The 121,896-nt window shown below is 38.0% G+C and overlaps 1 protein-coding gene across 2 annotated transcripts; it reads right to left on the bottom strand.

Annotated features, from left to right (window-relative positions):
* Positions 1-5,340: 5,340 nt before the first annotated feature.
* SPRED1 (sprouty related EVH1 domain containing 1) lies at positions 5,341-84,610 on the bottom strand. Of its 2 annotated transcripts, none has more exons than XM_083349240.1 (6): positions 83,146-84,610; positions 36,760-36,934; positions 27,779-27,947; positions 27,035-27,084; positions 15,806-15,964; positions 5,341-7,824 (listed from the first exon to the last, which is right to left on the bottom strand). In XM_083349240.1, the coding sequence occupies exons 1-6, from the start codon at positions 83,175-83,177 to the stop codon at positions 7,165-7,167; spliced, it is 1,245 nt and encodes a 414-aa protein (XP_083205366.1). In that variant the 5' UTR covers positions 83,178-84,610; the 3' UTR covers positions 5,341-7,164. The 2 variants fall into 2 exon arrangements, with proteins under 2 accessions (XP_083205366.1, XP_083205367.1); XM_083349241.1 differs by lacking the exon at positions 83,146-84,610 and adding an exon at positions 63,791-63,823.
* Between the last annotated feature and the right edge of the window lie 37,286 nt (positions 84,611-121,896).

The following is a 121,896-nucleotide window of genomic DNA, read 5'->3' as shown; positions in this document are numbered from 1 at the left end:
TATATCAGTTATATTATAAATAAGTAGATTAATAAATATGAAACATGAAGAGCTACACCAGTTAATGGTACTGTATAAATAAAGAAGGCTTTTTCTGGCTACAGCTGACAGTGTCATTTTTGTTGTTATAGCAACACGATATGCTAACAGTTTTACCTCTTCTTTGATGCAGAGCATAGAACAGAATTAGGACAAGTGTAACCATCAATTTGGGTACCCAGTTCTGGAATCTTGATCACCTCTTAAGAAATGGATGTAGCTTAATAAGATTGTTTACTTGTTCCATTGAGCAGCCCCAAAATGAACATCTGTGGAGGAGGATGCTTTGTGAAATGAGATAGGATGAGATATAAAGCCTAGGTGAACATCAAGCATTCTTTCTTTGTGGAATAGGGGTTGTTCTCTGAATAAAGATAGAACCTGACTCATTATTATTCCCAGTTTTGGATGTGCTCTTGTACTTACAGCTAAATGATTTTCACCTTACCTGAGGTCACCCTCTCATCCAGGATTCCAGCCAAATTTCTCATTCAGCAGAACTCCAAAGCTCTTCCTACCCCAAAAGTGACAAATCCTTTTTTCCCCTTCTACTGACCTTCATGGGGCAGGTGATTCTCTCTAGAGCAGGGGTAGGCAACCTCGGCTCATAAAAGAGCCGAGGTTGCCTACCCCTGCTCTAGAGCTATCAGACTGCCTTAAGATTTAAAGGGCCAGCTGCTCCCCAGTACAGCTTTTAATTTTTTCAAAGGAATTTACATTTCAATGGCATGTGCATTTCATCATGAATTACATTAATTTCCACACGTTAATCTAAGAGCTGTTAAGTGCGTGAGACGCACATCATTTCCAAAAATTACCTTTTGTATGCTTGAGATACATAATACTTTCATCAGCAGAAAGGCAGGTTTAATAAATAAATAAAAAAGGCTGCAGGTGTTTGCTAACACATGGTTTTTATGCTTTTAAGTATTCACTGAAAGCTGAATATTTGGCAAGCTCTCCGGATAAGCATGGCCTCTGTGGCTTTGAAAAATCTTACCTGATTAACAGAGGGTAGCATTAAAAAACAAACAAGCCTTGAACTTCATGCTGCTCTCTTTCCGCTTTACCTGTGGCTCATCCACAGAAAAGACATCTCTTCCTTGAGCCTTTTGCCCTGCATCCCATTCCAATTGGAAATAAACTGGAAGAACTGAAAAACACTTCTGTGCAATTTGTCTCCTGAGATGTAAGTCCAGCTGAACTCCACAGAGCTCCTAAAAATCAATAGGGCTTTTGACAAACAGACACATTTCACTGTAGTCTTTGAGAAGTATCACCATTATCAGTGCAAAGGTTGATATTTGGGAGAACATACAACAAACCTGTTTGGCCTATTCTCTGTTCCAGACTTATCTGAGCTTTAAGATCTTTCTCCTCTTGTCTAACATCAGAGCAGAGGAAATGGCTGATGGGAACTGAATGAAGGTTTTCTTGGTAGTCCTTCTTACCCTTTGGACAGGCTGCCAAGGAGCATCTGGTGAGCTTTCTGATATGCTTTTGCTGCAGGCAAGGATAATTTTATTTAGCAGTGCTTCATTTCATGTTTCAAAGGTGTCAACATCTGATTCCTTGTGCTTTAAAAGATGGGACAAACCTCCCTCACCCTTCACATTGGACAAACTGGTTCCTTCTGCGTTCAGAAATAAATCTGATTTCTTCTAAACTGGATTCTCGAGTTGTTAATAGAGTTGTTTTAAAATAGACATGGAAGAGGGAAGAAGTTTGAAGATTTAAGTGTGTTCTTTCTAATTTCCCATTCATTTCCAAGTTCAGTGCATCAGCTTTGAACTACAGTCCTTTTATGCCTTGAACCTCAGTACCAAAGTAATTGCTTCATTTATTCACCTCATCTGTTTGGCTACAGAAATCATTTTCAAAGCCCTTCTCCACATGCCACGTTGTTCTTAAGCATGGACTATTTGTGAATTCTTTTTAGCAGTACGTCCTCGCTCATGGAATATTCCCTGAAGAACTTACTTGAAATTGCTATCTTTTTATCACTAAAGTTACGATGTTTTTATTTTTCCAGGAATCTCAAATTTATCTTTGGCTGGCTTTATTTATTTATTTTTTAAAAAATCTGTATTTCATATGCTTGGCTTTATATAACTGTCTTTGTATGATGGCTTCACATTTTCATCATGGTTTGGATTTATGAATTACAGTATTGTGTGTTCCTGCTATATAAGTGTGCAGAGCACTTGTTTTACAGGCAGCAACAATTGTACAAGGCCTTGCAGAAGGAAACAGACTCATCTTCCCAACTTGGTGGAAATGCTACATAATACTAACAATTTTCTGCAGTATTTTCCTGATATCCTACTCAGAATAGTCCCCCAAATTAAATGCAATAACCATGACTTCACTGTTTAATGTCCTGATAGTTTTATTCAGATAATTGCAGAAAACATTTAAATTTAAAACTTTTATGTTATTATCCACTAAGTCAACTTCCAAGAGGTGTACTGTAGTAACAAAAGTTAAACTCATATTTTACATTATCTATTCAAGGATAGCCAGTTATATTTTTATACATAAAGAAATACATCTATGGCATGGAATTGAAACTAAAATCTACATTGTTTACTATAAAGATATAGCATTTTTAAAAATGGAAATAATCCACAAGTGAGGCACTTTCTGAGAACATTAGTGAAAAACAAATGGCATTAACCAAAATAAAATCACATTTCCCCCTCATTAAAAGGGGGAAAACTTTATATATAGGTTACATTGCAGCTCCCAATATAAAGTTTCTTCACTAGATCTTTTTCTGTTCTCAAAGCTAATGACAACTATTGAAACTAAGGATAGTTGGGGCAAAATGCCATTTAATGCTATTTAAGTGGCATTTAATTACTGCATTAAAATGCATATGGACATTTTAACCACACACTTGTAGTTATCACAGCAGAAGTTTGTGAATTGTAGTGTTATGTAGAAGAAATTAATAGAAACATTACACGTTACTCAAATGAGAATTAAAATTTTCTTCTGTAAAGGCAGAATATGACCTACAGTAATTTAGAAGGAACAAAATATGTGAACCGTCACAACGTACACGTCTTCTGAAATAGCCACCATGGATTAAGATGGTTAACAAAGGTTCTATCCTTGTGTTTTAAGGTTGGCTTTCTCCAAGTTCAACCTTCTCCAGATGTGTCCAGATAGTCTTTGTAGGATACTGGATTGGGGAAGGATATTGTTGTTTTTAAACCTTATATTCCAGCTTTAAACCTTATATTCCAGCCTTACAAAAACATTGATTCAGATGTTGTATCTTTACAGGCTGGACTTGTATGAAAATTCATCATTGGATTTAAAGGAGAAATATGACAAACTTTCTGTGATCCCCTCCAAGAAACACGCCAAGAAAATAATGTTCTGAGTTACTTATTTTTAAATGATACAAGAGAGTCTGGGTATTCATAGCTATTATCTGGGGACATTCTTCAAGAAAGCATTCAGGCTTCCTAGTCTCTTCCCAAACTCTCCTCAATCAACAATGATTGGGTTTTGGGGGGAATGAGAGTAAGGTCAATTAAAGAATATATTAATCTCAGAGGTTAATGTTCCAGAGAAAAACAATCTTTAACTTTTTAAAGTTAGTCTATAACTATTTTTCTTGAAGCCCATGTATGTTTGCATGAAAACATTTTTTAAAAAAGTATTAATACTTGATTAATTTGCAATTGTAAGCTTAATATTATCCTTCCAAAAATGACATGAAATTGCAAATGCTAAATAGGAGGGATTGATCTCCACTGTAGAATCAAATGCCAGAAAATACCTTCTATAGACACAGTCTACTTTGTGAATGGGTACCTTAGACATAGACATAAGGCTTGTCTATTTCATTTCTCTAGAGCACCCCAAGGTCTTCCAAATAAGCCAGCTGGAGCTTGCAAGCAAACTCTATGACTCATACATTTACTGTTTCGCTCTCTCTCCCACCTTGTTGCAGTTTTTCTTTCAATATCCTAATTTAGCAGAAAGGGAATTTTGTCACGATTGCTGAACTGATTTAAACCAGAAATTCTTGCTTATATTACCTGCATAGTTATGAGCAGATCCTGGTAACTACCTGGGGGAAGATTATACTAAATTAATGCTATGACAATTTCTAAATCATCTCTGTCCAGCAGGTGGTGCCCAAGTAAAAGAGCTGTTTTCATGTAAAATAACCCAGGAAGAACTTTTCCAGGCCTAAAAATATCCTCCAGCTATTTATCAAAACAGGCAACTGTATCTATTAAAAAGTGTCTGAACTGATGTTTTATAAAATACAGCTTTTCATCATACTTTTCTGGACAAAGTAGGGTGAAAAAAAAACATGAACAAGAAATGCATCCAATGTACAGATAAAACATCCACTGAAATGTATGATTAAACACTATTAAATAAACCTCATTAAATAATAGGAGAGAGTCATTAGATTATTAAGTTAAAATCTAATGGTTATTCTAAGAGGGAACTCTGCTTCAGTCCTATATTAAATTCCAAACATCTCCAGTTTTTTTAAAAAACAATATATATATATGCGTTACCTCGGATGATTTCAATGGGGGAAAAAAGAACCTATAGTATTGTGTTCGTATTTAAATGCCTTTCCCAAGAACAGAATTTATTCAGTGATAAAGGATAATACATGTTTACCAGCAAAATGCTTAAATGCACAATTAAATGAATGAAGGCGAATATACACGTCTTAGGATAATGTCCTCTGGTCCTGGTGACCGATCCAGATTGGATCCTGCAACACACTGAAATGCATGTACTCAGAAAAAGTATTAAAACATACAGATTTCCAGTGCTTTTTTTGTAAAAGAAAAAGGTGCTGGAACTCACACATGTCATACAACCCACCTTGCCTACCCTACAAGGTTCCATCCAAAAAAGGTGCTGGAACTCCGTTCTGAGCGTTCTATGAGGAAAAAAAGCCCTGCAGATTTCTATGTGCAAAGCACTACAGGAACCAATGTATTAAGCTGATTAGTGCTCATCAGACATAGACTTGCTGTTCCTTAAAATATCTAAATTATGTATTGTGTATGTATGCGCGCACACACACACACACACACACACACACACACACACACACACACACAAACAAACGCATGTCCAAAGCACTATCTTGATCAGCCAGCAAGTTCTTTTCGTGGCTATTTGTTGCCATGCCCCACTTTAATAAAAAAGAGGATGTTTTACCCATTGCTATTCACAATTTATGCCGTTCTCATGTCATTAAAGAAATAAAAATTAGGCATTTCTCTCTTTCCCTTTTTCTCTTGTTTTGGGGAAAAAATGAACAGTCTGCCTAGGCAAACAAGTTTAGCTGACTATTTGAAGCATGAAAGACCTCCTATGCAAGAGTTTTTAAAGATATAAAATGCAGGAAAGGCAACTGCTGCTGAAGAGTCACCTTAAATTATTTATTCTAGATAAAAGTACAAAACTAGAAAGAAGCTCTTAACTTCCTACACTTATCAATATATTTCTCTTCTTTTCAATATGAAATAATACTTCAAGATGATCTATGTACACAATGTTGTCAGTTCAAGCTGTTGTATAAAATATAAATGCCCCCTTTAAAAAGATATTTTACACACAGTGTTATGTACAATTGTTCAGTTTTGATGTCTGGGCTCTGGGAAATGTATATTGTACAATGGAAGTGGAACTGTATGATGGAACATGATCCTAAGAAAACAAAGTCAACATGTATATTTTTCTAAAGAAAGACAGATATTAAAAATTGTGAAATTTTAATTTTAATCCAAAAACGTATTAAAGACATATTTTACTCCATTCTCCACACCCTTTAACCTTCTTGAATGAATGACTGCTCCACTGCTTTAAACTTTTATTAATAAAAATCCTCTATGCTTAATTAGGTTATTATGCCATATAAGATAACATTTAGGAATTACCAGAAATGGCATTTAGAACACACAGCCAAATGTTAAGTTAAATATATTCATTAATATGCTACAACTCAAAGACAAAATGAAATCCATTTTCATTCAACAAGAAATTAACTTTTTTTTCCTACCTGGACTAGAATTTGTCATATAGCATAAGTTTAACTTGTGGTAGGTCAAATAAAAATAAAATAATGGAAACATATAAAGAAATAACTGGCACCAAGTTGAAACAGAGTCATAAGTATATATTTTAAACAATTTCAAAGTAGTAATTTTTTCTTCCCAAATATCAACAATTTTAGAAGGAAATCCTAAAAGAAAATCTGCTGGCTGTGAGAAAAGGAGGGGTAAAATCTTGCCATTACATTGAAATTAGAGTTATTTATATATAAAAATAAATGTTATGTTCTCATAAGAGCATTAGACAATTATATCTGTGCTTAACAAAACATTGGTCATTCAAGACTACAATAATTAATATTTAAAGGCTTTCAGATTACCAGAATGTACAGAGTAAAATTAATACAAAAATGTAGTTGAAGGAAAATAAGACTGAAAATATTGATTTCTCTATTTGAATAAAAATATTAAGTATTTAAAACTGAGAAATACTATCACGGAATGTGCCTGGAAAACATGGTCCATAACGGCTGAGCTGGAAAGTGGAAGAGAGATTTAACAATTTGTACCGTATATTTTGTTAAATATAAACATTTGTTATTTGTACATAAAACTGTTTCCCAAAACTATTTATAAGTAATTTAGTTGCACGGAAAATCAATTTAATTTTTTTCATATCTGCCAAGACATTTAACTTCCTTTAGTTTTCAATCAGCTGTCCCTAGTGCAGGTTTAGTTTTCTGCCAAATGCATTATTTCAAAAGAGCGTTTCCCCCCCATCCCATCACCTATAGCACAAAATGTACAGAGTGCTGAAGTATGCAGTTTATACTTCTTTCAAAGACCAACTGGAAGAAAAGGCCTTCAGATTGCAAGAACTCCTTCACCACTTGTCCTATGTGCTTAAAAAGTAGATTAGGCATGGCCTGCATTGGTCAAATGCAACAGTTCTTGACACGTCTTCCACAAGAGGCCTTTCCTACAGGGTGGGTTCTCCCTTCTGCATGCCAAGAGCTTCCATGAATTAGATACTTCCCAGCAATAAAGACTTGTCAGCCCATTTTCGCAGTAAACTGCTTCATCCTGCAGCTTTATGTTTTCCTCCACAGCATCCACAGATTTCGCCACAGTGGTGGCACGCTCTTAGCGGGAGGTAGCAGCACATACATGGCGCAATGAATGACAAAGTGACGAGGGCGAGCCAGCGTAAGCAGAACTTGTCGTCACTCGTGTCGCAGGAGCAAGGGTCAGAGAAATCCCCCTCGGAGTCTGACATGCAGTGGTAGAGCATGCTCTCGGCACAAAGCATGCAGCTAACTTGGTATATGCACCTTCTAATCGGGTCTGGAGCATCTTGGCATTTGCCCCGGCTGTTCTCCTCATGGTTGAACCTTTCTTGACAATATATGCAGCGAGAACGCTCACCATCCTCTTTCCTTTTTTTGGATTTTTTTAATTTGATAGAAGGAGGCTGTGTTTTGAGTACCACAGAACTCTTACAATCTTTTAGGGAATTCAGTTTAGGTTCATCTCCAGATGGGTAGAGATAATCCGATTTTTTATGGTCTGCTTTAGGGCAGTGCAGCGAGGAATCTATTTCATCCCTCTCCAAGTCATTTTTCCACATATCAGGATGCCTATAGTCTGCATAGCGACGTATCAGGATATCACGAGGGTTTATCCGAACAATTTCTTCTTCATCCTGAAAAGTGACGCTCCTGACTGGTTTCTGGGGTATCTACAAAAGAGGAGAGGACACAGAAAGGAAAAGAGAGGCCTTTAATATTACACATAACTATACTGATGACTGAGTGTGTTACTTCAAACAAGCAAAAGTATCCAGTCACAACACCTTATGTCTCAGAAGAATCTGCACAATTTATTGAATATATCTGCCATATTTAATGTTTATTCAACAGTCCAAATAACCAAGCGTTGCAGTGCTGATAATCCTTACATTAAGTTCACATTCTTTCTCACAGAAAACATTTTAAAATAAGGTACATGTCTAAATATTAAAAATTAACAAGAAGGGGATTATTCTGAAGCACATTTTTTAATGTTCATATGAATTCCTTGAAGGCATCTAAAAATTAGATTGGGATCACATCAAGCTACGGATGATATGCAGTTCTAACATTATTTTAAACTGAAGGAAATGGTGGGCACCCCCCTCAGTGAATATCTGAAAATAGGAATGTAAGAAAGAAGGGTGAATAATCTGAAGCTTAATCTAAAGCCAGTTTCTCTGCAGATAATAATTTACATTTATACCTGTTGCATTTGCATTTCCCTTAAAAGTCCAAATATGCAACTGGGAAGTGTTTCTGGACTTGGCACTTTTCATTGGAAGAGGAGGCATCATCAATGGCATTTATAGCTTGGACTTCTTGCCAAATGTAATCTTATTTAATGAATTTAATTGCACTGGTGACACAAGTTCTGGTTATATCCCAGCTGAATGCACTGTATAGGAGGCTATCCTTTAAAAAAGTGCACACATTTCAACTCTGCATGTGTTTGAGTATATGTATTTCCGTTTTAATTATATAGACAACCGATTCATGTCTGGAGCCAATCTGTGATATTAGCAGGGCTTTTTTTCTCATAGAACGCTCAGAACAGAGTTCCGGCACCTTTTTTGGATGGAACCTTGTAGGGTAGGCAAGGCGGGTTGTATGACATGTGTGAGTTCCGGCACCTTTTTCTTTCACAAAAAAAGCACTGGATATTAGTATTGACAATCTGAAAGTAAGCTTATACTACAACACTCAAGATTCTACTTTCCACTCCATCTGTGAAAGTCATCAAGTTGACTGTTGAGCACACAGCAACTGTTTCTGTGATAATCCTGCAATGACCTTTCATCCCCAAAATCCATATGGTTTCTCTCTTGCTTTTTAAGTACTGCTCTGCATTCCAATGATTTTATTATTATATTCAATAATTGTTTTATCTACTGCTCTTATTTTGAGGATATTAACTGCTCTTCTGTTGTATTCTTTTAAACAGGAAGAGGAAATCTGTTCAATGAAGAACAGTAAACAAAAAGTAGTTAGCGAAAAATGAAAATTCAGTAACTGTGTGTATACAGAACATTAATTGAAGAAAATTTATGTGGCTGCCCATATAAACTCTCAGTGAGTCTGGGCAGCTTACAGAGATCAAAACCTATCATAAAGAACAATAAGAAGCAATGACCCCCCCCCCCAATCCCACTGGTGACAACAATCGAAAATTAAATGTACATGTCATTTAAAGGTAAAGGTTCCCCCGCACATGCGTGCTAGTCGTTTCCGACTCTAGGGGCCGGTGCTCATCTCCGTTTCAAAGCCGAAGAGCCAGCGCTTGTCCGTGGACATCTCCGTGGTCATGTGGCCGGCATGACTAGACGCCAAAGGCGCACGGAACGCTGTTACCTTCCCACCGTAGTGGTCCCTATTTTTCTACTTGCATTTTTACGTGCTTTCGAACTGCTAGGTTGGCAGAAGCTGGGACGAGTAACAGGTGCTCACTCTGTTACGCGGCACTCGGGATTCGACCCACCAAACTGCCGACCTTCTGATCGACAAGCTCAGCGTCCTAACCCACTGAGCCACCGCGTCCCTTTTACATGTCATTTAGGCATAGGCAAATCTGATAATAATAAAGGCAGAATCCAGTTTTCTGTCAGTGGAAGCTGCATATCAGTATTTCCTTTTCCCCACCCTATAGGTCTTGTACATGTTCAATATCTGAGGGATAAAAACTGCCAGTAAAAATCTAATTCAGTGAAAGAAACCATCTAATTTTGCTTGAAGTCCACAATTTTGAAGCACACAATTCTCAAACACAAGAGGATTCAGAAAGGCTTTTTTTTCCCCATTTGATTTCGTCAGCATTTCTAGCAGTACAATTTCGAGCCTCCACTGCCAGATTAGGAAGGTTGAAAGAAAGAATTTGGTTTAATTAATTCATGTTGAGCTAAGCCTACAACGTTCCTTGTGAATGTGCAGAGGTAAGGTTTGCTGCAGGTGCAGAAGTAAAAGTAACCTTGCAGCTCAGGCCTGATTTATTTCAAAATGCTTTTAGAAGGAAAAAAAACCCTTGATTACTTGCTTAATAAATACATTAACACTTGTGGTAGGAACTGTAGCCAGGACCGAAGAAGTTGTTCACTTTGCTGGCATCCAATGGAAATCCACAAAACCGAGACAGAAATAGCCTTCTAAAGGATTGGCTGGTGATGACAGAAACATCTTTCACTAAGTAAGTTTGCTATAATGTTCTAGTTTATGAGCAAAGATTAAAAAGCAAATAGCCGTCTCCCATCCCTGCCAAAGGCAAAGACAAGATGCTCTATTATAGGGCAGAGCAACCTTATGTTGGAATATTTGAGATTCAGGATGACTTACTTGGCTCAAACTAATGAAAACTACAACTGGTCACTCTTGCCAAATGGTTTAAACCAGGGGTCTTCAAACTTGGCAACTTTAAAACTTGTGGACTTCAACTTCCAGAATTCCTCAGAAAGCCCTGAAGTCCACAAGTCTTAAAGTTGCCAAGTTTGAAGACCCCTGGTTTAAACCATTTGGCTGGCTGGCTGAGGAATTCTGGGAGTTGAAACTCATAGCAACCTTAAATAAAAAAACAATACAAGTTACAAGGGTTAACATTATAGCATCTGAATGAATAAGCTTTCATTGACAGTACAGTAGACAGTTAACATCATAACTCCAGTTTTCAGTACAGCCATGAGTTACAGTACTGACAACATTATAGTTTTTTTATTTTACAATGTAATCAGCACGATAAGAAAGGAGGCTTGCGTGCCCTTGTGGAACACCACGGAGTTCCAATTACTTTGTGGTCTACCAGCTTACCCATTGGGCCAGGTAGACCATTGTCCTTTGATGCACCTGAGTCAAAGGAATTAGATGTTCTCTGGCTGGCCTCTCCAGGTTGGCCCACCCGAGTCAGACTGATCAGCAGAGTAGGCACAGCGGTTGTTGAAGTCTTGTTGGCTTGCTCCTTCAGGGGATCCATGTTGCATTTCTGGACTCCCCTCTTCTATGCCCAGTTCCTCATTGGTTATGAAGGAAGAGTCTTGAGGGTCCATGTCTGGGCTGGCCTGGCTGCAAGTTTGAGGACTTTGGGAGGGTTATGATGCAGTCCTCGCTTAGTGGCCGTTCTAGAAACCGTTTTCTGAGTTGATCAATGTGGCATCTGATAACTCGCCCTCTCTCCAGCCCCACTTCATAAGACAGGGGCCCAGATGATTTGGTAATTTTACCAGGAACCCACAGATTCCCATGTCCATAGTTTCTGGCCCATACCCAATCGCCCATTTGCAGCCCCCTAGGGGGTTTTGGTCGAGAGGCTTCTGCTGCCACTCTATCTGGATGCAACCTGTCCAGTTTAGTGATCAGACGCCTCCAACGCAGTTCTGCAGGACTTTTGCCTGTAGCAGTGCAGGGTGTAGAATGCTGGCAGAGTAGAAAATCTGCCAATATGTGATGCCAGTCACCTGTTACAATGCTCTTGAGTGATTCCTTCGTTGTCCTCACCATACGTTCAGCTTGACCATTAGTGGACGGGTGAAAGGGGGCAGACGCTGCATGTCTGATAAGATTTGCTCTGAGGAAAGCCTGAAATTCAGCAGCAGTGAATTGGGCCCCATTGTCTTAAACTAAGACATCCGGCAACCCATGTGTGGCAAAGAGTTTTCTCAGCACCTGGATGGTCCTAGCAGTAGTCATGTTTGCAACTGGAATTACTTCCAGCCATTTGGAGTAGCTGTCCACCACTATGAGAAAGAGCTGTCCCTGAAAGAGCCCAGCGTAGTCTATGTGAATTCTAGACCAGGGAGTGTGCATTTCCTCCCACCTGTGAACTGGGGCGTGTGGCATCTCAGGCCTAGATTGCTGGCATGTATAACAACCATGTACCTGTGCCTCAATGTCCTTGTCAAGGCCAGGCCACCAAAGGTAGCTTCTTGCTAAAGCTTTCATTCTGACAATGCCTGGATGGCCCTCATGTAATGACTGTAAAACCCTGTCTCTCAGTGAAGAGGGGATTATGACTCTGTTTCCCCATAGGATGCACCCCTTGTGAACTGATAGCTCATGACTTCTGAAAAAATAACTCTGAAACTCAGAGCCTGGGCTTTTATCTAACCACCCCATGTGTACCCATGAAAGCACTCTACTAAGTGTTCTATCTGTACCTGTTTCTGCAGTAATGTCCCCAGCATGGAGGGGAAATTCAGGCAGGTCCTATATGGACAGAATTCTGGCTGCAGGGGCTGGGTCTGGTTCCATTAGTGGCAGTGGAAGTCTGCTGAGGCCTTCAGCATGGCCCATTTCTTTACCAGGTTTGTGAACCAATTTAAAAGTGTATGCAGATAAGAAAACAGACCATCTCAGCATTCTTGGGGAAAGTATGTGGGGGTTTTGTTTGTCTGTTGTGAAAAGTCCCAGCAGAGGTTTGTGGTCTGTAAAGACCGTGAAGTCCCTGCCATATAGTCATGGAATTTATTTATTCCAGCAACAATGGCTAGGGCCTCTTTGTCAATTTGAGCGTAGTTATGCTCAGCAGTGTCCTTGAATAAAATGCTACAGGGACCTGTGTTCCATTCTTTTCTAAATGACTCAAAACTGCCCCCACCCCATAAGGAGATGCATCACATGCTAAACAGACTGGTTTAGACTCTCTAAAATGAGTTACAGTGGATTTATCTGACAAGAGTGCCTTTAAGTCCTGGAAGCTTTTTTCATGAATGCCGGTCCATTTTCATGGAGCTTTCTTATCTAAGAGTCTGTGAAGAGGCTCTGCCAACGTGGCCTTGTTAGGCAGAAAGGCATGGTAGAAATTGAGGAGGCCCAAGAATGCTTGTAGCTCTCCTTTGGATTTAGGACTAGGAGCCATTTTAATGGCCTTCACTTTGGATTCAGCAGGGTGAATACCGTTAGCATCAATTCAAAATCCCAGAAATTCTGTTGAAGGGACCCCAATACTACATTTGCTCTTTTTTAATTTGAGGCCTGCTTCGCGAAGCCTCTGTAGGACAGCCCTGAGCCTGCTGGCTAACACTTCTGTAGATTCCCCAGCAGTAAGAACATCATCAAAATAGGGGCAGATGCCCTGAATGCCTTTAAGTGTGCATTCTATGACCCCCTGGAAAATGCCTGGGGCAACACTGACTTCAAACTGTAAACGCTTTACTTTGAAAGCCCCCGTGAGTCACAATCGTCTGAGCTGCGGCTGTGGCCTCATCAACCGGCACTTGCTGATAGGCCTGTGCTAAATCTAATTTAGCGAAAATAGTACCCACTTGCAAAGGAAACTAAAATGTGGTTGACCACTGGGACAGGTTAAGCGTGTTGCTTAAGGGCTTTATTAATTGTACATTTATAGTCTGCACATATCTGAATTTCCCCATTGGCTTTAAGTGGGGTGACTATAGGAGTTTCCCACTCCCCACCATCAACTGGTTGTAAAACGCCCTGTTCAACAAGCTTGTCTATTTCTGAGTCAATTTTATGTTTGAGGGCAAAAGGGACGCTTTGTGGCTTAACCCTAATGGGAACTACGTTGGGGTCTAGCTTAAATGAGACAGGCGGGCCTGTGTATGTTCCTAGGGCTGAATAAAAAATGTCTGCAAAGTCCTCGCAAACTGATGAGAGGTTTGCCGCTTGTGTCCAGTTGATACTAGTAATCTGAATGCCTAAGGCATCAAACCAATCGAGTCCAATGAGACTTGTTCTCTGGCCCCCTACTACTATGACATCCAGGTGCCCATAAAATGCCTTATATTTTACAGTCATGGTGGCTTCTCCCTTAACTTTAACTTGAGCATTTTGAAAGTCAGTTAAAATTTGTCTGAGGGCCTCAGCTTGGCCCATTTGTTACTGCGCCTGCACACGAAATTGAAGGTGTCCTGGGAAATAATGGAGACAGCAGAGTCAGAGCCCAACTCCATTTTACATGGGACTCCTTGTAGCTCTACTAGCAATTTGAGTTTAAATTTGAGGGGGCGTCAGGCCCCAGTGTGGCACACGCTTCTATGGCTTCTGCAAAACCCCACACTAAATGGACCCTGGACCCTGGGCCCCGGTACCTCTCCTGGTCAGATCTTCCGACTGGTGTTCGGGTGGCCGGTCCCTCTGGCGAGCTCTGCAGACCGCTGCGATGTGGCCTGTCTTGCCACAGACCCTGCACGTGGCTGACCGGAATCTGCAATCAGCGTGAAAATGGTTGCCGCCGCACCCTTTACATCTAGGTAAGAGAACTGCCTTGTAAGTGTTCTCTTGCTGTTTTCTGCTGTGTTGCTGCGCGTCGGTTTTCTTGTGAAGCTTGTTGACTTCAGGATCCTCTTCCTCCGAAGATTCCTCTAAGCGCTTGGCGTCCTCGTGGTGGACTGTTTCTTCATGTTTCGTTTTGGCAGGCTGGACTGTTTGGATTGCATCCCCCGGCGGCCTTGTCTGTCATAACTTTGTCTTGAGCTTCTGAAAATGTTAATTTCGGTCTTGCAAAAAGTCTTTGTTGGAGCGTTCAGTTCCACAGGCCGCAGAAGAGCCGGTTTCGTAGTTGCTCCTCAAGGTTCAAAAATTTACAGAGGCGTGTGGCCTGCCTCAAGGCCGCAATAAATTCTGATGCTGTTTCACTGGGTTGCTGTACTCGCTGATCAAATGTGAAGTGCCAGGCAATCTCTGACATCTTTGGCTGAAAATGTTCTCCCAGCTTCTTCTTGAGGTCTGTGTAGGAAATCGACTCTAGCGGTGTCAGAGCGAAGAGGTTTTCGGCCAGGTCGAAGGTGGCTGGGCCACACACGCAGAGCAACGTGGCGGCCTTCAGCCCCTCTTCTGTGATTTGGTTCGCCCCGAGGTAGTTTTCTACCTGGGACAAGTAGGAAGGCTATCCCTCTGGGTGCTTGATGTTGAATTCATGAAGTCTTCCGACCTTCGGCATTCTGTCTTCGGTTGGTTCCTGTGGTTTCCGATCCTGCTTCCCAAGGCCCAGGGAATAAATCCACTGAGCACGTGGTCGCTAGCATGGCTTGCTAGTCGACCATGCTAGTCGACCATGGGGGGGGGAAATGCCTTTTCCCTCCAGGCATGAGCTGTCTGTCCCCTAGTGGACTTCAGCTCTTTTTGGGAAGCAGGATCCCACCTTCATCACCAGTGTTATGTAGAAGGTTCTTCGCAGGAAAGGAGACGAGGCAAGTGAGTTCAACAAAGCTCATGGTTTATTGCTTGCCACCTAGGGACAGCCAATAGCAGCACTGGAGACCTGGAATCTGGGTTGCTGGACAGCCGTTAGCTGCTCCAGCTAACCACGTGTTATTACAATTGATCCCAAAATATAACAGCCACTGTGTCTCCCACAGTTTGTGGTGGGGGAGAGAGGTGAGGGGAAAAAACAATATCTGTCATAGAAATTGGGTAGAGGAATCTCCAAAGCACCAATTAATTATGTAAGCCAGAGAAGCGAGTTCAAAACATCTGCTTCTGCTGTTAAACAAACAACAGTTACTCATTATGGCCAAATCATTGTGAGAATTGTGATTTGTTTAAAAGCAGAAACTTCCAGTTTCTTTCCTGACATTTCACATCATTGCAGGGAAACCTCTATTCTATTATGTCTGACCTGGAACAGTGATATTGCTAGACAAAATTCTGGTAGCATTTCAGAGGTATATCTTGACACATTCCATATACAAGTTGCTTTTCATGGATTACCTGGTTTGGCTGGTTGTGGAAGTACAATCTTCTGGTGTTCAAATCTTCAAAGACCGAGGGTCTTATACATAGGTTTTTGTGAGGATCATTGCTTGCTAGAGATTCATGTTGGAAAATTGGATCTTTCATTAGCAAACTTGATGTATTTTCTGGAATTGCCTGGAAAAGTTTAAGATTAAAATACTTTGTTAGGGGTTTTTTCCCCTTCACTTCCCCTATATAAAATTAAATCCACCGCAATGTTGTTTAGAACTTCAGTTAGTAAGTTGCATATGATAAAAAGTACCATACATAATTAAAAATGCACCATACTTCATTAAAATAATGTACATATTATTTTAAATAAATGGAGGTTGCATTTATGCAGCATCAAAATAAAATTTTAATGAATATGCTGGAAGTCCTTTGATACTCAAAGCAGTGAAAGAGGAAGCAAAGAAGACATATTAATTTGAGGCTATCATTCCTTAAAGGTACTTGCTCATTGGACAAAATCTAGTTTATCAGAGATGCAGGAAAGGAAGCAACCATTCAGATCTACAAATATCAAGGCCACAAAATGTGGGTATGTGACCATACAACTGTTCTTATGTTTGTCACAAAGAAAACTGCTCTACAACGGAATGCGTATTAATCATTTTTCCAAGCCCTTATTAGCATTATGACTGTTTTGCTTGACAATCAAGAATATCAATCACGATTTCCCCTTGTTCTAATAGCCAGTAGTGGAGTAGAATGATATAGTTAAGAAGTCTCAATTCTGCAGAACAGAGAGTACAGATCTAGATATTACTATAAGTAGTACAAACATTTCCATTATAACTACTGTTTAGCCTACTTTTGGATAAATGTCTTGATCATGCCTTAATATATAAGACATCACCGGGCAAAGTCAATGTTCAAAGAATATTGTATACTTGCCAGCACCTTCATAAAAATGAGACATTTTCAATTATTATAATAATCTAAAGTATTTGTTGTATGACCAACACACTTCAAAATTTAATATGGCCTTTTTAAGTTCTGAGAAAACTCTATTAATTCAATAGAAGGTAATACTTTGATAAATTCAGAGTTGTCCAACATCCATATTACAGAACTGAACCCAACCTTTGTAGTAAAAATGTTAGCTGTAATTTAAGGTAAAGAGCCAATTAAAATAATCTCTCTTTCCTTTAACACAACTTCCTTTGAAAAGAATGATTGAAGTGGAGATTAATTAGGGAAGTCCCCCCCTCCCATAACCCCCCCTTTAAGGTTTCATATAGAAGTGGGATAGAAATGTAATGCATATATAAACAAATAGAATAGACATAATGTATTCCACGGACAAAAAGAATATTTACTTTTGTTCTAAATATCATTTAGAAAATGATTTTAAGTTTAAAACATAGATATACACACACTGACAGAATGGAAAGGAAAAAAGTCAACAACATATTTCAAATATACCCAATCCTTGTTATCTTGAATAAATATGGTAATGAATACAACAGAGCATAAAATGTTTTAAAAAAATCAAAAAGAAATGGAGGGAATCAAGCATCATACAGATCAGGGATATCTTATTTTGTTAGATGAAAAGTAGAGAAATATGGTTTCCAATTAATGCTTCATAAAAAAGGCCATTCATTTGAAAGAGGGGAGCAGAAGTTTTCTCTCACATTCCTGCAACATTTGCTCCAAAATGCATATGAACTTTCAGAATAGATTTGGGGATGCATGGAATAGCTTTGAGAAAAAATAAAGGAGAAGAAAGTTCCATTCAGAAAACAGAAGTCTTGTGAAAGGCTGTGAACTTAAAATTTTCCAAGGAAGGAATGTTCAAAACGTTAAAAACTGCTATCAAACCAAGAGACTGAGAAACATAAAACAGGGTTTCTAAAATGCCAGAGGTAGGAAAAGTGCCAAGTTAATAATGCCAAGACACTATAAGCCTTAACCACCAAAAAACCAAATTATTTGAAGGGCTTTAGACGTGGCATAAGGGTTCTTCACTAGATGATCAATTTCTGAGATACTTCAGTCAACTTCTTGTCAATTCAAGAATATATGAGTACCAAGTCTACATTTTATAACAGAACTAGTGATATGAAAGTCACCTGTTCCATCAATTATCAAAGTGTCTCTATAGCAACATTCATGCTGTTAACAGAGAAGTTAGCTACATACATTATGAATCAATTCCACCGTGAGATGGGCTGTTTTGTAGGGCTGTGCAATCTATTTGGAGGTGCATTGATCAAAGCTGCACTGAGGCCTGTTCTCTATGCTCTGAATGTGTGTATTTATTTATTTATTTATTTATTTATTTATTTGTTTTTATAAACCGCCCAAAGGACACTTCATTTGCAATTGCCACTGTAGTAAAGCGGTACCAAACTGAAAAATAGCTGCCATCAGGAAATAAGTATTCAGGGTGGGGAATTCTGCCTTATCTGTATGAAAATGATTTTTTCACAATTTCAGTTTTCTCAGAATGCAGCCGTTGAAGGCTATTCTAAAAGAGCCATTAAGATCAAGCACTCAGCATAGACAAAGGGAGATAGTTTTCTATCAAGTGTAACTGCTTTGATCCAATGAATTCTTTCTTCGAGGTCAAAACATTGTTGATTTTAAAAAATCAATACAAGTGAGGCTAAGACACAGTCCTATTTGTGGTGATAGCATCTGTTAATGTCCCATTGAAGAAAATCTAGCTGCATTTAGGATCTCGTTACTAAAGCTGGTAGTTGTGCTCACTTCAGCAGCATACACAGACATTACTCTACTTATAAACTTTTGATGATGCAAACAAATGTGTCCACAAACTCCAACGTAGAAGGTCCTGGAAGTTGAGAGAAGGTTATTTTACAGGATGCCACATAGGCATGTTTGCTTGGGCTTGCAAACAAAATGGACTTATACACAATGTAACTTGTTCATAAAGTTGAGCACTGTCCGCACACTAAACCCGGTAGACTCAATTTATAAGTATTGGCCAATGTAAGCATTCCTGCAGTCCTCAGAACGTGCAGTGTACCTATCCTGCACTGTAGCAACATATTGGCCTATATGGTTTTAAGCATCAGGAAGAACTACAGTAATGTAATGTAAATTATTTACTCTCCATTTTAGACTATGAATTTGCATGGGTTTGTTCCTAAAAAAAAACCTTAATAAAACAGTAACAAAACAAAAAATTAATCAGGAAACATAATTCCAACAAGAGGCCCAACACAAGTTGTTATCATAGTGAAAAATAAGCCAAAACAAACATTTTATAGTAAAATAACCTTGCCCCATTAATGTTAATTACAGTCTCTATCTCACTATACACAAACACAGATATACCTGATTCTTTTCTACTGCCAAACCAATTATACACCTATATTCAATATCGTTCATTTGCGACACTGGCGTAAGCTACCCATTACCACCTCTAAAGGAATTTATACCAGTTTTCAATACACAGCAGAAACCTGGTTTGCTCTCAGCTGCTGGTATAATAATTACTGTTCTATGGTTGCTAAGACATACTTTGACTTTTTTCCAAGACTATTAAAACATTTCTGCGTGCACAAGCAAAAGGATGCTGGGTAAGAGCAATAAAATGATTCCAGCTGTAGCAGTCCAGCAGAACTCAAAGCTAGAAGACAGCTGCAGAGAAAATAAAAAACAGATTGGGATTTGCTCTTCTTCAATACCTCCTCTCCACACTTTTCCCAGGATGAAGCTTGGAGGAGAGAACATTGTGCTCTTCTGCAAATCATGTTCAGACAGTAATTTAAGAAGTGAACTGAATATAAGGGATACCAATGCTCTACTCGTTTACCTTTTATAGGATCTCTCACATTTTCTAAAAGCGTTTTACTCATCAGGCTCCTTCTTCAGAACACATTTAAAAAAAGAAACATCCAATTTGAAATTAGCTCTGCTTTATGATTTCACAGACAGCAGCGATTGCTTTCAATGCCAGTAACAGTTTCTCTCCAATTAGTTGCATTCTTCTTGCCCAACATACTGAATAGCTTCAGAAGCAGCCTATGGTCTATGAAATATTTTATAGCCATTTAAGACAGAACGTTTCCCACATAAATGGGTGAACAGCATACAGCAGTTTTTCTTTCTTTCTTTAAGGATCTGAGTGCATTACTAAAGGTGCCACCTTTTGTCTACTTTATTTACAATATTAACTGGTTCTCTTTCATAATGTAGGATTTCTGTCATGTAAAGATATTTAGAATCATGGCCTAGGGCAGGGAAAGGCAATCTCGGCTCTTTTATGACTCATGGACTTCAACTCCCAGAATTCCTGAGCCAGCCAAGCTGGGTCAGGAATTCTGGGAGTTGAAGTCCATGAGTCATAAAAGAGCTGAGGTTGCCTACCCCTGCCCTAGGGTCTCTGTTGCTGCTCAAATCAATGAGAATCTCTTTACATAAAACCAGACATAGGTTTTATGCATAAGTTACCTCTCAATCAAACACGAATACTGTAAGAGAACACTCATTTCAGATGCTTAAGAATATTAGGCCAATTCCTTAGGAGAACAAGCATAGAGTATGATGTCTTGCTGTTTTCTGGCATACTCAGAAAGCAAGCTCAAAATAGAAATTCTCCTGACCCAACCACTAAGTTACACATGAAAACAGCCTTTATTTCACAACAGCTGGCCAGCATTTTATGATAGGGTTCATAAGTAACTCCCTTATTCAGATGTTCAGAGAGAACAGATATATTCCCCACTGGGAATATATCTTTAGCAGCACCCCTTTACTGTAGCTACAGCAAGTCACTGTTTCCCAAGTTTTGTAGATCACATAGTTTACACAAATCCTCACATCTTCCTTCCCACAAACATGGATAGAGCGATTCATGAAGATGCACCCAAGTAGTTAAGGAGAAAAAATAATTCATTTTTTTCCTTTTAGATTAATGATCATAATTTAAAGACAGTGTTATGAAAAAGCTTCACTGAATCAACTTAAATTAAAATTAAAAATGCCAGATCATTCCCTCTACTGTCGATTGGAATTCAGTTCAATCAAACTGTATATTTAAAATGATTTCTGAGTAAAATCCTACAGAGTATCCTTGTACCGACACACTTTTAAGGAATCACGTGTGGAGGCTTTCGGATACCAGATTCAAATGGGAGAAAGCACTCCTTCCAAGCTTAAACCACTCAACAGATTTTAGCTACATGTTTTTAAAGTGGGTTTCAAGTGTCATATGTAAGGCTGCTGGCTGCAGAGGTTTGAAAAATAGAGGATGTAAAGGAACAAAGAAGAAATGCTTTTCCAGATTCTCCACTGAGAGAAGATCTGCTTTTAATTTTATTAGCCCTGAAGATCCTATCTATTGGAACATTATTTCTTTAGGAGTATGCTCGTTTGGGAACTTCTCTTCTTCCAAATGTGACTTGCCAGAAGTAGTTTACAGAGACCTTACAAAAATCAGTGAAACCTACATCTCTTCCTTTGGCGTTGTGAACTGGAGGCAATTTTTACACTATGAAGATAGTTTTGATTATTGTTTGAGGCAGGTTAAAAATCCATCAGGGATTATCAAAATAGTCTATAATTTATCCCAACAGTGCTGAAGACTATCTGTTTATGTTCAAAATAAGCTAGTAAGATCTAAAAGATCCCCAAATTTCATGAAGCAAATTTTGATGGAAAGGAGTATCTTGCACAGGGAAAATATTCCCATCTCTTTCCAGGCTAACAAAAGCTCCTGGGAAGAGGCTCGTTGAATACAATTTTGTTACACAGCAAGATCACTTAGATTTGAAAGAGTTTTAAGCTGTGCTTTTAGGACTGGTTCCCAATTCTGCCAACCCTTCCCTTTTTTCCCCTCAACCATATTGGGTTTATTTATTTATTTATTTATTTATTTATTTATTTTATTACATTTATATACCGCCCTTTCCCGAAGGACTCAGGGCGGTTTACAGGGTAATTAAAAACCAAAAATACAAAAGTTAAAAACCAAGTTTAAAAAAGATTAAATTTATCCCTGTATAAATAAAACCCCAATTAAAATAAATTAATCCTCAGCCTGGGCCAGAGAGCTCGAAGAGCCAGGTCTTCAGGCCCCGGCGGAATGAACGGAGGTCGGGGGCAGTCCTCAGCTCCACTGGTAGCTGGTTCCAAAGGGCAGGTGCCCCCACTGAGAAGGCCCTATCCCTGGGTGTTACCCGCCGGCAATCTCTTACCGGTGGCACCCTGAGAAGACCCTCCCTGTGGGAGCGCACTGGACGAAGGGAACTTGATGCCGGCAGCAGATGTTCCCTCAGATAACCCGGACCCAAGCCATGTAGGGCTTTATAGGTCATCACCAGCACCTTGAATTTCACCCGGAGGGCAACCGGAAGCCAATGCAGCTCGCGGAGTAGAGGTGTTACGTGGGAGTATCGGGAGACCCCCATCACAACTCGGGCGGCCGCATTCTGCACCAGTTGAAGCCTCTGAGTGGTCCTCAAGGGCAGCCCCATGTAGAGAGCGTTGCAGTAGTCCAAACGGGAGGTCACAAGCACATGAGTGACTGTGCGTAGGGCATCTCAGTCCAGATAGGGTCGCAACTGGCGCACCAGGCGAACCTGGGCAAAAGCCCCCCTGGTCACGGCTCCTATATGGTCTTCAAAATTGAGTCGTGAATCCAGGAGGACGCCCAAGTTGCGAGCCCTATCAACGGGGGTAACACCTCGCCCCCCATCGTTAGAGATGGAATAGTCTGGTTGACCCGAGATGCCGATATGCACAGCCACTCAGTCTTGGCGGGACTGAGACGAAGCCTGTTTCGTCTCAATCCTGTTACCTGACAGTAGTCTGCTTTTTAACTGTATTAACTGGATATTTTTAAATACAGATAATCTTTGACTTGCAACAGTTCGTTTAGTGACCATTCACGGAAAAATGTGACTTATGACTGTTTTTCACACTTATGACAATTGTGGCATCTTCATGGTCACGTGATTAAAATTCAGATGCTTGGCATCTGACTCATATTTATGATGGTTGCAGTGCCCTGATGTCATGTGATCATCTTTTGCAACCTTCTGACAAGCAAAGTCAGTGGCCAAGTCAGGTTCACTTAACAACCGTGTTACTAATGTAACAATTGCAGTGAGTCACTTAACTGTGGCAAGAAAGGTCGTAAAATGGGGCAAAATTCACTTAAGAATAGAAATTTTGGGCTCATTTGTGGTTGTTAAGTCGAGAACTACCTGTAATCAATCCAAAACTGATTTTGGTTTTCCAGCTACACATTACATCAATAGCTCAGTAGTCATTCCTGGTTCTTTATTTAGTTACTTCCAGCTGAATTCTCAGCCCATAAAAAAATGTTGCTTATCATTCCAAGTTCATGGCCTTCTACTTGGCAGGACGTCATTTCATTCCATTTCTATTACTCCAGTTCCTGTTCTTCCTGTGCAACTTCCTAGTCCTTCCGATCTCATAATACCGTCCAAATTAGTGTTGTCTATTTCAAGACTCAAGATTTCCTTTCTAAAACAAATACTTCAACACTATTAAATTAAAACAAGCTTGATCAATTACATTAGTGCTTCCTTCAAACTCAATGTTTCTTTTTAATACAATGCTTTATCAAACTAATTGTAACTTAGTGAGTTGAAGTATTCATATTGCTACACAACGTGTTCATTTTAAATATTATTTTCTTTTGTGGTTTTGTTCTTTATACACTCTTTTATTATATCCAGATCGCTTTCAGCATTCTCTCAAAAGACTGCTGCATTATATTTCCTTTTATATTTTAGTATCTTCATATGATGATCAAAATATGCACATTTTATTTGAATATTGGTACAAAGTAACTGATTTTCTAACAGATAAGTCATGCTATGCTATTGACACTACTTGATTGTCAAAGGTTTGCCATATACATAGTGATACAAAGAGAAGACATAGGGGTGCTGGGCTCTTCATAGACAAGCAATTTTATTTCCAAGTTTGCACTTCTCTTTACATATAAAACACAGTGGAAAACAACTTTCTTAGTCTCTAAAAAATTGCAGAAAGCAGAAACGGTGAATGTATGATAGGTGGTCCAAAATATTTGCCACAATTTACACTGGGTGATATTAAGTATTAAGCTTCAGAGGCCTACAGATTTTTTCCCCCTTATTATCCCCACCACAAGGAAGTAATCACCCAATAATTGTGAAGCAATTAAAGTGTGACTGTTGGTCTTAATGCCTTCCCAGAGCTTTTATACACATTTTTTTCTCCTTATCTTTTAAACACCCCCCTCCCCAATGAGCCAAATTATAGCTATCACTATTTTGTTCCTGACTTTCAGCAGAATATCTGGAAGGCACAAAATGGTTGCGACCTCTGGCTGCCTGCTCTTGAGCCAAGGCAATGAAAATTGCGGCCATAAATTATCTTACCAGGAAGTTAATGTGATTGCTTCTTTATATAAAGGTCTGCCTTGCAAATACATGTGATCTATTGTTGAACTATGAATACACCCACACCCATACCCTTGGGGGTGGGGGTGGGGGTTAGTCCAATACTCTAATCCATATTCAGGTGTCTGTTTTAGAACTAATGGGAAATCAATGAATCTACCAAAGCCTGAAAGCCTGGATATAAGTGAAAACTGTGGAACAGATTCCATTAGACCAGTTTAAACATTCAAACTAGAACACATTTAAAGGTGACAATGCAGACCCCGCCTTTTGCAAAACAGAAGATTTATTTTCCTTCTCAGATAATTTCACCTTTATAGTTATATTCTATGGTTGCATGTTGGACACAGTACTTTGAAAACATGATATAAAATGCTTGCTTAGTTGCCTGAAACATTTATTTCCTTTTCAAATATCATCAGTAACAACAGTTTTAAATTTGGAAATAAGTTTCAGTTTGTTACCAAGCTTGTTATGAAAGCTTGTTCTAAGATACTGGCTTTGTTTTTGCTTTAATAACTCTGCCAATTTTTTGCTTACTTAACATTAGTTGTTTGTTGCTTTTTGGAAGAAAGTACTTTCATCAAAGATTCACTGTTTGAGGGGTTTTTTTTCTCTCTTGATACTATATATGCAAACAAGAAAGCAGATGAAGGGTTCAGGATATGTATTAAAAGAAAATGTTGATCTTCTTTGTTGTGTCTGTAATTTTTTTCCTTTTTGCCTTATTCCAAACCAGAACGACTAGTTTAAGTAAGGAAGTGTTTATCTGTAGCCAACAAGGAAACCTCTCTTGACACCAGCCAGGCTCCCTGCCTTACCAAAATTAATCAATTTATTCTAAAAATTGGGAATCAAGTACTATAAAGCACTAGTATCATTTTTATTTTCAAGATTTGTAGAGATATTCCACATTCACATTTTGAATAGTAAAAATGGTGGCTGATAGTAGCCCGGTTTTGAAGGATGCCTACCTGTTCAGGAAAAAAAATGGCATAAGTGGATGTATTAACAATCTAGAAATTTTTAAAGGGATGACAGAAACAATTCTCTGTGGATATATGCAAGTTGCTTTCAAAAACCCAAACATGTTGCAAGATTCTTTTGCTTACTGACGAAACAGGCCGTACCACAAAGAAAGACAGCTACCTACGATCCTCAGAAGTTCAAGATCTTGGAGAAATCTTGCATTGCCCAGAGTGGTAAAAACACAAAGGGAACCCTGGCAAATTATGCTCAATTATCACGCTAGTGTATATTCAGTTCATACAATAAGAGTAGAAAGAAGAGAGAGCCCCCTGCGGTAGCAGGTGTCAGCAGTAAATCTTCTCTCTCCAAAAATGTTAAATGCTTTTTCGGGAATTGGTTTGCTCAACAGAAGGCTACATAGACATAACTCAGCTGGATTCTTTTCTTTACAGCAGGAAACAATGAGGTTGTATACACAAAGATTTGCCTGCTGCAGTCTTCATACGGGTCACTGCTCCAGGGTTTAAATTATAGATTTTTTCCAACCCACGTTTCCCAGTCAGATTCTCTTGATGGTTTTGGAAGGATAGTTGTTTTTCCCTAATGAAATCCATAAACTTTATTCCTGTACGTTCCTAATTTTTAATCAAATTCTGGCAAAAAAAGCAGCATTTTAATGTTGCTTTTGCTCTCAGATAATCCTGACCACCAGTAATACCATTTCAGTATAAAGTTGGGATACTAGATACTGGTATACATGAAATTAAAACAAAACACTTTTCTGAATACAGGTAATCCTCAACTTACAACAGTTCATTTAGTGACTGTTCAAAGTTACAATGGCACTGAAAAAAGTGACTTATCACCATTTTTCACACTTATGACCGCTGTAGCATCACCACGGTCACGTGAATTACAGTCAGATGCTTGACAACTGGTTCGTATTTATGATGGTTGCAGTATCCTGAGGTCAGGTGATCATTTGCGATGTCCTGACAAGCAAAGTCAATGGGGAAGCCAGATTCATATAACAACCGTGTTACTAATTTAACAACTGTGGTGATTCACTTAACAAATGTGGCATAGAAAGTCGTAAAATGGGGCACAACTCACTTAACAAATTACTCACTTAGCAACATAAATTCTGGGCTCAATTATGATCATAAGTTGAGGACTACCTGTATTCAGAACAAGTACATTAGGAAACTGAACCACTTCGTGTTCATGTTTGGGTAAGTCTTTTCTATGAAGTGATAAGGAAACATGCATCTTTGCCATTTAAGCCTAGGAAATATACTTCTTATTGACCATTGTGTTAAGCCTAGATTGAAAATTTCATTATTGTGCTTACCTTTACTGTATTATGAGCACAGCTTTTACCATGTTGTTTCTGTAAATTCCTGACTGTTTTGATAGGGTTAGGGTACCAAGCAGACATTTAAGAGGTAGAAACATTGCTGCTTTGGGGGCTGAACCCTAACACTGAAAACACAATATCTGAAAATCTTGCCTTGTTAAATCCCACATCCCTAACAATATGTTACCACCATCACAGTTTCTGTCAATGAATCATTTCTTTTCAGGGATTAGAAGAGTTAATAATTAGCTTGTAGACCCTGTCACTCATGTGTTTGCAAACCACACTGGTTCGTTAGCAGCTTTCATGGTAATAGTTGTGCAAGTCCCTAAGAATAAAAGATGTCCACCAGCCTTATCTCAAGGCAAAACTGTCCCAAAACAGTTTTTACCCACGGATAAAAATGAATGTAAGTATCTCTTTTAGATTAAGAGTTATTGTAATTTCAGTCAATGTAATTAACATAGTGGACTGGAAAACACTTACCGGAAAGCCATCTGCAGGCACTTCGATTTCATCATGTGAGGTCAGACAACCTATGGGTGAAAGACACAAGCATCAAATTTTAACTTGGGTTTATTTGTTTTCTAGAGATTCTCAGTAAGCATAGCACCAGAGTTTTATAAGGAATATTTATATCATTATAATACAGGATATAATAAAACACATTATGTGAGGAAACACTTTAGACAGCGGCACATTTTGTTTCCATATCCTTTTCCTGGTAGAAAACAGGAATATATATCTATTTTAATACACTGATTTTGAATGATTGCTCTGTTCCCAAAAGTCACCCTTTGAGGACAAGGGACAGTTCGCATGTTACAAAGTTTGAGACAAGGACCAAATAACTTCAAATGCCATGGTGTGTGCCTGTTTACAAATTGAGTATGGACATTGCTCCATTCTGTATAAGGGGACAGTGAGAACAAAGTATTTTTTGAAGGAAAGTAAAACTTTGTTGACTACTGAAAGTTGCAGGGGGTTTTTTTTTCCAAATAAGATCTGGACTTTTTTTACTGTTAAACATACTGCTCTTTTTTTCCTCAAGACTTTAGCAAGCATTTTCCTTTTGCATATGTGCACATATATATCAGTGATACTTTTTGGCTTTCATTCTTTAAAACTGGCAGTAAGTAGGCTAGTGAGAGCAGATGAAATGAACAACTAAAAAGAAAAAAAAGGAAGGTGTAAGCTTTTTAAACAAAACAATCCCTGAATAATGCATACCTTGAGATATATCTTCAACAGCCCTACGAATTCCTCTATCAAATGCTCTTGCATCAGCGGGACTTTGAAATGTGAGGCCAAATTTTTTTTCATCAATCTTCCAGTGGTGAAAAGTTGGCGTAACTTTATTGTAAATAAGCTGCTTCTTTAATGTACACTCCAAAACCACCTGAAAAGAAACCAAGTTAAAAGAGGAGGTTACTATAGAGGACTTGTGTGTTTTTGTGTATTTAATTTTTCTTCTATTGAAGCTTTTCATAGAAAAAAGGAAACAAGTCATAGCATAAAAGACCTAATTACTAAAATATACAATGCAAATTTAATCACAAAGCTCTAAAAGCTAGCACCAAATGCCCATCAGTTTAATAACCTATCCCACCTATCCCAAAATTTAATTAATGTGAAATCAAAAGCAGAAAACAGAAACATTTACACAAAGAAAAAGGAAGCTGTATAAATGGGAACCCTGGTTTTTGGTCCCTGCCAGCAAGTTTGGCTATACCTGAACAGAAGCACAACAGTCTGTAAAGTGAACTGATTCTGGACTATTTAGGTTTGTAAATAACAGGATTTGAGAGAGACAGCTTTCACAAGTGATAAAATATTGGAATAGATTGCTTGATATGCCCATGTGATATTCCTGCTTTGCAACTTGTATTGGTTGCCAGTTTGAATTCTGCTTTTATTATTTTCACAAATAGCTCAAGGCAGCGAACATACCCCACACACCTTCCTCCTCTAATTTTCCCCATAACAACCCTGTCAGGTAGTTCGGATTGAGAGAGCGGGGGAAGAGGGAGGGAGGGAGACTGGCCCAAAGTCACCCAGCTGGCTTTCGTGGCTCAGGTGGGACTAGAACTCACAGGTGGGACTAGAACTAGAACTCTTTCTAGACTGGTGCCCTAACCACTTGACCAAACTTGTTCTAGGCAAACTGCTAATTTGAGGGAACACCTGCTGCCGGCATCAAACGCCCTTCGCCCAGTGCGCTCCCACAGGGAGGGTCTGCTCAGGGTCCCGCCGGTAAGAGATTGCCGGCGGGTGACACCCAGGGATAGGGCTTTCTCAGTGGGGGCGCCTGCCCTCTGGAACCAGCTGCTGGTGGAGCTGAGGACTGCTCCCGACCTCCGATCATTCCGCCGGGGCCTGAAGACCTGGCTCTTTGAGCTCTCGGGCCCAGGCTGAGGAGACATTCATTTTAATTGGGGTTTTTTAATAGTACAGGGTTGATTTAATATTTTTTAAATTGGGTTTTAACTTTTGTATGGTTGATTTTTAACTCCCTGTAAACCGCCCTGAGTCCTCAGGGAAAGGGCGGTATATAAATGCAATAAAATAAAAAATAAATAAATAAATAAATAATCTTGCTTTTCAGTCTAGGGCACCTGCCTTTTGGAATGATATTCCTCCTGAAATATGGGTGGCTCCCACCTGAATGGTGTCCTGCAGATCCTTAAACACCTGGTTCATCTCCTAGGCTTTTGGCTAAGGTGGTTAGGAACCACTGCTAGGGATATGGTACTTGTTTTATGTATTGACTGGATCTGCCATTTCTTTACTGTTCTAGATAGATTTTCTTTGTTATATTGTCCTGTTCTGTGAGACACTCAGACTCAGTCTGGAATTGGGTGGTGTCTAAACTGAACGAACAAATGAATGAACCTATCTTCTGAAAACCTTCCTCCCTGGCTGTCCAAACATCTAATTTGGATGTGACTAAGTAACTAAGACCAACTGTATTATAGAGGTTAAGAACTAGGATCAGAAAGAACCAGATTGTAGTCTGCTCTTAGCAACAGAATTCTACTTTATGGATTTGGGCCATTCACTCTGGAAATATAGGGGAAGGGAAAGCTATATATGTTGCCTTGAGCTCCCGAATTAAATGCAGAGTAAGTCTGCAGAATTAAATGCAAGTAGTCCTCATCTTATGATCACATCTGGGACCAGAATCTCGTGAAGCAATAGTTAAACAAAATGTCATATGACTGCTTCATTCAACAACCACAGAGTCAGCACTCCCAGTTGTGGCAATTAAACAAACTCCCAAGTCATTAAGTGGGCAGAATGAAAGTTGCCTGCAGAAGGATTTCAGCTCCATCCTGTGGTAGGCAGCTCTTTGAGAATGAAACAATGTCTTTGCAGAGATTCAGACCGCTGTAATTTCAGACTGCTGTTAAGTGAATGATTGTAAATCAAGGATTAACTGTAGCATAAATAGTTCTAAATGTACATCTGGTTGGGCATTATTGGAAGCAAATCCTTAATTAAATAGGGCTTTGCTTTCCAATATCTCTGTTAATGTTCTTTGTGCTATATATTAAAAGGTTTTCCCCCCTAAGAAAATAATTTTTAAAAAATCAGTATCTGAATGTATTCTATTCTTTTAAACAAATCCAGGTTTTCTATTCTCACTTTTTTTTGTATCTATGCAAACAAAAGGGGATTTCTTTATTATGGATCTGCCATGTGATGTAGCTGCTTTAAGAAACTGCAGACAGATGTTATATTTATGACTTTGCACACAGTGAACACCATTTCAGAATCAAATCAAAATCCTTTCCTGGCCATACTCAATTTCCATCAACTGCTTTTGTTTCACACAGTTCTGTTCCCAAGCTGCTTTTCTTTCTACAGAATGCTGTTGGGTCCTCTTCAATTTTAGATTAAAAAAAACCCCTCAAAATGTGTGGATAGCATCCAGGATTAGCAATTACAGGAAAAAAAATGTGATGGTTTTTCAACAACCCTGATTAATCTATCCACTTTTAGTTTCATTCATTCATCTTGTCTTTCAAAAAGAAATACAAAGGTTTTTCTTAGCTCTAAACTGTGACGTAGGTTAAGGCAAGAAAAACTGGGCCCTGGGTTACCCAGATTTTTCTGTTCTGCTCCTGCACAATATTTTCAATCTTTTTTGTCTCCCTTTTTCCTTGCTAAAAATTATTGTGCTAAATTTCCATAGTCATTTAACTCTAAATTATGGAAGAAGTATACCAAGCAATGACATTTTTAAAAAATGTTTCTTTAATTGCCATTACTTCTCAAATTCCTATTCTGGAAGGTCTAATGGTACAAGTTTTCAAAAGCCTTTTTTCATTGTCTGAATATGCTGCCTCTACATTGATTAAACAAAGGTAACAGAGAGTAAGATATGCAACAGGCAACAAACTGACTCATTATAAAATTGGAAAGCAAAGTTAAGTATCACTTTAAAAGCAATAGCATTTGACAATCAGAAATACTGAAACCTGCGTGCCTGCTTAATGCTTCATATAAAAGGAACTATCCGTCTATGTTTACATAGCTTAAAACAGCAGCAGACCTGTCCAGGTTAGAGTGGAAGGTAATTGTTCAAACTAGACTGGCTGGAGCCAGATTTCAGAAGGGAAGTATAATGAAGGAGGAAGTGTGCAATTATGTCAAGGGTGCTTTGTGAAGAAAGAGAGAGAGAGAGAGGGACCAAAAAAAAAAACTGCTTTACATTCCAAGAGAGGTCTAAACAAGCTGGGTAAACAAGTCCAGAAATAGTCTCTGTCATTCCAAAGTGAAACCCATTTCCTCAGTGCTATCTCTTTCAAGATACTGGACAGATTGTTTGTCAAAAACATGTCAAGCAAGTATTCTCATTCATGAAAGTACACCTAGTATTTTGCCACGAGTACTCTCAATTAAAGCAAAATAACTCAAAAAGATTTTACTTACATAAGACTTCTCTAATCTTGTGCTTGCCAGATGTGATGGGGGTCACACCCACAGAATTGTCTTTTCCTACCTAAATTCCAATGCATTTGGTTTTCTGAATGTCTTGCTACCCCACGCTAAGCTTGTAATGTCTTGCTACCCTACTGCTAAGCTTGTAAGCCGCCCTGAGTCTTCGGAGAAGGGCGGGATATAAATGGAAATAAAATAAAATAAATAAATAAATAAATAAATAGACAAGACAGACAGCAAGTATACATCAAAGCACATACTAATGTACTGTTTCCAGTTAAGTTCTATTCTTAATTTTCGGGAACTGCACTACAGCAAGAAAATGTTTCATAATGTAATGCCAAGCAAGTTTTAAAGGTTCAAAAATTAAGTGATGTACAATCCCTCCCTGTTGTCTTCCTTTTAAATGCACTCCACTTTACCACCTCAGCTCATGATGTTGAGCACTTGAATTTAAACCCCTGATCCAAGTGGCCAGGATGGCCAGGAATTCTGAGATGGCAAGTTCGATGTGTCTGGGGGGACTGAGTTAACCAGTCAAAGAGGCTTTTCAGGGCTGAGGAATAGAAGTAGGATAAAATAAAAGTATGGAAACCGGTCCATCCACACTGAATGGCAGGACAACTCCTAAGAAAAGCAAAGGCAGGGCTACCTGATGACTTTTGAAGTCTGACCTATAATTAGTGGTTTATGACAGCCCCCCCCCTCCCAGAAACAAATCAGCTTGCTCTTAATCTTTCTTTCTCTCATTGGCTCTGCGCTAATCCTTTGATACACTGTTGTGTTACCTTATTATTCTGTATATATATATATATACACACACATTGCAAGAACACATTGCAAAAGGAACAGCAGCAACGACAAGACAGTGAGTGGGCTTACTGACAGCAAGACTTTTTGCCAGCTCAAACTTAATTACTGTTTCAATAGCAGCTTTTACAAAACTTTTCCTATAATGGTGTACTGTCGATATATTACACCTAAAGTAAAAATGCACTTGTTAAAAACGGTGAGAAATCATAAGAAGTACATTCTAGCTGCTCAGAACCTTTGGAGTCCAGGCCAAACATATACCTGGCAATATATTTTCAGATAGGAGAATGATTATTGTTGCCATCTTCTCCATTTGTACATCTTCAATAATGGGTAAAGACACACACAGGAGTACCAGAGAGTGATTTTCCAATTCTATCACTTTTTCCTTCCTCCACAATTAGCTAACAGTGGCAACATCGTTTGGGGAACAGCAAATGGCCCTTGTTTTCCTGAACTGCCTTGTTCACTCTAGCTCAGGGGTGTCAAACTCAATTTCATTGAGGGCCGCATCAGCATTGCAGTTGCCCTCAGGGGGCCGGGTGGGTATGGCCAGGGTGGGCGTGGCCTATTGGGTAGGCGTGGCTAGAGTGCATATGGCCTACTGGGTGGGCGTGGCCAGCTCTACATCATTCGCATCAAAGGTGCCTATGGGGGCCTGGGCAGGAGTGGGACAGATCTGAGGGTCTCTGGCAGAAGGAGGGTCTCTGGGCCAGGGCCTAGGCAGTGGGGGCCGTTCCCTCACTGTTTCCAGGATGGCTTCACGGGCCACATTAAACCATTTCGCGGGCCGGATCCGGCCCCCAGGCCTTGTGTTTGAGATGTCTGCTCTAGCTACAGAAAAAGTAACAAGCACTTGGCCAGATCTCCCCTCCCTCCAAGTCTCCTATGGTTCGCTTTCTGGTGCTAGCTTCTCTTCTTTGTGTTCTCTGTTTTCTGACTTGATAGCTAAGGTAATACGTTTGCAGAGAAAAGAAAAGAAATATTTGAAATCCAGATTTCCTTGTTTCTTCAGGTCATAAAAGGGTCAATAAAAGATGGTAGCAGCATTGTCATGTTTTGATTCTATTGGAACTACAGCACTAATGGCATTGCTCAGTTGGAAAACCAGGGATACAAAGCGGTAAAATTTCAGACAGAAGATGAAAAGAGGAAGAAGCACAACACGCAGATTCATCAATTTCAAGAGTCCATGTGTGTATACTATCATACAGAATTGGACAACACACTGAAGCTCTCTCATCCATACTAAATACTCTCATTCTTCATGATTTAGCTTATTCTAAGCAATTATTTCACTATTCCCACCCTAAACTTTACCAACCTTATTTATCTAGAATAATTTGCTTTAGGTTCTAAAATGACACTTTTGAAGATTTTCAAATATAAATTCTTATCAACTGCATTACTCCTTTTTGCTGGCGGCAACCTTATGGAAAACTGTAAAGGGCAACCATGGAACAGATTTCTTACAACCTAAGAAACCCTAAACCTTGGATTGATAGCTGTTACAAAAGGGCAGAAAAGCAAGCATCAAAAAAAGTGAAGTGTAAGAAAAGGACCTGCATCTGGTTTGCATCCCTACTCTCTATATCAACGACTTTCTTACAAACCAACCCTGCTTCACTGCATCTACAGACCACTTCATACATATATGATTTTTAAGAATCAGCAGCCATTTAAATAGCAAATGAACAGATCTTTAAGACTAATGATGATGACTAAATCTTTATACATTCAAAGACTATATTATTTAGCAGCTGCTCTGTTGAAAGTATGAATAAAGCAGTTTCGCAAGCTCTACATTTAATTTAAATGACAAAATAGGCACTCAGGGCAGATATTACATGGATTACTATGTGCCAGGCTGATGGCTTCCCAGTTATGTGGGAGATGCCTCTTGCATGGCTATAGGTAACATTTAAAGAAAGTAATCCATCTAGGGAGTTTCCATGTGCCAATCCCAGGTCTTGGTCCCTGCCCTTCTGGCTGAGTTGTAACCCTAATCTTACGTAAATGTAACTTTCATCAAGCTAGAGCTATGTTTAAAGAGCTCTTGATTTATTAGCAATTCAGTGAATAGTTATATCCAGCTGCACCTATAAGCATGATAATGTGCAAGAAATGGATATCTGAATTATACTAATGAACAATTCTATGCTAAAGAGGCAACTAATAACCCATTTAGTTTGCTGATTTCCTGCAATTTATCATTTCATTTTTCTGGAACAAAGTCTATTTTCACTGGAAAAAAAGATTTTTGTTAATTGCAATCTTTTTCACAATTTACATTCTTAAGAGTGACATTATCTCAACTTTTAAGATTTCAATGCTGATAACAATACATTGTATGTATATGTGTATGTATACACACACATATACATACAATGTATTGTTATACACACACATACACCCACAACTTTATATAATAATATATCTTGAGTGTGTCAGTACACTTCATCTAACTACTAATTGTGAGTTGAAAGCAACAGTAACTTGTGAGATAGTTTTTAGATTGCAGAGTCTAATAATAGTGTGAGTATGATATCTGTTAGATCTCCAATGAACCGCTAAATTACAAAATAATTTGGAATAAAACTAAAGTGAGGGAATGATGAAAGATTCCATATGGGAATGATAGTGCTATGTAGAAAACTGGAATTTGAAAGAGCACTATTCATACTGTTAACATCTAAGAAAAGGATAATGAAGTCAATGGTCCAAGATATGACAATGAGTTAAATTTGTGAAGTATAGTGCAACTTAATATTTATTTAACTAATTTATACAGCTGTCCACTTGCCAGAGTGACACTGAACAGGTAACAGGATATTATTTTGAAAGATAACGTGTATGCAGTGAAGATTTTTGTTTTTTATCAAGTAACTGAGAAATGAATAAAAGCAAAAAATTATACATTTATTGATTTAAAGAAAATATATAATGAAGTTTGTAAATGTATTTCAGAAATTTTCTACAAGTATGGAATTTAAGATTGGTTACTGCATGTAATAAGAATAGTATATGATGGAAGTTAAACATGCATGGAAATAAGGAAATGATTCAACAGCGAAAGCAAGGATGTGTGATATATAATGCATTTATTGATAAACATATATGGAATACTTGCAATAATTCTAGAAGTGAATTAGTCAAGGACATGAAAAGGGCTGCAAATGATGCAATACTCTTGGCTAGGAATACAAATGATTGCAGTGATATTAGATACAGTATGAATGAGGACAATGATAACAAAAAAGAGCAAATAGAAAAATTTGTATACTTTGGTAGAACATTTTTTAAAGATAGAAAAATATGTTATTTTGTTAAATACTGGTAAAAAAGTAATTGCTATTACCTGATCTATTGCAAGGAATCTATATTTATAGGAAGCAATTTAAATGTGTGTGTAGGGGCACAATTCTGACTACTGTGTTCCATGGAAATGAGGCCAGATATGTCAGGAGAAACAGCACAGTGAATTAAAATGTAGTTTACTTTATGAACTGAAAAAGGATATGTATGGTAAAATAAGAGATAAGGTCAGGAATGAATGGAGTTTCAATGAATGAAGACTAAATACAAAAGTAACTAGTATGTAAGAAGCACATTGAGATAATTTTGGTTAGACAGAGAGTATGAAGCGTATTACAAAGTCAATCTATGAAGGAAAGCTAAAGAGAAAAACCACAGATCCTCAAAAAGAGACATGAAATTTAAAGAACTAAAGGCAACGTATGAATTGGTGCACGAAGCAGAAACAGAAAAATATGTACAGGCACAGTGAATAATATAATGTGTGCTAGATTTAATTAGATATTATCTTGTTTTAGCTCTGCTTCCAGTTTATTTGCTTACTACTTCTTACACTTTTTCTGTGGTTTGTATAATGATGCTTATCCTGAAATGGATTAGTGTTTTTCAAATTTTCAAATTTGGCAATTTTAAGATGTATGGACCTCAACTCCCAGAATTCCCCAGTCAACATGGGGGATCACAGGATTAACATTTAACACTGCAATAAATTTAACAGTACTAACAATATATCTCTTTCAAATTTTGTAATCTTATGGTGTATTTTATAGATTTATGGTGATAATTACTACAAGTCACTTTAAACCATTTTTACATATCTCCAATGGAAGAAATAGGAATATTTTAATGGGTTTTTCAATTAACCACATTTAATCCAACAGTACTTTCCAAATGATCAGAAAATGTTATGAACTTTGAAATTTAAAACCATTTACTAAAATGTGTTTAGGTGTATATATAAATGTGCACATATGCGTGTGTGTGTGTTTGCATGTGCACGCACGTACAAACACACACAGAGAGAGAAAGAGTAAAGGAACATGCACACACTTATAAACAATAGGGTGTTCCAAACTGTTTCTTATGGAGTTACTTTTGACTTACAATTAATGGCACAAAACAGGCATAATTATTTTTACCGTTTTATCCCTGAGACGTTCCCCATGTATAAGGAAATCAGCACAGCCACTTTCTTCTTGGTGAATGACTTTGAAAATGGTGACGCAGCTTAGTCCACCGCCTGCAAGTGGTAACCATCCACCACTTGAGTCATCACGGGTCATCACCACAGCTCGCACACGGGCATAACTATTACTGAAACAGATCAAGGATAAAAAAAAATAAGTTTTCTACGTTGGGAATGAATAAGATCAAATTAAGTCACTGCATAGCCATGTTAAATTATTCAAACCATCTAGTTAAAGGTGTGATATCCCATGACTGTCAGCAGCATTGGGAATCTATTTGGTAATCTGAACTGATTACTGAAGAGTCATGGTGGCACAGTGGTTACAACCAGTACTGCAGGCTAATTCTGCCGACTGCCAGCAGTTCAATCTTAACTGGTTCAAGGTTGACTCAGGCTTCCAGCCTTCCGAGATTGGTAAAATGAGGATCCAGATTATTGGGGATAATATGCTGACTATGTAAACCGCTTAGAGAGGACTGTAAAGCACTGTGAAGCGGTATATAAGTCTAAGTGCTATTGTTATTGCTATACAGTTTACTTGAACATATTTGGGCAAATGATGCAAATTTTGCAATGTTGTTGGAAGCATCAACGTCAACGTCCCTCCGTCCAGTCCGCTCCCACAGAGAGGGCCTCCTAAGGGTTCCACCAGAGGGAGGGCGTTCTCTGTGGGCGCGCCTGACCTATGGAACCATTTACCGGTTGAGCTCCGGATGGCTCCCGACCTTCGCTCCTTCCGACGCGACCTAAAAACATATCTGTTTGAGCAATCCGGTCTGGTCTGACGGGTTCTGTTGTAATTATTGTTTTAAGGTAACTATCTTCTGCATTTGGGCAAAATTAGGGTTTAATTTGTTTTCAATATTTGTATTTGTGCATTCTGTTATTTATGTCACTGTTCACCGCCCTGAGTCCTTAGGGAGAAGGGCGGTATACAAATCAAATAAATAAATATAAATAAATAAAAGCCTAGCTAGTTGGATCATCAAGAGAATGAATTACTGTGGCCTGGTCTTAATGCTATTGGTAGGGATTTCCAGTGGTACGTATATGAAAAGGTTGACTCAGCCTTCCATCCTTCCCAGGTAGGTAAAATGAGGACCCAGATTGTTGGGGGCAATAAGCTGACTTTGTAATAATGCCGCTTGGGGTGTGTGTGAAAGCGCTAACAAGCAGGCATATACAGAGAATGAAGGCTACTGCTAAGCTTGTAAGCCGCCCTGAGTCTTCGGAGAAGGGCGGGATATAAATGTAATAAAAAAAAATAGATCCAAGATAGGCACTTTATTGCACAAGCGAAGTCAAAACAGTGTAACAAATCTTCTCTTCCCAAGTTAACTAAACCACTTTGGCTATGATAGTCTTGCATCAGCATGTGTAGCAAGGCAGTGTTGGTTAGGGCTGGTAACCAGGACAACATATTATTTGATACAGTTCTGTTTATATTCAGTGCTACATTCGCTAATTTGGTGAGAAGGGAGCAGACACAGATTGGATCATAATAACTTGTCACAAGAAAGCATAAACTAAATAAGAGATTATCACAATCTTTGCTCACTTGCTTCCTGCAAAGAGTTACTTAACTGCCAGTAAATGCATAGTTAATTTTACCATCACTGCCTTTTTGGGATATGATGATGGAAGGTCAGCATCCAGTAAAATTAAACAGTAACAGGATTAATGTTACATTCATTCTTTTTTCCCCCAGTGATATTTAAGTTGAAGCTTTTGGAGGAAGAGTTAAAAGATTGTGCAAGGGACATTTAGTCTACCCCAATGTAATCTAATTATAAAGTACAGGGCATAAAGGGCATGTTTTACATTTCCTTTTCTGTTGTTTATCAGTGTTGATGGGAAAAAAGCTTTTTTAAAAAAGACCTTGATACATTTATTTTAAAAAAGAGAGTTAATATGCTTTTAGCTACTCTTTGGTACCAAAATGCCAAAAGATCAGTTAAAGAACCAAAGTTATTAGATTTCTAGATGGAAGGCACAAGCACACAAGGTCATACCATTTTAATGAAGAATAATCTGAAAATAACACTATTCTCCTTTACTGTATTTGTACCAATCAGGTTTATCTTTTCTTCAAGAGCTTTACTGCACGGTTACTATTGATCGAATACGGTAAAAGTGATCCAATGTGGTAAACAAATTAGAGCAACAAACACTTTACTATAAATTATACAACCAGAATCCAATCCAATCCACTCAAACATACTAGAAGGGCCCCGTATAGTGTTCATTAGTATTTTTTAGTAAATTGACAGATTGGATTTAGCCAAGAACTCCTGTAAAAATACTCATAACCAAAGTTAGTGGAAAAGCCACAAAGAAGTTGCAAATTCATCAGAACAACATATTCAAGATTGCCTTAACAGAAAAGGACACTCAAATTTTACTTATAAGCAATTTCAAGTACTGTATATAGGCATTCTATTGTCTGATAAATGTTGTATTTCAGATCATTTTTCAATGGATTCCAAAGGTTTTCCTTTTATTTTCAACCCAAATTATGAAAAAGCAATGCTATCTATACTGCAAACTCTCTTTAATGTAAATAAACTTTTTGTTTTATTTGCTATCACTGCATTTCACCACAGTCTCTTGGGATGTGACAAGGAATTCTGAAATTTTAATGACAGGTAATCTTATAGCCTAGTTAGAATTCTGCACAATAATAAACTTAATATCCTGCTTAGCTCATGTGGGCATATGGAAATATGAAACGGAAATTCATTTTCTTGTCTGCCAGTATTAAAGGAAGTTCTGTTCTGCAGGGAAAAACAGTAGAGAAAAAAAATTATACCAGTATCATGTCTAATTTTTCCATCACATTAGGGATATAGAACAACTACGAAATCTCCCATCTGACTATCCCCTTCATGTCACTTTTTTGATAATAGAAAGGCCATCATTCCCTCGCCTCCTCCCCCACCCAGCATCAGCCATTTGACTGCCTACTGGCCTTGGATTTGTAATTTTCTGCTGGCTTCCCCACTGACTTTCTCCTTGCACAAGCTTCCCACAAACAAAATAAATGGGGAAACCAGCAAGAATTCAAGGGAGGGAGGGAGGAGAGAAGAAGATTCCCAATGCCGCTTACCAGCTTCCCACAAGGAAATTCAATAAGGAAGCCTGCAGGTAGTCGGAAATCTTCCATTACTCTTTGCCCACACCTGGTCATTCTGTTTGTGTTTAGGTAAGGAAATATCTGTGAGATGATGACCCAACAGCACATCGGTTGTCTAATAAATATATGTATGTGTTGACAGAACAGTAATTGTCAGTAATTGTCCCTTTTCCCTACAACACCATAGGATTCCTAAGGGTAAATTTCATGCTATGGTGATTTATGGGAAAGGACAGCAATTGCATAACAAATTCAAACAAACAATTTTCATCCACTACACTTATACAAAACCACAAAAATAAGGACAAATGTACCTATTAATATGTTTATTGCCACACTGAAATACAACCATGTATGGAGAGGTGCTACATGCCATGAAAGAGCAATAAATAAATAGGGATCCAACAGTATTGAGTTCTAAAGCAAAACAATCCCTTGGATCTTGTGTTTTATGCCCACTGTACCTATCAACGGCTCCTTAAAGAAGATGTGCCTTTTCTGGGACACGTATGTTAGCTCTGCAGCCCCCAGTTCTCTTTTATCATATTCTCATTATATGCTAAATAAAACATAAAGTCCCCAGAAAATGTGTGTCTGGATGTTGTTGCCTTGTCACCATAACTTTAATTCAATCCTGTACAACCCAGGGGCAGCACAGTTTCTATATGAGCACAGGAAATGGCACAACTGGTTTTAAGGAGCTGCTGATAGGGACAGCAAGCAGGCCTAACAGATTTTTATTTTAAAATTTTAATTTATTTTAAAAAGGCAATTAGTTGGGTTAATTTAGTAATTATTTCCTATTGTCATATTAACATTTAACTTACAAAGTTTCATGATGTAACAAAGTAGTAAAATATATTTTTTCCCTCATTTGGACAAAACACCAGAGAAATATTAATACAGTGTAACTTCACAGAATACTGAGCTTTGTATGTTCTTCTATCAAATCAGACCTAAGAGTGACAATCTAAAAGAATAAAAACATGAATCACAGATAAAAAAACACTGAAAAGAGGGTGGACTTTTTTTTGCTATTTAAACATTACTATTTAGACCATAATGCAGAATTAGCTTACTCTTCTTCCATTAATGACAGGTGTGGGTGGAAGAAAATATATAAAACAAAAATAAATTATAATCAATATTTTAGGATATCCAGGTTTAGAGAGACACTATGAAGGAAGAGATAAAAGGAGTGACAAACTCATTCAATTGCTTCACTTAGTTCTAAACAAAATTCAAATCTGTACTAATGCTTTGAATGCAATGTGTTCTTGGCAAGAATTCTTCTTGACTTCGTTGTCCACAAAGAAAGCATTTTCTTTTAGTTTGCTACTGTACAAGCTATTCAAAATTGGGAAACAGATTTAAAGGCCCCATATAAAATGCTCTTGAAGTGTGGAAGCTTATAATGAAACTTGTACGAAGATGCCATATTCATAATCTGCCATTTTAATACAATGATTCTCCCTTGGAGAAATACCAAAACATCAAGGGTGAACACAGAGCTTAAATTTTAAAAGAGCAGCAATTTGCTAGGACAATACTGCTTCTTCCCTCCATGGAGGATTGAGAACAAGTCTTATGTTTCCTTCCCTTCTCCCACTCTGAATACTTAATGATTGCTGAGAGGTTCAGGACTGGTTTTAAAGTAAAGCTCCTGGAACAATCAGGATAAGGAATTCTCTACTGCACTCACCAAGAATGACCCCATATACAAATAAATATAAGTTCAACTCCTGAGAGACAAGGACGGTATCCATTTTGATGAAGTATAGGAAAGAAATCTTGGAAGCTGGCCTTGCTATTTGTTAATTTCTGCCTGCTTTGTAAAGTTTTCAGTTCACTGTCCATACACAATATTTGCAAGATGCAAGACAGCTTTTTGTCATTTTTGTCACATCGTGATTCTCCTAAAGGGAACAAAAAAGACCAAGCAAAGAAACAGGCTGAACATGTGCACATGTATACACAGTGCTTTTTTTCTTTTTTAAAAAAAGTGCTGGAACTCTCATCTTGGTGGGTGCAGGAGGTGGTGGCGCTGCTGCGGTCATGGGCATGAGGGGTGTTGGCGGCGGGATGCCGCCCGGGGCCAAAACCAGCATGGCTGCTGCTGTGGGAGCAGCAGGGCCCGCTCTACATGGCAGGACTCCGTGGAGGGCCAGTGCGTGCCAGGCGCTGCAGGGCAGCCACGTACGCGCGCAGGGCGAGGCGACGGTGGTGCAGGTCAAAGGGCTTTCGAAAGCCAATAGAGGGAGTAGCACAGCTTGCGCAAAAGCTTTTTTTGTGTGCAAAAAAAGGGGAAGGTATACAAAAAGTAATCCCTGGATCTGAAAAATGTTCCAATTATTCTCTGCATTTTTTATACATGTGCCTGTACTATATGCTCAGCTTCTCACATACTTTTTCTGTACAGCCGGAAACAGAAACACATTGGAATTTAGATTTTCTTTAGCAGATTTATGGCTTGCCTTAATGTGAAAACCAGAAATTATGATCTAAAATAAACTCTAGACAAATCTTCTCAACCTTTCTGACTCCACGGACTGACAGTGGGGGATGGCATGGTTTCATGCATGCAATCTAGATCCCACGCATGCATAAATGAAGCTTTGAATGCTTGCCTGCCACTTCCGTGGCCTGGGTTCTCAACAAGCCATGGCCAGTACTGATCCACAGCCTGGGAACTGGGGATCCCTGCTCTAGTCAATTTCCAAGCCAGTTTTAGCCCTTCAACTGCTTTTGGAAGTTAATTTTAAACTTAATTTCTAATTTGCCCATAAGAAAAGTATCTGTTAAAGCAAGGCGGTGATTAAGTAAAAGCTAATCAAATATAACAGTGCTTTGTACAGAATCAATCTTATGTATGAGCATTACCTACATTATGGTTTAATTCCACATAACCCTATGACAGATCATATATTAAGTGATCATATATTAAGTTTCTAGTATCATTTATAAAGTAGGAATAATAATCTAATACAGTATAAAAGAACACATAAGCTATTAACTATTTTAATGTGCCATATAGAATTACTTTAAATTTGCAATGCCCATTCCAATATTCAGAGTCTTTTGTTCCAAATAAATCAGATAAAGTGATAGTTTTGATTATAAAAACCAGAGTCCAAACATCATATTGTATTAACCAACCTCCAAAGGAAAAATTATACTCTAGGAGCATTAATTACATATGAAAAGATGTAGAGCAGATGACCTCAAATCCTTCAACAGTAGAACAGTGGTCAAATCCATCAACGAATGTTGAAGTCAGTTTGGTATCCCTCAATTGGGTTTGACAGATAAACAAGCCCTTCCACTTCAGCCTGTTTCACTTGTAATTTTACCATATTTTCCGGTGTATAAGACGACTCGGCGTATAAGATGACCCCCAACTTTTGAGATGATTTTCATGGGTTAAAGTCTTATACGCCGGAAAATACGGGTAAGTAGGAAGTCAGGGCTGCTTCTCAATTAGGTGAAGGTTTATCAAGAGCTTTTAGCCTCGAGATCAGCTTTGCTCTGCCTCGCCTAAACCTCGTCTCCTCTCGTCTACTTCAGCTACACGCGCTGGCTGTTTTGGCCAGGAGCAACGAGCATTGTGGCCCAACACTTCGGGAAGGCACCAGGTCTGAAAGAAGGCGGTTCTTTCCGTAGGTTAGTTAATGAACAGGGCGGCGGAGGGCGGGGTGGTGGTGGTGAAAGAAACAGGCTCAGCCCTGTGCCGCAAGTTTGATATTCACCCCCCCAAGGCCGCCTTCTACTTCAGGGCGGAGGGGCGACCCCGGGTTGCTGAAGCCCCAGCGCCAGCTTTTCGCTGCAGTCTGCCTGTCGCAATTCCCGAGCTGCGGCTTCCCGGGTGGGTGTTGCTGTAGGTCTGGCCATGGCACCACGCCCTGAAGTCAAACTCCCAGGGTCAGGTGAAGCTCAGCTCCGCGCGAACATGTCAGGTCGGCCTCCGCCTGGCTTCCCGCGCTCCCTTGAGCTCTCGTGCTGGCCGAGCGCCGGCGGCTCAGCACGCGCTTGACTCCCACTCCCTTCCAAAAAAAAGGGGGGGGTCTGCTGCCCTAGGACGCCGGTAAGCTGGAGCCTCAGCCTCAGTTGGGCTGGTCGGTTTATTTATGAGGAGGCTGTCTTTCGCCATTCTCGAGCGCTGGATTTGTCCGTTTCCACTAACGTCTCTGCTCCCAAGGATTTACTATTTTCCGGCATATAAGGCGACTGGGCGTATAAGACGACCCCCGACTTTTGAGAAGATTTTCATGCGTTAAAAAGTCATCTTATACGCCGGAAAATACGGTACTTCTTCCAAGTGGTCATCTATGAATTACAAAGCCGTGTTAGGAACGTGTTAGCATTTTGTAAATTCTTTGGGAGCACCTGCCCCATGGATCCCATATAATTTCCCCAAATTGTATAATTCCTAAGACGAACATAATGGATCTGAAATAACAGTAATATTGCCTGAGATCAGTGTAGAAGGCGGTAATCACTCAACCCCCCCCCCCAAAAAAACCCCTCAAAATACAAACATTTGCAAGCAGAAGTTAAATGACTGTGGCAAAAGAAAATAAAGATAGTACCAATAGTAATAGGTGCCCTGCAAGCAATCCCAAAACATGTTCAAATCCACTTGAACACCATCGGCCCCAGCAAAATTCCCTTTGGTCAATTGCAAAGGGCAGGTTGATTAGGAACAGCTTCCATCCAGTGATATTTTTAATACCATTGAACATCAACATCTGCCTATCCCAGTGCCTTGAAAAGGACTCCATAGATAAGTAGAATTGTCAAATCCACTCTAAACATGGCTATGTGATCAACCATCAAAATAATAATAAACTGGCCATGATGATCCTAGTAGTTATCCAAGGAAAAAGTCTTGGATGGCACTTAGAAAATTTGAGCACTGATTTCCATCTGTCAATTACAAAAGGCCATACTGCTTGGATTTGCACAAATACTGCATGGATACATTATGACATCCTAGATTCTTGGGAGGAACTTGATGCAAATGAAGGCCAACATTAGCTAAGCAACTGATAGCTGTATATATAATGATTACTCCAACAATCATAAGCTCCAATCGACCAGATTTCTTGGATTAGAAAAAAAGAGCATTAAAATTTTCATTTACTATGACAATATTTTTTTACATATGTGTAGAGAACAGGGAATATCATATCATATTCTTGCAGATTTGAGCCACTTAGGGTATGTTCCTTATGGTAAAAAAGCTTTGTGCAGTAGTTTATACCGTGTGGACCAAGATTTTGTTAAACGAAGATAAAAATTCAATCCCCTCATGGCTATCATGAATCAAAAAAGAAACATATGTTTTGATCCTGAAAAAAACACATATTCAGGCTTTGGAGATTTATTTTATCGTAAGAATGTCTATTTTTTTCCTCCTAGGTATCATTGCTAATTAACATCAGATAAATGCCACCCCCCATCAAGTAGAGTTTCCATTAGCAATGATGCAAAACAATTTACAAAATAAAAGTTCTAACTTCAGTTGAGCAAAAATAAAACCATAGAAGCTAGGAATAAACAACTGTATCTTTATTTCAGACAAGGATTTAAGATGATGAATGACGTACCTTACTACCAGGAGGGAAAAGGTTATTCAGAAGTTGATATTGGATATAGCTAACATCTTTTTTTAAAAATGAAAATCCTGTTCAACCCTGAGGTTTTAATATGAATAAATTTCTCTATTTAAAAACCCCTAATATTTTAGCATACATTACAAGAATCCACTGACTTATGACTGAGCTATGATAGGTACCTGAAGTTCCAAAAAAGCAAAGGTGTTGTGCTACAAGGAAGCAATTATATTTATGTGGGGCAGTTCTAGTTCCTTAACCACTGAGGTTCCTGAATCATCTCCAACTTTTATAAGAACAGCATACCATTAATTCTATTAGGAAAAAAGCCATACATTCAAGATGTGGTATTATAGTAACTGCTATCACTGATAAACTACAATCACCAACATTACAGAATCAACTAAATCTTGAGTAAAAGTAATTAAAGCAATTAAACGAATAGTTTAGACATAGCTGTTTAAAACTTTATAGAATGGTAACATAAATTTAATAAATCCAGAGACTTCAGAAATGATACTATTCCAACACAGTTCTCTGAAGCAACAATTATTTGCTTACATTTTGCTTTCTCTTGTCTAGCTAGTAATAAAAACGTTGGAGAAACCTATGGAAAAGTATGATAGTTATTTCAGACACTGAAATGATGTGTTTTCTAGCAGATAAAAAACTATTTCCTATATAAAATGTGGTTATTCTATCTTAAAATATATGCAATTTGATGAAATCCATGATTATTGCACATTTCTTCAGAGGCTGTATTATTTGCTGGAAAACTATGTGATGTTTTCTATGTAGTTTTCTTATGCCATGCCTAATCATAAAAGGGATATAACACATGGATTATAATCTAATTATAATCCATGTCCCGCTATTCAGTTGTTAAGAAAACTAAGACTTGATCTGTGCCTGGGTAAAAAAAAAACCAAAAATCTTGGAGAACACTTAGAAAATCTCTGTGTTGACAGAATTTCTTTTTGTCAATTATTAAAGGCCACACTGCTTAGGTCTGCACATAATATTACAGTGATACATTACAACACCCTAGGTTCTTGGGAAAACCTTGATGCGTATGAAGGCCGATACCAGATAAAGCAGCGGTCCCCAACCTTTCCGGCTTTGTGGACTGGCAGACAGGGCATGCGTGCTGCTTGTACAAATGCAGCTTCATGCGTGCTTGCCTGCTACTTGTGCAGCCCGGTTCCTGTGGCACTGGGCCAAGTACCGGAGTTTGGGGACCCCTGAGCTAAAGAACTGGTGAATGTAATTTTTACATTGTGTATATAATAATAATAATAATAATAATAATAATAATAATAATAATAATAATAATAATAATGATGATGATGATGATGATGATGATGAAGAAGAAGAAGATGATGATGATGCCAATAGTAACAGGCATCTTGGATGCAATCCCAAAACAACTAGACCACCACTCAAACATCGTCAACAATGACAGAATCACCATCAGTCAATTGCAAAATTACTTGGAATAGCTTACATCCTGCAATGATACTTTTAGTACCATCAGACAATAAGATCTGCCTATCCCAGGTCCTTGAGAAGTGTTTGATAGGACGACAACAATGCCAAATCTAGTTTAAATATCCGGCTGGCTGTGTGACTAACCATAACAACAATGTATTAAACTTATGCTGCCTACCACTAATGATTCTACTCCCTGAACACAGATTTCCCAAGCAACTTCATACATATATATGCTGTTTCAACAGTAAAAACTAAATTAATGAAATACCTTCCGTTCACAGTATGCAAAGCTACATCACACTGAAGCAGCAAGGTCCAGAAAGAACAGTAGGACAAGCAGGCTATGTAATGTACTAGCCAATCCAGTAAACCAAGAACAAACACAGGAATGTAGCCTTAGGCAAATTCAACTGAAGCTAACTATTTTTTTTTAAAAAAATCTAGTAAAACTATACCCGGCTTGGAAAGAAACATATTTTCTAAAAAAAAAAACCACCCAAAATAATGATATTTTTAAAAAGTGCTGCTTAGCTAGTCTTTTTCTATTTTCCTTATCCACCTGATGATATAGGTGGCACATTACAGAATCCTGACTTAATGCAAATTAATTAGCATTTGCAAATTAGCATTCACCTATGAAAAGGTAAATTTTGGGCTATTCATGTTTATCTCTCTTTCAGTAGAGATCTGGCACAGCTAGTACTTCAGATGCTTTATTTGAATCAACTCAACTCTTCCTTTATGACAAAGTTTAGTTGACTGAAAATTACTAATCTAGCTCACATAAGATACTGTTGGCCAAAGTATTTTTATATATAGGCCACTAGGAACAATATTTTTGCTCAACTACTCTTGCTAGGAGTATAATTCTCATAATTCCTACTCTCCAGGAGCTTGATTGGAAATTCTGGGAATTAAAATCCCAACATATCTTGAGTGCATAAGTTGGGGAACTTCTTTGTGGCAAGCCTTGCTCAGGTAATAACATCATAGGGCACATACACAGAGCATGCTGCAAAAAACACAGCATGTTTCTATTAATTTGCACTTCAAAAAACTATCCCCCTTTGGGCACTAAAATATGTTGCCTCATCAGGGACTACTAACACTTCCTTGATTCTCATGCAGATTGAGAACAGGAAGATTTTTAAAAATTTTAATAATGTAAAGTAAAAAAAAGGTTTTTTAATATTATGAGTAGGGTAAGAGACGAGTTCCTATCCCCCCTCTGTAGAACTCCTTGGTGCCTGTACAGTTAATTAAACAAGCAAATAAATTAATATATAATGTGCCTGCTCAAAAGTCACATTGTTTGAACTAAACAGCCTTATAAATTTTAACAATCAATCAATCAATTGGCAGAATCTCTTAGCCAAATGTTCTTTCATTTCATCTGCTCTGTGAGCTTGGCTAAGCAAGGCAAGCCATCAATAATGAGCAAGTTGATTAAATGCATAGGACAAAATCAATACCTATCTAGCTTGTATACCGTCTACTGGATCCCAAAGACCTTGAGCAATTTACACAAATCAAACAACAAAGCCAACTCCTCCACAAACAAGTGGAGCATGGAAGCAATATGAAATATTGCCCCTTCTTCTTTGGCTAGTAACTGAGGTCATGACCTCTTTCTATTATCTCCTATCTGTTGCAACATTATCTTTTTCTGTAAGGGAGATACAGGATAATCTTATTTTTTTTGTCTTCTTTCTTACACCTCATTCTTTCTCTTTCTCTACATTACTTACTTTCAATCTCCACGCCTTGATTTCTCAGGTTGTAAAGACCATCTTTATACTTGTTACATATAAGGTGGGTTATAAACAGTCTATTTTTCTAAGCAACTGAAGTAGAATAAATGCTTCTTGAGGATATTTTTAATTTTCCAAATTCTTTATTACTATCATAAACACAGTTATATCCAAATGTTTGGGCACCCTGGACAAAACATATTCTTCAGTGAATCTCAAGTGAACATACAATATTCACATGGTTAAAATTATGCCCCACATTTTTCTGTAAATTTGAATCCAAACTATTTATATGCATTTATTCAGATAAAAAAACAGATATAACTTGCAAGTTCTGACACCCTCTTCCATCAGCCAAGCTTGCAGGAAGTTGTACTTCAGAGACATCTGAAAATTTACTAGTTCTTATTCATTTTAATAATAAAGCATGATCAGCAAATCAACATATGTAGCTTCATTGTCAAACATGCAGAATAACATGGATCTAGATATTAAAGTTCAGCTTGAATGGGAAAGATCCAGAGTAACACTGGAACATTTTTTTTATTTATCAATCACTTTTACAGATAATATTTTCTTTTCTCTATTATTTCGTTGCACTGTGTCAGACTGGAAAGTGTTAAAATTAAGGATCAAAACCAGACATCATCATCACCAGGACCACCATTTCTTGGATGCCACTGCTGAAATGGGAAAACAAGACAATGGAACAATACTTATTAAACTGAGATGAATGCTATTTGTAATAAAACTGTGATTTTTTTTTAAAAACCCTAAATTAATGGGAGTGAAGTCTAACAGAAAAAAAATGAAATTCGTTAAAACTGAGGTTTGTTAAATGGAGTTTACTGTATTTTTCTCACAGTCTTACCAATTTGACTAATTCTTACAGCAGACTTTTCCACCTGCTACTAAGTTATCTTGCTTTTTTATGGGTAATAGATATCAAAGACCAAGGACAAATCATTGTATCTTTATTACATTCTGTTTGGCCAAAACCAGAAGTAGGGATATACAGGTCAGAATTCTCAAACCAAGTCAGAAGACAAGTCCAACAACTTGTCAGGTTTTAAGAAAGACGTGTCCCAAAATATTATACAATGTAAGAATAAACATTCTCTGGGGATATGGACTTATTTGATAGCAAAATTCTACTCAGCAGGGGCACCTTCTTCTAAAGCTGACTGCTGTACTATAGGTAAAGTCCAAGCAGCTTTAATACTAGACTTTCACACTGTGGTTAGATTGTGATTTTCATGCTTCATGTACTTAAATCTAATGTGTGAACCCTGGCATGCACCTGACCGTGCCGTGAAATTCCTGGCTTTCTGCAATGACTTGATTATTCATTCGTTTGTTTCACTTCTATATGCTCCATACATGTATAGGACACAGAAAAATTCACCAGCAACATCTTCAGTGTGGTTGCCTTATTTCAGCAATTGTTCCCCAGGTCTCCTATAATGCGTATTCACATGACACTAATTAAACTGCCTCCTCCCTTCCTGTCTCATTTGTAATCCCCATTAACTGCTCAACCCATGATATCAGAAAATGTAGTCACCCAAAGCTGAGCTCATCAAGAAATATTGTGTAATAATATCTGCATAAAGGAGATTGAAGGGATTAAAAACAAGCACCCCTGCTAAAATATTTTAATCTCCCTCTCTTTTGAATAGAAGATGTGAAAATCAGCATATATTACACTTATTCATTAATTCTTCATTTGGAGTTTAGAAGGATTGAGACAGAAGTGATTTTTTTTTAAAAAAAAACACCCAGTTGTCTCAAAATTAAAATAGGGGCACTCCTAGTTATAACTCCTAGTTATGCAAACATTTAATTTATTTCCTTGGGCAATTTAGATAAATGAGAATGTATTTTGTATTTAAGAGTCAAGGAAGTATAAGGGTAATCAGATATCCAGATCACACCTACCTTTCTATCTTTATGTCTGTTTACAGAGTCCAAGTCACTCTTTTTATGAACGTCCCACACACCAGGAAATACACACTACATCAAACAGTTCAAAGTAAACTTTCAAATACTAGAAAGTTCATTATGAACAGATTATATTGTCAATTTCAGCTTTACAATGACTCCAATGACTCCATATTAAAATAGGTTAACCATAACTCAAATGTAGATGTCCTATGAAGGATGAGGAACTTGTGGTCTATGCTACTGGCAGTCAACACCTATAAGCACCACCATCAAATGTGATTCAGTAGCAACTGTTCAACAATTTTTCTTCAAGCCTTCTACTCATATTTTTTATGATTCATACAGTAGCATGTTTTATATGCAAAAGATTTCAGATTCAATTCTAAAACAGAGCTTTGTTTGCAGACCTGGGGACATCATAGAGCTAGAACGATCAGTTTCCTAGGTTCATATATATTTAGATGTACATACAGTACACCACAAATCTGAATGGCTACCTTAACATCTGAGAAATTGTTTTCTTCTAACAATTCTCCCATGCAAAAATCTTGTGGACTTGTGACACATACCACCAGCATCCACTAAAAGGGGTCTGTCCAATTTGGGGGCAGTACTAAGAGAGGTTTTCTTGATCTTTAAGCTGATGATCCAAAAATATAACTCTAAATTAACTACTTGGTACTTAAAGGAAAGAAAGACAATGGCATCTAAAAATATTTCACTGTTCTCAAATTTGAATATTATTGGAAATTACTGGAAATCTGAAGAGAGGTTTCAAATATGCTATACATGCAAAGTTATCTAAGAATATATTACTAGGATAGTTGATTTCTGCAAGAAGAATGAGGAAAAAGTCTAAAAGCAAGAACAGAAAGGTTCTTAGCTGGCTACAAGAAACATTAAATAACAACCATATACTTGTATACCTAGAAGTAAGCTTTTATGCATTTGATGAGGCTAATTTTGAGCAAACAATTCTAGCACAGTATAATTGTACCCGGGGTAAAATGAGATGTACTGATATTTTGCCATGCAAAAAAGTATCTATTCCCCTTATGCAATAAAGAATTATAAATAATTGTATTGATACCAGTAAAATTTGGCACCCAAATTGCAGTTTCAACATTGTAATGTTTTCTTTGATATTTTGGAGAAATAAATACATCAAACCTCTGTAAATCTTAACAAATTTGTTTATACACCAAAACAAGTGAGGAAAAACATTGGCCCTCTCCCTGTTGTAATGTTCTTGTTGCTGCAAATGCTCTGGGCCCTCTGAAACCAGCAGAATACAGAATTGGAAGGGTTAGAGTTTATATAATGAATATTGTCCCATCCCCCTCCCCAAACTCAATGAGGCCTATGATGTAATATATTTCAAAAGCACTAAAGAGTGCTGTGTGCTGCAAAAGGAACACAGGCATAACAAAGCTAAAGAACTTTTTCAGAGCAGGCATGGCATGCTAAACACTCTTGTTCTTGCTAGGGAATGAGCTGGTAACAAGGCTTTCAAGTTCTTCAATTGCTTGGAATGAGAGTAGTATGAAAGATATATAAAGGATAAGAAGGTATATACCAGTATAAGTGGAGTGTATATCTCCACCCAACATGATGTATACTCCATTTTGATGTAATTTCTATTGTGCCCATTTCTAACCAAAAACATAACATTGAATTTTTGTTATCTGAACATCATTTATTAAAATTGAATCAATTCAAGTACTATTTGAAACTTTACTATGATTCTAAACAGAACTGGTTATTTGGTTATTATGAACTGCTGTTCTTGGGAGTGGGCTATGTATAAGTAAAGAAATATTTTCTGAAAAATTTAGGAAACAATTTTAGAGTTACTGATTATTGTTTTGCTGCTAGTTTGCAGCAATAAGTTGACTTTGGGAGGTACTTGGATCGGGACCATCTGTAAATTCTACAACAAAATAGTAGGCAAAAAAGTTTAATAAAAATGTTTATAGAAGACAGTGATGGTGACAAAATTTTAGAAGATATTTCCATAATGCTAACAAGAAAATGGCAAGAAATCAGAATTTGAGTTTGACTCAAGGCATTCTCTACTGTATTATTATTATTATCCACATTAGTATCGTTATTATTTTACTGCATATTTTTACATATTTCCATCCAAGTCCAGGAAACCAAGGTTGAATGAGCAGATAGAAATATAAATAATTGTATGTGGTTACTTTCTCTGCTTTCCAGGCCTGCCATTTTAACTTTCACTAATTGTTATTCCACCCTTTTTTTCCTATTTAAGGATGTATATCATGTCAATTGTGTTTTTTGTGGTTAAATTCATTTTATACTTTACTAGGCATTCCATGGAAAAGAGGAAATGCAAATCAACTGTTATTATTCCATTCATTCTCTCTAAGCCAGAGTGAGGATTTCATTATTTATACAGGAAAATGGTTGACAATAACAACCAAGCATAGAAAAGTATTTTTTCAGTATTTATTGTACAAGGAAAAATACTAAGTATATGATTAAAGAATACATATGACTTAAGAGAAGTGGGAAAGGGCTCAACTATTTCCCCACCCATATATTTGTATGATGAATACTTTAAAATGCGCAGCTTATCCTTATAGCAGGGGTGTCAAACTCAATTCCATTGAGGGCCGCATCAGCATTGTGGTTGCCCTCGGGGGGCTGGGTGGGTATGGCCAGGGTGGGCGTGGCCTACTGGGTGGGCGTGGCTAGAGTGCGTATGGCCTACTGGGTGGGCATGGCCAGCCCTACATCGTTCGCATCAAGGGTGCCTATGGGGGCCTGGGCAGGAGTGGGACAGATCTGAGGGTCTCTGGCAGAAGGAGGGTCTCTGGGCCAGGGCCAAGGCAGTGAGGGCCATTTCCTCACTGTTTCCAGGCTGGCTTCGTGGGCCACATGAAATCACTTCGCAGGCCAGATCCGGTTCCCGGGCCTTGTGTTTGACATGTCTGCCTTATAGCTTCAGTCATCTACAATTTTCAACAGGGTACTGCATGTATTTTTATTCTGATCCACCCAATAGGCTGGTGCGTGCTAAACCATTTTTTTCACTGATGGTATCAAAAGAAATTCAGGTGCACTTCTAACCTTAATTATTACATACCTTGCTATGCAAAGGAAAAAGCCTGTCTGAAAAATGGAGGAATTCAATTAGAAATTGTCTCTTTTGTGTGAAGATGCACCACAATATATATGATAAATGCATAAATGACACAGGGCATATAAATTTATTTATTTAGCGTATGGCATCTGCAGAGGTCATGCAATCACTGATATAAATTATACACTTATGTTACATTTACTTCTAAATTCATCCAGTTTAATGCACTTTAGAATATATAAAGCAGTACTATTTGATAATGGTGCTGGTTTGTGGTCTCTGGCTCATCTTTGACACACATTGGCACTATAATTTATCTGCATTTTGCTAATTCCTGGTCTGTTTTCTTCCTGAGAACGGAAATAGTGTATACTTATGAAAATAAATGTAGAAACCAACACAATATATCCTGAAATCCTTTTGCCACTATAAATGAAGCATTGCAGAACTGTGTAATATTTTATTAAACAACATATCATGCAAGAAAGTAAATTCAGTATAGAGGTACCAGAATATTGCACTCAAAACACATATTTCTGTGAATGAATTTAAGATCCACATCCCACACCAGATAACTAAATCTTATTTTCTATGAAATTTAAACAACATGGTCTAAGAACTGGAATCCCAATCTACTGAATGATTTCCATTCTTTTGTTTAATTGGATTTTCAGTTTGCTCACTTAGCCTATTTACTCTCCAAGAAATCTAGGACCTACTAAAAAATAGTGTCTTCTCCTCCCAGTTGAATTACAGCAAGCCATCTTAAAAGACAACATTAACTGATATTCCTGAAAATCACTAATTGGAGTTTCATCCTATTTATTTATAAAATGTCCGCATAAAAAACCTAGTACTTTGCTTACAGTTTGCCCACTGTTTGAGAAGAACTGTGATAATAAAGAGTACTCTACAAAGATAGAGAGGTGTAGATGAGAGATAAGTAATAGTTTCATGTCTGACCAAGCTCACTTTAGTAGTCATTTCAGAAGCAGTCAAATCCAAACACCCTATAATATGATTGCATGCTCTCAAAATTCAAAAATGGTTCTTGGTCTGAGAGATCTACTTTTGTTCTTATTTAGAGAATAAATTAACTATCACTGAGACTGTCTTTGTAGAGATCTGCGGAAATATATTTGAAAATATGGTATAAGCAATGTGTATCCTAGTGAATTCCAAGAGCTTTTTGATCTTTTAAACTTCTGAATCTTGAACCAGGCTACTTCAAGGAAAGCCTTCATATGCAACGTTTATTGTATAGTGTTGAAAAACACAGATGAGTGAAGAAGTTATGAGAAAAGGAACAACTATTCTTTCCACTCATATAATCTATATTTTAAAATGTGTTTCACCAAACGTATGGAATACGAATAACTATATGGAATCGTAAATGAAAAGAGCCATCAAATCCATCCCTATACTCCATACACAAATCCAACTAAAAAAGCATCTACAACAGATAGTAGTCCGGTAATCACTCAAAATACATTCCATGAATGGGAACTCACCATCTTTTAAGATGGTTCCATTACTGTCCTGCTCTTAATGATACTTTTATTCTAAATCACTAAGTGAAAACATTTGTTCTTTATCTTTGGCTTTTGCAATGGCAAAGAACAGGGTTTCATATTTTTGTGTGTGATGCCATGTAAATGATTAGAAAACTGCTAGAATAGTCCCCTCAGTGTTCTCCTCCTAAGTCTAAGCACTCCCTTTTCCATTAATTTCGTCACAGGAATTAATTTCTAATCTCCAAATCACCCTTGTTGTCTAGTTCCAACCCTGTTTCATTTTGTCTAAATCAGGGGTCTTCAAACTTGGCCCTTTTGTGACTTGTGGACTTCAACTCCCAGAATTCCTCAGCCAGCGTGCGTGGTCGAAGAATTCTGGGAGTTGAAGTTCACAAGTCATAAAAGGGCCAAGTTTGAAGACCCCTGGTCTAAATCATATTTAAGTTCTGATGATGGACACACTGTTTGAGGTGAAGTGTGATCACTGTAAAATAAAGTGAAACAATTTCTTGCTCTAACTTAAATACTATACCATATTCACTGAGATTCATATTATTCATAATTAACTATCATCTCAAAATCTCTTTCATGAGAACTAATACTAAGCCAAATAAACCCATTTGGTTTCTTTTTCTTAAGTAACTTTATATTCCTCTCTTATTAAATTTCATTCTGTTATTTTCACTTTATTTCTCCTTAACAAATTTTATGCTATCATTTAAGCCATACCATCCCAAATTGTCTCAGTTTATAATGCCCTTAGTATCTCTGTAATTATTTTCATTGTACCCCCTAGGCTAGTAGTCCATGCAGTGTAGAACAAATGTCAAGGTCAGCCATGTTTCCTTCCAAAATTTAAAATATCCTGAACTACCCATAGACTTTGCAAGCTATTAGCTATCATACCCATTCTTATGTCATTTGCAGTCTAATGATGATTTTCTCCATTTCCCTGTGAAAATCAATATCTATAGTCCTGCAGTCATTTTAAAACAGCAATAATGCATGAGTCATGAAATAATTATTTCTTCCATAATCTGGGAAGAAGCAAAGTAAGGAAAATTGTGGCTGACTAAAGATTGCTGAACTGTAATTCCTACCATCATTCATTCCTGCTCTTGCTGTTTGGAGTTGCCGAGAACTATAATTCAGCAACAGCTGGCAAGCTATATTTCCCTCCTCTGGGTCTATCCCCCACTGGGTCTACAATAAACCAAAGCTGAGCTTTTAAGTGGAGGTACCATATGGAAATCACTATGTATATAAGTTCATTCTACCTCTTTGCTGATTTTTAAACATTAAGCAAAAGTTAATGTTAAAATAGATGTTTCTAGTAGAGCTATGCAATGCTTTAAAAATACAGTATTTCAGAACTCTTTAAAACAACTATATCTTTTCTAGAGATCATGAGGTTGCCATGAGATTTGCAGCTGTCCTAAAGTTTCTATTTATTTATTCTGCTATACTCCAAATAACGTAAGCAGAACTGAAATACACCAAACTAATAAAAAAAACCTTCAATCCCATAATAATAATTAATAATAATCTCATATTTGAAGCTCAGAATTCAAAACTATTTATGCTTTCAAGCACTTTGGAACTGAATTTGAAGCACTGATTGTAAATTGTGTAGATTTTAATATATATTTAAATAACTAAAACACAGCAATGGATCTGTGTTATGAAAGGGAGGTGAATAGGATGTTGGGAAAGTAATTAGGGGCCCAATTTGTACAGGTAATCCCTGTGTTACAAGCGTTCTCTGAGCGAACATTCGAAATTATGTGATAAGCGCCCCCTATTGTTTACAAAATTGTCCCAACATTATGAATGTTGCCGCACCATGGCAGTTGTTTGCCCTTACGAGCGACTGCAGTGACACTGCAACATTCACCCTTGCTATTCCCTTCCTCCCCCTCTGGTTCTCCCTAGGCACTAAGCCTATGGATACTCACATTATGCCAATCGAGAGATCCTTCGCTTTCTTGGCTGTTTTGCTACTTTGTTTGGTGCGTTTGGAGAGAATGGAGGCCTAAAATAACGCAAGATCATGCAAGATCAGTGGGGAGATGATTTCACGTAATCTCATGGTAGTTTAGACTCTATTCTTTGTAACGGAGAACGGAACAGAAGCCAGGGGAGAACCGACCTCTGGAAGCACGCAAAAGCCTCCTGCAGCCTCCATTCTGGGCCTCCGAGGCCCAGAATGGACCTTTGGAAGCATGTGACTGAAGCATCCCCTGGTGTCATTTCCAGGCATCAGAGGCCTTTTCTGTGTTGCTGCCGCCCGGAAAGGATGCCGGGGGACACTTCAGCTGGGCTCCAAAGGGCTGTTCTGGGCCTCGGAGACCTCCTCCAGGCCTCCAAGGCCTTGAATGGAGGGCATGGGTGGCGGTCATGTGCTTCCAGAAGTCCATCCCGGGCCTCGGAGGCCTCCCTACAAATCCTCGAGTTCCGAATGGAATGGGCAGGCGCCATTACATTTGTAACTTGAGGACTACCTGTACAATTTAAGCTTTTATGGGGATTATTTATTTATAAATAATCTAAAGGGTTAGGGATATAGAAATCATTTGAAGGCAATGTTTTTTAGCTAAAATAATAGCAAAATAGGTGATTCAAAACCATTTCACAATGGTCATTTGCCTAAGGTTTCTGAAATGTATTACATGCAAGAGAAAAAAAGTTTTCCGTTTGTAGATGGAATATAATACATCCAGTCACTTTGTTTAGAAAAAAATGAGAAAATAAATTAATCACAGAAATATACAAAACATACTAATGCATTAGATTTATGAAATTCATTACGAATAATTTAATCCCACTTCATTTCTTGCAGTTTACAAGATACTATATGAAAACTGGTTCAAAGCCACTGTAGCTGAATTCATGTCTAAGGCAGAACTTTTCATGGTCTCCAGATTTCTAGCCGGATACCTTAACTGCTGTATCAAAGTAGCTCTCTTTGGTTCACTACTCAATGTTGTTGTTGTTAGTTGCGAAGTCGTGTCCGACCCATCGGGACCCCATGGACAATGTTCCTCCAGGCCTTCCTGTCCTCTACCATCTTCTGGAGTCCATTTAAGCTCATGCCTACTGCTTCAGTGACTCCATCCAGCCACCTCATTCTCTGTCGTCCCCTTCTTCTCTTGCCCTCAACCTTTCCCAGCATTAGGCTCTTCTCCAGTGAGTCCTTCCTTCTCATTAGGTGGCCAAAGTATTTGAGTTTCAGCTTCAGGATCTGGCCTTCTAAAGAGCAGTCAGGGTTGATCTCCTCTAGGACTGACCGGTTTGATCGCCTTGCAGTCCTAGGGACTCAATAGAAATATCTAAAAAACTGCTCTCTAGGATTCAAAGAAGGAAGAAAACTCTTATACCAGCAGACATATCAACAGAAAATTTGGGAGACAACTTTCACAATTCATTATATATAAAAGTGGATTATACAAAGGGAAGGTGACACACTTTTAGCTGTAGAACAAATGATCACATACAGGGAACATAGGTAGTCATATATTCCAACATTCCAATACATTCTATGGAATTTATTGACATTCCAAATTGAATTAAAATACTGTATCAACAGATTCTAAAGGGCTATAAAGCCATTTCTGATAACCATCCCACAGAACATTTCAGGTGGGGGGAAATGATTGGGCACATATATAATCATCATATATAAACAGCCTGGCTATGTACAATAGGTTAAGGAAAATTCCTTCCTGCCAATAAAGATGAGAGTCATTTTATTTTGAAATTGACTTCTTGGTACATGTTATTCCAGCACCTCAGGTATCCATCATGGACAAGTCTACTAAGTTTTCAAACTACATTTCAAAAGTATACACTTAGTTTGCATAGAATAAGATAGTTCTTGAACTATTTTATTCCTACATTAGCCAAAGATAGCCTCTCTTCAATCTGAGGTCATGCAAAAGGCCAAGATAGATCCCCTTCTGGTAGTTTCTTCTGAAAATACTTTCATAAGAAATAGTTTTACAAACATGGATCTAAATAATTATAATATAGATCACTTCAAAGGTACATTGTGTATGTTTTCTTACTTATGAGTAGCAGTTTCTAGTTCTAAATTCCTTTCAGAATGGTTTGATAACCTAGGAATTATTCAAAGAATAAATACCTTGTGATCAATTGTAGGACCTCTATCAGAGACAAATCACATAATTTATCCTACCATGTCCCCACAATTACATTATAATGCCCCATGTATCTTTAACCCAATAAAGACTGCTTGATTAAAACTAAAATGTTACAGATACAGCTGTAGTAGCAATTAGCTAAAGTGATCTATTTCAATGTTCACAAGTTTATTTGTCAGATGGCAAGAATACATTCTAATCTGGGAATGCATAAGAATTGGAGCATACAGGAGTTCTTAGTAGAGTGAAAATGTTTAACTATACCTTTAAACTTTGAAATCTCAAAGTAGAATTGATAAAACAGTGAGTAAAGGTGAAATTAATCATAGAGAATATAGCCTTTGATCCTTGGACAACAGGAAAAGCATAAGGAGGGCAGAACAGCACATTGTAAGAACAGATGCCTATCTGCACTACTTATAACCTAAATCATAGCTTTCATAGTCTATAGCATAAATTTATACGGTCACAGTCTAACAGTGTTGCTGTTTTCTCAAATGCATTACATGCTATATTAGAGATAAGCAATGCAAAGTTCTTGGACCAAATGTAGCCTTTATATGTATAACTTACTCAAGCAATAGTCAACCAAATATTACTTCTTCTTTTTTTCTCTAACACTATCTGAAAACCATGACCAAGAGGTCTATTCTTTGATAGAAGTATCTCAGCAACCCTCATGTGAACCCTGTTCTCCTGTTTGCTCGCAAACTAAGAAAACCCACTCATCTAAAAGATAACAGGATGAATCATATTGTTACATAACATTTTTAGAATTTTCCTACATTATTGAAATGTTAGGCTTTTGCACCCAACATGAGAAGAGTTCATTTTGCTTCTACCAGGTTCACCTGTACTAAACACGAAATTGCGTTTTTTCTATTCGTCTAGTCCAGACATGTCAAACACAAGGCCCGGGGGCCAGATCCAGCCCGCGAAGTGGTTTCATGTGGCCCGCGAAGCCATCCTGGAAACAGTGAGGGAACAGCCGCCACTGCCTTGGCCCTGGCCCAGAGACCCTCCTTCTGCCAGAGACCCTCAGATCTGTCCCACTCCTGCCCAGGCCCCCATTGGCACCCTTGATGCGAACGATGTAGAGCTGGCCACGCCCACCTAGTAGGCCATATGCATTCTAGCCACGCCCACCCAGTAGGCCACACCCACCCAGGGTGTGTTTGACACCCCTGGCCTAATCTCTTTTATCTGTTACTATAAAATACTATTCATTTTCCCTATAGCTAACAAAGGAATAGCTAGTCCCATGAAGATATATGGAACATAATTTCTCTAGCTTTTCATGCGCTCAACTGTAAAATTTGGCAAATATAGTGCATTATCCAAGTTTTCTCTGTTGTTATCCCTTCTTTTGTTATTTTTATAAATAATGCAAGGCAGTGAACATTTTCCTTCTCCTATTTTCCCCCGTAACAGCAACCCTGTAAGTTAGGTTGGGCTGAGAAATAATCACTGGCCCAAAGTCACCCAACAGGCTTTCATGGCTAAAGAACTTGCAGGTTCCTGGTTTCTAGCCTGGTGCCTTAACTACTAGACCAGGGTTCCTCAACCTTGGCAACTTTTAAGACTTGTGGATTTCAACTCCCAGAATTCCTCAGCCAGCAAACTTGGACCCCTGTACTAGACCAAACTACCTCTCATGTTATGGTCTGATATAAACTATTCATGCATGTTAGTACAATTTCAAACTATTCTGGGTATATGTTTCAGTAAGCATCCTGATCCTATTGATCAATAAAAATCACACTACATTCTAATTACTGGTGCCACTACCACAATTTCAGCCTCTACAACACATACCTCTGAAAGTTTTCTTCTAATGGGGATATCATCTCAAGATAATTTTTCCTGAAAATGCTCTTGCTATGTTTCTATTATGACCTTCGGTTTAGGAAACAAAATAGGAAAATGTACCTATCCAAATTCTGCCCAAGTTGCCATTTCCTAATGGTAGCTTAGGTAGGTGCAAAAGATTGCTTCTAATTCACCAGAGAATTAGACTGCATTCTATATCGGCAACCCACGCAAGCTGACTAATGGAGTTATATTTGTCTCATAAAATATGCTGGCTGTGGAATATAATAGCTGCAAAATGAAGCATGAACAGCAGAACCTGTAAGTGAAAATAGGAAAAAAAATATTCTGTTTAGCAGCCTCACTGTCCACCCTGACAGACTGCTTCACCCAGAGAGTTCCTTCAGTGAGCCTAGATCTATTCTAATAAACTCTAGAACTAATTAAATGTTACTGAAAAGAGGACAATCTATAGAAAAACAAGCAGATAAAAAGTGTTTAAATTTTGTTCAAATTTCATCTTCAAACATCATGGTAAATGAAGATTTAAACATATATTTATATATCAGTTTGTCCTTATAATGCATTATATTGACAAAAGCTTCCCTTTTAAGTCTTTCTAAAGAGTTCTTATACCAAATCCTAAAATGAAAGCATCTCTCCTAATCCCATAGCTGCTTTGAATTTTAAATCAAATGTTATGTAATCCTAAATATACTTACAAGTGAGTAGGTCCTACCAAATATAGATTTTGATTTAGTTCAACATAGCTAGGTTTGCACTACCAAAATACATTTATTAAATCAATAAAGTAACATATTCATAGATATACATTTTTAAAAAATAAAACAATCAGACTACCTCAAGCAAAGCTGCATAAGACCCAGAAGCAATATGAGAAGTGTGGAGCAATCAGCTTTCAAAGGAAAAGAAGAAACACTTCTGACAATCACAATAGTCCACAAATTCTCTTTTTTTGCATTATAGTGCAGAAATAAAATAAAGAAATAAAGTAAATAAAGTAACAGAAACAGAACAGAAATAAAGTAAAATTCAGCTTCAGGGGCGGGGAAACCTTTGAGAGCAATTTTCTAAAAACAAAACAAAACACCCCTTTCAACTGTATCGAAAATCTTCTATATCAGAGCCATGTGAGAATAAGCTTAATGATTTTCCAGTGATGTTGTACAATCACTGCCCTCAAAGTGTACAACCTAGCCACTGCACACATATCTGTGGCAAGTGGCTTGTTCAGGTGCTACCCACAAAGAAGCCAAATGGCAGGCTTTGCCAGGAAGCAAAGGCAAGGGAGTTTTGACAAATCTTGGCATTCCTAACTGAAATTGAGTCTAGATCAGGGCCTGAGTCCCAACACTTTTGGGAAGTCAACTGACAATCTTAGACAGTACTCAGGTATGGTAGACTAAAAGTCTCCAGCTAACTCCACATCAAAGAATTCCTTTAAAGTTTCCCCACTGAAGCAGCCACTAGACTACACTTCTCCATCACAGAATCTTTTGCTAGTTCTTAGAGCCAAAAGTATATTCAAGTAGAATTCACTTATAGGTGCTGTTCCCTAGTAGAGCTTTTTTAGCCACACAATCTGGAGTATTATTTCTTATTGAATACTGTAATCCTAAACCAACTACAGTATTTGATACGAGCAGGAGGGTTGACTCAATTGCTTCAACAGTCCCTTTACAATGCTAGGCTTTTATTTGTCTAGGGAATGCCATGTGCTCAGGAACACATAGCAAGGAGCACATTTCATCCACTTCAGCTTATGTTCATAAATGGGAGTTTAATGCCTGTGAATGTTATAAAATACTAAGCAGTATATTTATGTGTCAGCTAAATAATAATGTAGCTGATGTTCTAGATCAGACCCTACCTCAGGACTGTCTCCACTGGCTGGAAATGGATTCTAAGTATTTCAGAAAAAAATCTTTTCCTGCCATGCTCAAAGATTCTGATGAATAAACTGGGCTACCTCCCTTGGTAGCTTTTTTGATCCTTCACTTATTTTTATTTGCTCTTGCCAAGATGCCCATAAACTCCAAAATATGATACACTTTCACAACAGGCGGTTGATTGGATGCTTTGAAACTCAACCATACTCCCTCCATTAACCAAGTTGGCAGATAAACCACACAGCCAGATAGATTGATCTGTTATGATCTGTACTCTGCTAAGTAATTCATGAAAATAAGGAGGACTATAAGTGTTCCTTGAAATGGAAGATACTTTCTTATCTATTATTTCTTAGAATACAGAGTTAGATATCCCTCTACTATCACACCTTTGAATAAAAATTGTTCAAAGAAGGGCATCAGATTTCTGCTTATGGAAAGGAGTGCAGTTGGGTTATGTTTTTCTCTAAACTGATTTGAGGGGGGGGGCTTTCAGTGTCTCTGTAACTCACCTGTATACTGTGGTTGCTCACACTTTTTGCCATTACCTTATGGTCTCCTGCATTGGCTTTCTTTCTTCTTTTCCAAAATATAGTTAGTTAAATATATACATTTGTTTAATAAATCAAAATACTTTTGCACTTATCACTGATTCTTTCCACTCTCATTTTGGGAGTGTTGGTTGGATATGGGAGAAAAATGTTAGCTGCCGGTCCCTTGGTCACTCAGGGAAGCAAAAAATTCCCAGTGCTACCCTGTGTGGATGTCACCCAAAAGTGTTGCTTAGTTATGGTTTTCAATACTGAGTTCAGTACATTGCGCTGCCTGCTACACAATTCTATTGCTTTTTCCAGCTCTTTGGAACAGTTTACTGAATACAAAAATCTGCATCGACTGAATATTGCAAAGCCTTCTTCTCAAATTAATTCTCAAATCTCAGTGGCCAGTTGTAAGATTAAGGTAAAGGTGATCAACTCTTTGTCTTGGAGGTTCTGTCTGAGAAATTCTTGAATTTGCTGGGTTTCAGCAGCCTGATTTTCTAACTTCAGATATTTCTCCTTTTCTTTCAAATCTCCTCCTCCAGGAGGAACAGAAGATGTAAATGGGATACCACTATTCTCTTTCAGAACACGGAACATTGGTGGTTTCTCTCAAGGAGAGCTCTGCCCTCTAGGGAAAATCAATTCTATTTTGTTGGCATATAAATATGATGACTCTCTTGGTTGATTCTCATTTTAATAAATATTATAAATGACAAGACAGAAGGAACACAATATTAAACTGGTCAAATATGAGAGCAAACAAGACCAACAGATTCATCCATCTAGATCAGCCTTCTGAATCAGTTAACAAGCTAAACAAAAACGCCACCCCCAATTTTCTTCATTCACCATGTGTTTCTTCTACAATGATCAGAAGAAACTAAGCATTTCATATTTCTCAGTAAGGATTTCTTAGTTGAATTTGATGAATAGGGACCTGCTGTCATGGAAGATTTCTGAATGAGTAATTTCAAAAGCACATATACTTGTGCAATTTGAGGTAAGAAAAGGCAATTATGAATAAAGCAAGGTAGTTGCTGGTAATTATTATGCGTTATTCAGTTTTAAAGCAAAGATTATTGCATGTTAATCCTGAACATTTTTACTTTGATTTTGATCCCAACAATTATAATATAATTTGTTTTCAAGTACATGATTAAAATTACAGCCTGAAACTTTTTTAATGATAGGAAGGAATTGTGTCTTTTCACCATACATGTCATGTTACATTCTCCATTCTCAAAATTAACTTAGCCTTTGCTAATCTGAAAGTGAAGTTAACTTGCAGCTTGCTACAATATATTGTGTCACACAAATAGATAACACAGAACTCCAGAAGTGCTAGTCTTACTACATAAACTATACCTAATGAAGGAAGATTATAAGATTAAGAGTGGTGGTGGCGCAGTGGTTAGAATGCAGTGCTGCAGGCTAACTCATTGCTCACTCCAGGAGTTGATCCTGACCCGCTCAAAGTTGACTCAGCCTTCCATTCTTCTGAGCTCGGTAAAATGAGGACCCAGATTGTTGGGGGTAATATGATGACTCTGTAAACTGCTTAAAGAGGGCTGTAAAACACTATGAAGTGGTATATAACTCTAAGTGCTATTGCTATAAACTACACAAATCTTACTAAGGTTTGACATAATATACAAAATGTACCTTTACTAAACAGAATTTAGATGCTCTTATCATTATAAATAAACAGAGGGAAGTAGAGCATATTCAGTTTCTTTTCTAAAGCCTATCTAATACAACATCCTTACAACCATTCAAAACAGAAGTCATATCTCTGCCTTCAATATGGACAATATTTCTTTGGGTAATATAACCAAACTGTTAATTGTACCATTTTATTGTCACAGTATTCATTTTAACACAACACAGTATTGTTGAATCAAGGAAATGGGATTTCAAAAACTAATTTTAACTGGATTTTGTACCCAGTTCCTACCTTTTATAAATCAGTTTTCAAAAAATAATTTAAAAATATTGTGGTCTATTTTGAGGGAAGATGACCTATGAACAAATATTTAAGCCAGACCCAACTATATCATACTATGAAAGAGAAAATTAACATTTACTACTCTGCACATGTGTGTTAAAACATTTGGCCACTCCTAATAGTCATACTTTTCCTGAATGAATAAAAATATGTTGCATAATTTTTTCTCACTTAAAACAAAGTCCTTTTTGAAATGTAACTTCATTCTTAAGAAAGGAACATTAGCTACACAAATGTTATTTATCTTTCTATGCTGTTTTATGACCAGATTTGATAGATTAACATGAAGACTGTAAAGCACAGGTGTCAAACTCACCATGTCATGTGACGCATCGCGACGTATTGTGACTCTTTTTGCATTGACGGCAATGGGGTGGGTGTGGCTTTGGTATGATGAAACCGGCCCGCGGGCCGGCAATTTGACACCCCTGCTGTAAAGAAAACTTCAGCAGTAGAAAGGCCTTCCAGAAAGAGAAAAGGATGCAAAAACCTATTTTGACCTTACCCAATCTTCATAATACGCATGTCACAGTTGAACATATGTATCAGAAGGGGACAGAAAATAGCATGTTCCTTTCCAAACCAACCCTTCAGTTTTACAAACTAAGAAGCAGAGAAAGAAAGGAAGCAAAAGATTCCTTTCCACCATATGAGTGCTATGGTTTTTTATGGCCTGGAAAATGCATAACTCAAGCTTAAAAAATTAATCCCCCCCTCTTCTCTCAGTAACCTAAGCTTTCCTGGCAACTGTTCCCCACAACTCTGCCAGATTTAAATCTTCTCCTCTCCTTCCATGAAAAACACATAGAAACAATGAACTCTTTTTGCCCAAGCTCTGATTTTATTTTATCTTCATTATTCATGTAGATGAGACACAAACTCTGTGTTGAAATTTGAGGGATTAAGAGTAGCACAAAAAATATTTTAGTGGGAAGAAGTGACTAGCTCCAAAGAAAGTCAGCCCACTACTACTGACCAATGCTTAAAAGCAGTATAGAAGCTTTATGTAGTGTACAGTTTTTATAATTTAAACTCAGAGCTTGCCACTAATTTCCCAAATAAAATTATGGTGAAAGTATCCCTCTATGACAGATTGGTTCTTATTGTGATTTATTTGCACTCTGCATACTGATATGATTCTGAAAATCAAAGGCACTTATCAAATACTACTCCACTTATATAATTGGGTTTCATCTTGAGTCCTTATTTCAGATTCATTACTAATGTTGAAGGTTAGACAAAAAACCAGAGCCTATATAAGACTCATTAACAAGATTAATAAAAAATAAGAATGATTTCTTTTTCATGGAAATTGAATTGAATTAGAACTTCCTCAATTAACTTCTATAAAGCAGGGATGAATATCACTATCAAATTTAAAAGCAACATAGTCATATTTAAACAATATTTTTCCACTCACAAGGGTAACAAGTCAGGGCATAGAATCTTTTTCACAAGCAACATAGAAAATGGCCCATGGGCTGCATGTGGGTCTCGACAGCTAGTAATGCAACCCCACAAGATTGTAAACTTTTAACATTATGCACCATTATATACATTAGTATATAATGTAGTATAATGTAATATAATATAATATATACTACTGCTAAGCTTGTAAGCCGCCCTGAGTCTTCGGAGAAGGGCGGGATATAAATGGAATTTAAATAAATAAATAAATAAATAAATAAATAAATAAATAAACAAACAAACAAACAAACAAACTATAAATTTTATATGCAACTCAAGGCAATTCTTCACTCAATGAAAGCTCACACAAGCCAAAAGGTTGGACAACCATGTTGTAGAACAAAAAAACACACATCTGAACATATGCAACAAAACATAGATCTTTGGACACCAATATCAAGAGTTCTATTTATTTTACTTAATGGAGACCCCTCAGTTCCATTCAGGCTCCTCTGACTTTATTTTAGTGCTATTTCATTTATAGGTGTTTATTCCAAGATTCCTCTGTTGTTGCATTTGACTGCTTTAAAAATAAACCACACTGAGGGTCTCTAAAAAGCCAAAATACAGAATATAAACTACCACCAACTTATTTCAGTATTTTAGCTTCTGTTTAGCAGACTTCATTCCAGATTTCCCATATCTCTATCTTTAGTTGAAAACTGTAGCAGTCAAAAAAAAAATTATAGCAGTCAGAAGGTGAAATCAATCTTTTAGATCAGGGGTCTTCAAACTTGGCCCTTTTATGACTTGTGGACTTCAACTCCCAGAATTCCTCAGCCAGGCCCACTGTAATTGCAACAGTTGGAACTCAGGCCCTCTCCTATCCTGAGACTACCTGTATTTGTAAATCCTGACACTCAAACTATGTAAGATACCTAGGTTGGTTTCTCCTCGTTTACTGGCAGTGTTGATTAACAGAGATAGGTTAGCTTATCAGGTTAACCACGGTTTCCTAAACAAATTTTAGTAGCCTGGTCATAATGCTGAACCACAAATGTCTTACAAACAACAGCTGTGTTCACATATCACCACTAAGTCCAAAGCAATCAAACAACATTATGGACCCGAACAATGTGTGAAGCCAGTTATTGATTTAAATCAAAAACAGCTGCAACAGGTTGGGGGGGAATGGGAAGGAACCCTCTATTTTATCCATGTGTGTCTAGTTATTTTATCACAGAAAACACAATTTCTAATTTGCTTTGGTACTTATACATCAAAATACACAGAGACTTATTTTTTTTTACCATACAATAAACTGCTCTTGAGTTTTCAGTGTAGAAACCAGGAAATTGTGAGTGTGAATTCTTGTCCTGTCTTAGGCATGAAAGCCAACTTTGGGCCAGTTGTCTTTCAGGCAACTCACCTCACTGGGTTGTTGTTATAGAGAAAATAGGAGGAGGAGGAAGGGATATTAGGTATGTTTGCTGTGCTGAGTCATTTCTAAAAATAATAAACACAGGGTAGAAAAATCTAAAAAAACCCATTAAAATTAAATGATAGATGGATCTTTTGTTCCAAAGGTAGCCTGTTTTTCAGTCTGAAATAAAAGAGCATGTTAACAGCCTTGCACAGCATTCAAAAGTGGTGTTTCAGAATATGCATTAGCATAAATAAATCAACCTCAAAGTGTTAAAACAATCAAGTCTCTGGAAAGCTGAGGTTGCTGTTTTGAAAGATATTCCCAACAATTTGCCCAGACAATAGTTCCATTGGGATCACCAGCAAAGTAAAGCGTCTGTTCACACAACACATGGAGAAAGCTGGGGAAAACTTCTAAAGCAGTGACATAACTCTTCTAGGGCACACTGCTACTTACTTTAGTGGTAGTTTAAGGACAGCTTCACTTGTACTAATACACTTTAATGTCTTAAAACCTAAGCCAGTTGAAGGAGACTTACCGTAATTATGGTTCCATTATTCATCAAATCTGCAAACCTTATTAATATAGACACAATAAAACATCAACAAGGCACATTTATTCCCCCCTATTTTCCCACCATGCATGCAAATACTTCCGCGGGCTTTTCCTTATTTATTCAAACAAGTAACTAGACATTCATTCTGCAGCAAGAGAAATAGGCTTTCCAAGTTGCTAAGGCTTTTAAAAAGCAGCAGCAATCACCTATCAGATGTATAATTGCCCCCATAATACCCTACAACTTTGCAAAATGTTAAAAGTTATTTATTATAGCCAACACTGCGTGAATATTGGTATTGTGGACTTTCCCCAATACTTCCTCCTCTTGTATGTTCCAAAAATCTGCTTGAGGTACTAAAGCAGATTTGGAAGAACACAGAAGAGTGGAAGTATAAAGGCAAGCTTTTCTATTGTCTGATACAATTGCACCAGAGACCCCAAGATTTGATTGATATCCTACCATTCACTTAGGAGATCAAGACAACATACACAACATTTTATCTCTGCAACTATAACCATGTGAAATAGAAGGGACTGAAAAGAGTGTGGTTGGCCCACGTCACATGAATAACAACCTCTATGGGTGAAGCTGGACTTCAACCAAGATTCTCTTTGGTACTAATGCAACATCTTAACCATTACAGCACGTTGACATTTTAATCTCACTGCATTTTATCTCATGACTTCATACTCCATGGTAAACATGCATTAAGCCAAATTTATTTAATACAAGTTACAATGTAAATATTATTCTATGGGAGGCTATGTTTAAAAACTGAATTTCTCTTTGTGCTTTGTGCCCAAACTATTATAGTCTATTAGCTCACTGTTAAATATTTAATGGAAGTCTAATACTGTTAGGTAATTTTATACTTTGGACTTTTACTAAATAGGTGAGGGGGACACTAACTTCTACCCTACATTTCTATTATTAGTAGTACCACCACTGGTTCAATTCCATTATTGTCCATGACTTAAAAACAAAAGTGTTATTTTCAACTTACTTCCTTTAAGAGTCTTCTATTTTTTCCTAACACAGCTTCAACTGTTGTCTACTGTCTTTTGAACTATTAAGTTTCTCAAGTCAAACTCAGCTCCTGATTACTATATACTATATGTAATCGACTTATAACCATTTCATTAATGTTTGAAGTTACAATGGGACTGAAAAAAGGGACTTATGCCTGTTTTTCACACTTGCAAACACTGCAACATCCCCATGCTCATGTGATCAAAATTTGGATCCTTAGCAATTTAAATGTTAGGCTTAATTGTGGTCGCAAATCAAAGACTACCTGTCTATTAATATATAGACATTGTCACAAGTCCTCTTATCAATAATTCAGTAAACGTATGCCACTGCTTTTTAGAGGCTGTTTCTTCCACCATTCAATCTAAGAGCCCTGCAATTTCTTGATACTTTTGAATAAAAAATGACATTTGTGTGGAAATAGAAACCATAACTTCAATTCCCATTTGAAAGCAGGACAAGAAGCAATGGATGGAAACTAATCAAAGAGAGAAGCAATCTAGAGCTAAGGAGAAATTTCCTGACAGTTACAATTAATCAGTGGAACAACCTGCCTCCAGAAGTTGTGAATGCTCCAACACTGGACGTTTTTAAGAAGAGACTGGACAGCCAATTGTCTGAAATGGTATAGGGTTTCCTGCCTGAGCAGGGGGTTGGACTAGAAGACCTCCAAGTCCAACTCTATGTTGTTGTTGTTGTTGTTGTTGTTGTTGTTATTTCTGAAATCTGACAGGGGAAGAAACTTGTAGGAAATGTACTCTACATTCTTGCATTCCAATTTAATCTGAATAATAATTTGCAGAACTTTGATGATATGAGGCATTATTCCAGAATGTTAATAAATATTAACACAGGCCTATCGATCTCAGGCAAAAAAGGCTAAACAATGTATATTTTTACAGTAAAAATACATTTGTTTAGTAATGCATTGGGACAACACAGCAATTTAATTTTTTAAATCAATTTTGTATCTTCTTATCTAATATTGACAATATTTTTTTTTTTAAATAACTATTTTGCAGATATCTCCCACAGGTAATGTTGTAACAGTAGCATCAGCAGTATAACACATGTATATGGTACTTTGTCAGAAACCATTTCACAGTCTGAGTTCTCACATACACTAAGTTATTGTTTAACCATAGCTCCATGATTATCTCTATGGATCATAGGAATAATAAAATGACCATGCTTTTTATAATGAATTATAATTGTCTGGACTCAGGTCATACTGTGCACAGAATGATAGGCAATACAATACTAAGCTAAAGAAAACAAACCTTACCAGAGCTACCTGTTGTAGTAACCCAGCCACATATTTCTCATGGAACATATAGACTGAGAGATTACAAATTCAGTACATTTTAAGAATCACTTACTCAGCAGCTCATTTGAACCAATTATGGAAAAGGCTGCATAAGACATAAAGGTTTTATGGACTGTTTCATTCCATTTTGCATTTCTGTACCAGTAACTGATAAACTGTAAAATCAACATGACTTATTATGTTTCATTCTGTAAGAAGAAACAAGACAAAACAAAAATCAGTTAGCAGAGAGATTGCAACTCACAAAAAAGGGACATTTCAAACTGCTTCCTTAAACTAAGCATACCAAGAAAAATCCAGTCCTCATTCTCTAAGTTTAGATGCCATCTTATTATACAAGGATACCTCTTGACAAACATTGTTTTTAAACACCGTTTTTTAAAAAAAGATTTATTTATTTATTTAATATGGGTAGTAAGAAACAAAAAAATATAGTTTAAATCATAACTAATAAAATTGATGGGTACTAGAGAATCCACAAAACACATTATACCCCTCTAGGTGGGAAATCCACCTTATTAGTTACAGCACCTGGGGAAATATGTATGTTGTTTCCAAGAGAGGATTCCCAAGTATTTTATCTGAGCATGCAGGACAGATAAGATTCCAGGGGAGAGATCCGCTTAAAAGAGGTAGAGATATTGTGCCTGCAATCTTCTGTAATTCTGCTAAAGCTAAAAATATAAACTTAAAAGATTGAAAAAAATATAATGTTTATTATCAACTTATTTTATATTATTATATTACGCAAAACTATGCAAAGCTGGGGTAATTTATAAAATATCGCATTTCTACAAATTTAATATCTAAAATCCTAAAAATAAGCTGTTTATCTGGAACCAATAGAATACATTCCTCTTTCAATGTAATCTTCAGTTTAGGTTTTTCTAAATAGGGGTGCTCCACGATACAGTTTTCTTATATCTGTGGCTGTATGTGCAGGACACAATGGTGTGTGCGTTCAATTAAATATCCAAATACCAATACCAATTGCTAAACAGGAACAGCTGAATGACAATGTGTATAGTTTATATAGTTTTATTTTTTTAAAATACAAATGATTGGACGATTTAGTTCAATCACCACTTTCTATCTGCGTGCATTAAAACCCATTTTCAAAGAATAAAATTGAAATTGAACTTCAGAACTATTATATCTAATTTGAATGTAATATTCCTATCTGAAATAAGAACGCAATTAAAAATCAAAATGTGTTTTCATTTCACAAACTGAGTACATTTTGACAGTATATTTAATGATGTGAATCTAGTAGGAAAATACGTATCAAAATACTTTTTATACTTGTACTGTAGTACATTTTATTTAAACATAAGTTTTCAGTATCAGTCACATGTAAAATATTAGCAGTTCTGGATTTCTAGTTTTAATATAGTTAATTAAATGTGAGTTACAAGACTTAAGATTTATTTTATGCACTCTTGCTGTATTTTCATTTAATGGCACAGATACATGATCTGCATCATAAACCATAGTACTAGAAAATAGAAATTAGGAAATAATTTATCAAAAACAATTCGTTCATAAAACCAAGGCAGAATTATTGTACTATATTTGCACAGTACAGGGCAGAAGATCAGTGCTGTGGTTTTCAAAAATATAGTGCATATATTTTATAATATATTATATAATAGACATTTAAAGCCACAATAAATTTAGCCATAAAACTGTATTCTAGTGATAAAAGAGTTGATAAAATGCAGAATGAACAAAACCAGGAAGTGATTGCCAGAAGAAAAGCAAATATTCAATCGGAACTGCCTTTACCCAACACATGTAATAAATGATAGAGATGGGGGAAAACAGGAAGCCCCTACAATGGCCAAAAGAAACAGGGATTGGAACAAAGAGGATTATGTACACATACACCCATTCAAATGCCATGTAAAATCTTAGCATTTTAGCATAGTGTTGAGTGCTGAGCTTTCCAGGGCAAGGAAATCCCTGGATTAAAGCAGTCCAGCAAGTAAGAGCAATCAAAGTTTTACAGCTACCTTTGCAAGATTGTCTGTTTACATTTGAAATACTTCTCCATTCATTGATTACTCCAATTTAGCAGAGACAAAGACAGCTACATAAATGTTCTCTCACTACTATAAAGCTTGGACATTTTGCAAGAGTTTCACAGTTTGAATGCTTAGTCCAAAATGTTGAACACACTCATCCTATCAATATTGAGACAAATTCTTTACACAGCAAGGAGGAAAAATAGGCAACTACAATTTGTTCAAGGGCCAGCAATAGCTGAACAAGCATCTAAGCCCCTTACATCTTCACACGGAATAAAATAAGAAAACACAACCAATTAATCAATCTCTGCAAACTATTAACCAGAAACCCCTCAGCTCATCAACTGCCTGTTGAAAAAAACAATCCTAACAATCCTCTTTAAGTCTCATTTCCAATCATGAAAGCAAAAAGAAAGTCCCTGAGGAAGATATGCCAAGTTACTATGAACTTTCTCCAGGACTGGTGACTAGAGATGCAGTACTAGAGGCTTTCCAATAGCAAGGTCTGCTGCTACTAATTTGATAGGAAGAAATGGGCCTTTGACAGGGACTAGAAATAGACATAAGACAGAGGCCCCCAACCTTTTGGGCACCAGGAACCGGTTCCGTGAAGAGAGATTTTTCCACGGACCGGAGAGTGTGTGGTTTTATGTGCTGCCTGCATCCCACGGATGGGGCTTTGCTTGTTTGTGTGGACCGGTTGCTGGCATGGCGCGGCCTGGTACCGGTCCATGGACCGGGGTTGGGGACCCCTGCCATAAGATACTGCAAGCCTGCTATTCAGTTTGCCAGCCACTGGTTTCTACAGAATAAGTTTAAAAGCCGAAAGCACCAGAAGGGGAAGAAATAATAAAAGTACTTCCCTTGAATCATGGTAGGACTTTAGGATCCCTTGATAATGAACCCCCTGCTACCCTGCTAAAATGAATTCTGCAGCTTGATCCCCAGAGCAAGCAGGCCAACCCATTACATCTGGTTACTAATGAACCAAGGTTAACTCTAATCAAGGTCAGACTTCACTATAAAACAAACCTTTCTTTTAAAATAGGAGGATCTAATAAAATAGTTGATGAATTTTACAAGTAGACAGTTTTCCTGGAAATATATTTATGTTCAGGCAGCAATAAAGTCTTGGTAAATATCGAAAGAAAAAAAAATAATGCTACTGCCCTTGGTTTTAAAACCGAAGGTGTGTACAAAGCTTGTTCATGCAAATAGACCGAAATGAAAGCACTTCTTATTGAATGTAACTGTAATTCAACTTTTGATAGCTGGATTGCATTTCATTTTATTACTATATGCAGCATGACCCATGTTGAACACCACCCCCTTAACAAAGAAATCATCATTCTGCAGCAATACCTTTACCTCTGTTGTTTGCTGAGAAACCTCCAATCCTAATAATATTGTTAGTAGATCAGAGGACTGCCCAAACTATAAAAAATCATATTAAATCTACTGGGGTTTTTTTTGTTTTGATAAGTAGCTTTTATAAGCAACTTTATTTTTCAATGCCCTAGGCATTGAATACTTAACTGAATGTATTTTTGCAAAGCTTCTATTACCTGACTTTGGCTTGTTAAGTATGCAGAAATGTTTCCATTGCCATAGCAACATTGGGTGAGCATTTATAGGTGTGTGAGGTCCAGCTTTGAAAAAAAAAGATATTTAAGCTGATGGTATAAGGAATGAAATGGCATACTTCAGTTCATTTATTAAACATGAACATAGGCTTTAGATTCAGACCATAAGCAGGTTCAGAATTTAGTTTTTCATTATGGCTGAATGCAACCTTGCTCATGGTCCTGGATTTGAAGGATGAGATATCAGATGATCGATCATTTTTAAAATAAGTGAATCTATGTTTCAATGGCAAAATTATTTTAGCACAGAATTTTAGCAGCCCTTGCTAGACAGTTGGAATATCACAAGTCCAATAAACCGTGGCAAGTGCCTTTTATTTAGCATGCAAAAATCACTTGGCATTGATGACATAATAAATTTATTTTTCCCTTGGATTATTTTTGCTTTCCCTTTTTTAAAATATGGAAGCCTACCTTATTAAGTTACTTGAAATCTACACCTAAAAGAGTAAGATTGTTCTAATTAAAGCAGTTTTAACACCACAGTAACTTCAGCTAATTTATTTGTGGCATCGAACAAGAAAGGCTGCAAAATATAGTTTACAATAATAAAAATAATATTGTTATGCCATTTTTAGCCATACAGTGGCTAAAAAGAAAAGAAATCAAGCCTGTCAATTCACTGTGGCAATGAAATTGATAATGTAGAGAATATATATTTTAATCAATCAATCAGAATAGAGCTGGAAGGGACCTTGGAGGTCTTCTAGTCCAACCTCCTGCTCAAGCAGGAGACCCTATACCATTTCAGATAAGTAACTATCTAGTCTCTTCTTAAAAAACTCCAGTGATGAAGCACCCACAACTTTTTTATAAGTTTGTTTTGTCATAGAGAATAAAATACAGAACAGTATAACAAACAATGGAGGGACGCGGTGGCTCAGTGGGTTAGGACGCTGAGCTTGTCGATCAGATGGTTGGCAGTTTGGCGGGTCAAATCCCGAGTGCCATGTAACAGAGTGAGCGCCTGTTACTCATCCCAGCTTCTGCCAACCTAGCAGTTCGAAAGCACGTAAAAATGCAAGTAGAAAAATAGGGACCACTACGGTGGGAAGGTAATAGTCTTCCGTGCGCCTTTGGCGTCTAGTCATGCTGGCCACATGACCACGGAGACGTCCTCGGACAAGCGCTGGCTCTTCGGCTTTGAAACGGAGATGAGCACCGGCCCCCTAGAGTCGGCAACGACTAGCACGCATGTGCGGGGGAACCTTTACCTTTACCTTTTTATAACAAACAAAATGTAACAAAACAAAAACATACTTTCAACCCTAACCACAACAAAAAAAGAAAAAAAAATAGTGTACAAAAAAGGAGGAAAAAGTGGTCAATTAAATTTAACGCTTAACATATAGAAGGCATGTTAAACTGCCAGCCCTCGGGCTGGATACGTCACGCCGAAACCGCGCTCACCCCATTGCCGGCAATGGGGAAAAGGTCCTGATACGTCGTGATGTTGCGGGTTTGACATGCCTGACATATAGGATCCACCCTGGCTAAAGGAAAACACACACAACTTCTGGAGGCAAGATGTTCCACTGGTTAAATGTTCTCACTGTTAGGAAGTTTCTCCTTAATTCCAGGTTGCTTCTCCTTGATTATTTCCATCCATTGACAAAAATGGATCCTAGGAAGATAGAAGTATATAGGTAGTCTTCACTTAACAACTGTTTGCTCAGCAACCATTTGAAGTTACAGTGGTGCTGAACCAATAGTACCTATGAGTGCTACTCAAAGTTACGGTTGCTGCAGTACTCCTGCGGTCAGATGAACAAAATTTGGGTGCTTGGCAGCCCGCTTATTCTTATAATTGCAGGGGCACTTTAACTCTCCCCTCCCCCCTATCTCCTCCCCATCTGTGTCCTTTGGATGCTCTTCAGTGGCACTCTTTGGCTACAACAGCAAACTGAGGCTGAACTAAAGGCCTAGGGCCTTCAGCAGTCTCACCTCACCCACAGTGCCGCAGGCTTCTACTTTAGCCTCAGGTCCACCAAGGAACTCCATGCTGCAGCCATCTATCCCAGCGCCACAGCGCAAAGCCTCCACCAACTCCTCAGGCCCGGCTGAACTTTACCGTCATTCTCCCATTGCTGACAAGCCTGGCCCCATGAAAAGCAGCTGATCGCTATGCCAGGCCTTCTTGCCAAGGCTGCTCACACTGTTGCCCAAATAGTGTTTGGAGAATTTTCCAAATCACATGCACCATTCTCACAATGCTTTGGAAAGTTTTTGAGGTCTTGTAAAAAGGCCACACTCAACTGTTCTCCAATTCGTTCGTTCCATGCTCCTGATGCTTTGAGATGATAGAGATCAGCTGGGTGCAGCAAGGTTGGTGAAGTGCAGCGTGATGGGCACTTTGTGTTGTGACCGGTGCTACAGCATAGGATTTAAGATAGTACTCCATGGCAGCAGCACTGGAGCTGAGGTAGTGGCCCAGGAACAATGGTGGCCAGCTGAGACTGCTGAAGACCCAGTGCTGCCACCACCAAAGAGTAAATGCTGTGTCGGGCAACCAAAAGGGAAGTGATAGAATGGAATAGGCAGGTGAGGGGAATTTAAGAGGAGCAGACAAGGCTCCTCTCACCAAGGCTGAGAGCTGACAGAAACCAAGCTGAGAATGGCTTGGGTTGGATTTCCTCCTAATGACCAATGGGATTCATTTAATAGTGGCAATGGAGTCTGTTGTTGCTAAGCAACATGGTAACATCATTGCATGCTTTACGACAGCATTGCTTAGCAACAGAAATTCTGATCATGACTTTATTAATTTTTTTTATAAATAAGAAGCCGATGGTCTAAATGAAAGATTTATGCAACAGCTATTTTAGTGATTAGACTCAAAGGATCAATGGCAAATTCATGCTTTTTAAAATTATTTAATTCCTTTTAATGAGCCAGAATGTTTTAAACATAACTAATTGAAAAAAGGCATTTTGCTCTTTGCATTTATATATTAACTTTGCCCTAAGAAACTAAAGACTAATAGATGGTAAAAACATCCTGCAGGAAAGTAATGGCGAAACAACTTCCATAGCGTCATCCAAAAGATAACATGGATATGTCTGTGTTGTTAGCATTATGCTTTGCTGCGCAAGGCATTCAAAAATATTTATGTGAAATAGAAGTATGCAACCTATGAAACATGTATGGTGCTCTTAGCACTGTGAAATGCCTATTTTGAGTTCTTTCCACACTTTGTCATTAGGAATTAAGCTTGATTTGATAATGATTTGAATTTACTTTCATTTGAATTGAATCAGTCCTTATTTATACTACAAGTTTAAGTAAAACTAAAGACTTGATGCACAGTCCTATCAATATTCAAAAGTAAAGTTTACAATATTCAATGTTGTTAAGGGATGTTTGGAATTGCATCTCCAACAGCAGTTGAAATCATACTGGGCTATATCACCACTCTAGCCTCTATATGCCATTTTAAAAAAGAAATATTTAAATGTGGTTAAGATGGTATTTCCTATTTTATACCTTTACAGAGGATATTCATAAGACTCTTACCAATATTAGAAAAAAACGATCCCATGTAAAGTCTTGACGGGTTTTCAGAGCTACTATAATTCAAGGAAGGCACATTTCAAATACAAAATAGTAAAAATAAAAGGGGGTTATGTAGGAATATCATTGTCAGGAGGTCAAAGCTGAGCTCTGCTTTGAATGCCATATATGCCAAATATTCTTAAAAAATTTGTGTATTGAGGTGTTTTTCAGATGCAAAAAAGGTTACAACATAGTACTAAATTCAGCAGGGTTTCTTCCAATATTTACAAAGATGTTTGAAATTTTAAAATGTTTCACCTCTAATATAAATGTTCCTTTACAATAACAACTATATGAAATGACACATATTGATGCTATTTATAACCTGCAATTTATAGCCTCATTTTCCTCACTTTCAAGCTAACAGGTCACTTTTTTCCATTTATTTTTTCTTCGGCTTATACTGATTTTCGTGCTACTTATCTTTTACCTTTCCTCCTTTCTAATGTTTATGTTATTTTCATTTTGCAACTTATTGAGTAAACCTTTTTTCTGAAGACATCTAGCAATAGCTACATTAACAATAGTTACAGTAAGGTTTGAGTTGTCCTTAATATTAGGCTTATACATGTCCTTAGATTTTAATGTTTGATTTCTTTTTTTAATATATATGTATAGACATACTTTTATGACTATAAGCTGCCCAGAATTACCCTATGGCGAGATGGGCGACCAATAAATGTTATAAATAAATATACAGAGTTAAGTACCTTCTCTCTCCATATAATGCAAATTAATAGTCAATGTAGATACATGTGTGAGTATATAGAACTTTTCATTTGTCTATATCATTAAAAAGGTATACTGATGTATTAAATGTGATTTTATACATATGCTGATATTTTTTATTGGAAGTACTTTATTAAGTACACAAATCCTTGTATTTTAAATCTAAAACTTCATATAACCAGTGCTTAAGACACAAATATTGTCAATGTTAATTTAATTTCACTATCAATGTAATTTCCTCAATATCAATGTTTTAGTTCTTCTGTAATGTACAATAAACACTTTTTTAAAGTCATGTCATAATAGCTGGAACATAAAATCAAGAAGCATATACGGTATGTAGGCCATCGACCCAGAGATGCAGCTGGCAAAGGCTACATTAGTTCCAACCTACGACAGCAACTCAAATAGCTGTTCCCATTTTAAGATATTTAGTTCTTTCATTTACCCTCAGACCTTTGCCTGATTCTGAGCCAAATCCTCCCCAAATAACTACTTTAATACGCATATCTGACCCTTAATAATAAAGGCAGACTTTCTGGCACATTGCAAAGTCAAAGAGCAAACTCGATTGAAATGAGAGCAAGATCTGCCCTTTCACTAATTGTCAACTGTATATGATGACAGTATACAAGGCCTGCAACCAGGCTTATGTGAGAACAACAAAACAGTAAGTATTTTTGCTGAAAGAATAGGGAGGGAAACAGTTACCATTTTAGTTGCTCATTCATACCCTAAGAGTATTATACTTTGGTAATAAAATGTTTTTTTTAGGAATAAAGTCTGAATTAGGATGGCACTTTGGGACAGTGTGAAGTGAAAACTGAAAATAAACTAGTTAGGGTGTGCGAAGGTGGATCTATATTTTAAAACACTTTTTCTAAAATGACCTTCACAACATCGATTATTATTGAAATCAACAGTACCATTTTAACTTCATAAGCAAAAGTATTTAGTTGATCTGCTGCTTACGCAAAAATATTAGCTTCTAATAAATCCAATGGTCGAATAGTAAGTATGAAAACTGCCAATAGTATGACCTCAAAAGCAGTATTTTTTTAAAAAAAATCACTGCTATGATCTGTATATTTAAACACAAACAATGCAAGCTTGAATTAGCAAATATTTGTCAATTCTGTTCACATAATGCATAGCATTATTCAACCATAAAATGCTTTCTCTGGCTGAGTAAAATGTTCTGGCAGTTCTCCGTTGTCTTTTAAAAAAGCCCTGTGTAACTACAAATAAATAGCCATAAAAGTAAAAATAAATGCTCACTGGAAAATATTACTGGCTCTCCATGGCAAATTCTTTGGATGAAGTGTGTATGTTTGTGTGCGTATGTGCACACATACACATATATTTTCATTATATTAGAACCTAATTCTGCTAAACTGTGCCTACTAGTGTTTCATATTGGTTGATAATAGATCCATATTTTAATAGCAAACTGGACAATATAGGTATGTGCAATTCAATAGAATATGAGCTTTTGAATGCAAAATTTATGTACATTAATGTTAACTACAATCAATGGTTGCCACATTTCAGGGGAAAAAGCAGTCTTTTAAGTATGGATGGCAGTAACTACTAACAACCTATATAGCACTTTTAACTATAAAGTATTCTCACAAATCAGCAGAATTATATGACCAACAGACTAATGACACATGAAGGGAACAAATCTGACAACAACCAAAACAGGATCTTCTAGCATTTTCTTCTGCTATGTTACATCTATATGTTGTAAGAACAAAAGAATAATGAATGTGCCACAGAAAAAAATCTTTTCATCAACATATTTTACATTATAATCATTTTCTTTCCCTGAATTTCAAGTGTTGACGAAAACATTTATTCTTACATTACAGCTTACTGAAATGATTCACTGACAATTGAGAGAACCATAAACACAACTATTTGTTAAATTAAATTTTCATTGACAAATATATTAACATTTCTGAAATTAAAATAGACTGTATATAGTATGCCAGCTAAGAGCTGCAGAACTGAAGTCAAGCATTCTAAAACTTGATTAACAACCCTTTAAGTCACTTTCATGCTATCATTTGTCCCTCATTTACAATTACTGTTAGATGTGCCATATCTTAAAAGTGAAGTACATACTGAAATATTCTTCACTTTAAAATAAAGAACAGCAATTCCCAGTGGCATTACTGTTTTACTGAAATTCCCTTAAATTTTCTTTTCAAAGCATACTACTTTCTATGCATGTCAGCAATGCTGATGTACATAGTAAGATGTATTATCTTCCTCAAAAAAAAAATCAGGTTTGATCTGGAAATTGCTCCATGTAGACATTGCATTGCATTGTGAATGGCCAGCCAGGTATTTTATGAATGGAGTGGATCACGTGCTCTCAGCACTTCCCGAGCTATTTCCCACATAACAGTGTCAACAACCAGAGAAGCAGCATTTTTCAACACAAGAAACCAGAAAATCCTAACTCGTGTACCGATTAATCTTCTTTTTCTACCATTCTACAAAAAGTCCACTCCCTGTCGAGCAGGACCAGCAACGACAAAACGTGGCGTAGGTTTTTTTTTATGAATGAAAACTGTGGTATGCAAATTAGAACAATTCACAAAAAAGAAAATATGGCGGCGGCTGCTTCCCTCGCAGTTCTAGCAGTATTGCAACACTTCACCTTATCAACTGTACTTTGTCTACTGCAGTCTAGGTTCATCCCCTGTCGTTTTAGTTTAAGAATAAAGCACATAGTTAACAAAAGAAGTAGTTTCTGACTGACCCATCTTAAAGGATTATTGTTTTATTTGGAAGAACATCTGCAAGTGACAAGTGCCCCTTTCCCACCAAGCCCAAGAAATGTGTTTCACATTTAACTACCGCAGACGGGGGGGGGGGGGGAAGAGAGGAATTACCACCTCACCGGAAGAATGTTTTTTTTTCATAATTCGAACTACATCCAATAAATATTCATTCCTTAAAATAACAGTAACTATTGAAAAGGTAGGTGTCACAGATAAAGTCAACATTGTTCGTTGCCTAAAAGAATAGGGAAAGTTCAGGATCTGTGCCAAGGCTAACGTGCTTTCCAATATTTGAAAATTGCTATTCTGCAAAGACACGAATGCTATAATACAAAAACTGCTCATTTGGGAATGAACTCGAAGAGCCTTTCTAATTATAAACTGATTATTGTAAATATATGAAGCATCCTTTCTAGTTAATGGAGGAAAAAGTCTCAACAGCTCATTACAAAATTAAGCTTCAGGGGAAGGTTTAACAATATTTATACGGACTGACTCATCCAATTAAAATTCAGGGCCAGTTTCCTACAGGATGAAGCTCCCACACTTTACTCGAAATATAAAACATACACATGAAAAAACAGATTAAATCAAGAGGCGGAGTACAGGCCCTTGCTAATCCGGGATAAGCGCGAACAAACTCGCCCTCCCTCCCTCCCTCCCTCCCTCGCCATATCCCAGACTGCCGTGACTTTCCAAAAAGCAGCGAATAAAACAAGATTTCCTACAGATAAGTAGGCACGGACAGACATTTCGGCTAAAGAAAAGCTGCAGGGCAATTGGGGGGGGGGGAGGGAGGAGGTCATCAGGAACAGACCGCTCTCTTTAACTAACCGATTCCAGTAAGAGGGGAAAGGTAACTTACTCATGGTTAGAATTCGCCGTCTCTTCGTTCATTTTTTCCTCACCGAGATCCGAAACCGGGATGGAGCAGCACCGACGCGGCCAGGGCGCAGCAGGAGCTCACCAGAAGCCCTACCATTGTTAAACCCCAGATCTAGCCCCCCTTTGCACCCTTCCGCCAGAGTGGCCTCAATCCTCGAGTGGGGTGGGAGGTAAAACAGCAGCCTTCCAACCCACCTCCAGAGAGACTCAGACTGGCTCTAGCGGGGGAGGGGAAGGGGGGGAGAGGGAGAGCCGTCAGCGGCACCGATCGCAGCTTCTACTTTTATTTTTTTGTCGTTTGGAAAAAAAAAAGCGAAAGGAGCCTCTTAGCCGCAGCGCAGCTCCCGACCAACGTCCTCGTCTGGCTGCAGCTGCACCCGGACAGGAGCCCACATTGCCCGCTACTGCAGCAGGTCCTTCGTCCTCCGCACGCTGGCCTTCGCTGCCGTGGCTTGCCGCTCCCTCTGCCGCCAGAAAGGAAAGGCGAGCCGCAGAAATTCCTCCAGACTCGACCAGGACCGGCGGCCCCAAAATCGCCGAGCGCGCGGAAGAAAAGGGGGAGAAAAAAAAAAAAGGAAAGGAAAGGAAAGGAAAAGGAAAGGAAAGGAAACGAGTTCTGGGAGCAAGCAGACGCCACACCGGGAGAGGAACTAATTCAGCCCGGAGCGAGAGGAAGAGGGAGGAGGGAAGGTGAATTTAAAAAAAAAGAAAGAAAGAATTAAAAAAAAAGAAAGAAAGAAAGAAAGAAAGGGGGTGGTGGTGTATTTTCAAGCAGCCCGGAGACGAGGGAGGGTGGATGCGTCACCAGCAGCTGGTGGTGGTTGAGAAGGAAGAAGCCAAGCGGGCGGGCGGGCGGACGAGCTGGACTCTTCCCCCCCTTCTCCGGAGCAGAAGGAAAAGCAACTTTAAGCAACGGCGCCTCAACCCCCAGAAGGAACCGCGGCCCTTTCCCCAGCGCCTGGCTGGCCCCCTCCTTCGGGGAGAACTGGGCGGAAGCGTTGACTTTAAGCTCCTTCCGCCGCCAAGGCTGGGAAGGCAAGGCGGCGGTCTTCGCCAAAGGGCCGGCGGGGGGGGGGGAGCGAACCCGCTGTCCGGGGAATGGGTGGGAGCCCTCGGCTGCAGACTGCGATGGGGGCGGAGGGGCAGCTCCAGCCTACTTCTGCTGCACGCAAGGAGCCCTTCGCTCTCTCTCTCTCTCTCCCCACCAAAAAAAAAAAAAAGTGCCACGGAGCAGCACGCCGACCCGGCCCCAGCTGCTCCACTCTACTTCGTAGCGGGGAGCAGTCGAGGAGGGAGTAGAGCTACTCTTCGTTGCCCAAGCCCACGCGCGAACACCCTTGAAGGGGAGTAAGCGACCTGCGCCCCGCTCCCCGTCCGGCAAAGCTCGTTATAGTATCTTAGGCGCGCTTAGTTCGGGTAGTGAAGAGGTCTTGGGGAGTTAAAAGAGTACGTCGCTTCAGCGCAGAGGGAGGGAGCGAGCTAGCTGGCGCTCTCCCTCTTGTTAAAAGAGGCTTAGGGAGGCCCGCGCGGATCGGGCCCTGAGGCGACTTCCCAAGGAGGAACTTGAGAGGAGGCCGTGAGAGGAAAGTCTGCTCCGGCGACCGAGCTCGGATTGTCAATTGGGCGAAAGCTCTCCGGCGGAGCTTCTCGAGTCGCCGCCTGCCGACGCGGCAAGAATTTCTCTTGATGCGGAATGGGCTTTTCCCGAGACAAAAATGAGAGCGAAAAGACAATCCGAATCAATTCTCTAAACCAGGGGGTCTTCAAACTTGGCCCTTTTATGACTGGTGGACTTCAACTCCCAGAATTCCTCAGCCAGCAAAGCTGGCTGAGGAATTCTGGGAGTTGAAGTCCACCAGTCATAAAAGGGCCAAGTTTGAAGACCCCCTGCTCTAAACCCCGCTCTCATTCCTGGACGGCCATTTGATTTCTACCGCCCGGGGTCTGGGACGAGCTAGTTTCCTGAAAATAGTTCGTCCTTCCCTCGGGGTTTTTTTCTTTTTCTTTTTCTTTTGGGTTGTTGAAGTGTTGCACGGTGGAAGCGGAGGGATATCTGGTGTTCTACACAATTCAACACGCACCCGCTTTTCTCCGGAATGGGAAGGTGGGGGGGGGGACTCTTGAGAGTTTGAAGCAGCTGGGTACTTCGTGTACCCAGGGGTGGGGGGGTAGGGTGAACGGGAAGTCAGGGATAGTGGAGCAGAGTTTTGCAAAAAAAACACAACACAAAACAAAACCGTATTCTCTTGGAAGTCCTTCCCTTTTGTCCAAAGCTGGGAAGATTTTCTCACCCTGGGGACGTAAGCGACTCTTTCCCATTCTGTTACACAAGCTACTATTCTATAAACCTGTGTCTCGCCTGGAAGCCGGGGCAGCCGGCTTGGATCGTGCAATTCAGCCAAAAGTTGCTTTGCTCCGAAGACGAGTGGTGCAATGTGGACCAGCCGGGACGATTAAGTAAATAGTATCTTTGATCTGAGATGAGCAGGACGCTCTTAATCGTTACGCAATGTTTCCCTAACGCTCGTTGAGTTCCCTATCCCGGGCATGCATTCCTGCCTTGCATTCCGATTTTCATTCAAGTAACCAGCATTTTTCTCTCCTCTCCCCACGTGGGGTTGCGAGGCGTTTCTCAATTTCTACAGGAAGTTAGAATTGAGGAGGCTGCTAAAGGTTGGCATGCATTTCTAAGGAGTGACTGAAAGAATACTAAAAATCCTCGCAGCATTCCTAATGTGGTGTTCATTTGTTTCCAAATCCCCAATCTCTGGATATGCTGGGTATAAATGCTAGAGACTGTGTGTAGACCAGTCTTCTATGATCTCAGCAACTTTAAGATGTGTGGGTTTCAACTCCTAGAATTCCCCAGCTAGCATTTTAAGATATGTGGATTTCAGTTTCAGTTCTGGGAGTTGAAGTCCACACATCTTTAGGTTGCTGAGATTGGGAAACATTGGTGTAAAACAATGGATTTGAGAAACTTTCCTTCTATGGTCTTAACCATGGAAGAGTCATGCCACAACTATTTTCCTACCATGTTCTTATGATGTGCTTTCATCTTGACTCCAGCCTGTGAGGAAGACTACTATTTGTGATATAAGTCGCTTGACTGTGATGTGAAAATGGTGTTTTCCTTCTCTAGCTGATGGCATCTGAGCCCCAGCAGCATAGTAAGGTATATAATTTCTCACGCTCCACTGCCATATGTTGGAGGCGAAGTCCAGTTAACCACAAGTAGTTGAGATCAGGGAAATGTTTATTAACTCTGTAAGTTTTGGTGGGAAATGAAAGATTTGAGATTTTTAAAGGATTTGATAAAGAGAAAAAGAAATCCAGAAAAAAATATTCCCCGTGGGAGAGATAGTTTGGCAGGGCTCAAAAATTGGTGACTGCTTCATTCTAGGACAGGGATGTCAAACTGGTGGCCCACAGGCTGGATGAGTCACGCACAGGCCATGGCTACCCCGGCACCACAAAGGCAAAAAACATCACGATACATTGCGATATGTTATGTGACATGATCGAGTGTGACACCCTGGGCCTTCACAGTCATAAGACCCAGAGGAGGGCTATTACCAGTATTAAGGGTTAAGAGCGTTTGGCACATTTTTCCTAACTTACTAAAATGTTATCTTTGAATAGTCCTCAACTTACAACCGCTTGTTTAGTGACCATTAAAAGTTACAGTGGCACTGAAAAATGTGACTTATGGACTGTTCTTCACATTTACAACTGTTGCAGCATCTCCATGGTCATGTGATCAAAATGCAGACACTTGGCAATTGACTCATATTTGCGGTGTCTGTCACTGCAACTGTCATATGATCACCTTTTACGACCTGACAGTCAATATAGGAAAGCCAGATTCACTTAACGAGCATGTGACTACCTTAGCAACAGCAGTGATTCCCTTAACAACTGTGGCAAGAAAGTTCATAAGATGGGGCAAAACTCACATAACAAATGTCTCAGCAACAGAAATTTGGAGCTCAGTGGTGGTCATAAGTTGACTAGCTGTATGACAAAATGGGGTGTAGGAAGATACAAAAAGAACCTTAGAGATGAGCAATGAGTCCCTTGCATTTCCTGTGATAGGGAAAATCACATATTTTTTTCTCCTCCAGCGGGCAAAGTGTTGGAGAGGGAGCGCAGCAGAAGCAAAGGATACAAAGACCATGTATGAAGGATTTTGGAATTTCCCAGAAGAAATATTCTCACAAGGTGTGGAACAGTGGCAGGAGGGATTTAGTTCATACTGGGGAGAATAAGATTGTTTTGTAATATTTGCTTCATTTTCAAATTTTTCATATAAAAGACAATCCTATCAAAATATTTTTTTCTGCATATTTAAATGTTTTTTTTCTTGTAATTCAGATAGTTTAAAGAATGGTTGACAAGCATGCTACAGTTCTTTATCTTCTCAGCAGGGATGTGGTTTGACAAGTTGATCTTTATCTGTTGAAATAAAGGAGCAGACTTCTTCATATTAATGGTCTAAGATGTTGGCTGTCTTCCTGAGAGCATCCATTTCTTCCCACTGTCCAACCAGATAAAATGCAGTAAGAGATCACATAAGGTCCAGCGCACGACACACTAAAAAGGAACAAAAAGCGCTGTTGGATCAGGGCTACCTCAGCCAACTCTTTTTGTCATATAATGGCCAATGAAATGCATCTGGGAAATACAGAAGGACCATAGTGTTTTCTATCCCTGATATTTTAGGTATTTTCCATCCGATTCTGGATTAGACTTTTAAAGCCTTTTAAAGATGGTAGATGTTGAACCTGATCCTCTAGTGCAGAGGTGTCAAACTTGCAATGTCATGTGATGTGTCGTGACGTATCACGACTTTTTTTCCATTGCTGGCAATGGGGTGGGTGTGGTTTCAGCATGATGCATCTGGCCCGTGGGCCAGCTGTTTGACACCCCTGCTCTAGTGTGTGTGTAGTTTTCTTTGAAGGCACCTAAATTGGGTTTCTTTCAGGCAGCTGATGTCTGAAGAATTCCTTGGGAGAGGGAATTTTTCTTACCAATGATTGCTAAGAATTTAACAGAGATAAAGCCTTTCCTGGAAGCATTTAACTGTTCCTTCAAAGCAGATATAGGTAGTCCTTGATTTATGACCAGTTATTTAAGAACAGTTTGGTTATGATAGCCTCAGAAAGGCTGTTTTATGACTCATAAAGCACTTGCAGTTGTGGTAAAATACCATACCATTGCTTCCCCACGGTCACATGACTATATTTCAGATGCTTGGCAACTGGTCACTTATGACTGGTTGATAACGTTTGCAGTCATGTGACTGCAATTTGCAATGGTTTTGCAGGTTTCTGGCATTTTTGTCAGTTTCTGGCAAAAAACACCCATTCAAGAGAATGAGTTCACACTTATGACCATCTGGTTTGCTTAATTTGCTATTGTAAAAAAACAGTTGTAAAATTAGGTCTGGTCAAGTGGGTAGCTTGATTTAATAACTATCATAATTTACAACAAAAATTCCATTCCCAATTGCAGTCCTAAGTTGAGAACTACCTGTACAACACCAAAACAGGTAGCACAGTCCATCCTAGGACAACATGAGATGAGATGCAAGTGCTAATTCTATAGGTTTGGTTCTTCAGGGAGAAATCAAGGGAATAATTTCATTCTTACTTTCTCTTCAAATTAAAGTTGCAAATTCACTCCAACTTATCTCTACATTCCTTAAATTGGAGAGTTGCTGCTTTCTCCTTACCAGGTTAGGCAAAACTTAAAACACATTTCCAGTTTTCAAGATCTTTGACTCTTCACTTCCTTTTCATCCAGCCATTCTGGTTTACTGATAAGATAAATGTAAACACATTGATAACAAAATTAATTCCATTGGTTTATTAGCCCTACAGGCATCTCCTTGTTTGAGGCGAAGTATACAAATAGGGGGAAAAATTAATTGGGTAAATGAATTGTTCTGAATATACATTGTCCATCCAGAAATAATAAATGACTACATCCAAATACTTCTTTATTAAACCATTTTAGCAGAATTCTTTGTAGTTCTTTTATTATGGATATTTTTATTCAATTTTTTTGTGTTATGATAAGTAAAGGCCTCCAGTGAAGAGGCCTTGTGGATAATCAAACTATTGTATTATAGTAGGATTGATAGTTTTTACTGCATAGTCTTTTGAAAATGATTAGTAGTGGCTGCGATCCCATTCCTTTTAAACTCTTGGTGACCTTGACCCAATGTAATTAGCCCAACGCTGTGTAAACTTGAATCCTTAATATTACTTTATTTTCTATAGTTAAAAATCCTTTGGCTGTTACTACTTACTGGCCAGTATCCAGATTCTGCTAATACAGATTTAGTTGTATTTAGCTGCTTATGTTACTAGTTCAACGATATCTTGTTGATTAACTTTCTAAACAGGCTTCAGTGTACAAATGTTCCATGGAGAAAATAAGATTACTGTTAGAGAATTAGATACTTAAACCAGCGTCACTCATACTGGACTGTAACTCCCAGGATTCCAAGTCCGAATGGCATTTAGTTTTCCTGGCTAGGAAATCCTCCGAAATGCAGTCTCAACACTTCAAAAAGGGGCCAGATTTTCCCAAGCAGAATTTTTAGGCAAAAGCTGATATTTTGGATCTTGGGCCAGTTTGGTTTGATATGAAAATTATGCTTGGTACTTCTGCAAGAGAAACACTGAGAAGTTAAAGTCGTTGTACTCTTGAAATCTAGGAGATTACATCTTCACCAGGGCCTGTCCACCTGCCAGAAAAAACAGCAGCTGTAGGAAATTTGCTTGTCCACAGCAACAAAGGAGAGTTTTATTTTTGCCCATTACAGGTAAGAATTTTTGTCCTAGTCTTTAATGTTATCAATTTCAGGAATAACTTCAGTTTATTTTCTGTTCTTCCCAAAGGAGTCCAGTGAAATTTCATGTCATGCAAATAGAAATGGCTATGTCAATTACCATTAAAACATTGGTAAACCATGGCTTATTGAAAAAAACCAAATTTGGCTATGTTCCCAAAACATACTAAATTAATGCTTATAAATATAATGGCTTGGTTCACACAACAGACTAAGCCAAACTCAAACAAACCACATTATACTTCACTGTGATGTATAAACCCCAATCTCTATTTAATGAAAGAACTACCTTTTCTGAAGTGGCCCTGTACTTAGGAAATGCCTAGCCATCTGGAATTCATTAGGCCCTATTATTTCCAGGTTGTAAGAAAGCTCTAAAGATCCATTCATTTATCTAAACTTTCCCCTGAATGGATCTGCACAAGACGCTTAACTGGATTACTGAATTAACCCATTTTCCAGTTTCACAGTACAGTGAACCACAAATAGACAACTAGGCTGGGTTTGTTCATCACACACAAAGACGTTCAAGTAGAGAAAAATCTAACCAAGGTTAAAATGTACAAAGTTTTGCATGTTGAATGTATGCAGCTGTTAGGTCTTGAACTGACACAATCAAGTTGTGTGAATCAGCAAATTGGTCTGCCTGAGATTACAGTTGTGATTGGAGGTTTACTACTTTGGCATTTTAATTGCATAGATTGTCTGCTTTTATGATTGATTTACTCATATTTTGATCCATTTATAATGGGTAAGTTGGTTTAGAATGGATTTTGCCCCTTAAAAGATGGACAAGAAATATTTTTAGCTATATTAAAGATAAATACCGACTTTAAGCAAGAGCACTCAATCCATTAACTTTGTATAGAAATAAACAGCATCTCTTACTACTCAAGTCATTCATAGCTACAATTTCCCAGTGTATTAGTTCTTTGTCTTTCTAGTGTCTGGTCTGCAACTGTCACTGAGTCACACAGCTTGCTTCAGGCCAGTTGCCAACATGAAGCCAGCAACAATGTCTGGACCAATTAAAACCTCCCCCTACCCCCCCCCCCAAAAAAAACCCAGGTAACCCTCAGTTTACCACCTGTATTAGCCTGACCATGTTAGAGAAATGTTTAACAATATCAAATTTAAGAAAAAGAATCACAATTTTTTTTAGAGCCATCACAAGCTGCTGGGACCTAAAAGTGATGTTGCAATGAGCTGAAAATAATCATTGTATGCAGTGATAATGCTAGAATGCAAATTCTGAGTGATGAATCTTAATGTTTTAAATGGTCCTCCAAATTTGTTTATGTAAAATTGTAAAATAAATGTTTGGAATATTTTACTTTTAATCTTTTCAGAAAATACTCTGAGAGTAAGGGTTGTAATCAGCCTAGGTAATCCTTGACTTACAACCATTTGTTCAGCTTCTCTTCAGAATTAATGGTGGTACTGAACAAGGGGTATCTGACCGATAGCCAAAGTTACGGCCACGGCAGGGCTCCCATGGTTATGATTGTTAATAAAAAAATGAACATTTGGCAGCCTGATGACATTTATAATTTCAGGGGCACTTTGCTCCCTCAAACTCCTATGTTCACCGCTCTTGTTTTGGACTTCCTCCACAGTGTTATTGCTTGGCGGTGGCAGCTCTCTTTGCTATTTTTCATAAAATCGGGTAAACTGTAGCATTTTTTTTCCTAATAGCTTTTGAAACCTGGTTTTCTGGTGGTGTCTCAACACTACATTGTTTCTAAGACTGCAGTTCTGTGCATTTTAGGAATCCGGTAAATCTCATTGAACCGAATAGCACATAAAGCTGCATTCTTTATCATCAGGATTTCTGTCCTTTGGCTTATTAAAGTATGATATAGAATACCTCCAGAGCAGTGCTTTTCAACCTTTGGTATGCGTACCACTGGTGGTACGTCAGCACCTGGCAGGTGGTATGCGTACCACAGTTTGAAAAGCACTGTTTAAAAAAAAGTGTAAAAGTGTAGGCCTGTGGGAGTCAGCTGGAGCTGCAGTGTCGCCGGGGCTCTGCTGAGCGCCCAGGATCAGCTTGGGGCTCCGGCTGATTGGCGCATGGCTCAGGCTGACTGGCGCTTGCATCCGCCTGCTTCGTCCTGCAAAGCAGGGCTCATCCGGCGCTCTTGCCCGATGTCATGCCGGCAGCCCCAGCGGAATCAGGAAGGCTCCAAAGTAGGTAGCAGCAAGGGGGAAAGCAGGATACAGCCCTGTTGGGATCAGGAAGGCTCTGAAGGAGGTAGTTCTAAAATCGATGGGCTGCTGCCGGGGAGGAGAATCAAAATAGGGCAAGACAAGCGTAGTCCATCATGGTTTATTGATGGCAAGGTTTTCATCAGGTTTTCCTATCCCTTCCTGGGCTATTAAAATCACATTGGCAAGGTCTGTACCGAACATCTGGCTGCAAACTAGTCAACTGGATTTTAGCCTAGCCTCTTGTGCAATCCTAAGCCACATTCTGGAGGTAAGAGGATGTAGTAACAGGAGAGAGCTACAAAATTGATTCCTTATTTATTCTAGCCTTTAGTAGCAATAACTACATTCTTTGATGACTTTGCTAGCAACCTGCAGGCTGTGAACTTTCCTTTCCCCCTTGGAGAAAGAATTCAGAAATGCTAGATTTATTTTTCTTGCTAAATACAGTATACTTTGTGGGTTTTTTAAGGAGCTGTGAGAAAAAGATGTGTCTGAAAATTAAAGGATGTATGGATTAAGTTGTGGTACAGGAAAGGGAAGTACATGGACTTACGCACTTCCAGTTGCTGACAGGTGTACCACTAATAAGATTCACGGCTCACCCTGGAAGACCATATAGGAGCTGTGACTAGGGGGGCCTTCGCCCAGGTTCGCCTGGTGCGCCAGTTGCGGCCCTATCTTAGCCGGGATGATTTGTGCACGGTCACTCATGCGCTCGTGTCCTCTCGTCTAGACTACTGCAACGCTCTCTACATGGGGCTGCCCTTGAGGACCACCCGGAAGCTCCAACTGGTACAGAATGCAGCCGCGAGAGTTGTGTTGGGAGTCTCCCGATACTCCCACGTTACACCGCTGCTCCGTGAGCTGCATTGGTTGCCAGTTGTCTTCCGGGTGAGATTCAAGGTACTGGTAACAGTGTTTAAAGCCCTTCATGGCATGGGGCCGGAGTACCTTAGGGAACATCTGCTGCCGGCATCAAGCTCCCTGCGCCCTGTGCGTTCCCACAGAGAGGGCCTCCTCAGGGTGCCACCGATCAGAGAATGTCGATTGGTGGTCCCCAGGGGGAGATCCTTCTCTGTGGGCGCTCCGGAGCTGTGGAATCAGCTACCGGTAGAGCTCCGGATGGCGCCCGATCTTCGCTCCTTTCGTCGCGATCTCAAGACGTTTCTGTTTGTTCAAGCCGGCCTAGCCTGATGGGGATTGGTGGGGTTTTTATTCTTGTGTTTTAATTTTAACTTGGTGTTTTAGAATTTGATTCCAACTGTTTTAATATGGGCAATTATTTAATCTTGTTTTAACGTTTGTATTTAGTATTTTATTCTGCCCTGTGAACCGCCCTGAGTCCTCAGGGAGAAGGGCGGTATATAAATATTATTAAATTAAAATTAAATTAAATTAATATTCTGACTTGACACCTGCATGCTCTCAGGGCCCAAAGATTATCTTCATTCTTCATACGCTGGTATTGCGGATTAACTAAGTTTTTCTAGGTTCTGATTTTAAGGTGACTATCCTGAGCTACGGAGGCCTTTGATCATCTTCTTAAATACATAATAATAAAATAATGAGAATTAAAGGCTCAAAGGGCAGGCAGATTAAAAAGAACAAGACCTTTTGGAATCTTCAATTCCCTTCCTGTTAAGAGTTCCTTAATAAGGTTTGCTCTTCCTTCCTAACATCGATAAAGGTGGCTTTCCCAGAAAATATGTGAAGAGCTGTAATTAGTGATTTAACTATGTTTTCTTTTTTGTCTGTGTTTTAATTTATATAATGTATGTTTAATTGAGGTCTTGGAGAGGTAGAAGTGGCCAACATGGAGGCTGCACCTTGCCCTTCAGATCTGCCTCCCCTGCAGAGCTCTGGAGAGGAGGACGGGGTGGCAGGGGAGCTGCGTGAGGGAAGGCTGCCCCAACAAACCAGCATCCTTACCACGCACAATTGGAAATGGGAATTCCCTTTCAAGAAGAACCAGCCTCCCTTGTGCAGGACCTGGGAGTGCTGCTCCCCTGCCACCTGCTCTTGCTCTCCAGAGATCTGTCAAGGCAGAAATTGGACTCGGAGGAAACGGCTTCCTGCAACCTTTCTCCTCCACGCTTCCACATGCAGCAGCGTCGTCCTCCACCTCCTGCTTTGCCGGGAGGGGGAACCGGATAGGGAAACACCAACAATGTCTGGGATTGGGAGAAGAACGTGTGCATACACACACACAACATTCCAAGTTTGGAGACTTTTATCCACATCTGAGCTAGCAAAGTGCCATTCATGCCTGGGCTTGGAGAGAAGATCCTCTCCTTTCTCTTGAATAAAAGTCCCCAAACTTGGAATGCGGTGTCTGCGCGTGTATGCATGTGCTTGGCTGCTAGCAGTTTGGGGAGGCGAGGAGTTTGTGCGGCACTGAGTTGTCCCCACATCGAGTTAGCTGGTGCGAGTTGTTCCATTCCAACCCAGCTGTCTCGAGTCAGCTGTGTCCAGTGAGTGGTGTCAAGCATGCCACACCCATCTGCTAGGTGACTGGTGGTCCTTGATTATTGCCATATCCTAAATGTGGTACAATCTCTGAAAAAGCTGAAAAGCCCTGCTCTAGAGGATGGATAGATGGTAGGTAGGTAGATAGGTAGGTAGGTAGGTAGGTAGGTAGGTAGGTAGGTAGATAGAGGACAGTGAAAAAAATCTGTGATTAAATATTAAAAACTAATGACGACAGATAACATCAACCAAAACTGACAATGGGTGGATGTTTTGTCTTTTAGGATTGATTAGCAAATGGAAGGAAGCAGCAGTTAAAAAGAATGCAGAGACTAATACTTGGTAACGCAGTAATGAAGGCCGTGGAAAATAGACTCAATTGCATAAATGTTCACACTGATAATTCAAGAGATACTCATTTTCTTTTTTATTTCTAATTTTATTCACTAGACTTATATCCCGTTTCCCTTTCCAAGTGGAAGACAGTATACACTTCCGCCCCTTCTCCAATCTTGCAATATTGTCTGTGCTAAGAATAATAATTGATCTTGTGTCATTCTAGGAAATTTTCTGGTATGGATGGGCTTGAACTGGGTCTCCCTTGTCCTATTCATTTATTGTATGCAAAAATCCTCTTAATATGCACTCACTGAGCTGCAGATAAGTTTTCTATCCAGAATGGTTTGTTATAAGCAGATGCGGCCAAAGGTATTAGAACAATTTTTTTATGTTAGCTTCTATGTGTAGAATAAAGCTTCTGTGTTTGATCATAAGTGGAGACTGCTACAGGAGCATATGACATCAATGAGGATTTGTGAGAAGAAATGTTTTAAAGCCCTTTCCTTTAGAAAATAGGCAGGGGCTTTAAAATATTCACTAGAAAATAGCGAATATATGGAAGGTGAAGGCTATTCTTTACAAAAATGGTTAAATAAATCCAGGTTTAGTAGCAATGGGTTAGTGTTATTTTGAGAACTTAATATGTAGCCATTAATTTGTAGGGTTATTTAAGCAGTGGCTTCTTCCCACTGGGCTACTCTTAAATAGTGGTATATTTTCATCCCAATTCCCATTATTTAGTGAAAAGTAAATTCTGTATTCCCCAATAGACCTTCTTGCAATGCACATTAGGAAAGATATTGCATTTCTCTATTTTCCTCTGGTCCTTCAACTATATGTGAATGGAAAGCATTGTATGAAAAATAGTAAACTTTAGACTTATTTTCTTTGGGATGTAGAGCCTTGTGAATATTCCTTGAAAGTTTGGATATCAAATGTTAAAGCAAAAATGTAACACAGAAAAACAGGTTATTAATAATGGTCACATTATAATATAGAGAACTTACAAAACTTCACAATATACAGTACGCTTCTGATTTGATGAAAGAGGTTCTCTTAAACCAGGGTCTTCAAACTTGGCCTTTTTATGACTTGTGGACTTCAACTCCCAGAGTTCCTCAGCCAGGCATGCTGGCTGAGGAATTCTGGGAATTGAAGTCCACAAGTCATAAAAGGGCCAAGTTTGAAGACCCCTGTCTTAAACAGTTGATAATAAGGAATGTTGTAGCACTCTGATTAATATTGCTGTGTAAATTACTACTTGTTTTCATTTGGTCTAAGGCACCAAAAATAAGCTGCAGAAATTTTAACTACTACTTGAGAGCCAGTTGGTGTAGGCATCGGGCTAGTCACTGTGTTTTAGTCCCACCATGGGGATAAAGCAAGAGGGATGACCTTGGGCCAGGCATTTTTTCTCAGGCTGAGAAAGGAGACAATGGCAAACGACTTCTGAAAAACCTTGCCAAGAAAACTGCTGGGATTTGTGCAGGCAGTCTTTGCAAATCAGACATGATTAAATGAAAGGGGGAAAAATCCCTGCTTCATGCCTAATGCAGAATTATGAAATCCATTAAGTAAAAATGTTCCATTTGGAAAGGCAGAATTCCAGCAAAGCTTCTAATTTTTCCACTGATTGATAGATTTGGAATACTTTTCAGAGTAGGCTGCACAATGCCAAGAGCTTAATGTGTGCCAGCCTATCCACTTTACATGAACTTGCTAAGCCTCTGTTTTCTGATGACCTCTCCCAAAATGTCCTAGTACTTTTGTATAACTACTCTTCTCAAATGTCAGAGAAAAGAGAAAGAAAGGTAATCAAACAAATCCAAGTTATTACTATTTACTTTTGTCAAGCATTTATTGATTCCAGCAGTGAATATATTTATAAGGTAAAGGTAAAGGTGCTAGTCGTTTCCGACTCTAGGGGCCGGTGCTCATCTCCGTTTCAAAGCCGAAGAGCCAGCGCTTGTCCGAGGACGTCTCTGTGGTCATGTGGCCGGCATGACTAGACGCCAGAGGCACACGGAACGCTGTTACCTTCCCACCGGAGTGGTCCCTATTTTTCTACTTGCATTTTTTACGTGCTTTCGAACTGCTAGGTTGGCAGAAGCTGGGACAAGTAACAGGTGCTTATTTATTTATTTATTTATTTATTTATTTATTTATTTATTTATTTATAAGGTGTTTTATAATAACACATACCTAGAAATTGCAGTGAGTATTTGCCCACATCTAAAAACAAGAGGACTAATAAAATGTAAATGGAAACATAGTTGATACAGCTATAAAAAGTTGAATGTACTTAAATAATTTCTATTACTTTCCTTAAGAGTTGATCTGTCTGGATTGTCATCAAAGTTCCTTTTCTAATATATACACATTGTCATTTCCAGGACTGTGAATTGCCCTTTGATTCTGCATAACTTCTGTAATTATGTGGCAGAAATATGTACTGAATAATATATTTCTCAGCATGAAGGTGTAAAGTCCTGGGTTTACCTATGGCATTTGCTACTTTTATTTATTCATTTTCTAAGTGTGTGTGTGTGTGTGTGTGTGTATGTGTATGTATACACACACACACACACACACATATCTTGAGTGTTTTGAGCACCTCGACCCAAATATGGGTGAAATCCATATTTATTTATTTAATTTATATATATATGTGTGTGTGTGTGTGTGCATATACATACGTACACACACACACACACACACACACACACACACGGCATTGAGTCAAGGATGCTCCCTTGGGCCTTCTCTTGGAAAGTAGGAGTCCAAAACATGGTATCTTCTAGAGATCTAGATAACGACAGGCTGGGTTTGCACACTTTGGCAGAAGGAAGGGGAGAGAAAAGAGGAAGAGAAAGCTGGTGGCATTAAATCTCCAGTATTTTGTTGGATTTCCCCTTTCTCCATTGGATATGTGATCTGACTATACTGTATTAACAACAGTCTGAGTGAATCAACTATGGAATGATGTCATAAAATTTAGGATGTGATACAGACATTTTATTAAGTCAACCCCACACAGATACCTACACATAACTTGCTATGTACGCAGCTCTAAACAAAGGCAGGAAGCCAATTGTTCCCCCCACCCACATATCTCTAAGGGGATTCTATTTCTATTTCACTCTGTTTCATTTCTGTTCACATGGAGTAGAATTCTTAAGAAAAAAGAAGGAAACTCGTACATTCTTTAGGAGTCTTTAAAATTAGATGTGATTAATTATCTTTCCAGTCAGATTTATTTAAACAATTTATATGGCTGACATCTCACGTACTAATTATAAGTGGCTCACAACAACCAATAAAAACAATTCAGTAAAAATTAAACAGCCATTCCCTTCAAACACCAGAGTAGACCAATCAAACTACTGGCCTCCTGACTCAATCTCCAACCTAGTCCAATGCTTAGACTTAGAAGAAGACCTAGGTCTTTGTGGTCTCCCAGAAGGCTAAAAGGGAAGGGAGCCCTTGAATGCCAGATAAAAGGCTAATTCAAAGGGCTGGAGCAGCTATGGAGAAGCCGTGCCTCCAAAGCCTCATCAGATGATAGCATTTAACAGACGATCCTGGGTGTAATCCCACTTTATTCAACAAGTAGATGTCCTCTGAGAGAAGTAGTCCCACCAATAAACTGGACCTGTGTCATGTAAGGCTTTAAAGGTAATAAGCAATACTTTGAATTGAACATAGGAACTGTGTAGTAGTGATATTGTAGACCTCTTAGAACAGTTATCTAGAAAAGAACTTCAAACAATTATTTGACTTAGTGCAGCCCAGAGTCAAAATATTGCTGCCCATGATTGATAGCAGTGAATGATAGTCTCAGGTCTAACCTGAAATTGAATCCACACTGATTACAAATTAGGCAGTTTGCTAACTTCTTTTCATTCTTGCAGGGTTATTAAATTAATTGTCATGGTTCTGACAAATGCAGTACTTCAAAGAACTTCAAGGCATTGTTTACCTTAAAGAATCTTTTAATATAGTTGCATAGTTTTGGCACGCACATATTGGAAGCCAAAATCTGAATTCTCCTCCCCTGAACACATCATATCAAGCACAATTCCCTCCCTTAATTAAATGTCATAAATCACATTCTCCAATTGGTTTAAAATGCAAACTTTCCCTCCTATTTAACAACCCTCCAAATTCTTATCTTCTCTTATTACAAACAGTCTTGAGATACATTCTTCCTACTCCCCCCAGCGTCCACTAATTCTAACTCTAAAAGTAATATATGACTTAAAGGAAGGCTACATCTCCCTACGTTGTCAAGCAAGAACATCCGATGTTAGCAGCATTGACATTAATATTGTTGTGGGATAGAAATATAAATATCCATTACAACTGTGACCTTATGTTCCAAAAGGTATTATTTTTATTGGTTTCCCCTAAGTTACTGATTGGATTACAAGTATTGAATACGGAAGTGTAGTCAGTGATTCTAACATTTCAGGGAAACAAACAAGGCTGATTATATAATGTCAAAGCTTAATTGATCTTGCTGGTAAGTATTTCCATCCTCACTTCTAGCATTTAGCAACTGCTGAGTAGGCATATTTCTGCTAGTTATTAGTGTTCCTGTTCAGAAGGCAATTTATTTAAAAGGTCCTACAGATGTGAGTCACTTTGATTACTGGTGTACCAGAAATTCATCAACCTCAGACATTTATTTATTTTAAAACATTTATATAGCTGCCTACTTACTCACAGTGAGAATAGCATGTGAGTCTACTCTTGCCTATTTCTTCTAGGTTTGGAAAATTTGGGTTTTTTTGTTTACTATATCTCATGGGTAGCTTCCTCTAGTTGACTGATGATTGGTGGAATTTCTCATTACTAGGCTTCATTAGACTTGGAAATGAAGAACATATTCATATATGGAAAATAAATGAAATATGAAATTTTTTACTGTAAATCTACCAGTTGCATCTATTTTCTGAACAATGCTATACTGTTCCATAATTTGGAAGAGTGGTCCAGTCTATAATGACCGGTTTGAAATGAAACATTTCTGGGGGGAAAAGCTGTTAAAGGGTTTGCTTTTCCCCCCCAAGAATTTTGTAAATTTAAATTATAATTTAAAATACAAATAGAAACAAAAATCAGAAAAGAAAGGGAAAAGAAAAAAGAGTGCAAAGATATAGAAAGGAACATTAGAGTACAAAAGAAAAGTTATAACCTCAACTTTTTGCTCGACGTGTTTAGTAGATACAAAACATTTCTTTAACCACAAAGTTGATCTCATCACTCAAACCTAAAATAAAAGTTTCATTTTTTTATTTTCAGTCTTTTAACCAAGTAAATTGATTACTTCTGCAGTCCTATTTCTACCGGTATTTTAAATACCTTTAACTAGATTTCTTTAATGATATAAACTTTATATTATGTGACATATAATCTTACGCTTGGTCATAGGGAAGCGTTCTCTTTATTTACTTGGCATTTACTTTTTAACTCATGAGCATTTGTACATTATATTGATAAGGAATGTGCAATACTATTGAGAAGTTCTTCAGGCAAAAGGCTACCAACAGAAATATGCAATAACAGCTTTCTGGTTTCTTTCCTGACTTAACATTCAATCCCTGCCTATCTTTTAATGCCCATCTAGGAATACTGGATGAAATTGCAGTAATCTGTCCACTTGGCTCAGAAGCTCTGTGGTGGGATGATTCCTAATATGAGCTAAAGTTCATTAAAGAATGAAATTTAAATTTGTTTCTTAGAATAAATTAGTGCAGAACCTAAAAGTGTAAAATAACTAGAAATTTTGAAGTAGTGGGAAAATAATTTGGGGAATCAGGAATGAATGTACCCACCCCAAATTTAGTAAAATATATAGAATACAATTCTCAGCTTTTATTTGCATATTTAACACACATGTAAATAAATGGCTGATGCTATTACTTTATATGTCATTTCCAAATCTCATAGCGGCCTAGTAATGATTTATTATTTTATTATTATATGTAATATATAATATATATACAGGTGAAACTCAAAAAATTAGAATATCATGCAAAAGTTCATTTATTTCAGTAATGCAACTTAAAAGGGGAAACTAATATATGAGATAGACTCATTACATGCAAAGCAAGATAGTTCAAGCCCTGATTTGTCATAATTGTGATGATTATGGCGTACAGCTCATGAAAACCCCAAATCCACAATCTCAGAAAATTAGAATATTGTGAAAAGGTGCAATATTCTAGGCTCAAAGTGTCCCACTCTAATCAGCTAATTAAGCCATAACACCTGCAAAGGGTTCCTGAGCCTTTAAATGGTCTCTCAGTCTGGTTCAGAAGGAATCACAATCATAAGGAAGACTGCTGACCTGACAGTTGTGCAGAAAACCATCATTGACACCCTCCATAAGGAGGGAAAGCCTCAAAAGGTAATTGCAAAAGAAGTTGGATGTTCCCAAAGTGCTGTATCAAAGCACATTAATAGAAAGTTATGTGGAAGGGAAAAGTGTGGAAGAAAAAGGTGCACAAGCAGCATTTACTGTTTAACTCAACAGGCACGCACAGGGCGGAGGGGAGTTGACGCCGGCAGTAGGTGGTCCTCGAGGTATCCCGGACCCATGCCATGTAAGGACTTAAAGATCATAACTTTGGGTCTTGAAAGTCGGTTGTTCTTTTGGATTAAACATCTGAGTGAAAAAAAACCTGAATATGATCCCAGATTTTATTTACGATAACCCCACGTACAGATTAGCGGAGAGTGGTGTGAGGAATAATAGGTCAAATTGAAGATAATAACAGATATGTTTCAAAATATAATTTTTTCTTTCTCTAGATTGTATGACCTTCACTTGTTAGTGTTTTTGTATTTTCTGGTATTATTATAAAAGGAACATTGACTAGTGTTTTGGCTGGTGGAAAGGCAAACTTACAAATGTTCAGCTAATTTGTTCAAGCACCGATTGGGCAAATTTCCTGTGCTATCAAGCTGCTGTATATGCATGCTAATTGTTTGGCTAAATGCATTTGTTTGAAGTTGCCCTTTGGTTATGGGCCCTAGGTTCAGATTTCTTGGCTGTTTTGTTGCTCTGTAAAGATTTGCATGTTGCTCTCTATCCATAGTTCACTTGTTTTCTTGGAGCTACCTTAGCCTTGCCATTGTATTAGACATGAAAAACAGGTAATTATTTTTATCCTGTCATAAAATTTTATCTGGTTACAAATGCTTCATTTCCTTACATTTCCTACCTATATGTTCATTATTTTATAGAATTATCCTTAAAATGTGGACTTTATTTATTAGCTGACATCCATAGCTGTGAGCATGATGTTCCTGTTGCTCTACCATCTTCCTCTTTTCTACCCTTTTTTTACACTTCCTTCTGCAAATCTGCTGCAAAGGGGATTCCCATTCTTCAACATAGACTCAGGAGGCTTAGGAGAGAGAGGAAAACAAAATTCATTCTACCAGTCGTGTGCATTCAGCTGGCAGACAGAAATGTCTGAGTAAAAACTATTTAGTTTACAAATTCTTCTAGTTCATCTGATAACTAGATGTTGATTGATTATTAAATGCACAAGATATAAAAGGCCAAAAAATGAACTCCATGGGAAAACACAATTGTTTTTATTGATCTTGGCTATAATAATTGAATCTTGCAAGTCTGATTGTGCTGTATCTGCTCCTTATTGTACTCTAGTGAATTAGAGAGAATGTCTGCCTGAGCCACTCTCAGATGTTAACTTCTTGTGGACCTAGAAAATACTTCAACCCCTTATGCTTGTAGCCTGTATATCTGTATATCTTGGAGCCTGTATATCTCTGTCAAGATCACCTTTCCTTACTGTCAACCCTAGGCCACTTTCATCCTATAGTACTGGATTTATTTTACAACCAGAGGGAGTGGATTGAAACACTGCATTATAATTGTAGTAAAGTCTAAATAAGATTTTGCATACAGTATTTTATTTGTTTCTAGACGCAGTATAAATTTGATTGAAATAACTGTGCTATTTGGAATAAGGCTTTTTCTGTTCTGTTCTATTCTGTTCTGACCTTTGGGAAGCTGTAAGGACCCATCTCAGCTTACCACCCAAGAAAGCAGAACTCTTCAAACAGGCATTGTCTCAAAAGGGAACTTTTATTAGGGGTTAATGACAGTAGGGAAGTCAAGGCGAGATCTGGGGAAAATTCCACTTAAACGGTATAATTAAACCAGCAATACTCCTCCTCCCACCAGAGTCATAATGTCCGTTTGAACTTCAGCCAATCCACAGGTGGCAACGATGTGTGGGTAACTGGCATAGTTGGCATGCATCTCAAGGTCTTCTTCAGTTTCGTTTCTTTGTAACCGTCTCCCTGATAAGGAGAGACATTCGTTTCTCAAGTGGATAGAGATGGAGAAACGCAGAAAGCGAGTTATCCAAAACGAAAGCAAATAACCCCCTCCCCCCAAGCACTATATATATATATATATATATATATATATATATATATATATATATATATATATATATATATATATATATATATATATATGTATATATATAAAGGGAGATAAGGAGATAATAAGGATTTGGGGACCTCACAGAAGTGCATTAGAAATAAAGCAAGTACTAATCTCATGTTGACATTCATCTGAATATAAGAGAAGTTCCAGCTGGGAAACAATAAAGCATATTTGTAATCCTACCAGTGTCTTCGGCTCTCTCCAACTACCACACATTGCAGTGGGACGTCTAAAAAAAATCTACTTTCAGTCCCTTGAAGGTGAGAACAGCTACAGACGAACTTCTGGATCTTGCTTAATTCAGATGTCAAGTCTACACTTATTTTCAAGGAACACATCTATGGCTTTCATTCAGAACTTCTAAATATGAGGTTGGAGAAAAGTCAGGAATGGGGCTGAGTGTTTGGTTTCATTCTGTTCCATATTTATATGACCACCCCTCCTATATTCAATAATCCTAGGAGGTTCACACCAACAATAAAACATAAAAAGAAAACAAAAACATTAACCTCAAAACTACAGACCATACTCCCAACACATTAGCTGAACTCCAGTCTCATTTTAGCCCAGCACTTAGGGAAAACCAGCTCTTCATAGTCTTCTGGAAATCTAAAACAGTGGAGCCTCAGGGGAGAGGGTTGTTATTTTTTTTTTTTAAAAAAAAACCCACCTAAGCATTTGAGAGCTCATGATAGCAGAGATGAAATATTTATGAGGCAGTGTTATATAGTGTTACCAGCTATACTGGTGGACATGTTTGTTTTTATATGATTGTATTTATGTAAAAATCTGTTTCTGTAAACTGCCTGGAGATGCATTGCATGACAGATAGCATGTAAATATTTGAAACAAAGAGGTAAAGGAGTGAAGGGGAATTCAGGGTTTCAGTTTCAGCTGGAAAAAGAACAGAGGGTAAATTCAACAGATTTGGTAAATGTGGAACTTTCTGAAAAGAGACATTCCAAAGAATGTATTTATAGTTATAGGCTACTACATCAGTTAGAATCCTAGAAACAAGTTAAAAGTAAATTAAGAGATCATCTAGCTAGCTCACCTCCCTGCTCAGTGCAGGATTCACTACAGCATGTTTTGACATATCACCATTGAGTGCTAGTGAGGGAGATGAAGGCTATTTGGTTTAGTGGTTATGGTATCGGGCCAGATCTGAAAACCTACTTATTTGAACAGGCCAGCCTGGTTTAAGGGTTTGGGGTATTTTTAACTATTTATTGTTAGGGCTTAATTAATTTAATCTTACTTTTAACTTTTGTATGTAGTGCTTTTATTGCCCTGTACACTGCCCTGAGTCCTTCGGGAGAAGGGCGGTAGAGAAATTCAATTAAATAAAATAAATAAAATAAATACCAGGAGACTATGAATACTCATCTCACCTTAGGCATAAAGCCAGCTGGTTGATTTTGGGTCAGTTACTTTCCTCAGCCATAGGAAGAAATTAATAGCAGATCACTTCCGAAAATGCTGTTAAGAAAACTGCAGGACTAATCCAGGCAATTGCCAGCAGTTAATATTGAATAGAAGGCACCCCATCCCTGCAAAGTGAGGGAAAATGGCCGCCTTTCTCCATAAGGCAGGAATTTATATATCTCAGTCACATTCCTGCTGAATCATATCACTGCTCCTTTTTTTTAACTTAAAGAGTCCCAAATATTCCAGACTTTAGGAAAGGGGATCACAGCTTATTACAACCTAAATCTAATGTATAACATCTGTCTGCTAAACAGAAAAGCCATCACAACAAAATAAAAGCTTTCAAATTAGGAAAATCCAGGACTCTTGGATTTTTAAAAAATCGATTCAGAAATTTGATTTGATTCAAATATTTGAGTTGAATTGGTTTTCATCAGATTTTGGAAAGAGCTTGGAAAATGGGTATTTTTACATATGCAAACATCCATCCAAGTGCCTGAACTGGATTTGAATCTTTTTGATATGATTTAATTTAAAGACATTTGGTCTGATTTGAACACTTATGTTGAAGGGGTAATTTAATTGAATTGTTTCTTCAGAACAAATCTTCAAACTATATATTCACTTAGTTTTCAGGAAACTGTAAGAGAAGTAAAAATGTAGGATTTAATTAGAGAAATTATCACTACAGATGAATAAATTCTGAATAATTTTATGGACAAGTATGAAATCAGGTATTAAAAGATTGTAAGAATCCAGATTATATTATTGAATCCAATGTCACCAACATTTGTTTCAGAAGAATATAAGCCACTTGTGTCATTTTGTATTGATATTGTCAACTTTCCTCCAAAGTTTCTGGATTCATATGTTGAATATTCATGTTTTGGAGTCTACCATTCCCAGAATTCCCAGTAGCTGACAAGCTGGGAATTATAGTTCCAAGACATCTGGAAAACAATAGGTTAAGGAAAGCTGTTTTGCGAAATGCCTTTGCTCTTGAAGCTAAACTGAATGTGACATTAGATTGTTGCACTTTTCTGATGTTTTCAGGATGCTGGGTTGTTATTTTTTTTAACCAAGTTTACATGACTTTGTTTTTATAGTTTTGTTTAAGTGTAAGCTGTTCATGTGACCAGTCAAGCTGAAAAAATGGAGTGTAAATAATTATATAAATCAAGTCCAAGAAGAATCCCAGACAATTAAATATATAAAGACTAGAGAGGTCAACCTTTTAACTGTTACTACTGACATTAAAACAGAACGATAAAACATAGTTGCGAGTTTCTGCTTTTCTTTCTTTTGGAGAAAACACACTTTATAGATCCTATTTAAGATAATATGCATTCTACCAAGCCTACATATGCAACAGATTAGATCAAAGACATGGCAGGGGTAAATAAAAAAGATCAAAGGTTGGAACCATATGATGCCTGCCACAAAAAAGTATTTTTTTTCTTTTAATGTAATCAGTATGCAGTATTTAATTGTGTATTCTGCCTTTGTTTCTCAATTATAGAAACTGTAACTTTAAGAAAAATGTCATTTGTGGATCTATGCTTTTTTTTTGATAGGAGGAAGAGCTGCTACCAAGGCAAGAGTCACATAAAAGGCACCTGAGCCTGGCACAAGAAGAAAACATGAGTAAAGGTCTTAAACAAGCTCCTCCCTAGATCACACAAAGATAAAGGAAGGGAGGGGGGGAGGCGTATTCCGCTTTACAATAAAAGTAGTAATACATGGCATTGGTTTCCCAGTCTGATTTGTCATGAAGGACTGATCTCTCTTAATGTGGCAGTGTCAGATCCCCAAACCATTATCATTTTCCCTGCATATGTGTTCTTGTTCGGGGCCTGCCATTCTGCTGGGAGGGGGAATTGCTTTCGCTTGGGATAACTTTCGCTTTCTACTTTTCCTCTCCCACTTCTACCCACTTGAGAGAAGAATGTGCCTTCCTTATCAGGGAGACAGTTACGGAGAAATGAAACTGGAGAAAACCTTGAGATGCACACCAACTGTGCCAGTTACCCAAACATCATGGATTGGCTGGATTTCAAATGGACATTATGACTTTGGTGGTAAGAGGAAGATTGTTAGTTTAACTATACCAGGGGTATAGTTACCTTGGTATACCTTGGTATACCTTGGCTCTTTTATGACTCATGGACTTCAACTCCCAGAATTCTGGGAGTTGAAGTCCATGAATCATAAAAGAGCCGAGGTTGCCTACCCCTGAACTATACTGTTTAAGCGGGATTTTTCCCAGATCTCGCCTTGACTTCCCTACTATCACTAATCCCTAATAAAAGTTCCTTTTGAGATAATGCCTGTTTCAAGAGTTCTGCTTTCTTAGGTGGTTAGCTGAGGTGGGTCCTTAACAGGCAGCCTACTACATTAGCTGACAGCTTGTACAACATACCTTGGGAGTATGGGTCATTTAGCCAACTTAAGTCCATTTAAGTGTAGTATCATCTAGCCATTTTTTATCATCTTATGAAGGGGAATAGTATGATGCTCTCTGTTGAAGGTTTTGTTGAGGTTCAGATATACTGTGAAGCATTCTCTTGGTCAACTAAGTTGCCAACTCTTTTAAAAAAGACATACGATTAGTTTAGCATAGTTTGCAAACTCATTGACCCCGGCTTATGTTAAGTACAGTTTTTCTATCCAAATGCTTTCAAATATGCTGCTTGAAAAATTGTCAGAAAACACTGCAAAAGCATCAAGGGCAGAAATCCAAAGTAGGTTTTCATCCTAAAATAGAACTTGGTATCAGTCATGTTAGCATGACTTAGGAAACTGAAAAAAACATCCCCAAAGAATGTAGTGACAAACTGCTTTTATGATGTTTCAAAAAGAAAAAGAAAAAAGTTCTACTTTAGTATGTTTTTATTTTGATCAGCTAGATGGGAAAAAAATCCAGAAATTATTGCTTAATATATATCAGACAGAAATACCTTTAGTCACTCAAAAAGCAGATTAGAAATTGCTAATTTATATGAATACCTTTTGAAATGGAAAACCAGAATGAATACCTTTAGTCACTCAAAAAGCAGATTAGAAATTGCTAATTTATATGAATACCTTTTGAAATGGAAAACCAGAATGAATGCTAATATTTTCCTTGAGTTTCTTTAGCTAAGGTAAAGGTAAAGGTTCCCCTGCACATGCGTGCTAGTCGTTTCTGACTCTAGGGGCTTGTGCTCATCTCTGTTTCAAAGCTGAAGAGCCAGCGCTTGTCCGAGGACATCTCCGTGGTCATGTGGCCGGCATGACTAGACACCAAAGGTGCACTGAACGCTGTTATCTTCCCACTGTAGTGGTCCCTATTTTTCTACTTGCATTTTTACGTGCTTTCGAACTGCTAGGTTGGCAGAAGCTGGGATGAGTAACAGGCGCTCACTCTGTTATGCAGCACTCGGGATTTGATCCGTCAAACTGCCAACCTTCTGATCGACAAGCTCAGCGTCCTAACCCACTGAGCTACCGGGTCCCTTTACCTTCTTTAGCTACCTAATGCCATTTCTTCTACCTCTTTTACCAAATGAAAGCTGGAAATTGGTAAATGATGGCTCAGTAAAGGAGGGCAAGTGTCTCCCTTGTAAATGCCCATTGCCAAAAGGTTGTACAGGAAAAGAAGATGTAAACCGTGATTATTCAGGATAATCATTGATATTTTTATATGTATAAAGAGTAAAAAATACTAAAAGACCCACAACAGAGGAGTGGGTTATAAAGATAATAGAATTTTTGGAAATGATAAAAATGACTTGTTTGATCAGAGATAAGACAGTAAGTAGTTTTTTATTAAAGACTGGAAATCCTATGGACTTTTTGCTGAAAATGGAAAAAAAATGAACCAAATGATTGATGGCTTTTCTGATTAAAAAGGGTTGAATACAAGAAGGGAATTTTAATATAATTTTAATAAAGGAGGTCAGAGAATAAGTTTGTAAATTGTAAAGAGGATTTAAAGTCACTTCTTTATGTATCTTCTTTTTTCTGTTATTAGTATTTTATTTGTTTTTGCACTTTTTGTATCATTTTCTGTTTCTTGCTTTTAATTTTACTTATTCATGTTTTCTTTTACTTTTGTGAAGAACTTTAATAAAAAATTTAAGAAATAAATAAACTGTGATTATTCAGTAGCCAGGTGTCACCTGTTATATCTTGTTTGTATATTTGAATTTGAAGCTTTTTTGGCAACCCAGTTTAGGACTCCTAAACATATTCATTATCCAGTATTCTGTTTATGGTACTATAGTACAGGTCATCTGATTGCTTTATGCATCAATTTCATTTCCTTTTTTTTAATCCCTTTGTTTCTCTCTCTGTGTCTCTCTCTGAATTCTTCCCTTCTTTGCAAGCATTTCTATTTTCTGTTCCTTAAAAGTTTTACATCCTGTCCATCTTCTTTGTCAAAACTATATTCTATGAGTAATTAATATTTGTATGAGAATACTAATTGTTCATTAGTATTGTGACAAATAAGAAAAAAGAGAACTACACAGTACTCCAGTTCACTATGTTGAGTTATCCAAAAATTTGTTCTTTGCTCAGCAAGATGTTCATGTAGCACATAGCACCAAACCAACAAAATAAAGAACTATAAATATAAAGATGGTAAGTAGGAAGGGGGGTGAAGAACAATTTTAAAGAAAAGCAGAAGAAGCGAACTTCCTGTAGTCATCAACAATGGTGGGTTAGGATTGTTCATTTATCTATTTTAAAAATGCTGGTTTTGTTTTCAAACTTAGCACATTTTAAAAGCATATAAACATATGAAAGCTAGTACTTGTATTTTGCTTAAGCTCCACTGCTCCAATTTGATGGATACCACAGGATGAAATTGCACATGAATTCTTTTATACATCTGAGCTCTTCACTTGTTAAGAGTGGAGTCGTACACACACACACACACACACACACACTAAATTTAAGCAATTGTAAACCTTGTAAACTGTTGTAAAGTTTAAAAAACAAAATCACAGTGAAGAAATATTTATCAATCTCAATAGAAATTAACAATAATAATAATAATAATAATAGTAGTAGTAGTAGTAGTAGTAGTAGTAATAATAATAATAATAATAATAATAATAATAATAATAATAATAATAATAATAATAATAAAAGTTGGAAGGGACCTTGGAGGTCATCTAGTCCAACTCCCTGCTCAGGCAGGAAACCCTATACCATTTCAGACAAATGGCTGGCCAGTCTCTTCTTAAAAACCTCCAGTGTTGGAGCATTCACCACTTCTGGAGACAGGTTGTTCCACTGGTTAATTGTTCTAACTGTCAGGAAGTTTCTCCTTAGTTCTAGGTTGCTTCTCTCCTTGACTAGTTTCTATCCGTTGCTTCTTGTCCTGCTTTCAGGTGCTTTGGAGAATAGCTTGACTCCCTCTTCTCTGTTCTTAATATGTTATAGGTTTAAATTTCCCTTTAGTCCGCAAATAATCTTCACTTAAGAACATGTTGCTTAGAAACTGTTTAAAGTTTTGATGGGAAACCAAACTACTTGCGACCTGTTGCAAACTTCCAATGGCTGCACATGCACACTTCACATGACTGCATTTTGGGCACTTGACAACCAATTCCCCTTTATGGCCAGTCATAGCTTTCCAAGGTCACCTGAGAGAATAGGTGGCAAATAGTATGAACAAATAAACCTACAACAAAATCTCTTCTCTTGGGCTACCATCATCCCCTTTATTTAATATATATGTTGTTACATAAACCAGGTTTCTGCCAGTGCAAATCCCTGCTATAGCTATACAGTAACAAAGATAGATATATGAACCACAACATCATTTAACATTTTGTAAAATACTGGATGTGTTCTCACAAACAAAATACAATCAATATTTTGCCATAACTCCCATTTTAAATGTAAAACCAGCTATTGCCCAAGTTTCAGTCAGTTTAAAACTTCTGAGCAAAGAGGCTATATAAGGCAGTTGACACTCTATGTGTTTACTTAGAATTAATTCTCACTGAGATCACTGAGAACTTTGAAATAGAGAAGATTATGCTACAACATATTCCATATGGAAAATCTTCCACTCAAGTCCATTTAAAATGAAAGGGTTCACTAATTGTGGGCTGGGTGTGGCAGAAAATTTTAAATATAGGTCTTGTCCCCATTCTTAGTTAAACTGACTTCATTCTAAGCAGGTCATCAGAAGTTTAGCAGTAAAGAAACTTTGTGGAGAACCTGTTCAATTATGAACTAATATTCTAGTTAGGATTTTTATTTTTTTTATTTTAATTCCATTTATATCCTGCCCTTCTCCGAAGACTCAGGGTGGCTTTCAAGCTTAGCAGTAGCCTTCATTCTATGTATATGCCTGCTTATTAGGGCTTTCACACATCCCCCAAGCAGCATTATTACAAAGTCAGCTTAATTGCCCCCAACAATCTGGGTCCTCATTTTACCTACCTCGGAAGGATAGAAGGCTGAGTCAACCTTGAGCCTGTTGGGATGGAACCTGCACTAATTGCAGGCAGCTGGTGTTACTTAAGGAGGCATTAGCCCACTGCTCCACCAAGGCTCTTATGACCTTATGCTTACTTAAAAAAAAACAAGATATGGTGGGTTCTCAGATATACCTCAGGTATGAAAACTGAATCCACCAAAGAAAATAAATGTCTAAATCCAAGTGTTGTGATTCCACAACTTTTGTTTGAGAACAACATTGCATCACGCTTGTTCATGAGTTGGTAAGAGCCATTATACCAGGAACAGTGTGATAGCAGTGGACAAAGCTATTGTAACATACCATACAATTCCAACAAAACCGATGGGGAAGGATGATGATATATTAAAAACAATGTTCATATATGCACTGAAATAAGATGCTCAGTGAGCTTCACCTCTTATTTTATAAAGTAAGGTAAGGTAAGGTAAGAAGATAACCTTTATTGCCATTTTTTTCTGTGGGCACAACAGTAAACAAAAGACCATTAATGCACCTGGATTCATTGGTTATAATGTTGACAAAAGTATTTTTTGTGTGGCTTTCTTTAAAGTATTCTAATTAACTTTATATCACTGGCTCTATCTTTTTTTAAAATTTATTTTTATGGATTTTAGAGGCCAGCTAATGAATTCATTTACCCAAACATTTACCCATTCTAAAGTTTTACTGACTATTGCTTTTATGTTTGTTTGCATATTTATTTATTTATTCAATGTATTGTTTCCTGCTCCTAAATGACTGTAGATAACTCAAAATATACCATAATAATCTGGCAATATGGAGACCTGGCAAAAACCAAAACATCCCATCAACAATTAACATCGAACAAAGGGGACCCCAAATCACCCTATTCAAAGGCTTGAGAGGACAGCCAGATTTTTATGGCTCTTTAGATCATCAAGGTTGTGGAAGTAACCCAAATCTCAGGAGGAATCTCATTCTAGAAGAGGAAAAAATAAGGCCCACTTCCTGGTTCCTGTTTAATTGGAGTAACCTGGAGCACATCAATTCTCTCTATGCAAATCAGCAAATCAGATATCATGGAAGCTAGATAATCACTTCCAGTAACCAGGGCCTCTGCTATGTAGAACTTTGTAGGTTGAAACCAACACTTTGTATCACATTCTGAGGCAAATTAACAACCAGTGCAGCTCCCCCAGCATGGGTATCACATGGTCATATCAAGGACTAGTCAAATCTGGACTAGTGAAAGTTTCCACTAGTGATACTAGAGGGCAAGTTATGTTATTATTATTTATTATTGATTTATTGAACATTATAACACAGCAGTAGGCAATGTTTTTCAGGTCAGGAGAATGGCTGCCCAGGGCTGCCTTTCACAAGTGAATGAAACCAAATGCCTCCTCCCCTGTACAACAATATTTAACAAAGTGATATTTTAGCTTTTGGCCCTAACAAGGCAGGCTTTGGACAATAAAAGGAGGCAGGGAACTTAGGTAGGGAGGACTGCATGATAAATGAATAACAGATAATGAAAGACAAATCATCTTGTTAGATCACAAACAGATGTATAAGGATTTGCAGAAAGGCATCATATCATCAGAAAAGATGCTTTTGGGTGCTTTGAAATGTAACAAGGAGCAAAATTAGGTATTTTTATGAACAAGCAAGTTACTTTGCTTTTAGTGGATTCCGTTTCCAAAGAAAAATTATTAATACACAGTAGTCTGGTATGCATTTTACAGATTTAGCTGTGGCTCTCTTTTCTGACAGTGGATAGAATTTATCATTCAATAATTTTGTAGAGCTGCTACTACTTCTTTTAAAAGAAACTGTTCCTTAAACTTCCCCTTTGGTTCTTTTTTCAGTCTGACATTCTGGTTGATTGAATGATAAATCTCCCAAAAGAGGAAGCCTGGATGAAGTATCCATGTGACTCAAACGCTGTTGCTAAGCTGGAAATGGAATTATGTCTTTTGGACCACAGGTTTTTTTTTAAAAAACTGGACAATTCATTGCAAAATAGCTCATGCAGGGTTCAACATCTTGACATGCATGCACAAACACAGCAGGAACTATTCACACAAAGGCTTCTTCCCACACAGAATGGGAATCAGCTGATTTTGCAATATCCTGCCCACTTCCTCTCATTCATGGATCTGAATATAGAAAACTAAAGTAGGATGTGAGAAGGAACAAGCTGCATATGGCCCCTTGTGGGAGTTGTATCATCATGTATCTCTCATAAATACCACGAGGAATCAGTAAGCCTGTTTGGAAAGACTCATGTTACCTTCAAATAATATATATAAAAATAACTATGTTAGGAATTGTATTGGCTAAGAACTAAACACAGAGTCCCAATAGAAGGATCATATTTTCTGGCTATCTTGCAAAAAGTAGCAGAAACTGAATTTTAGTACTGAAATTATCTGAATACTTTTATTGCATCCACCTCTGAATAAATCCTCCCAAAATATATTATCATCATCAACAAGAAGAACATTTGGGGGGGGGAAACCCCTCCCCTCCCACATATATACTAACCTTAGCCAGGTTCTGTTTTGTAATTTTGTTTTTGATAAACACATTTTATAAAATTTAAACCAGGAGAAGAGTCAGACTCATAGCTAGATGGAAGTAGGTAGATGTCATTATGATATCACATTATCATAGCATTGTTACAGAAATAACGCACAGTAATTATTTTCACATTTCGCATGATTTCACTTGCCTCTTATTCCTGCCAATGGCCATATAGCTTTGCTCTGAACACTGTGTGAACTGCTTAGCCTTTCCATCCACTCATGTCTGTATTTGTAGTACAGGAGACTGACTCACATGGAGGCCTCAGTATGTTGATGCAGTAGGTTTAGAAGGTAAAAAAAAGCTAAAAGCTGAGCAAATCCTATGTCAGGGACAGAAATCGTAGTTTTCAATATACTACCACCTTAAAATTGTTTGTAATAATGAATTAAGCAGAATAGTAAGATGGTAGGACCATCAAGCATAATTTAACTAAAATGGTGACACAGGGCTCTTCCCCATGCTTCAGTTAAAGACTGAGAGACTTCTCTTGCTATGAATAGTAGGAGGAATATGGAGGACAGTGCCCTAGGACCAATGAGGAGAGGACAATGAGTACTAGTTCAAAGTGGCTAATTGATGCTGGTGTGATTCCACTCACAAGGCCATCTGTGTAAAACTGGCTGCTACTTTAACACTGGAATAGCTCAGACTGAATTTAGGCTGCTTCAGGTAGGAATTGGGGACCTTCAGGAAAAAAAATAAATTGTCCGGGGGAAAAAAAAGATTGCCAGGACATTTCTGTGCATGTGGGGAAAGTCTCTGGGGATATACAGGTTGTCCTTGATTTACAATAGTTCATTCGAAGTTACAACAACACTGACAAAAGTGACTTATGACCACTTTTCACACTAACGATCATTGCAGCATCCTTATGGTCACGTGATCAAAATTCAGACACTTGGCAACTGGCTCACGTTTATGATGGTTTGCAGTGCCCTGAGGTCATGTGATCACCTTTTGCGACCTTCTGTCAAGCAAAGTCAATTTTGGGCTGAACTGTGTTTATAAGTCTGTAGCTACAGTGAAAAAGGCAATGTCAGTACTTACTAAGTTATAAAGGAAAGAATTGCAACCCCCCCCAAAAAAACCCACTTCCATACCTTTTTGTGTGCCCCTAGTGCAACTGTAAGTACAATTTCAAAGATACCATTTAAAAAAGATCCCAAAAAATAGATTCAGTAATGTTAGAAGGAATTGGCTCAGAATAATCAAATGAATGTTGTTAGAAATGTTCATGTTTGTGGATGGGGCAGATCAGGCAAAAGAATATATAATATTTAGATTTGGTTGCATGAGTGATGGTTGCTTTTTAATGGTAGAAAATTGAAGAAATGTTTGCTAGCTTAGGTGTTTTTTTATTTTTAAATTTAATTTCCTATAGATAATACATTCACAGATCACAGTATCTATTCAAAGCTTATTTTGATTTTCAGCTTCTCTGTACGGTATTATGCCTCGGCAATTAGGAGGAGCTTAGTGGCCTCTTCCCCATGCTTCTCATGTAAGTTCTAATGTCCTGGGTGATATTTCAACCAGATGAACTATTGTATAATTTGTGTAACATTTCTGAGAATAGTGTAAACATAAGAATTGCAGGAGATGCCAAAGGTGGGATCAAATGTGTTACTAGTTTGGAATCCTTATGCAGCCAAAGAAAGCTAAGTCCATTCCCCTGTGAATTCTGTTGACTCTTATCTAGCACCATTTGACTTGAACATTAGTAGATCAGGCTCTTGGGTAGAGTATTTAATAAACTTTTAGTGCTTTAAATTTCACTCCTAGTTAGTTGCACCTGACAAGAATAATATTTCATAATTAAATTTTTAAAAAATCTAAAAATGGCCCAAAATTTTGCAAAATTGTTTTATTTTAGGAGATTGTGGTATTGCCAAATTGCTAAAATCTTACAGTACTTTCTTATACTGTCTTATGCAATTTTAGTGATTGTAACTTTTGGTACGCATGTGCTGAAAACATTATTGGCTCATAATTTATGCTTCCAAAATACATTAGATTTATGATTTTTTTTTGTCCTAAAATCCTGCTTTTGGTGTTTACCCACCCCCCCCATTTTTCCCTTTTCTCTTTTTCCTGATAGGTAATGATAATATAATTTTTCTGAATTAAATGCAGAAGTTCAGCTTCTTACACTCCTGTTTGAACACACCCCTGTGGATTACATTTTCAAAACCCAATATCCTGAGGCTAAATATTCTGACTTCCATGCTGTGATCCCATATCCTGCCAACATCTAAATGGGCTTTTCAGAAAGGCAAAATTTCTTTTAATATGTAGAACAATAAATCTTTGAGAACAATATGAGGAAAAAGAATTTGTAAAATGCATAAAGTGCTTGATTACTATTTCTGAACAGAAACAGTAATCTGATTTTGTTGAAAACTAAAGTTTCCTTACATCTGCAAAATAATGATTGTTTCATGTCCACCACAGTTACTGTGAGATATGTGACTTCTTTTATGTAAATGTTTTATGAAACTCATCTGTGACCTTTGACAAAGTAGGATAGTTGCCGGTTAACGGCCTAATATAAGGATGGATCAGTGAGCCATGAATATATCTATGGAAGCATTACAAAAACAGATCACACTTCAAAGCCAGTAAAATGTATTAAAGATAAGCAGGCAAACTAAATACTAAGAGCATGGTTCTGGAATTAGAACTTGATGAATACTTACTTGAGTCAGCCAGAAATATGTTTTGGAAACATTTAATTTTTTGCCTTCTAAAGGGAACTGAACTTTAAAATGAAAACCAGTGAAACATAGTTAATCATCCATCAGGCTGTTTAATCAGTTTGAGAAATAGGTATTAGGGACAAGCAGTTAAGGGCACAGACTGAATTTGACAGCTCAACTATTATTCATTTTATTGCTTTTTATGTTTACGTACTGATCATCTTTGGGTTACATTACAATGAAATATAGGGTGAACACTTTGTAAGTATATAAAAATAAGATTTTCACTGTAAAAATAAAGATAAAGCTATTAGACTAGAGCAGGGGTGTCAAACTCAATTTCATTGAGGGCTGCATCAGCATTGTGGTTGCCCTCGGGGGCTGGGTGGGTGTGGCCAGAGTAGGCGCAGCCTACTGGGTGGGCGTGGCTGGAGTGTGTGTGGCCTACTGGATGGGCATGGCCAGCTCTACATCATTCACATCAAGGGTGCCTATGGGGGCCTGGGCAGGAGTGGGACAGATCTGAGGGTCTCTGGCAGAAGGAGATGGGACTGGGGCAAGCGCCAAGGCATGGTCCACTGGAGGAGCCTCACTGTTCCTCTCAGGACATGCGGGGGGGGGAGGCTGGACAGTGGCACGGAGGTCAAATGCCCAGCCCAGCCCTCAAGCATCCACGGCACTAAGCCTAGTCCCACTTTCTCAAGGGGGCAAAGTCAAGAGGGAGGCCCACTCCCTCTCCATGGGAGGAGACCTGGCTTTGTATCCAAAGCTTCCTTAGCAATAGGATGGGAGACCCCCCAGGATAGGCCAGGAGGAGGGAGCAAGGGGATGGTGAAAGGGCAGCAGGGCAGGACTAAGGCAGGACTTCCCTCAGACCCTCCCTCTCCTTCCTTCCTTCCTTCCTTCCTTCCTTCCTTCCTTCCTTCCTTCCTTCCTTCCTTCCTTCCTTCCTAGAACAGAGTGGTGGGAAAATATTTGAGATGAGGGAGGGAGAAAAACAGGCAAGAAACGCAGCTGGGGAAGTGTCATCCTTTGTGAGAAATGAAGAAATGCACCATTGCCTGGAAGTGGCCAGCACATGGCCCTCGCCTACTTCACATATCCGGCTTGGTGGGCTCTGGGGGAGAGAATACCATGAGCAGCATGAGAATCGATGTTATCTGTGCAATGCTGCCCAGCCCCCAGCCTGCCCGGTTTTGGCAGGCAGTGGGGTGCTCTCCTCACAGTGCTGAGCAGCTGAGCTGGGTGGCATGAATCTGAAGAGAAGCGCAATGCTTCCCAGCCCCTAGTCTGCCCGAAGTAGGCAGAGCCATGTGCTGGCCACTTCTATGCAATGGTGCATTTCTTCATTCCTCACAAAGGGTGACACCTCCCCAGTGCGTGCCCAGGGGGTGGGGCCGATGCGGCAGGGGCTGGTCCCTCACTATTTCCAGATGGCCTTGTGGAGCTAAGACTGAATGCGTTTCAGCATAGATGGCCACCACGAAATTGTACTTTGGCTCCCGGCCGGCCTGGGCCAGGGCCAAGGCAGCGGGGGCCATTCCCTCACTGTTTCTAGGATGGGTTCACGGGCAACATGAAACCACTTCGTGGGCTGGATCCGGCCCCCAGGCCTTGTGTTTGACGTGTCTGGACTAGAGCAATGGATGTAGATTTATTTTGTTTTTTAATTCTATTTTTACTATAATAAAAATACTCTGAAGTGACTGCACAGGCCGAGAGAATAAACTACAATGTATAATGTATGATAAATAGCAAAATATTGCAAAAAAAAGAAAATAAGAAAAGCAAACAGCAAAAATTAATAACAAAAATAGCAACAGTCAGCACAAATAATAAAATTGCAATGTACACGAATAAAATAATAATCTATTGATGTTTAAAATCTAGACATCTAAATTATGAAATTAGGGATCTCCATGCCTGCAAGAACAGGAAAGTTTTTCTCTAGCAGTGAATTATTTTTTTAAAAAATAGTTTGGATGTTTCTAACATTCAACATATGGTTGATTGTTAAAAATTCCACTGCTAAGAATTCTGTGCATATTTTCATAGTTGAATATTATATGATTCTATTTTATTAATGGACAAGTTTTAAGAAACACAATCATTAAAATAAAATATAGAATTTTGGATAAAAGCAATATATTCAGCCTGTAACAGTATCAGAAGAAATTCCATGAAAGTGGCAAATTGGTTTCTTTTCTGTTACTTCACATCCTGTATTTTACAAATTTTAGATTCGTGCCTTGAAAAGAAATTAATCACATGTTAGATTTTTACTAAGTAAGCACGTACTTAGTCTCTGGGTGAACCTGAAAATAAAATGTCTGTATCAAAAATATTAAAGATACAGCTGCTTTAATAGCACATACACTCTTTAAAGCACCTATGCCTTTTTAAAGCTCATGAAAAATGCTTGAAAAAGATGTGGCTCAGTCAAGAAAAGCTGTAATTTTACTCCCACATACCCCAGAACACTTCCTCAGAATCATTTTTTAAACATTTGCAACCCTAATACTCACTGTCAGCAGTCTGAGCTGCTTTGGATGGTTTCTCATCAAGGAGAAAGGGGAAATATTATTATTTTTTTCTTTTTAAATATAGACATATGTATGCTTCTGTCACAATTAGTGCTGTTTTAATATAATCATTTTGATCTTAGATATATGAAAGAAGGAAGAGAGTGAGATTTATGAGAATGTCAAATCTAATAGCTAACATATTGTTCTACAATGCTTTTCAGCAAGGAGCTACAGTTTCATCTTGCCCCTAAATGCATTGAATTGAAACATATTTAATAGAAGTCAGTGGGGCTTGCTTAAAATGTCTCTATTCTTCTACTCAAAATGCAACACACAGCACAAACTGGGAAAGGAAATGAATTAGAATTTGGCCCCCAGCAAAAGCAAGCTCCCTATAATCTCCCAACACCTGGAATGTAGTACATATCTAATTACACAGAAGAAGAAAAACTATTTCATTTAGCTTTCTATATACAGCCTGTAGGTTAAGGAGAGAGAGTAGTACTCTACAATTTCAGTGATTGTTGTCTGTGTTTACCATAATTACAGAGATATTTTAGACTTCCGCATTTTGTTAGAAGCATAATATTGGGCAGTGAATAGCTGAAAACCACTTTAAGTAATCTGTTATTGTGGCCATATCCTGGAGAACAGTATATTTAGGCGCCATTTGGTTAACAGGACTAGAATCACTCCTCCCAAGCCCTCTTAAAGCTGCAGTCATAGAAAATGTGCAGTAGTATGGGATTGAATGTGTACTTTTCATTTCTCCTAAATTATTTTAAAGCACAAATCTCTATTATTTATTATGAAGGCTTTTCAGTGTGCAAATTTGCCCCGCCCCCTTCATATCATTTATTGTAATTCCTAGAAGGCTGCAGAGGTTATGAGTTATATATCCTAATAGTAAATGATGAAATATTATCATAAGAAGCCAGTTAGAAAGAGTGACTCTAATCTTTTCCTGAAGTCTTCTAGGAAGGAAGGAGAAGTTGGATAACTAACTTCCAGAATACTTGCACTTTGGGACTTTGTGAAACAATTGATAGCAGCACACAAATTAAGTCAAGGGTCAGCTTCTCTTTTCCCACTTGTGTTTAATTTATCCTAAGTTTTCAACCTTTGTTCAAGTTACTTCTCCTAGTGATTTTTCCAGCTTCCTAATAAACGGAGGAATCAAAACAGGTTGGTTCAAAAAGAGAGAGGCTTTGGGTGAAAAAAGTGTCATTGGCTTAAGATAGTTTCATATTCCAGAGAAAGATAAGAATGTCAAAGGAAGTTATAAATGCTATATCTTAATATCTTCTGCACAGGAAGTACTATGGCAGTGGTCTCAGTGTGCTGAAATGAAATGTAGACCCAAACTCTGTGTCAATCATTTTCTCTTGTTCAGGAAATGAAAGATGTATTACAGCTAGTCCTCAGCTTACGACCACAATTAAGTCCATAATTTTTGTTGCTAAGTGAGACATTTGTTGAGTGAGTTTTGTCCCGTTTTATGACCTTTCTTGCCATAATTGTTAAAGGAATCACTGCAGTTGTTAAGTTAGTCAAACGGTTAAGTGAATCTGGCTTCCCTATTGACTTTGTTTTTTGGAAGGTCACAAAGTGGGATCATATGACCCTGGGACATTGCAACTGCCATAAATACGAGTCAGTTTCCAAGGGTTTGAATTTTGATCAAGTGGCCATGGGTAATGGGTATGTTGCAACGGTTGTGTGAAAAAGGGTCATAAGTTCCCTTTTTCAGCGCCGTTGTAACTTTGAACGATCTCTAAATGAACTGTTGTAAATCAAGGATTACCTGTACCCTATTGTTCCAAAAAATCAGGGAAGAATATTTACGGTATTAGTCCATTTCACTGGACACATGGAATAAAGACATGAGAACAAAGTATGGTTTTAGGTAAACGGAGAACAGTACAAGGAGGTACCAGAAAAAGGGAGAATTACTTAGAGATAGTAGGCAGATTTAGAGAATTAGGGAATTCTTGCATTTATGAACCACTTTGGAACCTTGATACTTTCTTATTGTGAGAAATTATTAAGTTTAACAAATAGCAACTCTTCTATTATTTTCTACAACTAATTCTAAGAGAAAGAGAACCCTGCTGTCTGAATGAATGAAGTAAGCTTCATTCTGGTCTTTACAGTGGTTGCCTGTTCCCTGAAACATGGTATTACAATAGCTCATCCTAGGTAATCAGACAATTTTAAAAAAATCTGAATTAAATTTGCAGCTGCAGGAAATGAATAGTACAATACAAGGAAGAAGAATCTGTTTCAGAATTTTGAAAGTAGAGTATGGTTTTAAAATAAAAGTGTGTCTGATGTGTGGATATGATTTTGATGCAATTCTTAAAATTGCTTAAACTACTACATTTATTCTCGAATCCCTCCAAAGCAGTTAGTAACTGATCTATGATTATATTTACCGCTGTAAGACTTAATACACAAAAAACATTTTGAGATGACAAGGAATGATCAGAGTTACCTTTAGAGGTCAGATAGGAAAGCACAAAAATACCAGCCCTAACCTTAAGCTTCCATTGCTTGGAAAAAAGAAACACTGAATATTTTCCACTCCACTCTACTAATACAAAGAAAATAAAATAATATTCTGCCACTATGCCATATCTAGGTTCATATAATGAGAACCTAGTGATAGTTTGAAAGAATACATCC

This window comes from Vipera ursinii, assembly GCF_947247035.1.
Source record: "Vipera ursinii genome assembly, chromosome: 1".
Lineage (NCBI taxonomy): Eukaryota > Metazoa > Chordata > Lepidosauria > Squamata > Viperidae > Vipera > Vipera ursinii.
This window is presented reverse-complemented; position numbering and strand designations above follow the sequence as displayed.

Coding starts and splice junctions, on each gene's coding strand:
- SPRED1 (XM_083349240.1), bottom strand. CDS start 83,177: ATGAACGAAGAGACGGCGAATTCTAACCATGA. Junction 36,935..83,145: donor ACGGCGAATTCTAACCATGA/GTAAGTTACCTT, acceptor GATCTGTTTCAG/TAATAGTTATGCCCGTGTGC. Junction 27,085..27,778: donor TGTTGAAGATATATCTCAAG/GTATGCATTATT, acceptor TTTCACCCATAG/GTTGTCTGACCTCACATGAT.